At 45.5% G+C, this 106,249-nt stretch overlaps 1 long non-coding RNA gene and 2 pseudogenes across 1 annotated transcript; 2 read left to right on the plus strand and 1 right to left on the minus strand.

The window, feature by feature from the left end:
- Positions 1-3,221: 3,221 nt before the first annotated feature.
- Positions 3,222-5,575, minus strand: LOC138847826 (nuclear transcription factor Y subunit beta pseudogene; annotated as a pseudogene).
- Positions 5,576-5,654: 79 nt separating this feature from the next.
- LOC103346780 (uncharacterized) lies at positions 5,655-103,465 on the plus strand. The gene is made up of 10 exons (XR_016223707.1): positions 5,655-12,277; positions 15,376-15,446; positions 43,175-43,281; positions 57,489-57,563; positions 59,926-59,965; positions 60,713-60,912; positions 61,863-61,936; positions 77,265-77,472; positions 99,095-99,179; positions 101,733-103,465. It is a non-coding gene; the product is annotated as an uncharacterized LOC103346780 (long non-coding RNA).
- Positions 36,390-38,108, plus strand: LOC149121311 (nucleus accumbens-associated protein 1 pseudogene; annotated as a pseudogene).
- Positions 103,466-106,249: the final 2,784 nt, after the last annotated feature.

The raw sequence follows: 106,249 nt of genomic DNA on the forward strand, positions 1-106,249 counted from the left end.
TTAATTTAAATTAGGTAGTTCTATTTACAATTATCTTTATAATTAGTCCTTTTTCCATTTAGTTACAGAATCATGAATGAATTTTTCTCATAAATTTTATTGTACTATTCTTGTGTATGTGTAATGTTATGTACTGTATTATATGTTGTGTTGACTACTAGATGGAATGTAGTTTTAGTTCTTTATTTGTATTTTGTCAATTCCAAGAAACATATAATACATATACATATATATGTGTGTGTGTATTAAGCTCACTAATTTGATGAGTTAATGTCTTAAATTTCAATTTTATTAAATTTGCTGTATCATTTTCCATTCTCTTCCTTTGTGTCATTTTTGATGTTTAGTATGGCCACTGACAGGAGTGATGTTACAAGGACACACAAGTTTGGCACATCATCCTTGTGTAATGCACAAAATAAAGTTTTGGTCATTAAAGTATCAGAAATAATGCCTTTTATGGACTAAGAATAAAGAGTTGGAAATGTTTAATGATTTTAGGTGTTTAAGGAGTAAATATATTCTGTTCATGCAGGACTAAGAGTCTTTAACTTTTATTCTTTCATTGGAACCAATATTATAAATATATTGAGTAAAATGCTCATAAAAATGATAGCTTTATTGAGGACTTACATTGTACTACATACTACACTAAGCACTTTATATACATTTATGTTCTTTATTATTCCTAATTCCATTTTGTCATATAAACTACTAATTGTCTTAATTTTGGGGAAATTGAAGAAAACGTATTTTTAAAATTTTATTAGAGAGGCAGTCAGAGAAAGAGACAGAGAAAGCCCCTTTCCACTGGTTCACTCTCAAAATGCCCACAGAAGCCAGAGACCAGGAACTCCATCCAGGTCTCCCACATGGATGGCAAGTATATAACCACTTCAGCCATCACCTGTTGTGTCCCAGGGTGTGCACCAACACAAAATTGTAAGTGAGAATGGACCTAGGACCCAAACCCCACCACTTTGTTATGAGATGCAGATATCCCAACCTCTGTCTCAACTGCTAGGCCAAATGTTCTCCTCAAGCATGTGTTTAGATCCGTCTTGCCTGTGCCTTAGCTTTTAATCATGATGGTCCTGCTTCCTGGTTTTTTTTAAACTGAATGTGACAGTTTAATTTTACCATTTCAGTAATGTTTTTGCTTGGGGGTGCGGAAAAATCTTTAAAGTTGAACCAGGGATCATTCAAAGCATTTTTATGCTCCTTAAAATCTTAAACCACTGTATGTGTATGTGTATGTATCTGTTTTTGTGTACATCTGTGCATCTATCCATCCATTGTCCATCTGTTTATCTGTGCTGGACATATTTGTATTATATTTCAGAATTTTCCACTTTTCATTTGTCATTGATTTCTTATTTTCTTAGGGTCAGAAATGATAGTTTGTAAGATTTCAGTCTTTGAAATATATTGATATTGGGGGCCGGTGCTGTGGCCTGGAGTGCCTGCATCCCATATGGGCACCGATTCGAGTCCTGGCTCCTCTGCTTCTGATTCAGCTCTCTGCTGTGGCCTGGGAAGGCAGTGGAGGATGCCCCAGGTCCTTGGGCCCCTGCACACATGTGGGAGACCTGGAGGAGTCCCCTGGCTCCTGCCTTTGGATCGGCACAGCTCTGGCCATTGCAGCCAATTGAGGAATGAACCATCGGGTGGAAGACTCTCTCTCTCTCTGCCTCTCCTCTCTCTGTGTAACTCTGACTTTTAAATAAATAAATAAATCTTAAAAAAAAAAGAAATACCTTGGTACTGACTGTGCCCATACCACCCTGAATGCCGCTTCCAATCTTGTCTGAAATATATAGACACTTACTTTGTGGTCTAACATATTATCTGTACTGAGAATATCCCATATTCAATTGATTTATTTACACATTCTTATTTTGTTTGCTGATGTTTTCTTTCTTTCTTTCTTTTCTTTTTTTTTTTTTTTTTTGACAGGCAGAGTGGACAGTGAGAGAGAGAGACAGAGAGAAAGGTCTTCCTTTGCCGTTGGTTCACCCTCCAATGGCCGCCGCGGCCGGTGCGCTGCGGCCGGCACACCGCGCTGATCCGATGGCAGGAGCCAGGAGCCAGGTGCTTTTCCTGGTCTCCCATGGGGTGCAGGGCCCAAGCACCTGGGCCATCCTCCGCTGCACTCCCTGGCCACAGCAGAGGGCTGGCCTGGAAGAGGGGCAACCGGGACAGAATCCGGTGCCCCGACCGGGACTAGAACCCGGTGTGCCGGCGCCGCTAGGCGGAGGATTAGCCTAGTGAGCTGCGGCGCCGGCCCTTTTTTTTTTTTTTTTTTTTTTGACAGGCAGAGTTAGACAGTGAGAGAGAGAGAGAGAGACAGAGAGAAAGTTCTTCCTTCTGTTGGTTCACCTCCCAAATGGCCGCCATGGCCAGCACTCTGTGGCTGGTGCGCCACACAGATCTGAAGCCAGGAGGCAGGTGCTTCCTCCTGGTTTCCCATGCAGGTGCAGGGCCCATTGCTGGTGTTTTCTATATACAGGGGGACTTGAAAAGTTTCTGGAAAAAGTGAATTAAGAGGTAATTCCATTGTAGTGCAAAAACGTTTAAATCCATCCATAGTTCTTCACATAATATGAAGTTCTTGAAGACCCTGTATTCACACAGATCTGATCATTTATAGTGTTGGGCAGAGTTGTTGAAGAGTATAGTAGTCCATTTGTTAGTGACTTCCCAAACTATTTTTGAAAATACTTACTCATTGTGATATGTAGTGACTGAGGTCATTGTTTCTTGTGTTTAACAGAGATATTCTTGAATGTCAGGAGCTATTAAGAGCAACAGCAATCACAACAACAACAAAACCCTAGTACTGGAAAACCAAGTGGCACCATGTCTTTGTAGGCTGTGCTGCCAGAGTCCTTAAACATTTGCTCAGGCTTGCACTCCTTCCTGCTGGGGAAGCTGTCTTCTCTGTTTCTTTCTGATCATGCATATTCCTCTGAAAGGCACATGGCCTTCTGCATTCTCCCACGTATATGAGTCCTTTTGAATGTCCTAATTTCCCAGAGAAACTCTCACTAGCTTTTGCTCCCAGGCATTGGGTTGGTCTATTTTGTGTTTCACTTGCAATCTTTTGCCCCAGGCATCCTTGGGCTCTTAGTTTGCCTTGCAGTATGTTCCAGTAATGCCTGATGCTTTCTTCTAAGTTGCCTAAACAAAGAGAAATGCCTTTTTGGTTACTCCTTCAGGTTGCCCCTGACCAGGTTCAAGCAGATGTGCACAACAACTTACAAAATGATCTGCTGTGCTCTGTCCGGAACCAGGTACCAGACTCCCAAGCTGGGTGTGTGAGCTTCCCTCTTGAAGACTGCTACAGCCAAGGGACTGAGTGAGCTAAGGGCAAGTAAAAAATGCCACAGAATTTCCAAGTTCTCTTTTTCTTGATTCTATGTTCATTAGACTTTTTTAAATCTTTGACTGTTTCTCAGAGTTTTGACACAGTTTGCTTGATTAATTGCTTGTCTTTCAGTGTTTCTATGGGAGGGCAAGTACTTGGAGTTTCATACTCTGAAACTTTTTGCTGATGTCAGCCTGCTGTCTTTTTTAAAAAACTAATTCTGTTTATTATTTAAAAGGAATTACACGATGCTTTCTAAAATTAAAATGGCCTACCCAAAAGCGTTTTTTATTTAAAATATTTCACTAGATTTCTGTTTTATATCTGACCTTTCTTCATCTAAAAGAGAAAGATTTAAAATGTTAGACAACTAATTATGAACACTAAAACATAAGAATGCAGATAAACTAATACACTCAATGGGAAATTACAAAATTCACAAATTTCACATCTTGACCTTAGCACTCTCTTAAAATCTAATGGGTACTGCTGAAATTTTAGCATAAATAGTTAGCCTATGAAGGTTTACGGTTACTCTGATTCCTAAAATGAGGTGATGTCCCTCTTTTCACTACTGATGTGTTTATGTCAGCATAAGAATATACTTTTCTCATAGATTTCTTAAAGTCATTCACTTAATTAGGGATTTTATCATTTTTTCTCATACAAAACAAAAATATTTTAATACCTTTAAATTCCAAATTTTTCTTTAAAATCATTCATGAAAAAGTCAGAATTAACACCTCAATTAGTCAAGCATCAGGAAACTACATTACACCTATTTAATGTGCAAAGAGACATTTTTTCACGTCATTTTCTTCTGATGTCCGTTCCAGAATCACAGACTCTTGCTTCTCTATACTTCCATCCATCATTTCTGCAGATCATGAAAACTGAATTTGTTGAACACCAGCAAGCTGTTGATATGATGTTGTATAAACCATAACATTGTGTTGCTGACCATCCGCAGCTATTAAGCCAGCTGGTAACTGGTTAGTGAATGCCTCCTCTGTAAGTAAGCTCTTCTCTTAGTCCTTCTGTAGCTGTGACTGCTCCACCAAATCCTTTCTCTCTCAATTTCTGAAGGTACAATTTCAGAGGTTCCACATAACTGGCAAAGCCCAAGGTGGACATGGCAAAGAGAATGTCTTCTCCATTGATTGTCTTCTGTTTCTCTTTCACTTGCTTCAGATGCTATAAAGCTAAGAACTCACTTACACATTCTTGAACACATTCTTTGGCATCCGTTGCAATCTTTCCTGTTTGAGGTGTGGCATTCTTCATTATCCTAGCCACATTTGCAATTGGAAGATATATTTCTTCTTGAGAAGCATCTGTGGTAGAACTGTCACCGTCCATTGCCATGAAATACTGTCAGAACCGTGGTGTCAGTGGTGCTCAGAGCACCTTTTTAAAAAGGTGTCTAATCTTTGCTCAATTCCAACCCATGTTTAAAGCATCTTGTTCTAGTACTTCGGGCGAGATAACAATTTGCGAGTGCTCTGTAATTCTTTGTTCTCCCAGACTACTGCTCCGTAAGCCCCTGCCTATCCTCCTGCCTCCCACCAGCGATGATCAAAACCTTAGTGCAATCCGAACGGCTTCCTTCCCACCTTCGGGGCAAGTCCAGGGACCACAAGCCACCAGATGACTGCATTCTTTACGTGCAAACCAGACTGCAGGACACCAACGCCATTCCTGCCTCCCGGGGACCTCGCCGCCTCCCCACGCAGGTGCGCGGGTTGCCCGAGGCCCCTCGGCCGAGCCCGCCGACCTGTCAGCCCCGTTCGTGCTGCGCAGACACCCGATGGCCCAGCCAGCCCGGACCTGGCACCCAACGCTCGTCTCCCGCCCGCCGCGCGGCACCGGGGTGCGCAGGCGGACAAGGAGGCCGGACTCGGCCAGGACCCCGCGGACCCAGGAGCCGGCGGGCGGGGGTGCTCCGCGGGGCCCGCGCGGCTGCAGAAGCCGAGGGGGCAGGGTCGGGGCGGCGGCGGGGACCCGGGCCGCCTCCCCCGCTAGCCGGCCTGCTCCCCGCACAAAATGGAGCCAGCCCAGGGCGCCACCGAGAGGGACCCCGACCGTGCCCCGCCGGCAGCCCTCTTCTGCCTCGGACTCGGAGTTCAAGGGTGGTGAGCGGGAGGCGGCCTGGCCTCTGTACCGCCCTCCTCGTTCGGCGCACAAAGAGCCGCGCTGCGGCCTCGCAGGCGCCGGCCCAGCCCAGGTCCAGGTGCGGGCGGGCGGGTGGGAGGGTAGTGCCCAGGCCAAGGCGGCATTGGCTGCGGGGATGGTGCTGGGACGGTTTTAACTAAAACACTGTAGTTAATTTAATTAAAGGACGGAAATCCTTAAGGATCTTTACACCACCCACCTGTGACTGTTTTCCTCTTCGTTTGAACCAAGTCATTTTTCTCTTCGAATTGTTACTTATCATACATAATTGGTGATGGTCCTCTAACAGTTCAGAGACTATGTCTTATTTTTCTATTAGATTTCAGAATTCATAGCTAGTGTGAAGTGATGTGTAACACCCAGTGTTTTCAGATGTAAACTGAAGGCACGTTTGAGTAGGTGCTCTTATTGTATAGTGTTGTTCTGGCTGTTTTTAGCTTAACCTAGAAGCAGACAGATGTTTGTGCATAAAACAGACTGCAGAAACCTATTGTATACCTTTCTTTACCATGATTTCAAACTGCACTGATAAAACCTGTAGATGCCCTGAGCTAAACTTCAGAAGAGGAGTCTGAATGCCATTCACTCTGTTAAAAGCATGTTAGAAATGACTTGTAAAATATTGTGTTTTCTATTCTTATTTAAGCCAAGGCAATTTACTAACATGTATTTTTCAAATTAGCTAATATACTTCAATTATGAATGTTATAAATTCACTTTGTAATGTTGTTTAACAGTTAACATTATGTAAATTTCAAACTTTTCTTGCCCTAAGTAATTGGTGAACTGTTTCTTTAGATAGAAAATGTATTGTGTTTTTACATATATGGTGACATCTAATACGTATAGTATATATTATTTATGCATGTATTTAAAATGCATAAAGAACCATATCCAGATTATTTTAGTGGCTAGTTTACATTACTTATTGATATACCTCTAAAATTACAGTTGTATCCTAGAAACTTACTGTCAGTTAAATTATTACTCAAACAAATGAAATGTGTTAGCTTAAAACATTTTTAGATATTGGTACTGTTTGATCATTTAAAGCTCCTTAGGTAAAGTATGATTGGAAAACATCCTGAGCATTCTTGTTACAGTTATGGCTGCCTGGCAACTTAGTTCAAAATCAGAATAGCAATGAAAAGCATCATAGTAAACTCCCTCGCACCCTTTATTGTTATTTTTGGGCAACACTACACATATGTTCTGGTGAATGTATTATCATTACGTTTATTTAAATCCTTGATAAAATCATTACTTATTTTATTTTGCTTACCTAGAAATTAGATTCAGAGGTAAAGCAGCCTTTGTTTGTAATTATTAGTTGGTATTCTCTTGTGTCACCAAATGTGTTATGGGGAATGGGGAGAGTACCACTCAGAGACTGAATTTGGGTAGAACTTTATTGATGAGTCGCAGACTGACCAGCCAGGGACACAGTACAGACTTGGGAGCCACACTGTATTGCTGGTTCCCTGTCTAGCAAGACTTATATGGGGCAAAATCACAATGTAGGTGGCAGGGTTCGGTTACAATTTTCTGGTGTAATAAGTAGGGGTTTTCAACTATGTTTGCATGAGCTAATGACATTTCTTGGAATTGGCAAGGTTACAGAGGAACTGGCTGTCTTTCAGCTAGGATGTGGTTAGGCAATAGGACATTTCACAGGGTACATGCAACATAGAATTTTTTTCTTAACTGCATGGGTGGGGGTAGGTCACTTCTTGGTCATAAGTATTCAACATGGCATTTGTCCTGCTCTCTCTGACATATGTTTTTATCATGTAACAGCTTAGATGAAATATGGAGCTTTCTGTCTGTTTTTGACTTCTCCTGGTTACCATTATTAATCCCCTCCAAATGTTTCACACAAATGAAAACTCTACAGGATTTAGCCCATTGTATGTACAATTTTCCAGAATTACAAGTTCTGTCTGTTCTTTTGTAAACCTTTCAATACTCCAACAGTTTCTTTCCAAAATAAAAGTCTGGAATCATCCATACTAAAATTAAGAATTTATAATTGGGAGGAACGGATGTTTTCATAAACATTTGCTATAATTAATTTCAACCAGAGAATTGAGGAAACAAAGCAGTTTTTCCTACTCCAAAACTTTATTGCCTTTTTCCCATATAGCAGACTCTGAAATCTTTTTAAATATGGTTAGTGAAATTATACTCATTATTTAGTGTGTTTTTGAAAAAAAAACTGCTCTTTTTTCCTTATTGCCATCTCGTGTACCTTGAAAGTTAAATTTAATCTGATATTTTCATTTTGTAGCAGTTATAAACCAGAAAAGACCTTTGTAATTTTGTAATTTCTTAGCAAGATAAAAATTCTTCTTTTAAAGATCATTTCAATTATTTGAAGCATTTTATATTTGATTTGATAAACAGAAGCTTTAAGAAGAAATGGTGAGATGTAAATAATCATAATCCTTAATTTTAAGGATAGAGAAGGCTCATATTTAAAATATATACCATAGCGCTTATTCTGTGCTGGTTATGGAATATTTCACAGGAAATGGCTGCAGTGTGTGAATATGTTGTTGGAAATTTCCGTTTAGAGAGACAAAGGCAAACTTTAGTTCTTTCGGGTTTATTATAATACTGCTAATTTTAAAAAAATAAAGTGAAGTGTACCTTGCCTAAGTTTTCAAGAAATCAACAACAAATACACAGCTGGATTAAATCATAAATATTTAGCTTTTTAGTCACCATTTACTCATGCTGTAATCCATCCTAGGAATCTTTTTGACCCTTTTTTTGGAGGAGAAAACAAAAGAGGAAGAAGAAAGAAAACCTGAAAGTGTACCTTGCAAAATGAGTTAAAGGCTTATTAAGTGGACACAGTCCATTTTCCATCCTCCTGAGTACTTTGGCACAGCTGTAAAGATCTTGAAGAGAACAAACGTTCTTGGCTAATCTGTCAACTGTAAAATGTGTACAGAAAAATAGGTAGCTATCACTAAAATTACACTTCAGCTTTCAGTAACCATTTAATGAGTAGCATAACTATATAAGTATGGAGATGTAAGTACTCTACTCAATAATTAAAAATAATCTCATCTTTACACTGAAAGCTCTGTAATTACTATTTGACTTCACCAGGACCACTGTGGGAATCTCCAGTGGCACGCTGAGTTGTTCAGAGTGGATTAAAATCATAAGATAAAATTGGATAAATCATTAAATTATTAAGCTTTAAATATTACAAGAATGAATGTATCCTGATATTTGGAAGTTATATTGTAGGAATTTGCAGTCTAAAACCAGATTCTGATGTTTATTTTTTTTTTCTCTTTGCCATGAAAGTGGTTTTATTTCCTATGATTTTAAAAACAGATTTATTTGAAAGGCAGAGTTACAGAGAGAGAGAGAAATCTCGCATCTGCTGGGTTACTCCCCAGATGGCCACAACAGCTGGGGCTGAACCAAGCTGAAGCCAGGAGCCGGGAGCTTCTTCCAGGTCTCCCACGGGGGTGTAGGGGCCCAGGCCATAGAGGGAGCTGGATCAGAAGTGGAGTAACCAGGCCTCAAACCTGTATCCCATATGGCAGGTGGTGGCCTTACCTGCTATGCCACAGTGCTGGCCCCTGGTATCAGCCCTTCTTACCTGGCCTGAGTTATGCCTGGTGTAGCACCACTGTGGCCAGGAGCTTGAAGCTGAGCTGAACGCCTCACCCAGCACACACAGGCTGCACCCACCGCACAACTACAATCCCAGAGCACCCACAGGGGACTGCTGGGAGCCCTGGATTTACAACAATCAGTGATCAATGCACCCCACGCAGGACATTAGGCAGTGCGGGCTATGGACTCCCAGTATGGCTTCCTGCCCTGGGGCCTCCTGCCCTGGAGTTTGCAACCCAGTGCAAATAGCTTAATATTTGCTTTCAGAGGCATCGCCTGAGGTGCTTGGTTCCCCATGGTTCCTTCATCACCTTCTCATCCCAAGTATAGCCCTCTAGTGGTTCTGTGTGGGAGGTACAGAGGCTGGACCATTCTGGCCTATCTCAGCATCTGGATCCGATGTACTCTAGGCTTGGCAGTAGGCTCAAGGCTCAGCACTTAAATCATTCATAGCAGTTTGGAAAGAGCACAGGGAGATTCCCCCCAAGAAAAGGGAAAAGCTTGCAGGAAAGATTCTGAAAAATAAGGAGGGCCTCTGCCTGCTCAGATGGCATGCCTTGGGCTGCTTCCCTCTTGCAAAATCAGCATCCCATTGGGCAAGTGTAACTGCACATTTAAGACTGCACCCACCCCCGCTGTCATTCAGACTTCTGAACAAAATATTTCTATAGAAAAACATCAGGGGCTGGGGCTGTGGCACAGCGGGTAAAGCCGCCGCCTGCAGTGCTGGCATCCCACATGGGTGCCAGTTCATGTCCCGGCTGCTCCACTTCTGATCCAGCTCTCCGCTGTGGCCTGGGAAAGCAGCAGAAGGTGGCCCAAGTCCCTGGGCCCCTGCACCCGCATGGGAGACCTGGAGGAAGCTCCTGGCTGCTGGCTTCAGATTGGCACTGCCATTGCAGCCCTCTGGGGAATGACCCAGCGGAGGGAAAACCTCTCTCTCAGCCTCCTGTCCTTATAAACACGTGAGAACTCCATGGAAGGGGATCCCTGCAGCCGCAGCTAATGCAGGAACACCTGGGGCACCTTCACGCAGATCACTCATCACACCCGATAGCTCTCATGCCTCGGGGACTGTTAGGAGGGTCCCAGGTACGGCCTTGGCATTGTCAGTGAGCTGTGCTTAAAGCAGGCCTCCATCCCAGTTTCTGGTGCTTTCTCAGAACGTTTAAGAGACAAGCAGTTAATTATTACTTCACAAGGGCGGCTGTAACAAGTTGTCAAGACAGCAGCTGAAAAAATCCTGGGGTGCGTGTCCTGGCCCCGTAGGCTAGGCTGTAGTGTCTGATGGCAGTGGCCTGTAGCAGGGTTCTGGTTCAAGCCCCAGTTCCTCTGTTTCCGCTCCAGCTCCCTGCTAATGTACCCAGGAAGCTGGCGGTGATGAGCCACCCGTGCCTCCCATGTGCAAGTCCTGGGTAGAGCTCTCGGCTCCATCTGGCCCAACCCTGGCTGCTGTGGGCATTTGGGGAGTGACCTGACAGATGCAAGATTCTCTCTCTCTCTCTCCCCCACCCCACCCCCGTGTAAATAAATAAATCTTAAAGCAATTTAAAAACTTTTCTTTTTTAAGGTGGACACTGTGCAGTGAGTGAAGCTACCTCTTGTGTGGTGAGGATCTTGTTCCCGTGTGGTGCCCGTGAGGACAAGGAGGAAGGCAAAGCCAAGTCCGTGTCTATTTCGTCCATTGTCAGCGTCTTCATCAATTCATGACGATTCTCCCCTCCCCTCCTCGACCCTGCAAACCCGGCGAAGCACAGGGGCAAAGCCTCACCGAAGCTCACAGCGACAGTGACAACTACAATGACATTTCGGTTCTGACTGTCGGGTGTTTCACGATCTCGCCGAGCCCTGAAGCCAGGGAGCATTCCAGATGTCACTGAGGGCCACGTACAATTGTCCGTCCTTACACACACGGCGCCCGCTGTTCCTGGTGCACCCCAGTGGCTCCAGTGTCCGCCTCCACCTGCGTGGCCTTCTGGAAAACGCTGAGGTCTCGGGGTGGAGGGGACTTGGGGGACAGCGCAGCGCCGGCCCAGGCCAGTCGGGATCACCGTCGGCACCCACGTCCCCGTGTGCGTTTCTGGAAACGTGGAGATTCCCGCCCCCAAGACTGCAGGGTTCTGCGGGCTCACCTGGACACCGGTGGTCAGGGGCCCGGCCCTCAGCTCCCGGGCAGCCCTAGAGAGCGGGTGCGGGCGGCACGGCGGGTCACGCGCTCTCAGACCCGCGTCCAGCAGGCGGGAGAAGCCCTGGGTCTCTGGTCGGGGCGCAGTCTGACCCGGGATGCCCTGGTCTCCATCCCCACACCAAACACGGGCCCAGAGGTCCCCACAGGACGCGCGACACCCAGCGCTCAGGGCGGAGCTCAGCGGGGAGCCCGAGAGAGGAGCGCTGTGTGCGGGACCCCAGGGCAGGCCAGGAGGACGCCCGCTCCCCCCATCAGATCCTGGGTTCCATCCCCAGCTCTGCTCCGGACTCCGGCTGCAGGGGTGGCTTGGGCGCTCTGGCCCAGCACGGAGAGACCCGGATGGCGCTGCCGCCCCAGCACTGCAGGCCTGGGGAGTGACCAGGAAGGGAGCTGGGTCTGACTTCCACCCCCAGCACTGTGTCTTCCATGGCACAGCTGTGGACCCCAGTCCCCACCCCCTGCTGTCAGCAACGTGGCTCTGCTGAGGGGTGGGGGACATGGAGCAGCCCACTGTGACCCCCTGGGCCTCTGGCTGTTCGCTTCAGTTAAAGGGGAAGAGACCCAGGAAGTGTTAGGAGTCAAGTGTATGGGAGGTGCAATCACAGATGGCTTTCTGGAGGAGGTGGCACTTGAGCCAGGTCCTGTAAAGGCACAGGCAGCCAGGTCGGGAGAATGAAGGCAGCTGTGAGAGGCCGACGCGTCCAGCCCCAGGGGTGCTTCTTCCAGGTGACACCCCGGTAGCCACCGCCAAGAACATGCCTGGGGACAGCGCAGATCTGTTTGGGGACAGCGCGGCAGAGGACAGCGGTGCGGCCAACGGGGCCTGTGGCCCACGGTCATCATCAGGGAGCAGGAGCACAGCATCGACCTGCGCATGATCCGGCCGCACATGAAGGTGGTCACCCACAGAGGTGAGGCCCCCCCGTTACCACGTGGTCACCCACGGAGGGGAGATTCCCCCCCCCCCTTACCAGTGCTCACCTACGGAGGTGAGACCCTACCCTAGTACCCGTGGTTGCCCACAGAGTTCAGACCCCCCCCGGGTACCCGTGGTCACCCACGGAGGTGAGGCCCCCCTGGTTACCTGTGGTCACCCATGGAGGGGAGGCCCCCCAGTTACCACGTGGTCACCCACGGAGGGGAGAGCCCCCCCATACCAGTGCTTACCCACAGAGATCAGACCCCCCCGGGTATCCGTGGTCACCCACGGAGGTTTGGCACCCCCCTGTTACCTGTGGTCACCCATGGAGGGGAGGCCCCCCAGTTACCACGTGGTCACCCACGGAGGGGAGATCCCCCCGTACCCACAGAGGTCAGACACCCCCCCCCCCGTATCCGTGGTCACCCATGGAGGTGAGACCCCTCCGGTTACCTGTGGTCACCCACGGAGGTGAGACCCCCCTCCCTGGGTACCCGTGATCACCCACGGAGGTGAGACCCCCTCGGGCACCCGTGGTCATCCTGGAGGTCGGACCCCCTGCTGGGTCCGGAAGATCCTCCGTGTCCCTGCGTGGTTCAGAGCCCAGCGATGGCTGCCCTCACAGGCTACCACAGCGAGGGCCTCAACGCCATCATCGTCTATGCCGCCAGCTTCCTCCAGGACAGCAGCTGCCCAGACTACCACTATGTCCTGGAGAACCTCTTCCTGTGAGCGGGCGGGGAGGGGCCAGGACCGGCAGGGCGGGCAGGAGGCGGGGCGGGGAGGGTGGGCGGGAGGCGGGGCAGGCGGGAAGCCGGGCAGGAGGCGGGGCGGGCGGGGACCATCGCTCGCCCAGGCTCCCCCTGCTGGCCCACTCTGGGCCTTCCCTGGGCGCCGGGGCTCCGCAGCCGCCACACCACACACGTCCATCACCAACACCATACCGTGAACACCATCACCGTCACCATAGCCATCGCCAGACCGGTCCTGCGGGGGCACGAGGGGCTGCAACACGGCCCCCGCCCCTCCCCAGAGCTCTGCGGCCCCTCCCCACAGCCCGCGGCCCCTCCCCAGCGCCCCCGGCCCCCTCTCAGAGCCCCGCGCCCCCTCCAGAGCCCCCGCCCCTCCCCAGCGCCCCCGGCCCCCTCTCAGAGCCCTGCGGCCCCCTCCCCAGCGCCCCGCGCCCCCTCCCCAGAGCCCCCCAGCCCCTCCCCAGCGCCCCGCGCCCCCTCCTCAGAGCCCCGCGCCCCCTCCCCAGAGCCCTGCGGCCCCCTCCCCAGCGCCCCGCGCCCCCTCCTCAGAGTCCCCGGCCCCCTCCCCAGAGCCCCCTCCAGAGTCCACGACCCCGCCTTGAGCCCCGCGCCCCCTCCCCAGAGCCCCCCGCCCTTCCTCAGCCCGCGGCCCCTCCCCAGCGCCCCGCGCCCCCTCCTCAGAGCCCCGCGCCCCCTCCCCAGAGCCCCCGGCCCCCTCTCAGAGCCCCGCGCCCCCTCCAGAGCCCCCCGCCCCTCCCCAGAGCCCTGCGGCCCCCTCCCCAGCGCCCCGCGCCCCCTCCCCAGAGCCCCTCGCCCTCCCCACAGCCCGCGGCCCCTCCTCAGAGTCCCCGGCCCCCTCCCCAGAGCCCCCCAGCCCCTCCCCAGCGCCCCGCGCCCCCTCCTGAGTCCCCGGCCCCCTCCCCAGAGCCCCCCAGCCCCTCCCCAGCGCCCGCGGCCCCTCCCCAGCGCCCCGCGCCCCCTCCTCAGAGTCCCCGGCCCCCTCCCCAGAGCTCGCGGCCCCCTCCTCAGAGCCCCACAACCCCCTCCCCAGAGCCCCCGCCCCTTCCCAGCGCCCGCGCCCCCTCCCCAGAGCCCGTGGCCCCCTCCTCAGAGACCCCCCAACCCCTCCCCAGCGCCCGCGGCCCCTCCCCAGAGCTCCCCGCCCCTCCCCAGCGCCCGCGCCCCCTCCCCAGAGCCCCCGCCCCTCCCCAGCGCCCCCTCCTCCGAGCCCCGCGCCTCGCCCGAGCGGGGACCCCCGGATCCCCGAGGCCCGCGGGGGAGGCCCGGGCCGGGCCGGGCGCGGCCGCCCTGACCCCGACCCGCTGCCCCGCGCAGCTGCGTCGTCGGCAGCCTGGAGTCCTGGTGGCCGAGGACTGCGGGATCCTGTACCTGAAGGGCGCCAGCCCAGCGCTGGATGCCGGCCTCGGCGGCTCAGGAAGCTGCCAGAGGACAGACAGGAGGCGCGGGCGCGGGCGCGGGCGCGGGCGGCTCTGCGCTCGGCCCGCCCGGCCCCTCAGCTGCCCTTGGCTTGTGGACGCGGCCCCCACGCCGCCCCTGCCGCCCTAAAATCTGTTTCTGGCCACCGCCTACCAAATCTGCTTTCTGTTCATCTCTGCCTCCTCAATTTCTAGCAGGTGGAGAAATGGGAGCTGGAAAACCTTCCGGGTCTGTTCTCTCCTGAGTTTTTTCTTTGGCTGTCCCAGCTGTTAGCATGGAGCCTTGCTCACCAACAGAAAACTCCCTTTTATGAAAATGCTAGCATGTAACTAAGTGGTTTATGCATTTTAGGATTTTCTGCCAGTTTTATAATTTTTTTGAAGAACGAATGATCTGTTTAATCATGGGAAACTATTGTTTCATAACTAAACTTTGAAATATGTATTTTGAGAACTTATATTTATACTTAATATATATTATATATTATATTGGCATTGATTAGCATTTTAAGTTTCTTTAGTAAAAGTATTTTTATTCTACCAAATCTGCTTTCTGTTCACCTCTGCCTCCTCAATTTCTATAAATGTATAAATTTATATATATAATTTATAAAAAGTATAAATTTTTATAAATGTATAAATTTTTAAGGAAAAAACCTGTATTATACTTCATTTATTCTTCTTAGTAATTACATTGATGGCATTATTATGCAAATTAGGAGTGCTTGTGGCTGCAAGATGAGTATTTTTCCTAAAAGAAGAACAAAAGATAATTTAGGGAAGGGGCAAGGGGACATTTTATTTTTGGCTAATATACTGCATAGAACTGTTACACAGCTGTTTAACTGAAACGTTGCTTTGCAATCTCCATTATTTTAGTGTGTTTTTAAAATTTTTTCCAGGAGATTCTAATAAAAATGGAAGAAGAACCAAGTTCTGCTTTGGACTCTGAAGAGACTTTTAATTCTTGAAGGTAGGTAGTAAATACAGAGATATACAATATTACAGGATAATGTATAAGATCCAATATCTTAGAGGATTCTAATCTTAGAATAAATAGCAAGGAACTAGGACTTGTGCTTTTAAAATGTGATAATATTACTGTGATATGTAATTATCTGCAGAAATAATGAGTATCAGAAAATGTAATAACCCAAATTCTTGTAAATGAGCTTACATCAGATATCTGTTGCTCTCCTATCCTACAGCACACTAATTAGAACAAATGTACATGTAGTATTAACCTTTATTATAATTTGTTTTTTGTTTTTCCCATATGTCTTTTACAGTACTAAAGACTTCTTTCGGAGTACCTACGAAAGGTTAAAATGCAAATGTGATTGAATTAAGAGCTGTTTGTTAATGCCCTTTTAGGGCTCTTCAGCCAATAGGGCTGTTACAGCTCAAACAGGAAAGGATTCAGTTGGCAGGCCAACACTGCTGTCAAATAGTATTATAGTATTTAAAGTGTGAAATTAATATTTTTCTACCCAGTAGGCAGTAGCTCTCATAATGTAATAAGCTTAATTGTGAATTTGGCACTTGGGTTAAATGTAGCATTCATAGAAGCACAGTGCTGGTGTATATTTTCTTATTAATATTAATAGACAAAACCTAGAAAAATGTAGCAGTGTCACATTAAAATAGCCACAGAATTATTAGTAAAATTTGCTTCAGAAGATTAAAATTATTTTTCTGTTGCCATTATAGCTCTTTTAAACTAGCTAGTAACAGGTTATTAAGAATATATAAATTTTCCAGTGTTCAGAAGTCCTTTTGTGTAACAACTATTTAAACTGCCTCAGAAATCCTAACCTTTCTTCATGATCGGATAGCTCAGGCCTTAAGCCTACCACTGACATACTAGAGCTTATGTCTAGGGTAACGAGCTAGTTTCTCATCTGTAAAAAGGGCATTATATTGTCTGATCTGCTTCCTTCCCACAACTTTTAAATACGGGGTAAAACATGTAAAACAAAGCCTCTTGAAAATCTAAATGCAGGGCCTGTTCCGTGGCTCACTAGGCTAATCCTCCGCCTGTGGCGCTGGCACCCCGGGTTCTAGTCCCTGTTGGGGCGCCGATTCTGTCCCAGTTATTCCTCTTCCAGCTCTCTGCTGTGGCCCAGGAAGGCAGTGGAGGATGGCCCAAGTGGTTGGGCTCTGCACCCACATAGGAGACCAGGAGGGAGCACCTGGCTCCTGGCTTTGGACTGGCGCAGTGTGCTGGCCTTAGCAGCCATTTCGGGGGTGAACCAATGGAAGGAAGACCCTAACTCTGCCTGTCAAAAAAAAAAAAAAAAAAAAAAAAAGAAGTGATATCTGGAACTATAACAAATAAATTATGGAACTTAAATCTATGGACACTAACTACAGCTTCATATGTCTAATACTCACAGATTTATTTTTATGGCCTATGAGGTTTTACAATGATTTATATTTCTTAGTGGTTTTCTTCATTGATTCAGAGAGGTAGAAAACAAATGGATTTAACTCCTGAGACACTTGTATGGGGTTATATGATGCCTGAATGGTTTTAGGCCACATCTTGTTTTGGAAGTGTTGGTTTAAATTTAAGTATTTGGCTTCCAACTAATTTGCAGTGATGTGTTATGAGAATATATTACTAGTTTTATGCAGTACATCTTACAGGTTTTATAGACCAATGTTATATGTTTTTTGTCAAGTTACATGTGAGAGAAAACTGCCAGATGTGAAAGAAGAGAGAGTTTCCTGTGTGTGCTGCAGTGGATGTTTAACTTAGGGAATGGAGCACACATGGCCACATGGTGGAAGGAATGTTGTTTCTCCATCCTCCACCTCCTTCCCAAGGGCAACTGACCTCCTTGCCAAAAGAGGCGAGCCCTTGCCAGCCCATATGACTACAGACTATTACATTAATCTGTCTAGCTGCAGTACCAGCTGCTTGCATGTTTTTAGTTATCTTATTAGATGGTATAACAGTGACCTATGAAATTAATTGAAGGTGAACATTGTTAACTTCTCTTTTATTACCCTATGTTTCCCCAAATCTTTTTGATTAGATTATAACTTTCTACAAAAGTTCCTAGGAAGTCTGTTTGGTTTTTGATTCATGTAATTTTTTTAAGGTCTTTAAAGTATAATGTCATACTGCACAGTATAGAAAATAATTTAATTTTTGTCTCATTTATTGATAGATTTTAGTCTGTTTATATAGTTGAAAAGCCATAGTAAACTTACCTTATTAGACAATTAAGTTAGATTGAACTCAGACCAATTATTTGGCATTCTCTGAGAAACTCAAAATACTCCTTTATCTTGGCATTGCAGAAATGGCATAGTATAGAATGCAAATTATTGTATCTTGCTTTAAAATAAACTTTAAATCATATTTACCTCTTCTCTAGATTCATATATATGGTAGTTTTTCACCAAGTTTACTCTATTTTTTAATTTAATTTAACTTGGCATCATTGATGAGTATATTTTCCCAAGCTGTGCTGTTAGGAAAAAATGTATTATCCTCTGATTTTTAACAAAGGGATAATTTTGAAGTAATAATCTTTAAATGTGATGTTGACTTTAAGAGACACACAAAATAATAAAAACTAATGATAATCAATTATAAGTCTTAGCCAGTGTTCTATTATAATAATTTAGCTAGGGACCCTGATGCTGAATCTAAGAAAATAAAAAAGTTTCTGAATGCAAGAAAATCACAAAATACTTCTTTGTGTCTTTAGATAATAAATCCTACCATTGATATGGTAGGGTGACTGGAGACTTAATTCTTAAGACATGATGTTTGTGACTCCTGTTTTTTTTTAATGTATTCATACTTTCTGACAGGTGTTTTACTCTGAAGAAATACTAATTTCATATTCCAAAAGAATTTTAATTGAAGAATAAAAGGAATGTTTCTATATATATTTTTTATATATATAATATATATTTTTTAAGGAAAGACAGTAAAAGTTACTTGGCTTCAAATAGTGGTGGTCTAATTTCTTATATTGAAGAGAGCTTCCAAAATCGCTTCCCTTTCTCAACATGTTATGTTCTCTATATCACTGAGTCAGAGACTACCTTGGTAAAATGTTTTTTATTATTATTCTATTAAAATATTTTTGATTAGCATGCAATACTGTCGCTCCCCCATTCGCGGAGGAATGACACTGGACTCTGCGCTGTTCTTTTGTCTGCTCGGCCCTTCCCGGGTTTGCTGCCAGTCCCCCACTCGCGGAGGAACGACGCCATCCCGGGTTAGCTGCCGGCCCCTCCACCTCCGTGGAGGGGCGGCACCCCCCCGCCGCTTTCCCCGCTTCCACGGAGGAGCCGCACACCGCCGGCCGGCTCTCTCGGGGGCTGCTCAGATGTTCCTCAGGTGTTCCCTCAGATGTTCCTGGTGCATGTTGTCTCTCTCCTCCTTTATAGTCCTCTTCCACCAATCCCAACTCTGCTACCCACACGCCGAGCACGCTGCTCTCCTCCTCCAATCAGGAGCAGGATCAGCTCCTGCAGCTTATCAGTCAAACCGATGAGGCAGCTGCGTAGTTGTTTGCTCCTCCCCAGTGCCATATTGTGGGAGAGCAGATGCATAGAATTAGTCCTAGTTCCAGTAATTTAGTCTAGTCTCAGTTGCTCCCCACACAATACTTTTATGGTACAGTATTTCACTACATATACAAAGCATACCTGAAACCAGGAAATAGCTTTTCTATGTCCTCAGCTTATCTGTGTTCTGGTAGCTACTAGTTGCTCTCTTCCGGTTCTTTGTGCAGTGTATAACACATTATTGTGAGCTATAGTGGAACAGGAGCACTGTGCTGTGAACACTGGAACCAGTGCCTTCTGTCTGTGTGTGGTGCCTGTTACCCAGTCTCCTTCCATTCTCTCTCGCCATACCCTTCCCAACCTCATTGTGGTTTTGATTTACATGTCCCTGAAGGCTAGTGATATTGAACATTTCTTCATGCTTTTGTTTTCTTTTGTGTTTCCTCTCCAGAGAAATATCTATTCAGATTCTTTGTCTGTTTGTTAACTGGATTGTTCCGTTTTTGTGGTGTTTGGGGTTCTGTACATGTTCTGAGTCATAGTCCTTTGTTAGATGCACAGCTTGTAACTGTTTTCTGTCAGCTGTGATTTGTTCCTTTTGCTGTACAGAAGCTTCTTAGTTTGGGATGATCACATTTGTCTGTTTCTCCTTTCCTCTCTGTGCTCTTGGGGTCTTTTTTTTTTTAAAAATTAAGGTTTGCCAATGTTTTCCCCCAGGGGTTTCATAATTTCAGGTCTTACATTTATGTCTCTTCCATTATGAGTTGATTTTAGATTATGGTGAGAGGCATGGGATGACATTTTGGATTCTGGGTATGGATATTTTATTTTAAAGATTTATTTATTTTTACTTGAAATGCAGAGTTATAGAGAGGCAGAGGCAGAGGGAGAGAGAGGTCTTTCATCTGCTGGTTCACTTCCCAGATGGCCACAATGGCCAGAGCTGCACCGATCCAAAGCCAGGAGCCAGGAGCTTCTTCCAGGTCTCCCACATGGGTGTAGGGGCCCAAGAACTTGGGCCATCTTCTACTGCTTTTTCAGGCCACAGGAGAGAGCTGGATCAGAAGTACAGCAGCCAGGACTGGAACCAGTGCCCATATGGGATGCCAGCATTGCAGGTGGTGGCACTGCTAAGCCACAGTGCGGCCCCGTGGGTATGGATATTTAGGTTTAGGTTTCCCAGCACCACTTATGTAAGAGACTGTCCTTTCTCTGGTATGAGTTTTATCAGATTTATCAAAGAGCAATTGGCTGTAGGTATGTAGATTAATTTTTGATATCTCTATTTTGTTCCAATAGTCTGTATGTCTGTTTTTATGCTGATACCATACTCTTTTTATTACAGTAACTCTATAATATGTCTTGAAATCTGATGTTGTGATGCCTCCAACTTTGTTGTTCAAGATATCTTTATCTATTTGAGTTCTTTTAAAGTCCTTCTATATGAATTTTAGGATTGTTTTTTCTAGTTCTGTGAATGATGTCTATCATTTTGGTTGTAATTACATTGAAGCTGTGAATTGCTTCAGGTATCATGGACTTCTACTAGTATTAATTTTTCTAATCTGCATACAGAGAACTTTGTGGGTTTTTTTTTTTGTCTTCTTCACATTCTTTCATCAGTGCTTTGCAATTTTTATTGTAAATGTCTTTCACGTCCTTGGTTAAATTTTATTCTGGGTGATGGGAGGGCAGATCTTGGCCTCACACTTAAACTGTTAAGACACTCGTGTCCCATTTGGAGTGCCTGGGTTCAATACCCGATTTCACTACTTACTCCAGCTTCCTGCTACTCCAGACCCTCAGAGGCAATGGTAATGACTCAAGTAATTTGCCTTCCATTTCTGGGACCTGGGTTGAGTTCTTGGATTTTAGGCCTGACCTAACCCTTTCTGTTGTGGCATTTAGAGATTGAACCAGCAAATGGGAGCTGCCTGTCTCTGTCTGTGTCTCTCTCTCAAATAAATTTTTAAAAATTAAAGCTTATTTCAAGATATTTCATTTTTCTATAACTATTGCTAATAGGATTGCTCTTAATTTCTCTGTTAGTGAGCCCATTATTGATGATAAAAATACTGCTTATTTTTAGTTCTTGATTTTGTTTCCTGCAGCTTTACTGAATTAATTAATCAGTTCTGATAGTTTCTTGGTGGAGTCTACATTACTCTGTATAAAGAGTTACATCATCTGCAAATAGGGATACTTCAACTTTTTTCAACTTCTTCCTTTCTTTCTTTCTTTTTTTTTGCACAGGCAGTTAGACAGTGAGAGAGAGAGACAGAAAGGTCTTCCTTCCGTTGGTTCACCCCCCAAAATGGCCACCATGGCTGGCGCGCCGTGCCGATCCAAAGCCAGGAGCCAGGTGCTTCCTCCTGGTCTCCCATGTGGGTGCAGGGCCCAAGTACTTGGGCCATCCTCCACTGCCTTCCCGGGCCACAGCAAAGAGCTGGACTGGAAGAGGAGCAACCAGGACAGAATCTGGTGCCCCGACTGGGTCTTGAACCCGGGGTGCCAGCGCCGCAGATGGAAGATCTTAGAAAAAAAAATCAGAGGCCGGCGCCGCGGCTCACTAGGCTAATCCTCCTCCTTGCGGCGCCGGCACACCGGGTTCTAGTCCCGGTCGGGGAACTGGATTCTGTCCCGGTTGCCCCTCTTCCAGGCCAGCTCTCTGCTGTGGCCAGGGAGTGCAGTGGAGGATGGCCCAGGTGCTTGGGCCCTGCACCCCATGGGAGACCAGGAGAAGCACCTGGCTCCTGCCGTCGGATCAGCACTGTGCACCCGCCGCAGTGCGCCAGCCGTGGCGGCCATTGGAGGGTGAACCAACGGCAAAGGAAGACCTTTCTGTCTGTCTCTCTCTCTCACTGTCCACTCTGCCTGTCAAAAAATTAAAAAAATAAAAAATGAAAAAAAATGCAGACATCTTTTGAAAAAAAAAGAAAAGAAAAAAAGATCAGAGCCAAAGCAAATAGAAAAAATTTTTTCTTTTTTTTTCTTTTTTTTTTATTTGAGAGGCTGGTGTTGTGGCATAGCTGGTAAAATGACTACCTGCAATGCCAGCATCCTGTATAGGCACCAGTTCAAGTTCTGGCTGTCCCGCTTCCAATCTAGCTCCCTAATGCACCTGGGAGAGCAGCGGAAGGAGTCCAAAGTGCTTGGACCCCAGAATCCATGTGGAAGACCCAGAAGATCCTGGATCCTGACTTCGGTCTGGCCCAACCCTAGTCCTTTATGTTCGGTTCGGGAGTGAACCAGCAGATGAAAGATATCTCTTTCTGTCTCTTCCTCCTCTGTGTACAACTCTGCTGTCCAAATAAATAACACAAATAAAAAAAATTAAAAAGTGATTGATTTATTTGAAAGGCAGAGTGACAGGAGGGAAAGGGGGGAGGGAGGGAGAGAGAGCTTTCACCTGGTGGTTTCACAAATGGCCACATCCAGGTCTGGGTCAGGCCAAAGCCAGGAGCCAAGAACTCCATCCTGGTTTTACACATGGGTGGCAGAGGCTCAAGTACTTGAGTCATCATCTGCTTCTTCCAAGGTGCATTAGCGTGGAGCTAGATTAAATGTGGAATAACTGGGGCTAGTGCTGTAGCATAGTAGTCTAAGCCTCTGCCTGTGGCACTGGCATCTCATATGGTTGCTGGTTTGTATCCAGGCTGTTCCTCTTCCAATCCAGCTTTCTGCTATGGCCAGAAAAAGCAGTGGAAGATGGCCTAAGTGCTTGGGCTCATGTATGTGTGTGGGAGACCCAGAAGAAACTCCTGGCTCCTGGCTTCAGAACAGCCTACCATTGGCCATTGTGGCCATTTGGGGAGTGAACCAGCAGATGAAAGAACTTTCTCTCCATCTCCCCTGCTCTGTAACTCTACCTCTCAAATAAATAAATAAATCTTTAAAAAAATGGAATAGCTGATACTGGAACTTGCAGTCCAATATGTGGTGCAGGCTTCCCAAGCTGTAGCTTAGCCAACTGGATCACAATACCATCCCCAGATCTTTATCAATTCTTCCATTGCACTAACATTTGGTTTGGTTTATTCTTGTTTTTCTAGGTCCTTGATATACATTGTTAGGTTGTATGTTTTATAACTTCTTTTTTTTTCTTGCTCTTCCTTTTTTTATTGAAAGGCAGAATGACAGAAAAAGAGGGACAGAGAGAAAAAGAGATGTTCCATCTGCTGGTTCATTCCCCAAATGAATGCAACTGCCTGGGCTTGGCCAGGCTGAAGCCAGGAGTCTGGGACTCCATGTGAGTCTCCCACATGAGTTGCAGGGACCTAAATACTTGGGCTGTCTCCTGCTGCTTTCATAGGCACATTAGCAGGGAGCCGGATCATAAGCAGAACAGGCAGAACTCAAACAGGTGCTCAGATATGGAACATCCATGTCATGAGTGGCAGCTTAACCCCGTGTGACACAACACCAGGCACTGATCATTTTTTTAATGTAGGGACTTACTATTTTATATTCATTCTTAGGAATCCCCAGAATTTGTATATTTCTCTTAATATTGGCCTGCACAGTTCAAAGGCTATCTCCATTTTATATCCTTTTTTTTTGGAGGGGAGGGGGGTCTGGTTTATTCCAACAGATGTCTTGAATTTCAGATAATATTTTTTTCTTAGCTTGGTCTAGTCTGTTATTGAGGCTTTCAGCTGTACTTTTTATTCAACACTGAATTTCTCCATTTTCAAGATTTCTGTTTGACTCTTTTTCAAGATCTCTGTATCTTTGCTGAATTTCTCATTAAAGCCATGAATTGTTTTCTGGCTGTTGTTCATCTCAGAGTGTGTTTTCTCTTGTATCTCTTTGAGCATCCTAGTAATCATTACTTTGAATATCAGGTATTTTTAAGTCTCTTTTCCTTGGAATTTGTTACTCAAGCATTATTTTTTCCTTTGGAGGTGTTATACTGCCTTGCCTTTTCATACTTCAGTGTTCCTACATGGATATTTGTCATCTGGCAGAATAGCTGTTTCTTTCACAAGATTGATTTGTTTATTTGAGGCAAAGTTACAGAGAAAGGGGAAGAGACAGAAAGAAAGATCTTCCATCCAGTGGTCACTCCCCTAAATGGCCACAATGACTAGAGATGGGCTGATCCAGAGCCAGGAACCAGGAGCTTCTTCCAGGTCTCCCCATGCAGGAGCAGGGGCCCAAGTACTTGGGCCATCTTCTGCTGCTTTTCCAGGCCATACCAGAGAGCTGGATCGGAAGAGGAGCAGCTAGGACACAAACCAGCACCCATCTGGGATGCCGGCACTGCAGGTGGAGGCTTAGCCTACTAAGCCACAGCACTGGACCCTTCTTTCACTTTTAATCAGTTGATTTTGTGTAAAAGACTTTTTCCTAAAAATGTGTATTTGGGTATCTGGTAAGAATTTTGGCTTTATTTTAATTTGGATGCTGTGAAGTCTCCCAGTGTCTTCTTTCATAGCAAAGGATGACAGTGGCATTTGGGACATGGGGTTCTCTTCTCAGTCCTCGAGGAATGCATGGTTCTTGGTAGCAGCTCGTATGGCAGAGTCCAGGGCCACAAGGGTACCACCCTCAGTCCACTGTGCCTGAGGTGCAGGAATGCTGCCCTGAGGTCTGACGTGGTTGCTCAGGTGCTCACGTAGGCAGGGATGTGTTTGCTGTCACAGAGGCACTAAGTCCAGCAAGGATTCAGGAGTTCCTGGAGTGCCAGCCCCATGCTTCCATACAATGCCTGAATACCCATCTGCCTTTTTTTTTTTTTTACCCCAGTTACTCTCTCTGTGTTGTACTGCCTGGAGTTGAGGGTTGAGGGAGGATTGGAATGAGCAGTCTTGTGGCCACCTATGATACAATGCTAGATCAAACCTAAGTCCTTCAGCCTGCAAAAAAAAAAAAAAAAAAAAAGAAAAAAAAAAAAGGCCTGCAGACTCGGGTATGGTCAAGCGCAAATTTGTCATGACCTGCCAACTGCTGACATGGACTTGCTACCTGAGACCACTGCAATCAACCACATGTGATGTCGGCCTGGATATAAGTCTAATTCACTGGGGCTGTGGTCTCCACCTGTGACAAGGGCTGGTCCTCTGTCTACAAGCACTGACCGTGGGACTGTTAATACCTGCCAAGCGATGGTTTTACCAGATCTGTGATGCAGTTCTGTGCTCACTTTATTGCCCTACTCCCTCATGGCTGGACCTTGTTCCTCGCTTGCCTGTGGTCGGGGAACAGGGATGGGGGAGATCTCTTGGCTGTCCATTTTGAGAGTAAGTTGGCATTATCTTGTAGTTGTGTGCCAAGCCCTTAGGAGGTTGAAGGTGATGCAGGGAGAAAGAGTTGTCTGTTCCTACACGGGTGTAGTTCTTCATCTGGTGTTAGGGCAGGTTTGTCTCTGTCTGCACATGCAGGTCCGGTTATAGGAGCCTTGCTGTCTGTCTGGTGCCACTGTAGTGGGACTGCTACTGATCTCAATTTCCTGCCCTACTCCTTTGTGGTTGGTCTTCTTTGCTGTCTGCTTGAAGGTAAGCAGCTTTAAGGCTAGGTCCTAACTCACTTTACTGCCCTGCTGCCCAGGGACTGGAGTTTGCCCTGCTGTGTGCTGGAGTTTGAGGCAGGAGTACATGGCTGAGGAGGATCCAAAGTCTTAGTCTGTGAGTCCTGTCCAGGAGGCAGAGACCATGGCGTCCTCTCTGAGTCTGGATTTCACAGTCGCAAGCCTGGTCTTGAGTTTCAAGTCTAAGGTCTGGACTTCCCTCTTCCCCAGGCAGTAATTGTTTCTCTCTAGACTGGGCTGCTCGGAGCTTGGGGAAGGGTGATGTAGTAAAAATTTCCTTCTTACCCTTAAAAAACAAGAAAAATGATTGATTGATTTGAAAGGATTAGCATCAGAGACAGAGAGAGAGATCTTTGATCCACTGGTTCACACCTTTGATGGCCTCAATGGCTAGATCTGGGCTAGATCAAAGCCAGGAGTCAGAAACTCCCTCAGTATCTCACAGAGGTGTCAGGGGCCCAAGCATTTGGACCGTCATCTGGTGATGTTCCAATTGCATTAGCAGGGACTGGATTGGGAAGCAGAGTCACTTGAGACAGGAACCTAAGCTCCCAAATCAGCTGTGATTTAATTCACTGTGCCACAGTGCCCCTTGTTGCCTTCTTCACTACCTTGTTATTTTTTTTATTTTTTATACATTTTTTTTATTTGACAGGTAGAGTTACAGACAGTGAGAGAGAGAGACAGAGAGAAAGGTCTTCCTTCCATTGGTTCACTCCCCAAGGCTGCTATGGCCGGCGCTGTGCCGATCTGAAGCCAGGAGCCAGGTGCTTCTTCCTGGTCTCCCATGGGGTGCAGGGCCCAAGCACCTGGGCCATCCTCCACTGCCCTCCTGGGCCACAGCAGAGAGCTGGACTGGAAGAGGAGCAACCGGGACTAGAACCAGCATCCATATGGGATGCCAGAACCACAGGCACTGTGGTCACCTTGCTTTGGCTTTTGTGAAGGTGAATTAGTTTGTGAACAGCTATTCAAATTAATATCTGTGTTGAGAGAAGTTCACCTGAATATCTTACTCAGCAGCGATTTGGTCCTTCCCAGGGAGAAGTTTTGAAAGTTAGTTAGTTTAGCTTTTTGAATCTAGAAGTTAAATTATATCTTGAACAAGAAAAAAGCCACACATCAATTTATACTCTCTTGAACTGCTGAGTGTATTTTAAAAATGATTTGAAGTCTTGATAGTAAAGATTTTTATATATCTTTATAAGTAATCAGCAACTTGAAAGGATGCAGGAAATACCTTCCCATCATTCACATTTTTTGGTTTAGTACCTTTTGCATTCATAGGTAAGATTGTCATACAACTCATTTAAATAATAGACAGCAGTTCAAAGTATTAAAGGAGAGAGTGATAGTGGGACACAATCCTTCTTTGGACAACAAGATTTAAAATTCAGAAATTTGAGTTCTAGTCACACTCATACAATAAAATTTTATTTTATTTAATGATATGAGCTGATTGGAATCAATTAATCTGGCAGTTATACTACAGATAAGGGGGATCAACCTGAATCCTTTCCCCTCCATGCCACCATCTTAAATTTCTAAGGCCTAGATATTTTAATTATTTTTCCACAGTTTCATACCTTAGTAGGTAGCAGAGGAGGAAGGAAGGACTAGAATTAAGCTTCCTTTTCTGATAGCATTGTTTTCCTGACTTCATTTCGTTGCCTGATTTTTGTTGTGAATTTATAATTATATGATACAAACTTTGTATGTTCTTAAGAATAAATACATGATTTAGGGAAGCAAAATGGAAAAAGCACAAAGAAATAAGACAAAGTTGACATCTTAGCTCTACCACTTACTAAACGTATAACTTGAGGCAAGGTAACTAACCTCTCTGATTGCTAATTACCTCATCTGTAAAATTATATTTTCAATAGCACCTATGTCATACAGTTGTAGTTACCTATAAATTGTGTGGAACCCCTGGCCCCATTACATAACATATAGTTACTAGGTAACAAGTTTTCTTTCTTCACATGTTCTTTCCCTCTCTTTTCTAAAGTTTCCTTTAACTTTCAATCAACTGTTTCACCTGACAAATTTGGCCCTTATCTCAGAAAGTTTTTTTAAAAAATCACTTATAGTTCTAAATTGGTAATAAATGAGTATTTTAAGAATCTGATTTATCTACAATTACTTGTAGCTTATATAGTGTGAATCTTTATGTGACCTGTTCTTATATTTAGTCTAACAATCTCATTATATTTAGTCTAACAATCTCATTATATTTAGTCTAACAATCTCATTATCAGATGTTCTTATTTCTAGTTTCCGTACTTGTTCCAGAAGCACCACAACCTTTATAGTTATGATTTCAGGGAGCACAATATGTGCAACCTTGTTTTTTTTTTTTTTTTCAGAAACCAAAGACAAAACATGACCTTTTGTTGTAATCTCCACAGTGGAGACACTTTTGAGAGGAGAAAGAAATATTTTTGATTGATGAACATGTCTTCTTGACACATGATAGTAGAACTGGTCAGTATCTCTTTTTATATATTGTATGAGTATAATTTCTCTGAACTAATTGATTACTTAAGGCTCTGAAATTACTACCTTCCATTAAAAAGGTTAGCTGATTTTTGTGTCTGTAGCCTTACATTAACTTATTTTTGCATTTATAGTCTTGAATTAAGTAACCAAGCTGGTTTGACCCTACTGTTACAGTGTGAGCTCCTTTCCTTTGGAAACCACTTCAAGCCATTTTGATTATCTTCCACCAGGCTGTATGTGTTGTGTGTGTGTGTGTGGGAGGGTTGTTTAAGTTTGCTTATTTACATAGTCAGCCATAAGCCCCATCATCCAAGGCATGTCAGTGTTTATCTTCGAGTAGACAGGCATTCGTTTGAAACATAGGGTAAGCTGCTCTGAATCAGTCCCTTCCCCTACACAGACTTCTTTTTGTTGTTGTTGTTGGCACTGTATTCCAGGTTGAAATGCCTCCGCGTCAGTGCCATGGGTCACTGTTGGTAATATATATTAGTGTGTTGTGCTTTGTAGGTATGGTGGTAAAAATACGTAACATAACCTACATATTTGGTCAATAATACTGAAGTTATTTGAGGAAATATTGCATAAACATTCAAAAGTAGAAACCTTTTTAAAAATTTACAACAACTTCTTATTTGTTTACTTACTAACTTGCTTAGTAGTAATATATTGAACTCTAATTTTCATTATCTGATATTTGACTTCACAGCAGGCTGTTATACTCAACAATATGGTTTAAGGGAGAAATTTTCAAAGAAATTTTATTAGAAATGGAGATTTAAGATTTGTCTATTTTGTCGACACATTGCCTTGATTGTTGGGACACAGTGGCAGCAGTTAATTTTTTTAAGATTTATTTTATTTATTTGAAAGACAGAGTTACAGAGAGAGGTAGAGCCAGAGTGGGGGGATCTTCCATCCTTGGTTCACTTCCCCAGATAACTGCGATGGCCAGAGCTGAACTGATCCGAAGCCAGGAGCCAGGAGCTTCTTCCAGGTCTCCCACATGGGTGCAGTGGCCCAAGGACTTGGGCCATCTTCCACTGCTTTCCCAGACCATAACAGAGAGCTGCATTGGAAATGGAGCAGCTGGGACAGAAACTGGCGCCCATATGGGATGCTGGCACTACAGGCTAGGGTTTTAACCTGCTGTGCCACAATGCCGACTGCTGTAGCAGTTAGTTTTCTCATTTTATTGTTAATTCAGGGCTTTCAAGTACTTTTCAGAGCTCTTTCTCTCCCTACTCAAGAGAATACATCTTCAGTCATTTTGCGTATCTTTCTTGTACTTCCTTTGTAGACAAGCCTATGTGTTAAAACTAATAGACTCAGGGGCCAGCGCTGTGGTCCAGTGGGTTAATGCCCTGGCCTGAAGTGCCCGCATCCCATATGGGTGCTGGTTTGAGACCCAGCTGCTCACATCCTGTCCAGCTCTCTGCTATGGCCTGGGAAAGCAGTAGAAGATGGCCCAAGTCCTTGAGCCCCTGCACCCACACACCCACATGGGAGACCAGGAAGAAGCTCCTGGCTCCTGGCTCCTGGCTACAGATTGGCACAGCTTCGGCCTTTGCGGCCATCTGAGGAGTGAACCATTGGATGGAAGATTCTCTCTCTCTCTCTCTCTCTCTCTGCCTCTTCTCTTTCTGTGTAACTCTGACTTTCAAATAAATAAATCTTTTAAAAAAGAAAAACTAATAGACCCAAAGGAATCCAAACACAAGCTCCTCCTCTTGGAGAACTTGTGCTTTAGTTAGAGAGAGAAACTTGGAAATAACTAACACAGCTGATAACTGGGGTTACAGTGGAAGCTTTTATCAAGGATCTGGAAAAGACCAAATGGGGTAATTAAAATTAAATGGTACTTAGGAGGAAGATCTGTTTGCTCAGCACTCTAGAGGGGCAGGAGTTTGCAGGGAGATGAGTGATAGGAACACAATCTTCATTTTCTGCTCCTTAGGAATGTATCCTTTTGGTTTCTTCTGCAGTTTGAGAGTGGGTTAGATTTGGTTTTACTTTAGTCAATGACAGAATTGTGCCTTACTGATAAAGATAGCTAATGTGACCCACAATATGGGTAGTCACATAGCTGAGTATCTATTTCATGTGGTGACAGTGTTACTTTGCATGAACTGCTATTTTGATTAAAGTTTTAAATTTAGTTATATTTGAATCTTATCAAAATATTTAACTGAGAGTTGAAAATGAGATCACACACTATTTGAAATATTTGATAATGGGTACTATGTGCCTAGAAATATAAGGAACATAAGTAAGATAGCTATGATATTAAAAATAGCTTGTTACTGAGAAAAATGTTGAAAGTTAAAATATGCCCCAGTATCATCTGTGTATAGGGATACAATTTACATTCTAGGGTTATATGTACAGTATTCAGAGATAGAGAAGTGGTTTAGTCTGGTTGACATATTCTCAAACAGCTCCAAAAACTTTATTCTAGTCAACCTGTTCATATTAGGAAACTAATTCAGGTGCATGCCCTTTAGAAGCAAAACAGGATAGTTGCACACTCTGAACTCTCACTTCTTTTTAAAATGTCCTTTTAGGTCTTAAAGTTATCTTGAACAGCACAATTCTGCTATCATAGAACTAGACTTAGACTTACTGTTCTCTGGATTTTCTTTAGAGCACAGTAATAAGTTCACACTCTCCAAGGTAGCTACTGTTTTGCTCCATCCTTTCTCTGTGTTGCCACACCTAGAACCTACTTATCTCCTTTGTACTTTGTAAGTCAGACTTTTTCCCCCATATGAGAGATTTGAGTGAGGGTGGAAGGGCATAAGAGAAATGAATAAAGCCAAAGTGATTTGTTTAGTGATTTTACTACTGCCCCCTTTCTCCTATGCCATCAGAGCTGCTGATAGATTCTAAAGAAGGAACAACCATTTTCCTGCTTCTATATCACTAGATGCCATTTCTAATCATAGTATTTTATGTATTCAACTCAGATGCAGAGATAGAAAGAAACAGAGGCAAACACAGAAAGAGAATTCCCATCTACTGGTTCACTCTCTAAATGACTTTCATGGCTGGAACCAAAGCCAGGAGCTATTAACTGAATTTAGGTCTCTTGCATGTGTGTACGGACCAAGTCACTTTGTCATCACCACCTAATGGGACTACTATAAAGGCTGTATAGAAAAATGAGATTTTTGGGGGTGTTAAACCTCAGTTTTACAGTAATATTTCTGGAAACATCTATTTGGTTCATAAAAAGATATCTGTAGGGCCGGCACCACAGCTCACTTGGCTAATCCTCCACCTGTGGCGCCATTACCCCGGGTTTTAGTCCCTGCTGGGACACCAGATTCTGTCCCAGTTGCCCTTCTTCCAGGCCAGCTCTCTGCTTTGGCCTGGGAGTGCAGTGGAGGATGGCCCAAGTGTTTGGGCCCTGCACCCACATGGGAGACCAGGAGAAGCACCTGGCTCCTGGCTTTGAATCAGCATGGTGCACCGGCTGCAGTGTGCTGGCCGCAGCGGCCATTGGAGGGTGAACCAATGGCAAAAGGAAGACCTTTCTCTCTGTCTCTCTCTCTCTCTCACTGTCCACTCTGCCTGTCAAAAAATAAAATAAAAAAAGTAAAGATATCTGTGGTCATATAATTAAATTTTTATGGCATTTATTGGGGGAATATTCAAATTATTAGGAATATAGATAACACAATAGCAAATTTAATATACCAAAGGGAAAATCAGGACCAGATTTAGGTTCTGTTAAAGTATTTGAACTTTAAAATAGTTTAAAATTTTTGTAATTTTGTAATAGGGTCACTTATAGCTAACAGAGTTTTGATGAAAATTTAATTTGGAAAAGGAAATAAAAAGAAAATGGTTAATCTTTCATTGTGATTTGGAGAAACTGTTTTTGAAAAATTAGTAAGAAAAATACTACTCCTGGAGCCAGCACTGTGGTGCAGCTGGTTAAACTGCTGCCTATAGCGCCGGCATCCCATATTGGCACCAGTTCAAATCCCGGCTGCTCCAACTCTGATCCAGCTTCCAGCTAATGTTTCTGGGAAAGATGGTGCAGTAGAAGATGGCTCAAGTGCTCAGGCCCTTGCACCCATGTTGGAGACCCAGATGAAGTTCCTGGATCCTGGCTTTAGCAGTGACCAGCCCCAGCCGATGTAGTCACTTGGAGAGTGAACCAGCATACTCTAACCAACCAGAATATAATCAGAAACTTAGAGGAGAATAATTGAATGGCTGAAAGGTCTGCTGATTAAAGTATATTTCATCACAGGAAGGCTTTACCAATCAATCCTATTTTCTTCCATTTAGTCTTATTTCTCATTTCTCCCTTTATTTAAAATTTAAGAAGATGATGATGTCAAAATAGACTGAAATATGCAATAAGTGTAAAGTCTGAGCAAATGACAAAGGTGTATAGATTTGAGATTTCTAAAAGCTAATGTCCAGTAGTCTCCTCTTATTCCCTAGTACATTCTAAGACCTCAGGAGTGTTGTGTACATCCGTAGATGCATGAAACCACAGAAAATTCACGCCTTGGCCCTCCAAACTAAGTCCTTACTATCACACACTATGGCTGAAACTTCTGTAATTTTAGGTACAAGGCTAAAGTAGCCTGACATTCTTTTTCTCCCCTCACAAGATCATTGATAAAAGTTTCATCCCTAATGTAGGTCAACGTCAGGGTATATATTTTTTCTTTAATAAGTCAAACTGTTTTACCTTTTTAGTTTGCTTTTCTGTGAGATACCTGAATTACCACATCACTATTCTTGTGCTTTGGAGTCATTATTAAACAGAATAAAGCTTCCTTGAGCATAAGCATTGTGACTCCCTAACAGTCACTCTGATGACTTGAAATGGCTCCCAAGTGGCTAATGGGTAGTAGTGTGCACAACATGGATACACTGGGCAAGACAGAGCACAATGGCATGAGATTTCATCACGCCACTCATTACCACGTATAGTTTACAACTCTGAAATTGTTTACTTCTGGAATTTTCCATTTAATATATTTGGACCCTCATTGACCAGGCATAACAAGCCGTAAAAAGCGAAACTGCACATAAGTGAGGACTACTGTATGAGCATTAAATGGACTGGTAACAGATAGCCCTGATGGGCATATGAGAAATGCCTCTAAAATAGAAAGGAGAGGTCTACAGACAAAACCATTATTTAATGTAGGGACACATAGCCATGTATTTTTGAACTGTACACCACATATGGGCGAAAACAACTTTAAAGTTTTGGAATGTATTGGTACTCTGCCTGGCGCTGCAGGTGGATAAAGGATGTTCAGCCAGTAAAGTCTATGCAGATCTTCCAAAATCTTAAAAATCTGAAACACTTCTGAATCCTAACCATTTTGGATAAGGATATTCACCTTGTAATGATTTTTAGTGAGTTTTTTAGTAGGCTTAGGTGGTGATGTACATCTCCATAAGCCTCTGTGTATTGTTTATTCAAGTACATTAATCCCAACAAATTTGAAGTACATATTTGACCTTCAACTAAAGTTGATCACATGACCCATTTACTTTCTTTTTAACCTGTCCTTTCTTAGTTCTTTTAGACAATCTGTTGCTGAGTCTGGTTATATCCATATCTAGATCAGGGTCTTTCCAGCAATGCCACCATTGGTACCTAATAGAGCTAACACTGCTGCCACTGAAGATGGACTTTCCTCACTTTCACATGTGTATGTGACAAGAGTTTGGTGAGAGGAGACAGTGGCTGAGGGTGGTGGTGGTGACAGAAATACCATGGGAAAAGGCAATGAGAGGGATGGGAAGGAAAAAGAAACTCTTACATGCTTATCTGATAGTTCTGACTAGTGCCACTATGCATTTAGAATTATGACATACTGTATAAAAGCCTCTTTTAAGGAATTATTTTGATTTATTTGACCACATGTATTAGTTAACAAAGTTTTTTTTTAAATTGAATTGTATTTAGTTACACAGAAATGCACAAATACACACACTCTCAGTGAGAAGAAAGAGAAGAGAGAGAGAGAGAGGAGAGAGAGAGAGAGAAAGCTTAGATCCCCTAGTTGGCTCTCCAAATGCCACAGTGGCAGTTAGGCCATGCAAACACTGGAGCTGAGAACCAATTCAGGTCCCATCCTAGGTGGCAGAGACCCAAGTACTTGAGCTATCACCTGCTGCCTCCCAGAATGTACATTAGCAGGAAGCTAGAAATGGGGGTAGAACTGAGATTCAGATCAGACACTGATATGGGATGTGGGCATGTTAACTGGCTTTTTAACCACCAGGTCAAATGTCTGAACCTTTTTACTTTTAATGTTTGTTTTCTTTCTCCAGTTATACTACATATGATTATGTATCATGTGTAGATTTATCTTTATATTCCTTGAAACTTTACAGTTTTGCTTTAAAACCAGTGTGTGTGTGTGTGTGTGTGTGTGTGTGTGTGTATTATCATTTTTAAAATATTTTGAGCTTCACTGTCCAATATGGGAACCATTAGCCATATAAATTTTGACTTAAATTAGTTAAAATAAAATATGTAATTCTTCAACTGCATTAGCCATATTTCAACTTCTCAGTTACTATGTGTGATGAGTGGTTACCATTTTGGACAGTTAGTTATGGAACATTTCTGTATTTTCAGAAAATTTTGTTGGATAGTGTTGGTGTAGAACTTGTAGAGTGAATGATAGATTCACTTAAAATGTAACTTATTTTCATCTTTAAAAAGAAAATATTTAACAGAAACATCTATTTCTATTTTTATAATATCCCATGAGTCCATCTAGTGTTGGAAAACATGCTTTAAGAGATAAGATGGAGACCAGCATCATTGTGCAATGGGTTAAGCCATCACCTTTGACAGCAGCACCCTGTACAAGGGCAGGTTTCAGTCCCAGATGCTCTGCTTCCGATCCAGCTCCCTGCTAATGCCTGAAAAAAAAGCAGTGGAGGATGGCCCAAGTACTTGGGCCCCTGCCACTCCTGTGGGAGAATGGATGGATTTCCAAGCTCCTGGCTTTGGCCTTGCTCAGCCCTGGGTATTGGGGCCATTTAGGAGGTGAGCTGGTGGAAAGAGGATCTCTCTCTATCTCCTTCTCTGTGACTCTACCTTTCAAATAAATAAATCCATTTTTTGAAAAAAGAGATAAAATGACCTTTTAATTAGAACTTGGGATTTTACTAAATAAATGCCTATTTTTAAATTGTTGGAAAAAAAAATTGTTCTTGACTGTATAAGTATTTCCTTTTCAGTACTGCTTACATTACAAACTGTGTGGCCAATTCTTTACCTTGTTATAGAAAGCTAGACATCAAGCTTATGTCAGTTATCCTACATACCAACATAAATGAGGTAGGATGGCAGTAAGAAGAGAGTGGGGGAGATATGCAGAGAAACGTCTCAAAGAAGGGAATTTTTCCTTATGTATTGATGATATCAGAAATGCCTTTAGGGGCAAGTATTTGGCCTATCGGTTAAGATGCCTACATCTCACATTGGAGTACCTAAATTTGATCCCTAGCTCCAGTTCCCGATTTCAGCTTCTAGCCAAGGTGGACCCTGGAAGACAGTGGTGATGCCCAAAGTACTTGAGTCCCTACCACCCATATTGGAGCTGTGGATTGAATTCCTGGCTACCAGCTTTGGGCTGGTCCAGGCCTGGCTGTGCAGCCATTTGGGGAATGGACCAGTGGATGGGACATCTCTTTTTCTATCTCTGTTTCACTCTATATCTCTGTCTCTCAAGCAAATCAAGAAAAAAATCAAAAGAAATCACAGTAGACCACAGAATAGAAAATTTATTCACTTCAGATAATATCACAGAGATTTCCTGGTACAGTGTCCTTTCCTCACCTCATTCCTAAATGTTGATCCTGTTTTTAAAAAATAACAGAGTTACCTATTATATATTACAGTTTTATGAAATTAAAAAATGAGGTAAAAACATTCCATAAAGTTAAACTTATGCACATTTTCTTGATTGCTTTTATGAAAGAATAATTGAATTTCCCTACTTTAATGTGACTTTAGAGACTGCTAAATTTTAGTTTTGAAGGAAAAATATATGTTTTTGTAGAAAATCAGGCATTATATCTGACAGTCCATAAGGTTTTTTTAAATTCAGTTCTTTATGTCCTTGTGGATATTGAGGTGGACTCTCAAGATTTCTCAGTCCAAACCTTAACCTAAAAATCATCGTAACTCTAGCAGTCAGTCCTCATGCAGGGAAGTGTTCTTTGCTTTTGTTTCAGTGGGGCCTCCTCATATGGGAACATGTTTCATCTAGACATATGAAGATATTCGTATTAGGCTGATGATAATTGTGCATTCTGTTTTTATATGTATTTAAAATGTGTCAGTGATGTGCCCTGATGTTTCATTATGGAGGGAAAAAAGCACTCCCAGGTCACAGCAGAGAGCCGGACTGGAAGAGGAGCAACCGGGACAGAATCTGGCACCCAGAGCCGCGGCGCCGGCTGTACATCATTTTTTAAAACAATTAAATTTAGCAGTGAGTGGCCACCGCCTCTGCCGCTGTTGTTGAGGTGGAGGCCATGGAGGCCATGGAGGTGGAGGCCAAGGCCCCAGTGCAGGGGGCGCACCCAGGGCTCAGGCCAGGCCTCAGTCGCCATGGCGCAGCCCCACCATGGCACAGAGCCTGCAGATGGAGATCCCCAACTTCGGCCATGGCATCTTGGAGTGCCTCAGAGAACAGCAGCTGCAGGGCTGCCCTGTGACGTGTCGGTGGTGGTCAGGGGTCAGGCCGTGCTGGCCGCCAGCAGCTCTTACTCCTGTTCAACAGCAGCCGCAGCACCGTGGTGGAGCTGCCGGCGGCTGTGCAGCCGCAGTCCTTCCAGCAGACCCTGAGCTTCCGCTACACGGGCCGGTGAGCACGAACGTGGGACCAGTTCCTGCTCACGGACATGGCGGGCTTCCTGCAGATCCAGGAGATCCTGGAGAAAGGCGCAGAGTTCTTCCTGAAGGTGAGCTCCTGGAGCGGCGACTCGCAGGGCCTGCACACCTAGGGGCGCCCTCGTCCTAGCCGCAGAGCCCCGTGGCGCAGACTTCAGGCTGGCCCACCTGCAGCTCGCCACTGCCCCTCGTGTCACGGGTCAGGAAGGAGCAGCAGGAGTCGGACTCTGCAGTGCACGCCCGGGGCCAAGCGGCTGTGGGACGGTGGCCCCAAGGAGGCCAGGGGCGGTGGCGGCAGTGGCGGTAGCCGCAAGATGGCCAAGTTCTCCATGCTGGACCTGGCGGCCAACCGGCAGCCCCTGCAGCAGGTCCCTGCCGGGGTGGCCTTGGCTGCGGGGGTGGGGGCAGGGCAGCCGGCCAGCGGGGCGGTGGTGGCCGCTGCGGGCGTGGGAAGCGGGCCCAGCACGTCGGACCGCAGGGGCCCAGGCACCTGGAGCGCCTACACCAGGACAGCCCGACTCCTACCAGGAGGAGGACGACGCGGGGAGGAAGGCTCGGACGAGCAGTGCCGGCAGATCTGCAACAGGTACACCGTGCACAGCGCGATGAACGTGGGCCCGACAGCCGAGAAGGTTGAGGCCCTCCTGGAACCCGCAGTCCGATCCGGGTGCGGCAAGATTGGTGTCGCTCCTGGCTGAGCTACTCGACCAGATCGGCACCCGTTGTCACCCCAAGCTCCAGGAGGAAGGCGGCCCCTCAGAGAAGCCGGAGCTGGTGGCAGGCGCCAAGGTGTGCATCACGAGGGCGCAGCTCAGGAACCCGGCACTAGGTCTTGCCGCGGCCGCTCCTCACCTCCTCCTTTGACCGGAACGCACTGGCCCCCAGCTGTGGCACCGGCAAACCACTAGACAGCCGCGCCCTCCACACCCTCAAGAACCACTGCCGGAACTTCAAGGAGAACGAGAGGAACATCACCGCGGCCGGCGTGTGCCCCAACGCTCGCCGGGTCGTGCGCCAGAGCTGGATGCCCAAGCTGAAGCTGCTCACCCGAGGGCGACCCTACACCGCCTGCATCAGGGATTCAGGCAAGATGGAGCCGGAGGTGGCGGGCGGGGAGTACAGCTTCCAGCCGGCCAGCTATGGGGCGAGGAGGCCCCTTGGCCGAGACCCTGCAGTAACTGCGCCCCCACACCGCACCCAGGAGGGCCGTCACACTCCCCCACTCCACCCGGGAGGGCCGTCACACTTCCCCACCCCACCCGGGGGGCCGTCACACTCCCCCACTCCACCCAGGGGGGCCGTCACACTCCCCCACTCCACCCAGGGGGGTCCATCACACTCCCCCCACCCCACCCGGGGGGGCCATCACACTCCCCCCACCCCACCCGGGGGGGCCATCACACTCCCCCACCCCACCCGGGGGGGCCGTCACACTCTCCCACCCCACTCGGGAGGGCCATCACACTCCCCTCACCCCACCCGGGGGGTCCGTCACACTCCCCTACCCCCATGTCCTCACACACACCTTGGTCAGGAGCTACTGTCTGTCCCTCCCCAGGCCCCGAGGGGGTCGCTGCATGTTCCTGGGTCCCCTCCCCCATCCCAGTCCCTTCCCCCAGTGTGAGCTGCTGGCCAGGGTGGGCAGGGCCGGCAAGGGCGGTCAAGCAGGGGCGGGGGGCATGCCCGGGTTTCCTTCTTCCACACATGGCTCCCCCTTCCCTCACCCCAAGCTTTGTGCCCCCCCCCAACACACACACCAGTCCGGGCACGGGGCAGGGGCCTGCCTGGTGGAAGTCCTTCCTCAGCCTCCGCTGAGACTGGAGGGGTCGCTCAGGACCCCTCCGCACCCCCACCCATCCCCCAGTGCTTCCAGGCCTCCAAAGCACCTTCCTGCCTCCTCTTCAGTCCCTGCGCCTGGGGGCCGGGGCAGGCGAGGCCGTGGGCACTGCCCGTGGTACAGCCGAGCCAACAGGCTCAGAGCAATGCCACAAGCAGCCTAAGGTGGCTGGGGGTGGCGGCCCAGCACCTGCTCTCACCCCTCCAGCCCGTGTCCCCTGGAGCCCCAGGGAGGGAGATCCTCAGCCAAGGAGCCTCTTGTGTGTGAGTGTGTGTATGTGTGTGCACGCGCACGTGCAACTTGAATGAAGGTAAAAGGCAGAGTGGACCGGGGTTGGAATGGGGGGCGGGGAGCAGGCTGGGAGGGGTGGGGCTGCTGTCCTCTCCTCTGCTTACCGCCCCCCACCCCTGTCCTGCTGCCCCCACCCACCCGGGACAGGGCCCAGCCCCTACCCGTGTACAGAACATTTTTTTAGCTACTGAAATATTGAAGTATAAGATTTCCTTTTATTTTTCAAACCAACTGGACTGACCCCACCAGCCCACCTGCAGGTCCCCAGTGGGGGTGGGGGCACACTGTGGAAGGCAGGATATGGGGGGGACGTGTGCTGGGCAGGCAAGCGGAGTACGCGTGCGCGTGTGTGGAGTGTGGCTGCGTGTTCCTGACACGGGCCCCATGGGTCTGACCTGCTTCCCTCCCTCCCTCAACTTCTCTGCCCCCCCCACTGCTGTATTTCAAGGGAGGTCCCTGGCCTTGGCTGGTTGGGTGGGCCTGGTTCCCCCAGGGGCAGAGCAGGGTCTGCTTGGGCCACTGGCAGTTTTTTCTCACCATTCCTCTCGTTCTCGCCTAGGGCAAGTGTGTGTGTATGCGAGTGTGTGTACGCGAGTGTGTACGCGCATGTGCACACGGAGGCTTCTTCCCCACCCCCACACCTCTCGCCTTCTCCCCACCATTACCCGCCTTTCTGCCCCCTGGCTCTGACTTCTGTGTACACCTTGTGCCCGACGATCTCGCTTTCCAGGTGGAGCATTTTAGGGAGGGTTCCAGTGTGGGGTGGGGAGGACCAAAGGGGGTCGCCCCACACTATACCCTTCCAACAGCGTCACCACCAGCCTGCTTTGGGGGGGAGTCTCAGCCTGATCCCTGCCTTAGCCCCCAGCCACCCCGAGTGTGTATGGGGGGGTTGGCACCCCCTGCTAAAGCACAAGCTCCTTAGTCCCCACCCCATCCCCACCCCAGCGCTGACCCCAAAGCACAATATCCTGGTCTCTTGGCAAGCAGCTGGGGCCGAGGGTGGGCGGGGGACTCCAGCCAGACCCTCAGAGAACAGTGGGCGTGCCCAGGTGTGTCCAGGCCTCCAAGGCCTGAGTAGGCACACCGGCTCCCTGGAACTGGGGTTCTCCTCCCTCCCCACCTTTTCCCGCGGTGGGGGCGCTCTGCAGTGCCAGGGCCAGGTGGCAGAGCCCAGTGGTCTTCAGGGACCCCAGGAGGTGGTCCCTGGCTTCCGGGCCTGGGGGGGTAGGCCGGGGGGGGTGCAGGGGAGGGAACTTCCCACCAGGAGAGCCAGACAGGGCAGTGCCTTAGCCCAGGAGCCCCCCGCCCCCAGGCGGCCAGCTGCTGTCCCTTCCCTGAACTTCTGTAAAGGAGGAGCGGCGTCTGGAAATGTGAACCCCGGAGTATCCGTGATAGAATAAGCTAAACGCCTTTGTGACAGAAAAAAATATTCTAGTCTCATCCAAATTTATGTTCATATCTTTGGAAAATATTACTTTAATAGAAATAGATATTCGTCTGTAATCATCAGCTACATGTACTTACTATTTATAAGGATTCATTGCATAGTCTAGTGCATTTCCATGTCAGAGAAAACTATTTCCGGACGAGGCACTATCTAAGCAGGAATTCTTAAGGGGGAGGGCATCAGTTGCTGCTGTGAAAGTTTGATTCCCTGAGAAATGATGATGACACTGATGGCCGTTGTTTTTAGTCAGGCACAGTGTTCCTTTCTGAGGGATAGGTTCAGAGTCCTCAACACAGTGGCTCCATGACAGCCTCTGGTCCATTAACATCAGTATAGAGATGAAACGTACATAGGGTGCCTCTCCCAACTTGGTGCTGATTGTTTTCAGGGACCCAGTGCCTGCAAGGTAGAATAGTTACCACTAGATGGCACTCCAGCCTTTAAAAGGAACCCTTCAATGCCCATGCCTCTAAACTATTCCATTCAAGGCTTTTGTACACCTAAATGACCCAGGTTATGAACCCTCACAACAGCTGTTGTTAACCTACCTTATGAGTGAAACTGGTGAAAACTCATCTCTATGTCCTTAATTGTGGTACTCAAAAATGAAACATTTGGGGAAGAAATCACGGATTTCAACCTTGCCTTGTTGCTAGAAGCAATTTTGCCCATAATATCTGGAGTATCATGTGTCCTTCTAGTGTCTCTTGTCTTCCATCTTATTCCAGGGAGGTGTGTTTTCTAATTCTCATTCCTTTTTCCTCTCCACCAATTATTTAGTTTTTTTCTGAACCTTAGTTTCCTCATTTGGAAAGGAAGATAAAAAACACTCTCTCCAGAGGGTTATTGCAGAGGTTAGAGGAGATTTATGTAAAATATTTGTTCATAAATAGAATTTTTGACATTTTGATGACATCATTGTTAGAGTTTTGCTATTTATTTGTGCTCTCTCTCTCTCTTCTTCCCTCCCTCTTACCCACACACTCCTTCTCTCCACATACCTCTATTGTGAGTATTCATGAAAAATGTGTCTCAAGATAGAACCATACATGAATTTTGAAATGTTTGCACTGAACTTTTTTTTCCATGAACCTTTTGATGTACTCTTATATATACGTTTTTATATAAGACAAAATTTAGCAATTTCTTTTTACTTCAGTTGCACTTCTGGAGGTCTTTGGGGAAGATGTGTCTTTCCTGTGGTCAGATTTTTGAGCTTCAGGTGTTCAGTCGGTCATATTCATGGCTGTTAGCCTAGTATGTGAGGTTGTCTTCTCCTCAGATGATAGGGTGTGGTGGGTAATGACTGCAAGCACATGTGAATAGGATGACTAGAGGTTCCAGTGGCTTTCTTTTCAGCAAGCCTCTCAAGATATTGTTACCAGGGTTTCAGCATTGATGATAAATGTGACATTATTAAATTTGAGAAAAATTCATAAAGCCAATCTTACTTGCCTCCACTGTTGACAAATGATTCTTTTTTTTTTTTTAAGATTTATTCATTTATTTGGAAGTCAGAGTTACAAACAGAGAGAGGAGAGTCAGAGGGAGAGAAAGGTCTTCCACCCAATGGTTCACTCCCCAATTGGCTCCAGTGGCTGGAGCTGTGCTGATCTGAAACCAGGAGCCAGGTTATTCTTCCTGGTCTCCCATGTAGATGCAGGGGCCCAAAGACTTGGGCCATCTTCTACTGCTTTCCCAGGCCATAGCAGAGGGCTGGATTAGAAGTGGAGCAGCTGGGTCTTGAACTGGCTCCCATATGGGATGCTGGCACTTCAGGCAAGGGCGTTAACCCGCTGAGCCACAGCGCTGGCCCCGAAAAATGATTGTTAGTGTTTGGTTTGGTACAAAATGCAGGGAATATGGGTCTAATTCCTTTATTCAAACTCAGTAAATGAGTTGGGACAATGAATTTCCAGTTGTTTCCCAAGAGCAGATTTATTTGTATATTAATGAGGCACAGGTGTTAGGCCCCTGGTGCCTGCATGCCTGGGAGGCGTACTTCAGTTGTTTATCTACTCAGCCATAGGTACTGCAAGGTATTCAGGCTTGCCTTTAGCAGTTTTTACAGTGAGGGTTTTTAATTTTTAATTTTTTTTCAAATTTACCCATACCTGTTAAAATTTTAGAACTGATCATGTAGAGAGAAATTGCAGATTTCAATAGTGAATAGCAATAACAGCTAAAGTAAGTAGTCTCACTATACTTAACTGCCCAGCCTAACATTAAAGAGAAACAGGTTTATCTACACGAATATCTCATGTGATACATTAGTGTAATCAACAATTCACCTTTCTGTGTGTATTTTTTGAAATATGTCTTTGGCAGTCAAGTATGTATTGGAGTCAAGTGTTTATATTAATATTCATTTTTTTGTTTATTCACTGAACTGCACTACCAGCATTTTAGTGGAGATAGAATAGCCTCCTTAAACTTTATGAATTTCAGTCACTGGCATAATTATAGCTATCTACATATCCATTAAATGTACAGAAGAACTGTCTCCCAAAAGACAGCCATGCATTCAGAAACAGTACACAATTAAATATACATGATTTAAAAGTTTTGTTTCTTAGGCTTGTTTAAAATTAATTTCCTGTAGTGTTCCTTTCTAAGCAGAAGAATTCTAACAAAGGGATTCCCATGCTTTGGTTTCTTTCCTGTAGGAAAGAATGGGAAGAACAACTTGTAAACAACAATTACTTGGCAATAAGGGCAGAAGGGGATTCATGGGCAGCTGGGAAGCAGCAGGTTCCGCAGCATTTGCTGGAAGGTAAGAAGAAAATATTTATTTACAGTTTGTGATTGCAATAGATCAACACATGACCTGATGCCCTGGAAGATTACCCATGAAGGGGATCACTGAATTTTCCGAGAGACTTCGCTCCTAGTCATTTGTCCATTCATGTTTATCTTTCACAGGACATTTACTAATGAGATGAACCACCTTAGTCCTGAGTAACTGGTGATGATAAAATAACCATCTTTTCTTCTTTGGATGGTGCAAACATCAGAGCAACACTTTGACGTTCTCCAAAAATGTTTGCAGAAACTCTTGAGCTGGGCAGGAAAGGGAGGGGGCAATTAGCTTTCAGGTTCTTACTGCATCAAGTGCCATCATCTAGTCATCCTCTCTTTTCCTTTCATAAATAGAGGATAGGAAGAATTTTTTACAATTCTTTTACTTAAAATCACAAAGTCAAGGCAACAAGGAGAAATAGAAGGAAATTGGGTTAGTGTCTTTGGAAGGGAAGAAGCTTTGGTTATCAAAACTGGTAATGATAATCAGCAGCCATGTTTTAAGTGCTTTGAAATAGTACCCCCTTTTGTTCTCCAAAATTGAATTAATTGGGATTTAGACTGGTTTCTAAAATGACTTCTACTGAAAGTTTTTAGGATTATCTGTATAAATTGAGCATACTGTGTCTGTGCAAGTAAAGACAGAATGAAATGCTGAGACAGTTTTAGATTTAGTAATTTAGATTCAATAATTCAAATGCATTTTTCTTCTATTAAATACAGGCAGTAAAGGCAGGAAACCTGCTGCTAGACTATTTGTATACAAATATTTGTATACCACCCAGTTCCCTGTTGTTTAACTTTTAATATTCATTTGCAAAAAATAAATGCAAATCCAGATTTATTTTAATGTTTTATTAAATAAATTAAAACAGATTTTTCTTTTCAAGCATTAAATCACAATGTACAGCACATTAAGGACAGAGATCCTACATGAGGAGTAAGTGCACAGTGACTCCTGTTGTTCACTTAACAAATTGACACTCTTGTTTATGGCATCAGGAATCACCCTAGGCTCTTGTCATGAGTTGCCAAGGCTATGGAAGCCTTTTGAGTTCACCGACTCTGATCATATTTAGGCAAGCTCGTAGTCAGAGTGGAAGTTCTCTCCTCCCTTCACAGAAAGGTACCTCCTTCTTTGATGACCTGTTCTTTCCTTCCACTGGGATCTCACTCGTGGAGATCTTTCATTTGGTCATTTTTTTTTTTGCCAGAGTGTCTTGGCTTTCCATGCCTGAAATACTCTCATGGGCTTTTCAGCCAGATCCACATGCCTTAAGGGCTGATTCTGAGTCCAGAGTGCTGTTTAGGACATCTGCCATTCTATGAGTCTGCTGTGTATCTTGCTTCCCAGGTTGGATCGTTCTCTCCCTTTTTTATTCTATCAGCTAGTATTAGCAGACATTAGTCTTGTTTATGTGATCCCTTTGGCTCTTAGTCCTATCATTATGATCAATTGTGAGCAGAAATTGATCACTTGGACTAGTGAGATAGCATTGGTGCATGCCACCTTGATGGGATTGAATTGGAATCCCCTGGTATGTTTCTAACTCTACCGTTTCAGGCAAGTCAGTTTGAGCATGTCCCAAATTGCACATCTCTTCCCTCTCTTATTCCCACTCTTATATTTAACAGCGATCACTTTTCAGTTAAGTTTCAACACTTAAGAATAACTGTGTATTGATTACAGTATTCAACCAAAAGTATTAAGTAGAACAAACAAAAAAATACTAAGAGGGATAATGTATTAAGTTGTTCATCGACAGTCAGGGCAAGGGCTGATCAAGTCACCATTTCTCACAGTGTTCATTTCACTTCAACAGGTTTCCTTTTTGGTGCTCAGTTAGTTGTCACCGATCAGGGAGAACATATGATATTTGTCCCTTTGGGACTGGCTTATTTCCCTCAGCATAATGTTTTCCAAATTCCTAACAGGGATCACTTTTCAGTTAAAATTAAACACCTAAGAATAATTGTGTGTTAATTACAGAGTTCAACCAATAGTACTAGAACAAAAAAATACAAAAATGGATAAAGTATTACATTGTACACTATGAGAAACAGTGACTTGATCAATATATTTTAATCATGTATTTTTCTACTTTTTATTATAATTATAAATTGTAATCATGTATATTTATAGGTTATAAAGTTATGTGGTTTGTGATTACCATATAGATAGATTAAATCAAACTAATTAACCTATTCATCATCTCAAATATTTGACATTTCTTGTGGTGAGAACATCTGAGAATTATTCTCTTAGTGAAGTTGAAATGAATAGTACTCAATGATTACCTCTATCACCATGCTGTATATTAAACCTCAAAAATTAAAATAGCCTTTCTGAGCTTTGTACCCACAGATTATCATCTCCCTGCTTTCCCCTATTCCCCAACCTCTGATAACTACCATTCTACCATCTACTTCTATGACTTCCATTATTTTAGCTTCCACATATTAGTGAGAACTTGATCATTGGTCTTTTTGTGTATGGTTTGTTTTGGTATAATGTTTTCCAGTTCATCCATGTTGCCCTCAATGATAGAATCTCTTCCTTTTTTAAAAGGCTAAATGTTAAAACAAAAAAGGCTAAATGTTATTTCTTTATACACACACACACACACACACACACTTCACACACTTTTTTTTATCTGTTAATGGACACTTAGGCTGATTTCATATCTTAGCTATTATGAAAAATGTTGAAATGAATATAGGCAGGCAGACATTTATTCCACATACTAAGTTAAAATCTTTCCAGTAAGACACTTTGAAGCAGTATTGATGAATCATATAGTGGTTTTAGTTTTAGTATTTTATCTCAACTTTATGGTGGCTGTACTAATTCATGTTTCCACCAAAGGTGTATGGTGGTTATCTTTTTCTCCACATCCTTGCTAACACTGGGCTATCCTTTGTCTTTCTGAGAAGAGGCACTCTAACAGGTGTGATGTTTTAATTTGCATATCCCTAAAGATTAGTGATGTTGAACCTTTTAAGGTTAGCCTTAGTTTGTCTTCTTTTGAAAAACATCTATTCAAATCCTTCTTTTGAGAACCGTTCATTCAGACCCAATTTTTGAGTTGTTTGAATACTTATATATTTTATATATTAAACCCTATCACATATGTGGATTGTCAGTATTTCCTCCCAATCTGTAGGTTATCTCTTTGCTCTGTTAATTGCTTTCTTTGCTATACAGAAGTTTTTAGTTTTGATGTAATCTCATTGTCTTCGTTTCTATTGTCTGCATTTTGTCAAATCTAAAAAAAAAAAATACTGCCTAGACCAACAATGCATAGCTTTTCCTCTGTATTTGCTTTAGTAGTTGCACCATTTCATTTAATTTAATCCACTTTGAGTCAATTTTTATATTTAGTGCAAGATAATGTCCCAGTTCATTGTTGTTTAATTGAATATACAGTTTTCCCAGCATCACATATTGAAGAGACTGTCCATTCACATTGTATATTCTTGTCATGTTTATCGAAGTTCAACTGGTATAGTTGCATGGGTTCTTTTCTTGACCTTCTGTTCTATTGCACTGACCAGTATGTCTAATTTTATGCCAGTACCATGTTATTTTAATTACTATTGCATGTAGTATAGTTAGACATAAGGTAATGCGATGTCCTAGCTTTGTTCTTTTTGCTTATGATTCATTTCACTGGACTATTTGTTTTTCTTGTTCCATATTAATTTTAGGATTTTTTTCTATATATGAAAAATGATGAGGGTGGGAGTGTGGGTCAGAGGGAGGGTGAAAAATATCACTGTGCTCCTAAATATGTATGTAGGCAACACATGAAATTTGTTCACCTTATATAAATAAAAATTATTTACAAAAAGGAAGTTGATGTTGGAAATTTGATGGTTATTGTTTAACAGATTAGTTCAAGTAATATTACTTCATCAATATTCTTGTAATCCACGAACATGGGATATCTTTTCATCTATCTGTGCTCTCTTCAGTTGCTTTTATTAATGTTTATAATTTTGGGGGTATAAGTCTTTCACTTCCTTGGTTAAATTTATCCCTAATTATTTACTTACCTATTATTTATTTATTTATTTTCTTATGGTAATTGCTAAGTGCAGTTGGTCTAAATTCTTTTGTTTGTTTAAGAAAGTTCATCATTTGGTGTAGAGAAATGTTATTGGTTTGGGCTAGTACTATGTATATTTGTTTAAATCAAGTTACTTCACATATTTGAGAGAGAAACTTAGTTATTTTAAGTATTGATCAGTTGCCTTTGGGGGCTACATGGTATAGTGGGTTGTGCCATGGCCTGCAATGCAAGAATCCCTAGGGTTGCTAGTTCTAATCCTGGCTGCACTGCTTCCAATCCAGCTGCCTGCCAATGCATCTGAGAAAGCAGTGGAAGATGGCCCAAGTACCTAGGATCCCTGGATCCAAGTACCATGAGAGACTTGGATGAAGCTCCTGGCTTCAGCCTAGCTCAGCCCTGGGTGTTGCAGCCATTTGGGGAGTGAACCAGCAGACTGAAGATTTTTTTCTCTGTGTCTCTCTCTCTGTAACTCTGCCTTTTAAATAAATAAACCTCTAAAAAAGTGTTAAAGCTGATTATCATTTTTTCTATCAAGTAATTCAAATCTTAGATTATTTAGTCTAAATTTCATTTTGAAATACTTATTTTTCTTTGCTATTCTGTATTTTCAGAGTTTCATCTTTTTTACAATACCATTATCATTTTCTTACCACATGCAGAAGCAGCTTCTCTTATAGTTTTATGGCTTTTTTAAAAAAAAGTTTTATTTACTTATTTGAAAGTCAGAATTACAGAGAGGGAAGAAAGGAGGCAGGGAGAGAGAGACAGAGACAGAGATGGAGAGACACAGAGAGAGAGAGAGGTCTTCCATTTGCTGCTTTACTCCCCATCTGGCCACAGTAGCCTGAGTTGAACCGAACCAAAGCCAGGAGACTTGAGCTTCTTCCTGCTCTCCCATGTGGGTGCAGGGTCCTGAGCACTTGGGCCATCTTCCACTGCTTTCCTAGGATAAAGCAGAGAGCTAGATCAGAAGTGGAGCAGTAGGGACTCCAACCAGCACCCATATAGGATGCCAGCACTTCAGGCAACAGCTTTATCCGCTACACCACAGTGCCAGGTCCATACTTTCATTTTCTGATAATAAAAATCCATCTCTAGACCCTGCTAATGTGGAGAAAAAGGTACCCTAAATACACTTCTGGTGGGAATGTAAGCTAGTATAACCATTGTGGAAGCCAGTCTAGAGATTCCTCAGAAAATAGATCTATCATATGATCCACCCATCCAATTTCTGGGAAAACGCCCAAAGGAAATGTAATAAGCATATGAAAGAATTATCTGTAGTCCCCTGTTTATAACAGCTCAATTCACAATAGCCAAGGTAGGGAATCAACCCAGATTTCCATCAACTGGTGACTAATTAAAGAAAATATGGTACATATATACATACTCATCTATAAAAAAGAATGAAATTCTCTCTTTTGCAACAAAATGGGTGCAACTGGAGACCATTATGCTAATGAAAGAAGCCAGACCCCTGAAGACATGTGCTTTCTCTGATTGGTTGTAGTTAATATATAGAGTACAAAAAAAAAAAAAACAACTGTGTATATCCAGCTAAACTGACATCTAATGATTTGATTGTTGTCTATATCTTGTCTGATGGACTGTGTCTCCTTGTCTCTAGGCCATTCAAACAAATAGGGCAACTATTTTACAACTTCAAAAAGTGTATGTAAAAGAGGCTCATGGCATAAGTTTGGCCAAGGAATTCAGAGGCTGGTTGAGATGCCCATGTCCCTTATTGGAGGTTCCTGCATTTGCTACCTGGATGTGTCTCACGACTGAAGAACCCTCCTAGAGTAGGCCTTGGGAGTCCACTGGGATGGCTCAAAAATAATGTTACTGCCACCCTCCTGAGAGATCTGAATTGTGTTCCTGGCTCCCAGCTTTGGCCTGTGTGCAAGCTGTTGTGGGCATTTTGTAGTGAATCAGTGGGAGTGCTGTCTGTCCATTCCTCCCTACCTCCTCTCTGTCACCCTCTCCATCTGTCCCCCTCCCCTTCTCCCCTCTCCATCTCTCTGTCACTCTGCCTCTATAATAATTTTAAGATGCTTACTTAGTACATACACACACATACAGTCTCTCTCTCCCTCCCTCCCTCTCTCTCTCTCTCTCTCTCTCTCTCACACACACACACACACACACACACACCACAGCCTAAAAGACCATGTTCAGATTGGGGAGCACATGTGATATGGCCAACCATAGAGTCAGGAGCCCTGAGAGGATGAAGGTCAATTCTCTTTAAGACAGGTTTCTGGTGAAAACTTCCTAGGTCCCATGAGAGCTACATTAATCGCCTTCAATGACAGCCCACAGTGACCTAATTACTTCACACCTCTTAAAATTTCCTGTTCCTCCCAAAATCGCTGAACTAGGGACCAAGCTTCCAACACAGAAACATTTTGCAACACACTCAGACTATATCACACATAGCACTGTTCCACCTAGCTTTCTAGAATTCATAAATGGGAAATACTGATGTGCAAAAACCTGCATCATCACAGAGGGCGCTGCTTTTTCTTCAGAGGTTACTCAGCAGAGCGGGTGGGTGGACAGGGGAGGGAAGGAAGAGGCAGTATGCTGTTGTTCAAAATGGAGACTTGTAGGGGTCTGCAGCTTGAGAGAAAAGTTTTGTGTGAGGGTGGGAGGGATAGGGCAAGTGTGGACAGAGAGATAAAGAGAGAGATAGAGAAAGAGGCAGTGACTGAGTAGAAGGAATAATTTCTTGTGTGCTCAGCATGGTGTAGTTTGCTGCAGTTCACAATAATCTTCATTTTGTGAGCAAATAGAAAAGCAGAGACCAAAGGTTTCCTCTTCAGAGAAGAAAATTTTACCTTGATTCAATGAGTATCTGTTGTCCACATGTATTGATCTATCATACCATAGTAAGCAAATATAGGCAGTTTTAAGGATTCATCTCAGATTGTTTCAAATGTTTAAAGACAATGTTGAAGGATCTGATTTGTTCATCACACGGTGCATACATGGACAGAGATGGGATAAATGCAGGCCAAGCCCTAGAATGAAGCCCACCACAGTGTCAGTGCTGCCTGGTTTTGGATGGTTCGATATTGAAGGTTATGCAGCAGTGTTACAGAAGTTTCTTCCAGAAGCCAGGCCTCGCAGGTTGTGACAGAGGGAAGGAAGGAAAGGCAGATTTCTCATACATGTTTTGTACCTTTTACCTCTACTACACCTATGTTGTTTCTCTTGTTGTTAACATGGAATTTTCTTTCAAACAAAATTTGATAAGATTAAATGCAATAAATATAATAAATTATATATAGTTTAATATAAATATAATACATAAAATTATACATGTGCTTATATAAGTGTAAGCATATATAATGTATAAATATATATAAATAAAATATATGTAATCATCATGTTATTTTTCTCATGGCCAAAAGGGAGAGAAATTCAAAGGTCACATGGTGATGATGGCCCACATCTGCTTGTTGATGTCTGAGGTCTGAGGGAAGAGTTAGTGGCTGGGACTGAATCCACAGTGGGGAGTTGGAGTTGTCTGGAGATGGCGTCACTCAAGACAAGCAGTGGAGCTTGGATTCAGGCTGAGGGCTACATGAAACTTCCCATGAGACCTAGGTTTCCTACATCAGGGGAGCCCTGGGGCATGCAAAGTGCTGATCTGCTGGTCAAGGGCTCCACAGATGAGTGACACCAGTGACCTGGCAGAGGCTCATGGCATTTCCAGACAGAACTCTGGAAGTCCCACAGAGTGCCTTCCACACCATGTGACAGTGATGAGCAAACCCAGGAGCAGCTCTGGTTCACAGGGAGGAGAGACACCAATAAACATGTTTAAATCAGCCATGAGCACAGATTCCTTTCTTTTTTCTTTTCTTTAACATGTGTATAATTTAACATTTGTATAATTTATTTGCAATACTGGATGTGAGAGGCATAAAACATCTGGCAATGGCATCTTGCCTCTGAACTTGATTTATAAAACTATTACCTCAGTTTTCTCTATTTTGTGGTTTACTTGGGGAATGATGACAAGAGTCTTTTTAAAGATTTATTGTATTTATTTGAAATTGTTGCAGAGAAAGGCAGAGCCAGAGAGAGAGAGGTCTTCCATTCCATTGGTTCACTCCCCAAATGACTGCAATGGCCAGAGCTGAGCTGATCCAAAGCCAGGAGCCAGGAGCCAGGAGCTTCTTTCAGGTCTGCCACACAGGTGCAGGGACTCAGGACCTTGGACCATCTTCTACTTCCGCTGTGTCACTGCCAATTAAAACTGAAAATGGGTAGGAGGCATAATGATGCTGAGCAAAGAGCAAATATAATTTCCTTGTCCTCCAAGACACATATCAACAGTCAGTTTTTGCCATTAGGATTACCTGAAAAATGCCTTCCTCTGTGGGTCTCCGTGAATACCACGCAGAGAATCCAGGAACTCAAAGGGGAAAATGTAATGCAGAAACTATCAGTCTGATCTACAAATGAAATACTGGCAAGATGATAAATGGTGCCTTCAGCTTCTAGCTTCCAGATTGTGCAGACTGGGCGTTCATATAGGAGGATCTTCCATAAACTTGAATTTCTTCCCATGACTGTGCTATGCCTGGTTCTCTTTTCAGTTGACAAAATAATTGGGGAAAATAATTAAGTCCTTTGCATTTCCATAACCAGAGCATTGCTCAGACTTCACAAACCATAAAAAGTCTGGACACAAATTGGTGTTGATTAAAGGATTCGTGTGTATGGATCTTGAGAGGCTACAAATGTCAGGCTGGTTTATTAAAGTTCATCTGGGCTGCTGATTAAAATCTAGTCCATGAGGCCGGCCCTGTGGCATAGTGGGTAAAGCTGTTGCCTGCAGTGTTGGCATCCCATATGGGCACCGGTTCAATTCCTGGCTGTTCCACTTCTAATCCCACTCTTTGCTATGCCCTGGGAAAGTAGAAAACAGCCCAAACCCTTGGGCCCCTGTACCCACGTGGGAGACCTGCAGGAAGCTCCTGGCTCCTGGCTTCAGATCAGCACAGCTTCAGATGTTGCAGCCATCTGGGGAGTGAACCAGCTGATAGAAGACCTATCTCTCTCTGCCTCTGCCTCTCTGTAACCCTTCCTTCCATATAAATAGAGAAATCTTTGAAAATAAATCTAGTCCACAAAGTTTGCTGTTCCTCCCCAGTACTGTGCCGAGCTATAGCCATGTGCTCACAGAAGTTTCCCAGCCAAGCCTGCAGGGCCCAACTGGCTGGCCCAGAAGCCCCAGTTGCCTGGGCAAGCAGCATGAACACGGCCAGCTTTGGAACAGCACTAGGCCACTTTCAATATAGAGATGCCCCTCAACTTACAATGGAGTGATGTTCCAATGAGCACATCAAAGCTGAAAATGAATATATTTAATATGTCTAACCCAGCAACAACTGGAGCTTCTTCTAGCTTGCCTTAAACATCTGCAGAACTCTCCCATTATCCTATCTGGGCAAAATCATCTTAACCTAAATGTGGTTAGTCCAGACATGCTGACCAGTTCATGTAATTTATTGAAAACTAGACTGAAATGAAAATCAGCTTGGTTGTGTGGTTACACTGTCACAAACCATCAAGTTGCAAATGCATAAGCCAAATCACAATGCATCAAGGACCATCCATCATTCTGCATGTTAGTCCTTTGTCAGGTAAGGAACTTAGATATTTTCTCCCATTCTGATGGGTGTACATTCACGCTAATGATTGTTTTCTTACTGTGCAGAAGCTCCGGAGTTTGATACAATACCATTTGTCTAGTTTTGCTTCTGTTGCCTGTGATTTTGAGGTCTTGTCTGAAAAATCATCGTCTATATCAATGTCCTGAAGTACTCCCTCTAGGGTTTCTTGTATCCATTTTATAGTTCGACATCTTCCACTTAGGTGCTTGATCTATCTTGAGTTTATTTTGTATATCGTGAGAGGTAGGGATCTAATTTTCATGTCCAGTTTTCCCAGCACCATTTATTGGAAGAAACAACCTTTCACTAATGTATGTTCTTGGCAATTTTGTCAAAAATCAGTTGACTGTATGTACATGGATGAATTTCTGGATTCTCTATTCTGTTCTGTTGATTTATGAGTCCATTTTGATGCCAGTACAATGCTGTCTTAGTTACTATGCCTTTGCAGTGTGCTTTGAAATCAAGTATTGAGATTCCAGCTTGATCTTGGGGGAATCTGGACTTCCTGACTTGTTTGCATTCTGTGGTTCCATAGTGTAGGATACGTTTTTCTAATTCTGTATAAAATGCCATTGATATGCTCATATGGTTCACACTGAACCTATAGATTCATTCAGGTGTGTGTACATTTTAATGCCATTAATGCTTCAATCTCTGAGCAAAGAATATCTTAATTTTTTTGATTCTTTCACCATTTTTTTCATCATATACTTTTATACTTTTCATTGTAAAGAGCTCTCATTGAATTTCATCCTAAATAAATTTTTGTACATTTTATGAAAGGGATTCTTTCCTTGATTTTTCTTTCAGCAAGATCATTATTGGTGTATAAAAATTCTCTCTTTTATGTTGACTTTGTAGCCTGTGACTTTACGATATTGCTTCTCCAGTTGTAACTGATTTTTGGAATTTTCTACGTACAATACCATGTCATCCACAAACATGGATATTTTGATTCCTCTTTTCTGGTTTTTATGGCCTTTATTTTTTTATATTGAGTAAGAGTGGTGAAAATGAATGGCCTTGTCTTGTTCCGTATTTTAGAGAAATGCGTTCAGGTTTTCCACATTTAATATGAAATTTGCTGTTAGACTGTAATCTGTTGCCTTTATCATTTTCAGGGATGTCTCTTGTATACCTAGTTTGTTAAGAATACTTATTATGAAGGGGCGTTGAATCTTATTAAATACTTTCTCTGCATCTCTTTCAGTGGATTGTGCATGGTTTTTGTTCTTCATTCTGTTGGTCTGACTTAGGATGCTTATTGATTTCCAAATGTTGAACCACTCTTTGATCTCTTGGATAATCTCTCTTGAATATGATGTATGATCTTTTTTTAAAAAAGATTTATTTATTTGAAAATCAGAATTACAGAGAGAGAGAGGGGCAGAGAAAGAGAGAGGTCTTCCATGTGCTGGTCCACTCCCCAACTGGCCACAATGGCCGGAGCTGCACTGATCCGAAGCCAGGAGCCAGGAGCTTACCCTGGGTCTCCCAAGCAGGTTCAGGTGCCCAAGGACTGAGCCATCTTCTACTGCTTTTCCAGGCCATAGCACAGAGCTGGATTGAAATTAGAGAAGCTGGGACTCAAACTGGCACCCATATGGGATTCTGGCACTGTAGTCAGCAGCTTTACTTGCTATGCCACAGTGCCAGCCCCATGGATCATCTTTTATATGTAGTGCTGGATTTAGTTTGCTAATATGGTGTTGGAATTTATTGCATCTATGTTCATCAAGACTATTGATCTGTAGTTTGCTTTTTATGTTGTGTCTTTGTTTAGATCTGGTATCAGAATAATATTGGCCTCATATAAGGGGTTTGACAGAGTGCCTTTCTTTTCAGTATTTTTGGAATAATATTGTATTGGTCCCTCTTTAAATATTTTGTATATTGCATTGTATTGTTTTGTAAATATATATTGTATTGGTCCCTCTTTAAATATTTTGGAGAATTCAATATTAAAACGTTCAGATCTTGAAAGTTTCACTCATGTAAGTTCTTACATTCCTCCTTCAGCTCATTGCTTGCCATATGTCTGTTCAGATTTTTTATATCTCCTTACTACAATCTTGGTAGGTCATATATATCCAGGGATTTATCCATTTCTTCAAGGTTGTTAGCATTTAGCTGTTCATAGTGGTTGCTTATGATCCTCTGTATTTGTGTAGTGTCAGTTGTAACATCTTTTATCTCTTATTATTTTAGTTTTTCTTTTTGTTAGTTTGTCTAAAGGTTTGCCTATTTTGTTTCTTAAAAAAAAACCTTTTCATTTTGTTGCTCTTTTATTTTTGTTACAGTTTCGTTAATTTCTGCTCTGATGTCATTTCTTGCCTCCTGGTAATTTTGGGTTTGGTTTGTCATTGTTTTCTAAGCCCTTGATTTCCATCATTACATTGTTAATTTGACATTCTTTTGTTTTTCTGGTATAAGCTCTATTGCTATAAACTATGTTCTTAACACTGCTTTTTCTATATTCCACAGATTTTGATATGTTATATTTGCATTCTCATTTCTTTCAAGACACTTCCTGATTTCCTGTTTTATTTTTTCAATTGGCTAGTGTTCAGTAGCTTGCAATTTAATTTTTATGTTTATAAAATTTCTGTTGTTTTTGTAATTTTATTCCTTTGTTTTCTGAAGAGATAAATGTATATTTTCATTTTTTTAAAGATTTTGTTTATTTGACAGGCAGTGTTAGAGAGAGAAGAGACAGAGAGAAAGATCTTATCCATTGGTTCACTCACCAAATACCCAAAACGGCCAGAGGTAAGCCTACCCACAGCCTGGAGCCAAGAGCTTCTTCTGGTCTCCAGTGCAGCTGCAGGAACCTAAGCACTTCAGTTGTTTTCCACTGCTTTCCCAGCCCTTAAACAGGGAACTGGATTGGAAGAGGATCAGTGGGGCTATGAACTGGCGCCATAGGCACAGGCTTAGTCTACAACGCCACTGCTCCAGCCCCTGTAATTTGTACTTTTATTCAACATTGCATGAACAATATTTACCCCACTAAAAATAAGCTGCAAAGTCATAGTAATAAGCTGTACAGATGCATTAGAATTTATTTAATCTGGCTGTTCCTACAGAATGCCTGTTTTTCCTTTGCCTCAGTTTTTGGTTATTATAATATATAATGCTGAAATCAATATACTTTCCTATAAATGTATGGCATGGTGGGTCAAACCGCCAGCTGCAATGCGGGGCATCCCATATTGGTGCTGGTTAACATCCTTGCTGCTCCACTCTCAATCCAGATTTCTGCTAATGGCCTAAGAAAAGCAGAGCAAGATGGCCCAAATGCTTGGGCCCCTGCCACTCACTTGGGACACTGGATTAAACTCCTGGCTTTGCACTGGCCCAGGCTTGACTTGTAGCAGCCGTTTTGGGAGTGAACTGGCAGATAGAAACTCTATCTCACTGTACTGCTTTGTAATTCTGGCTTTCAAGTGAATAAATTTTTAAAAGAAAAAATAAAAACCACATGCAAATTGTACATGTTTATAAGGCAGTATGTAATGGTTAAACAAAATCCTTAATGCCAAGTCATTGGAAGGAATGTTTCTCACATCAATTTTGCTGTCTTTTTATCTTGCCTGTGGATTTTGTTTAAACTTTGTGTAGTCAAGGTTATCAGTCATTTCCTCTCTTCTGAGCTAAAGCCCAAAATACCTTCTGACAGGATCACATCAGTTGTGCGAGTCCCTCTAGGGCTCAGTTCCACAGCCCAGGCCGCCCGCCCACAGGACTTTCTGGTCCATGAGGCTACGCGGCTCTAGGCGCCCCTGACAGGCTGCTCTGGTGAGATCCAGCTCAGACCCGGGGACTGGCCCGCGTGGCCGAGGTCACGAGGGAGGTGCCCCCTCAGGGAGCCGGCCCTCGTGCAGTTGGGGGCAGTTGCGCTGGAGAGAGCTCCAAGGCAGATGACCAGGGCCTCGCGGGATGTCCCCTACTTGTTGAGCGAGGTGGACGTGGTCCAGGTCCGTGCACCTTTGAGCTCCTGTCAGTTGGTCAGCTCTGTCCCATGTGCGTTAGCGCCAATTGTCAAGCGCCCCCCATCGTCCACTTTTATATCGTCTAATGAGGTTAGCCAAGCGGCGGGTCTGGAGGGGGAGGTGGGGGTGGAGAGTGGGGGACCAACGGACGCTCAGAAGGTTACAGTTGGGGCTGATTAACCGGGTACATGGTCGCAGTTAGCGGTTGGATGGATGATAGTGTGCGGCTTGCTTTTGTAAAATAATGCTTACTGTAATTCATTTTCTTTACTTAGAAGTTATAGTGATTAATATACCGATACTAATGTATGTAATCACATATACGAAGATATATTGAATATAAGTAACAAATATACAATGTATAAATGTTAGTATTTATATCAGAATATTAGAATATTATTTTTCTAATATTATAAATATTAGAAACCTACAGAGGCAGAACCTGCAGCTATGGAGAGTTGACTGTATTGTTCAAAACCTGTAGCCCTCATCAAACAGGTAAGCTTAAGTCATTCCTTCTACCACAAACACCATTTAGCTCTAAGTGTTTGATAGAAACCAGTGAGTGTGTATTGCACTGGATGAGAAACAAGCCCACCTGAGCCCTCCCAAAGGATGGACTCAGAAGCATGAAGGAAGCAGAAGACAAGTTGTTTATTGATACATGGTAATTTTTTTTAAAAAAAGATATACTTATTTATGGCCAGTGCCGTGGCTCAATAGGCTAATCCTCCACCTGCAGCACCGGCATACTGGGTTCTAGTCCCAGTCAGGGCACTGGATTCTGTCCTGGTTGCCCCTCTTTCAGGCCAGCTCTCTGCTATGGCCCGGGGGTGCAGTGGAGGATGGCCCAAGTGCGTGGGCCCTGCACCCGCATGGGAGACCAGGAGAAGCACCTGGCTCCTGGCTTCAGATCAGCATGATGCGCTGGCTGCAGCGCACGGGCTGCAGCTGCTGTTGGAGGGTGAACCAGCAGCAAAGAAGACCTTTCTCTCTGTCTCTCTCACTGTCCACTCTGCCTGTCAAAAAAAATGATTTACTTATTTATTTATTTGAGGGTCAAAGTTACAGAGAGAGGGAGACACAGAGAGAAAGGTCCTCCATCTGCTGGTTGTTTCCCCAAATGGCTGCAATGGCCAGAGCTGGGCCAATCTGTAGCTAGGTGCCAGGAGCTTTTTCTGGATCTCCCATGTGGGTGCAGGGACCCGAAGACTTGGACCATTATCCACTGCTTTCCCAGGTGCCTTAGAAAGGAGCTGGATCAGAAGTGGAACAACTGGGACTTGAACCAGAGCCCATATGGAAAGCCAGGGTGCAGATTAACTGACTGTGCTTCAGTGCTGGCCCTGTGTGAACCAGCACACAGAAGATCTCTTTCTCTATATGTCTCCCTCTCCAGCTCTGTAACTGTGCCTTTGAAATTAGTAAGTCTTTAAAAAGGGTGCAAGGAGAGAAGGAGAATGGAATGAGCGTGATGCCCATGCTCTTGGGGTGCAGAGTGAAGAGTTTCAACACATGTTTAGGAATAGCAAGTAGTTTTTTGCTGTTTTTGTTCTGTCCCCAATCTGTTAGCTGAACTGCTTTTTTCTTTCTCCAAGATTATAAATACATTAAGGGCATCTTAGAAATGTATCAGTTTCCAGGCGTAAGACAAAAGAAGAATTTTATACTAGCATTCTCCTACTTATTCCTACTGACATAAAAGGCAGAGACAAGGAAAAACAATGAGCCCACCTAGAAGATTTAGGATATAACATTCCAGGTCTGGGGCTTTTCCATGTCCCTGGGAAGTCTCCAGATTCCCACCTTGCTGTCCAGCCCCACAGGGCTGCCACCTTACCTGGTGCACATGTGTACTGCCTCCAGGGTAACTTCAGAACCCAGAATGAAGTCAGCCAGCTCCAGCCACCCGCATTGGCACCCAAGTCTCTGAGCCCCAAGGGTAATTCAAATTATTTTCCCTCTGGTGAATATCTTTGGAATGAATGGCCAGTGGCCAGCTCCTCATTAAGAGTGAGGTTCCTGTAGTCAGGGCAGGTTCAGTGACAAGGTCTTAGTGATTGGTGTTAGCTAAGAGCTGCTTGGGTGTCTATGCCCCAAGCTTGCTAGTAGGGGAGTAGAGGATCCAGTAGCCCAAGGACAAATATATTAAATATGTGTGTGTTAGATTACATGTTTTTTTTGACAGGCAGAGTTAGACAGTGAGAGACAGAGAGAAAGGTCTTCCTTTTTCCGTTGGTTCACCCCCAAAGTGGCTGCTACGGCTGGTGCATTACAGCCAGCGCGCTTCCCCAATCCGAAGCCAGGAGCCAGGTGCTTCTCCTGGTCTCCCATGGGGTGCAGGGCCCAAGCACCTGGGCCATCCTCCACTATACTCCTGGGCCACAGCAGAGAGCTGGACTGGAAGAGGAGTAACTGGGACAGAATCCGGTGCCCCGATAAGGACTAGAAGCCGTTGTTCCAGTGCCACAGGCAGAGGATTATCCTAGTGAGCCACGGAATTGGCAGTTTACATGTTTTTAAAGTATTTTTAAATTTTTAAAATTTATATAAATGGAACAAATTTTGTGTATTTCATACACACAGTTTAAGAACATAATGCCACTTCCCAAAGGAAGCCTTGATGCTTATGATGCCATGCTTGTCCCAGTAGACAGTGATTAAGTGTCTCTGTGTTGTGTATATTATTAATTCATTTGTATTTGTACACTTATAAACTTGTGTATTTGGCAGTCATAGGTTTATTCCTGTTTGTATTATTTTTGATATGTCTTTGTATATATAAGTAAATATATTGATACATGTTGTGTGTAAGTAGACATTTCTGCAAATAATGACAGTAACATTTCTTCCCTCTTAGAATGTCGAAGTCTCCCAGATGTGAAATTACAGCTATATAGGTAAAGGAAATTTATTTATATTTTATAGACATATCTAAGTATTTATGCAGTTAAATATATGTCTTTAAGGATTCACTCAATATTTTCTTACATTTCCCTGTGTGGATATAGGTAAGTATTTGTCTAAGATTGTCATTTTTGCTATGGACATAATACAAGCTTTAACCTCCCATTGGTGAACTACGGCCCTACTGAGATTGTAGGGACTTTTGGCTGACTGCAGCCATAGATGTAAAACTGGCTCTTGGCCTTGTGCATGGGTAGTTTGTGTCCATAGTTTCCTCCAGTGGTTGGGACATACCTCAATCCAACAGTGGAAGAGCTCACATTAGTCACACCTCATGCATCCATTTGGGAAGGCCCAACCCTTGACCTCTAACCCAGTGACATTGGTCTGTCTTGGCCCCAGAAGGTCTGGAATTCTAGGTGTATATAAATGTGTCAGTATCAGACAGTTCTGGAGAAATCTGGGGATGCCCTACAGATCAGGTTGAGGAGAAAAGCAGAGATATTTTCAAACTCAGTTTATAGATCATAAAAGCTACCTTGTATTTTGTAGCTTTTTGGAGATAACTTTTGTACATATTTTGCTAGACCTGTGACTATTTTTGTGTGGTCCAGTAAATGGCATTTGGTAACATTTGAATTCCAGTTGTTCTCTGCAGGTGTAAAGCACATCAGGAGGCACTGACACACTAACAGTGTCTTTGCTTCTTTTGGTCTCCATCTGCAATGACGCATGCACAGGTTACTCACTGCTCCCCAACTCCTTGGGTAATTGGGAAGCCAGGACCTGAAATCTGTGACTACTGATGAGCAGCGATTCATCTGGCGTCCAGCAGGGGGGCAGCAGGCAAAAAGTCAACAATTGTGAGCGTCCTGCACCGTGGGCAAGCGGCCTGGAGGTGGTGCCCAAAAGCCCCTTGGCTGTGCTGTTCCTGCCGAAGGTGCGTCCCTCCTGAAGAGCACACCCTTGGTTCCTTTCCTTGCAACCTGAGGCTCCTGACTGGGCGCTGATGCCTGAGGAGGGAAATAGCAGCAGAGAAGCTCTCGTTTTCCAGGATGTTCTCAGGCGGGTGATTCTTCACTGTCTCACTTCATATTTTAGCCAGATTTACTTGACAAAAGTATCTATCAATGAAGGGTATAATGGGTGGACATCAGGTCAGGCTATGAAGTTGTTATGGAATCAGGACTGTTTCAGGGAAAAATCCTGACAGACTCCAAGGGCCTTTCACCCTGTGTAGCCTTCAGTGAATGGGGCCTTTCCTTGGCTCTGTAAAGTCCCCAAACACCCACTCTCCACTGGCAGCCAGGCTGAGTTCTCCTTTAGACATCTGAGCTCATGCCTACATGCACTGCTGCCATGGTCACCTCAGAACACAGAATGAGGGAATGTTCTCCAGGGAGGGACCCAGCTGCAGCCACCCCTGTGGCACCTGAGAACCTGAACACCTGATAGGTTACTGAGAGGATTCATTCCTTCCAGTGGACAGTTTTGGGAAGAGTAGCCAGTTCCACACTGAGAGTGACAAACCTGGTGTCAGTTGTCTCAGTGATATGGACCTGGTGATTGGTGTCTGCCAGGGTCCCTTGTGTCTGGGAGCAGAGGGACTCTCTGGGTGTTTATGCCCCCATGATCTCTATCAGGTGTGTGGTGGGCCCAGTGTTGCCTGACATAAAGATTACTGTGTGTGTGTATGTGTGATGAGTGTGAGATTGTGTGTGTTCCTTGCATTTCATGTGTATTTAGTATATGTGTATAGTTTCTTGTTATAAACTCATATATTTAGGAATTGTAGGTTTATTCCTAGCTATATTATTATATAATGTGTGTACATATTTTGTGTGTATACATTTCTAGAAACTATGGTATTAATAGATTCCTTCCTCTTAGGATGTTGAAGCATCCTGGACCCAAGGATATATCCATGCAAGTAAAGGGACAACTTTCTCTATATCTAGACTCATGTGAGTATTTATGCAGTTATGTGTGTACCTTAGAGGTTCCTTCAATTTTTCTGCCCATTTACACAAATGCACATAACTAAGTATTACCACAAGAGGGTTGTTTTCACTAGGGGCAACATACGGGTTTTTTCTAAACATTTACTTATTTTATTTGCAAGGCAGTGAGAGTGAGAGAGAAAAAAAGACAGAGAAAAATGGAAAGGCAGTGAGAGAAAGAGAGAGAGAGACCATCTGCTGGTACACTCCCCACATTGCTCCAGCAGCCAGGCCAAGGCCAGGAGCCAGGAGCTTCATCTGGGTCTCCCACATGGATGCAGGGACCATCTTCTTGGGCCATCTTCTGCTTTCCCAGGCACGTTAGCAGGGAACTGGATTGGAAGTGGAACAGCTGGGACTCAAATCAGCACGCATATGATATGCGGGCATTGCAGGTGGCAGCTTAGCCCACTGTATCACAGCACTGGCCCCACCATACAGGTTGTGACCTGTTATTGATGATCCAGGAGACATCTGGAAACCTCAGAAAGGAGCTGCACTGAAGAAGGCTCTGGTTCCTAACCTTTCCTGGCCTTGTACATGGGCAGTGCAGTCCCCAACCACCTCCTTTAGCTGCACTGACACTCTTAACCCTCAAGTGCTGGGACCTAAATTAGCCTCCCTGCTTGTGCATCTACCTGGGTCAGCAGGCCCAACATGCAGCCTCTGTCCAAGTAATTTTAATGCTTTGGGATTTAAGAATATTTTTGTTCATGCAAACATTAGGACAGCTATAAAGTGTATTTTATAGATATGACATCAGTAGAGGGACTAATGTAAAAGTGCTCAGTGATTTAGATGTGTTTGGCAGAGAGAAATGGAGCTTGTTATGATTTTCCTCATAGGGATCCTCTAAGAAGTAAATAGGCTCTATAGTCTGTTTAAGAAATTTAAGATTATAGTGATTCATGTTATACCATGGCCTCCTAGTTTTAACAGTATGACTGCAAGGAATATTGACCTGGCAATAGAGGCCATGGGCTTCTTGTAATCATAGTTGAAGATCGTATAGGGACATTTTTGCTTCTTACTATCAATGTTATTATGCATGGATTTCCATTTAAATGTTATTTAGTTTCCTCATTGGGTAATAATTACTTGGGTTGAAATTACTGTTGACTAAAAAGTATATAGAATATAATTACTTCTGTGCCTGTGAATGTCATAATTAAGAATATCTATAGAAAGATTAGTATTTTATCACTTTCATGGAAGTTGTCCTTTAGAAAGGGGATACTCACTCTGATTTTTAAGGGAAACTGTGAGGTGGTATCAGGAAGGATCAGAGAGGAAGGTGGGTGAGAAACAGCTTATTTTATAATTGGTTTATTTATAATAAATAGGATTATGAAGTAGTCTATAAGTTGTGTGTGTTTATGTTGATTCAGAGTATTGTGGTATTGAGTACATTGTTATGGGAATAAGTGTAATTGTAAGTTACATAATTTTTATCTTAGGAGAAGGGTTAAGTTTATACATTATCTAGACCATAAGTGTTGGATGCCATTATTAATTTTGTTTAGCCCACAGTGGTTTCATAGGCTACAAATACTAGTAGGCAATGAATATTATACATGATACGATAAAATGAGCATTTAGGATTACAAGGGTTCCTAAAATGAATGCATATAATATTGTACCTTATAAAGGCAAAAGTGATGATATATCAGTATACTGATGATAGTATTTGTAAGGATGCAACATATGCTAAAATAATATTCCTATAGGTTTGAAGGCATATTGGTGATAATAGAATACCTTAACCTAATGTGTTGAAAAAATTAATTTTAATGATTACACTCATTCTAGTCTTTTTTGAATTCATTCATAGGCTAGACCTAGGGCCAAAATGGAAACTATAATTAGTTCTATGGTAAGAGCAAGTGTTAGGTTTTTCTGCAGTACCCATGGCAGGGGAAGTAAGATGGTAGTATCTAGGCTGAATAGAAAGACTGTAATGCCTAAAAGAGAATTTTATGGATAATGGCAGCTGGGCAGAGGCTATAGGATCAAATCTAAATATTGTATGGACTTTATTTTTTATGTAAATATTTAATTGCTACGACCAGATTATGGTGGTTCCAAGAAATAGCACTACAGATATATGGATTGTCAGGGAGAGAGTAAGTTTCATTATTCTTTTTCAGGTTAAAACTGAAGCTAATACATTGGAAGCCAGTAGCAGTAGTTAATATTAAAAGAATAACATATATAACATACTTATGATCCTCATAAGTAAAGAGAGATGTGTAAGAATAATCAGACTGTGTCCACAAAGTGCATCAGGCATCAGTTTCAATGGCAAAATGATGGTTTCATATCAAATGAAATTTTAATTGTTATGAGAAAGTAAGATCTAAATTACAAATAGGCCATGGAATCCTGTGGTTGTAAAGAATGTTGAACCATACACAACCTCAGAGATGGTAAAAGATATATTGAAATATTCTGGGGCTGGTGTTGTGGTGTAGCGGGTAAAGCTGCCACCTGCAATGACGACATCTCATATGGTCACCAGTTTGAATCCTGGCTGCTCCACTTCTGATCTAGCTCTCTGCTATGGCCTGGGAAATCAGTAGAAGATGGCCCAAGTTCTTGGGCCCCTGTACCCACGTGGGAGTCCCAGAAGAAGCTCCTCTCTCCTGGCTTCTGATTGGCACATCTCTGGCCATTGCGGCCAACTGCGGAGTGAACCACCTTTGGAAGGCCTTTCTCTCTCTGCCTCTCCTTCTCTTTCTCTGTAACTCTGACTTTCAAATAAATAAATACATCTTTTAAAAAAGAAATATTCTGAAGTTTGTAGATGTAAAATCAGCTCCAAGTTTGATTATAGTTAGTGGAGTTTGTATGTTATATTTGTTTTCTTCTATAAAATTTTAGTGAGCTCGGGTAATTGGTACTCCTGAGGTTAATGTGTTTAGTAAAGATAATTCAAGTAGATTAGGGCACAGATGCTTGTTGGTAGGTTGTAGCTTTAGGACTAGGCATAATGGATAGAAGGCTCAGAATAATCTTGTAAGGGCAAAAAACTGCTGATAGAATGAAAAATTTCATATCTTAATCCTTTTTTGAAAATGGGATTATGATGGCCCTTAATTGTATTGCTCTCAGACTATATCATCATCCTTGGTATATTGTTATTATTTTAGTTCCTAGGCTAGGAATGGTAGAATAGAAGAATTAAAATGGAAACCTATCATGAAGCTGTATGATAGAAACAGAGCTAACAAGGGGCTGGTTTTGTCATGCAGCAGGCTAAGCCTCTACCTGCAGTGCTGGCTGGCATCCCATATGGGTGCCAGTTCATGTCCTGGCTGCTCTGCCTCCAATCCTGCTCTCTGATTCTGAAATGGGGAAGCAATGGAAGGAGGGCCAAATCCTTTGTTCTCTACACCCATGTGGGAGATCCAGAAGAAGCTCCTGGCTCCTGACTTTGGTTCAGCCCAGCTCTGGCCATTGCCATTTGGGGAGTGAACCAGAAGATGGAAGAACTTTCTCTCTGTCTCTCTCTCTCTCAATTGGTAATTCTACCTCTCAAATTAATAAATAAATAAAATCTTTAAAGAAAAGCAACAGACCTGGCAATGCCCTCTTTTGTGGTTGGAGCTGGTGTTAATTATATGATAGGCATGAGTTTGATGGGTCATTAACCATGAGAGTGGAAATACAGATGCTTGGATTGGGGTTTCTGTGAGTTCAAGAACATCTAGAATTAGAATAAATGCGATTATAGCAGTTGCAGAACTGATGCATGTCAAGATTAGAGGCCCCACCAATACAATGTAAGTGAAGAGCTATAATGCTAGCTGTTAATTGGATGGCTAGAGGTGTGGATTAATAGATAGGCTAGTAGTTTCAATAACTACTGTCAAAGGAATAAATGAGACAGGTGCATCTTAAGGGAGGAAGTGGATGAAATGCTTTGGTTTTATGGCAGAGGCCAGTAATTACTGCTTCTGCTCAAAGAATGATAGCTAGTTGTGACAACTGATATTTGGGTTGTGTGTAAGCATGTACAAGGTAACTGTCCTAGTTGAATTGTAGAATCACAGAATATGAGTGAGGTTAGTGTTAGAGGTTCATACTTCAGTGCTGTCATTCACTATTTAGGAATGAGTTGCACCCATCACTGTTAAAGGTAGATGCATTGATTGTTGGCTGGGCAGCTGGGAGATGAGAATAAAATGTTAGGGGATAAGATGATAATTACGATGTGGAATCCTGTTACTGTAAGGGCAACAACAAAGGTGACTGCACTTTCATTCAGTTTCTCATGGAATTTCATCATTGGTGATCCAGTATATTTTGATGTGTGTTTGAGGGTTAAATACATTTAGAGAATTTTAGTTGAAGAAATAAATGTTGCTAATTTTATTGAGATCCTATTAATTAATTACATTTGTGTGTCTAATTGTGGCATTTCATTACTGAAATATTTTTGCTTTCAATATTGAAGTATTAGATTCATAATGATGTAACACAGATATCTGTCAGTTTTCAAAGTGTTTTAGTAGTACTGGTTTGAAGACATGGAGATATGGTTGGACCCATACATGTCAGAGCATTTTCATAGTATAGACCAAGTAGGGTATACGTGAAGGTTGCCTCATGAAAGCATCCTGGGATGGGAATTTTTTTGAAGATTTATTATTTTTATTTGAAAGTCAGAGTTCCACAGAGAGAGAAGGAGAGGCAGAGAGAAAGAGACGTCCTCCATCCACTGGTTCACTCCCCAATTGACTGCAATGGCCAGAGATGTGCCAATCCAAAGCCAGGATCCAGGAGCTTCTTCTGGGTCTTTCCACACTGAAGCAGGAGCCCAAGTACTTGGGACATCTTCTATTGCTTTCCCAGGTAATAGCAGAGAACTGGATTGGAAGTGGAGCAGCTGGGACTCGCAGTGCTGCCTACATGGGGGGCTGGCACTGTGGGTAGCAGCTTTCCCTGCTGTGCCACAGCCCTGGCCCCTGGATTTGTTTTTAGATGAAATGGTGGATCTGGTTGTGAGTGTAAGACATCTTCAGATAAAAGTAATATATGGATTGGTATTTCTATAGGTATGAGGACTCCATTATCTACTGTGTGCAGTAATAATCCTTCTGGTTTTAAATCTTCTAAGGGAGTATATAAGTGCCAAAGTTTAAGTCCCAATTTCTGTGCATTCAGAGCTTCAATATTTTTGGTGTCCTGTATCTTTTATGGTTAAGAAGGGTAGATAATTTCATCTTTCCTATGTATATAATTTGTAAATATGAATGTACAAATAAGATTTGAGTAATAATAAATAAATTATAAAAGACAATAAATAGTGTTTCTTGGGGATCTGCAGTTCTTTTTATGGGTTAATTTGGTTGTTAGCATAGGTGAAATAATGTAAAGAATTCAATAGCTAGTTAAAAATAAGATTAGGGTGTAGTCATGAAAGTATAGTAGTTTTTCTATAATGGATGATGTAGCACCTTGGAATACTAGTTGACACAGATATGTCATAAGGATATGAAAAATGTTAAACTAAATTAACCTTGACAAAGTTATGTAATATTTTACTTATATTTTTATCAAGGAAGAGTTTTAAGGGATTTGATTCATTCCTTTTTTAAAAATATTTTTTACAAGCTTTTATTTATTTGAGAGGCAGAGTTATGGACAGAGAGAGGGAGAGACAGAGAAAAACATCTTCCGTCCTCTGATTCACTCCCCAAATGGCCACAACAGTTGGAACTGCACCAGACCGAAGCCACTTGTCATGAGCCTCTTCTGGGTCTCCAGTGCAGGTGAAAAGATACAAGACTTCAGCCAACTTCCACTGCCATCCCAGGCCATAGCAGTGACTTGAATCAGATTTGGAGCAGCTGGGACTCAAATCGGCACCCATATGGGATGCTGGCACTGCAGGTGGCAGCTTTACTGGCTCACCGCAATGCTTGCTCCTATGTATTTTTTTTTTTTTTTGATTTTACAGATAGAGTTAGACAGTGAGAGAAGGAGACAGAGAGAAAGGTCTTCCTTCCATTGGTTCACCCCCCAAATGGCCACTATGGCCGGAGCTATACCAATATGAAGCCAGGAGCCAGGTGCTTCCTCCTGGTCTCCCATGTGGTTGCAGGGGCCCAAGCACTTGATCCATTTTCCTCTGCCTTCCTATCCACAGCAGAGAACTGGACTAGAAGAAGAGCACCTGGGACTAGAGCCCGGTGCCCATATGGGATGCCAGCGCTGCATGTGGAAGATTAACCAAGTGAGCCACAGTGCCGGCCCCCTCTATTTTTTTAAATATTTATTTTATTTATCTGAAAGGCAGAGTTACAGAGAGAAGTAATGACTAAGAGGGTGATAGGTTTTCTATCCTCTGGTTCAATTGACAATTGGCTGAAGTGGCCAAAGCTGAGATACCAAATCCAGGACTCATGAGTTTCTTCTGGGTCTCCCATGTGAGTACAGGGGCCCAAGGATTTGGGCCATCCTCTTCTGCCTTCTCAGGTGCATTAGCAGGGAGCTGGATCAGAAATGGAGCATATGGGACTCAAACTGGCTCCCATATGGGATTCCGGTGCTGCAAGCCAGGGCTTTAAGCTGCTGTGCCACAATGCCAGTCCCAGGAGAATTATAACTATAAATAATAATTATCATACAAATGGTGGTGCTGGGTATTTGAATATAGTAAGTGATTTAATATCAACTATTATGATGATGAAATTAGTGGCTCTAAAATTTGTTGAGACACCTGCCAGGTGAAGTGCAAAGATAGTAAATTTACCAAAGCTCCTATATGTGCTAGATTATTGGCTGCAGGTGGCTAAACTGTCTATCCTGTTCCCATATCAGCTTCTACTATAGAGAAAACAAGTAGTGATGAAAATATGGGAGTAATAATACAGAGCAGATTGTTTACTTGAGAAAATGTTATATATCTGGGGCTCTGGGCATTGTAAATTTGGACAGTGTGGGCGTATTTGATTGAGTCAAATGTGAAGCCATGACTTAGATGGCATATAGTGTTTATATTCTCATGTGCTTTCTAGTGGAATAAGGTGTATTTTGCCACATGTCCATGTCCTTTGAAAGTGATTTTGGATTATAGTGGGCTTGTACATCATATGTGACTTTGGGGATATGCCATTCTCAGTACAGGTTTGTGGTTATGTGAGCAGATTATAGGTGGAAATGTGTAGTCGTATTTGGTTGGGTGTCTGTTCTTCATTGACCAATGTGTCTATCTGACAATACTACATGGGCTTAATTGGTTAACAGAAAAGTGTTGACATGGAAGGCACTTAATTCCCATTTTTTGAAATTGTTTCAGTTAGTGTCTTTGCTTGTCCACATTTGATTTTATTTTAAAAAATGTGCATACCATTTTTAAACCGGGGAAGTTATGTAGCTTGCTTTTTCCATTAAATATTTCATCACCTGTGATTTCCCCATTAAAACACAAATGAACTACAGATCCAGAGTACTGTGGGCATGGACATATTGGAATTTATGTAGGGTACCTTCTCTCACTGAATGCCTGAAATCTCCACTGCTCAGAATTCCTTATTATAATGGATAATGCTAAACTAGAATCCTTTAAACATTTCTTTAAAGAAACACAGAATTTGTATGTGTTTCTAGGGCACTGTGTAATGGGCTGGCAGCATCCTTTGCACACACTCACTCACAGAGATAATCTCATAGCATTGGCTGTTTTCATGTTGCTTGTTTGTTATGTTTAAATTTCATGTGGTCATGTTCATCCATCATTATCTTTTTTGTCCTCTGGGCTTTGTTTTATGCCTGAAAGCCCCTCTTCAGTCTGTAATGCCAGGATTTGTTGTTGCTGGGAGTGCTAGGGTTTCAATGTGGGTGGCCTAAGACACATGGTTTCTAGTTGTTTCTCAGTCAGTGAGCCAGTCCTCCATGTAGCTACATTGGCCTCTCTAGGCAAGGGAGTTTTAGGCAGAGCAAACTTTGTAATAGGACATAGTGTTCAGGGTCTGGGGCTTTCCCTGGCTTTTGTAAGTCTGGAACATCCTCCTTGAAGTCTCATCCTGGAGGGTTGTCCATCTAGTCTGGTGCCATGCTATACCATACCTATGTGTACTGTCTCCATGGTGAAGTGAGAACACAATGTGAGAGAATGTTCTTAGAGTAGAGATCCAGTTCCTGCCAGACCTATCGGCACTAGAGATTCTAAGCTCTTTGACTTAACCAAAAGGTGGTTTTCCTTCTACTGAACATCTTTGGAAAGAATGGTGAGCTCCCTAATGAGCTACCTGCTGCCATAGGTAGTTCAGTGACATGTCCCTGGTGATTGGTGTGGCCATGAATCCATGGCCATTTCAGTGAAGGGATTCCTTGGATGTGTACCCTCAATATTGCCAATACTGGAGGGAAGGGCCAAATGGACAGTAGACAAAGGAAGTAAATGTGTGTGTGTGTGTGTGTGTGTGTCAGACTGTGTGTTTTAATGTGCTGTGTGTCTTATTTGTATATGTATAATTTCTTATACATGTGGGATAAGATGTCTTTCTTTTTACTTGTTCCTGTGGTGTACATGTTGTATGTATTTGTGTTTGTATACATTTGCAGAAATGATGGCATTAATGTATTATTTTCTGCTAAGGAGTTGAAGCATCCTGGATGCAGGAATACAATTCAACAGGCAAAGGAACCATTTTTGCTATGTTTATAGAGTGGTACAAGTAGTCAGATAGTGAAGCATGTATCTTTAGGAGTTTGTTCAATGTTTATGTACATTTTAAGGTGTATTTTTGCCAGGATTTCTCCAAGAGCACTATTTTAGCTATGAATAGCATACAGAGCAGAGCCTGCCAATCATGGGCCAGGAGAAGTGTGGAATGCTGTCTGGACTGAAGTCATATGAGCCTTTGGCTAACCATTGTCCTTCCTGTCCTGGAAAGCATGGGGGCCATAAACAACCAAAGAGAGCCTTGGAAGTTCCAAGTTATCATCAGGGCACTCTCACGTGGCAGACCTGTACCACCAGCCTTATGTCATCAGAACTGAGGCCTACATAGACTACCTCCAAGTCAGCCTCAGAACATAGCTCTCTTCATGGGAAAATTCTCCACAAAGAGGCACAACTTCAGTTCGTTTGGCATCTGAGTCGCTCAGGCTCATAGCTGATTCAAAGGATGTATTTTACTTTGGTGGACAGAGTGGCCATCTTCCCACCAAGATTCAGATTCCTGTTGTCAGGGCTGTTTTAGTGAAAAGGCCCTGGTTATTGGTGTGCACTAAGGGCCCCTGGAATGGACAGTGAAGGGCCTCCAGGTGTGTTATGCTCTAAGGTTGCCAGTGAGGTGTGGAGGGCCCCATGCCTCCTGGACAAATAGTCTAGATACACTACATGTGTGTCTGTATGTGTGTTCCCTGGTATTTTGTGTGTAGTTGTTTGTATATGTACATTGTCTTGTTTCAGAAACATGGATTTAAGACTAATGGAATTATTTCTCTGCTACTCACTTTGAAGAGATGTATGTTTGCATGTATTTTTGAGTGTGTAAGCTCTAGAAAAAATGGCAGAAGTAAATTCCGTCCTTCTGCAATGTCAGATTATCGCATACAGCTCCACAGTTAAAGGAACCATTACCTGTGTTTTGTAGACCAATACGAGTATATATACAATATATACAGTTCCTCAGAGGTTTGTTGAATACATATATACATTTACAGATGTGTGTAATGTGTATTTGTCTAAGAGTTTTAACTTTTGTTGTGGCCATCATATGAGTCTCCATCTGTCAATGTTGAAGCAGGGGACTCCTGGAAAGACTGATGGACAGGGGTCTGGTGCTGACCCATGGCCTTGGTCCTGACTCCTGGCTCTGTGCATGGGCAATTTACACATGCACACACCTCCAACAGTTTTGCCAAGTGACTTGGCCTAGAACTGATGGTCCCTAAGTTAGCACTCTTCTTATGCATCCTCCTGGGCTTTCAGACCAGACATCCAGCCTCTACCTGGTGAAGAATAGCTTTCACATGGGATGTTGTCAGAAAGGGGTGGTAACCAGCCATGGGTCCTGTCTGCCTCTCCAAAGTGGGGGGAGGGTGAACAGCATGTGGACCCCAGTTGTTTCCAAGAGAGTCAGTGAGCTGGCCCTGCAGTTCCCCTGGGCGGTCTTTCTAGGACATGCTGTTTTGGCCAGAGCTGGCTTCCCCAGAGTGTGTAACCTTCAGGCCTGTTCCAATTTCTTGGCCTGAGGAGTCTGCACACATCCCCATTTTGGTTGTGGCAGGACCATCCCTCCAGCCTCATGCCATATGACCTGGTACCCAGGTTTAGTGCCTACAAAATAACCTCCCCCAAAACACTGAGTTTCTGAATAGATTGGGGGGAGAGGCCAGGCTTCACCTACCCTTGTCAACCCCTAAGTCTTTGAGTACCATGAGTATTTCAAAATGTGGGTTTTCTTTCTGGAAAAGAGTGGCCATGGTTTTCTTTCTTAGGAAAGAATGGCCAACAACCCACTGATGTTGAGGTCCCTGGTGTCAAGGCTGATGCACTTACATGTCCATGGTGATTGGTGTCATCCCATGGTCAATGGAAATATCAGCAAAAGGTCTCTCTAGGTGTTTCTGACCCCCATGCTTTCCAGCACAGAAGAGGAGGACTCATTCGCCCCTATGTAAAGAGCTTGAGTGTGTATGTCCAATTTTATGTGAGCTCTTTGGGGGCTGTGTATATTACTTTTGTAAGCCCAATGTGTTGTGAATGTCATGTCCATGGGTGTTATGGATTGGTTTCTATCTGTATTTATTTCTAGGATACATATGTTTTCATGGTTTTGTGGTGTGCACATTTGTCAATTAAAGGTAGTCCTGACTTCCTACTTCCTTTGAGAGGGAAACATCCTGGAAGGAAGGATACAGCTTCACAAGTAAGAAATGATATTTTCTTTTTTTATTTTTTTTACAAAAGATTTCATAATTTTTTGAAAGGCAGTGCTACAGAGAGGGAGAGGCAGAGAGAGAGAAGAGAGAGGGAGAGAGGGAGGAGGGGAGAGAGAGAGAGATCTTCATCCACTGTTTCAATCCCCAGGTGACCATAACAGCCAGGGCCATGTAGAAGCCAGGAGCAAGGGGTCTCATCCAAATCTCCCATGAGGGTGCAGGAGCCCAAGCACTAGGGCCATCTGCTGCTTTCCCAAGCACATTAGCCAGGAGATGCATCAGAAGTGGAGCAGTCACCAATGCTGTGGCAAAGCAGTTACAGCTACCACCAGCAGTTCCTCCATCCCATATGCGCTTCCATTCAAGACCTGGCTGCTTCACTTCTGATCCAGATCCCTGCTATGGCCTGGGAAAGTAGTGGGAGATGGCCCAAGTCCTTGGGACCCTGCACCCGCATGGCAGACCCAGAAGAAGCTCCTGGCTCCTGGCTTTGGATTGGCACAGCTCCATTGTAGCCATTTGGGAGTGAACCGGCAGATGGAAAAATCTCTCTCTCTCTCTCTGTGCCTCTCCTTTTCCTTCTCCTTCTCCTTCTCCTTCTGCCTCTCTGTAACCCTGCCTTTCAAATGAATAAATAAGTCTTAAAAAAAAAAACTGGAGCAGCGGATACTTGATCCAGCATCCATATAGGATGCCGGCCCTACAGGCGACAACTTTACCCACCACACCACAGTACAGTCCCTCAACATTATTTTTCAAAGTATAGAGGTATTTAAGGTATTTGCAAAGTTATATATGTGTGTCTTTAAACATTCATTCAGCATTTTCACACATTTTCTTAAATACATCAAGGGGAGAATGTGTCCCAAGAGGATAACTTTTGATACCTATCCCTTGCAGCACTCAAATTCCCATTGATGAACTGGTAGTTGTCCAGGAATCTAGTTAGCATGAGGTCCAGGGGCTCATGGCTAATCTAGATGCTCAGTGTCTCTCTCTTCTGATCTTAGATTATGCATAGACAGTTCACATTCCTGTGCCCTCCAACAAGGGAGATAACCCACTCACCAACAGAAGGTCCTTTATTGGACTCATTCTTGTGCTTCTATGTGGTTTTTCATGCTTTATTCTCAACCTCTGATGTGGGGATTTGTTGTCTCCTACATGTCCCATTTGAATAGCCAGTAAACAAGCCACAGGTCTATAATGCCCCTCCAAGAATATGTGAGGCTTAACATGAGTGGTTTCCAGGTATTTCCAAGGAAGTTACTTCTCTGGCCCTCCTGCTCACTGTGTCTAAGGCTGTAGCTCATGTTCCATCTACTTTTTAAAATATTTATTTACTTAAAGTCAGAGTTACAAAGATACAGAAGGAGAGGCATAGAGAGAGGTCTTCCATCTGCTAGCTCACTCTCCAGATGGCTGCAATAGCAGAAGCTGTGCTGATCCAAAGCCAGGAGCCAAGAGCTTCTTCTGGGCCTCCCACATGGGTGCAAGGGGCCAAGGACTTGGGCCATATTCTACTGCTCCCCCAGGCCATAGCAGAGAGCTGGATCAGAAGAGGAGCAGCTGGGACTAGACCCAGCACCCAAATGGGATGCTGGGGTTTCATGCCTGGGCTTTAACCCACTGCACAACAGCACTGGCCCTCCATCCACTGTTATCATCACTTCTGGACCTACTGCCTCTGAACTATCCACATCATACGCAACTGCATCAGGAGGCCAGACCAATGCATCCACTGCATGCCATGCATGTGTTTCTGAAGTCACAGGTACGCACCATGCCATCCATGAATCCTGCCAATGAATGCCTGGACTGTTTGGAGACAGATCACCTATGTATGCTTGCAGGGTATCAGAGGCTTGAAGAGCTTGTATGATATGAATCTTGTCTTTTGTTCACAATTGATGCCATGAGTGTGTATGTGTAGGGGGTGGAGTTGTGATACAGCTCTGAAGGCCAGCATGGTGGTCCCAGTTTATGACCAGGCTGCTCCACCTCTCATCCAGTACCTTGCCAATGCACCTGGGAAAGCAGTGGGAGATGGCCCAAGTGCCTGGGCCCCTGCACCCATTCGGGAGATCTGGATGAAGCTACTGCCTTCAGCCTTTGGCCTGGCTCAGCCCTAGATGTTGTGACATTTGGAGAGTAAACCACCAGTAGATGGGAATTCTCTCTCTCTCTCTCTCTCTCTCTCTCTCTCTCTCTGTGGGTGTGGGTGTATGTATGTATGCATGTATGTGTCTCCTTCTCTCTCTAACTCTGCCTTTCAAATAACTAACTAAATCTTGAAAAAGAAAGAAGCAGCTTGAGGGGGGGGTTCAGCCATTCCACCAATGGGAATCCATGGATAGTGAGCAGTAGAACATCCCAGGATACCAGAAGCCAGAAAGATGTTCATTCATGAACTCCTGGTATGTGAGTATAAGATCATCATTTTATTTTCCAGGCTGTAGTGTGTATATGTGTGTAATTCTTTAATTGCTCAGGAATGGGATTCATGACATTTTATGGATGAGAGTTTTTTCTTCTTTCATATTAAGTTTTTTATGTCAGCAAAGAAATGTCAAAGAATATTTTTGCTTTAACCATGTATTTCCAAGATAGTGCATGTAAGGACAACAAGGGTGAATCAGTAAGGATGATTCTTTGCCACTCTGTGTCAACAAAAGAGACCATGGTAAGCCTGATGTATATGCTTGAACTTGGCAAAACTCATTTCCGCTGGAGTTATGGGCCTAGGTGGACCTGACCTTTTCTGTACCTCTTTGATAATCTAAGGGGTTAAAAATGCATAGCAATCACTAATTAACTTAAAATTTTTGGTATCCAAAATCAAATTTTTCTGAAATAAGATTGATGTTAAAGTAAATGAAAATTTTTAGTTCTAAACTTAAATGACACAAATGTAAATAAGAAAAAAAAGCTCCAGATTTTGTGACTCAAAGAAACCAAAATATTTGAAAACTTAATAATCCTATGAATAAAATGGTGACCAATAAAAACAGGCTAATCAGTCACTCAGAGAAAATAATTTTGTAGACATAATAGAAATTAACTCCATAATCTCAAGATTCTGATACCCCCAATATAAAGGAAAATAAATGCAGATTTGCAAAATTGGGGCCTATTGTTTTCTTATATAAGTGGCCTTCCTAAATAGTATCGATAATAAGGTTAAGTGGAAAGAGGGGTTTTCAGAGGGGAAACTCACATGAAATAAGGATAAAATACAGAGCCAAGAAATTAGGTGTCATTTTTTTCAGCATTGCAAATACAATTGAGACAAATATTTCTGAATCCTATATTCATTGACAATTCCCAAAGCCAAATTTTCTATTAAAAGGAACAAAACCAAAATCTTGGTGACATTATGCACAACTACATACAAAAGTACTAAAGGGAGAAATCAGTAATGAAAAGACAGAAAGGACTCTCTGATACATGCAAATACTTCCATCTTTGTGTAATTTGTGTTCTCAGCAGGGTAGTTTACAGGATGAGGGAAAATAGCTCAGACAATGATACCAAGCATGAAAGGACATCAATACTGAGAATCAGGGAAACTCAGAAATGAATGTACAGAACTCAGGAAAAAAGGAAAACGGGAAAAAATAACATCACTCATGAAATGCAAACCAGAAGAAACACAGAGACAGATGGTGCCTTTCAAGAAACAGAAGGTGAAAGGGGAAATATAAAGAATAGGTGCTTGACCAAAGATTTCAGAAAATGAGAGAGAAATACTAGAAGTTGAATACAAGCATATGTATGAATGAGATTCCTGGAAGAGGAATACCAATGCAATGATCTAAAGCTAATAATTTTAATTCAAACTATTTCAGAAAATGACAATATGCTCTTAAAGTCCATCTTCACAGAAAACTTGGTCGTACTTAGAGTGATTGAAGTCATTTCTATTCTAGTAAAATCTGGGAATTAAATAAAAAGTACTCAGGCATCTAGAATACACGGATGAGTAACATAGAAGGGAATGAAAAGGATCCAGCTTATCTGGGTTAGGAGGGAAAAGAATATATTTAAGATGCTCAAGAAGAAAAGGTTAAGCCAGGAACTGCATGCTGTGCAAGATGACATTAGTTAAAAAATGCAATGGCATCCAAGTCTTTGAGAAAGATCTTGGGTGAGATGGACCCCATGATCCCTTCCAGAGGAAGGAACAGACGTGAGACAAAATCCCTAGAAAGTCATTCCTGTAAGGACAGATTGAAGGAACCAACTTGGCAGTGACTTTCTTCAAGTGAAGACCAAACGAGATTCCTCTTGAGGGAGAGAATGGTGGTGGTACTCACTAGGGTGACTGCTCTCTGATCATTTTAAGTCCTACATTTGCTAAAGGTGTTTTCTTTCCATGTATTTTCTTTGACAGAAAAGCATGTGAAAATCAACTAGTACTGGGTGACAAGAATGTAATGTCAAAGCTACCAGAAGACTGATGAGGCGCATGTGGCTGAAGTTGTGTCTCCTCCTGTATGGTTCAAGTTTCTGATGGCTTGGGAAACTCCAGCTCCTCTGCGTCCCAGGACTCCACACTGCAGTCTCCTAAGTTGCTAAAAGTTTCTGCAAAGATGAAACAGGTAGAGGGATCAGTGGGGCAGGACAAGGATGTTGTAGGGGTAGGGACCATGGGATGGGTGTGCAGCACTCAGAAGGCTCCTGTGCTCTGGAGGGTAACCCTAAGTCCTGACCTCCACAGAAATCAGGGCCATGGGTCACTGAGGCCCATTTGTGTGGGGCATGGATGTCCTACAATTGTGAATTCCATTAGGCATTCACTTGAGCAGCCTTCAGGGGACATTTCACATGGCATTGAACCTGATGTACAGGAAAGGGGAGATCTCTTGGCCCCTGGGATTAAAAATCCAAGGCCAGGCCGGCGCCGCAGCTCAATAGACTAATCCTCTGCCTATTCCACTGGGTTCTAATCCTGGTGGGGATGCCGGATTCTGTCCCGGTTGCCCCTCTTCCAGGCCAGCTCTCTGCTATGGCCTGGGAGTGCAGTGGAGGATGGCCCAAGTGCTTGGGCCCTGCACCCCATGGGAGACCAGGATAAGCACCTGGCTCCTGGCTTCAGTTCAGCACAGTGCGCTGGCCGCAGTGCGCCAGCCGCAGTGCGCCAGCCACGGTGGCCATTGGAGGGAGAACCAACAGCAAAGGAAGACCTTTCTCTCTGTCTCTCTCTCTCTCACTGTCCACTCTGCCTGTAAAAAAAAAAAATCCAAGGCCCACTCCCCTGGGTCTTATGAGAAGGAGGTTTGATGACACATAATGGGAGTCCTGATGCTGCCTACTCAGTCCTTACCCCACAGGCCTGGGGCCTGTGACCTGCATGTTAATTATGGACAACTGCACAGAGCTCTTTGGTTTCCTTCCCTAATCATGTAGAAGTTCTTTCTATCCTCCATGTAGAAGTCATTTCAGGGATTTTATTGGCAAGAATTATTCTGTGACATTAACCCAACCATTATTGCTTTACTATATTTGAGCATGGAAAATGTGATGGAAGACATTTCTTTTGAGAGGGCCATGCAGCCAGTGTGTATTTGTAATTGAAGTATAAAATTAGCGCAAAAATGAGAAGAACACTATGTTCTTGACACCCTGCTCCTGTCACTCTTCAAAGTGAGTTTTGCCTTAATTGCTGACAATTAAGTTTAACAGGCACATAGAAAAGTTTATATGCACAAAAATAAACAATCAACATGTGAAAACGCATCTATCAGCCTCTGATAATGGAGGCTGAGGGCCCCAAAAGGCCTGGGTAAATCCCCACAGCTCTTGTGTTCTGTGCTGGCTCTTATGTGATGTCAGGTTGGGATGGGTAGCTACAAGGATATAAAGATGTGTACAGTGGGCTGTCTTCCTGGTGTGAAAAGGCACCCAAAGGTGCCTCTCTCTGTCTCACCCTCTTCCTAATCTTCCTGAGTTGGAGGTGGTCAGGGACAACCCCCAGTGTCTCCCCACACCTGTAAGGCTCCCTGTTGACTTCAGGTTGGGTTGGCAGGGACTCACCTTGTAGAGGGAGATATTCAACAGCTGTGGTGGCTCTCCCCAGACACAACACAACTAACAGCCCTCTCCAGAGTCATTTGCCTGCCAATCCTGCTAGCACCTACAGCCTTCCCTTCAGATGAAAGCAAAATTCCTCCTAGCAGCTCTAGGAGCTTCCATGGAATGGGGATGTGCTCCATGGGACCACCTCAGGGCACATCCCCCGCGGCTCCCGTGGCTCAGCTTCCATGCGGTGGGCGACCTTGCTCTCCCTGTAGGTCCTCCAAGTCTTATTTATTTATTTTGAGAGTTACACAGAGAGGGGAGAGACAGAAAGAGGATGAGAGGACTTCCATCTGCTGGTTCACTCCCCCAGATGGCCACAGTGGTCAGGGCTAGGCCAGGCCAAAGCCAGGAGCTTCTTCCAGGTCTCCCATGTCGGGGCAGGGGCCCAAACACTTGGGGCCATCTTCTGCTGCTTTCCCCAGGCCATTAGAATAGAGCTGGCTCAGAAGTTGGGCACCTGGGACACGAACCAGCACCCACATGGGATGCCTGCGTCACAGGCAGTGGCTCTACCTGCTACGCCTCAACGACAGCCGGAAAAGGGTCCCTCTTAATTTCACCTGAAGTCTGTCCCCTCTCGTTCCCACCAGCTGGTCCTGGATGCTCGTTCAGCTGCACCAGGCTGGGTGGGAGGGAGTGATATGGAAAAGGGGGGTCCCTGCTGCGGGTTGTTGTGTGACCCCAAAAGAGCCTCTGAAGCTGACCTGCCATGTGGTAGAATCCAGCCACGCATGAGGCACCGCCTTTTTGCGGACCTTCTGTTGAGTGGCAGGACAGAGCAGGACTCTGGAATGAGCCGTGTCAGGGGCAGGTGGGCCCGCAGCCGTGAAGGAGACGACGCGGGAGCTGCCTGTAAGCTGGAGCGCTCCGCTTTGGAGCTCAGCAGTAGGGCGGTCCCCTTGCCGTCCGCCCACCATGTCGCAGCTCTCTCAAACGCCCTTTGTTAGGTTCCCGCCTGCATGGTGCTCACCCCTGCATTATTTAGTGCCATTTATCCCCACGCCTTCTCATGCCCGCGGCTCACAGTGTGAGCGCCTCGCATGCGGGCTGCTGTCAGCGCCGGGCCCTTTGTCAGCCTTGGGAGCTGAAAGCCCAGGCACACATGCACGCATGCACAAATGACCCTGGCAGGTGACACAGAGCCTGTGTGCCCTGGGGCCCTCCATCACAGGGAGAGGCCCACCCTGGTGCTGACACAGAGAAGGCAGGAAAGAAGATTTGTTTTCATCTGGGCAGTGGGGTACCAGCCCCATTTCCTACAGATCTTTGGCCCTCGCCTCCCATACCTGTGTAATGGGAACCCGACGGCCCCGGCGTCAGACGTTGAACGTGCCTGGTGGTTTATTCATCGGGGTGTGTGGTGGCACACAGGCTGCCATTTCCTTATTGGTTGCCTCCCAGCAAAGATGAAAGTAAAGATGTTCAGTGTTCCCCGAGAGGGATTATAGTGGAATGCCGTCACAGGGGCAGGGGCAGGGGCTGGCTAGGCTTCTATGAAGCCCCCATCCCCCGGGAAAAAGGTCACATCCAGCGTCCAGCAGCTACTCTGGGTGACCACCTCCTTCTGGGAGCAGGAGCTGCTGGCCTAGGGCCGTCTGCCAGGTTCTGCTGTCCTTTATCCTTGGGGTCTGCAGAAACAGATGGCCCCAGCCCTCCTTTCTGCCCCTCTGGCATTTGTCACCGCATGATGTAGGTTAGGAGACCCCGAGGGGAAGGTCACAGGAGATCGGTGCCACAGGGACATCAGAGAGAGAGAGAGACCGAATCAACTCTGACCCCTCGCGGTATGAGGCAGCTCTGGAGCAAGGGGAAGAATTCAACTTAGGCTCTTAAGAATCCCTTCCTGCCTCCCTCCCTTTCCCCCTCCCTCGCCCACAACCTGAAAACTTGAAGGCATGAAGTGATGTAGAGAAGGAGACAAAAATATTCATTTCCCTACCTCCTGTAGGTCACTAGCCATCTGTGATGTGTGCGTGTCTTTCCATATTATGAGTGTGTTTTTCTTTACAGAGATGATGCTGTAGATAACTTTGTGCCTTGTTCTCCCCCGCCCTGTGTGTAATAAGCATTTTAATTAAAAACAGGTTATAAATATTATCTTTTTTGGATATACTTATTTGAAAGGCAAAGTAACAGAGAGAGAGAGAGGTCTTCCATCTGCTGGTTCACTCCCCAGATGGCCGCAACAGCCAGGGTTGGGCCGGGCCAAAGCCAGGAGCCAGGAACTCCATCTGGCTCTCCTGTGTGGGTGCAGGGGCCCAAGCATCTGGGCCATGTTCTGCTGCTTTCCCAGGTGCAGTTGCAGGGAGCTGGATTGGAAGTGGAGCAGCTGAGAGTCAAACCAGCACCCATATGGGATGCCAGCACTGCAGGCAGTGGATTTTTACCCACTGTGCCACAATGCCAGCCCCTATAAATATTTTTTTAAAGATTTATTTATTTATTTGAAAGTCAGAGTTACACAGAGATGGGAGAGGCAGAGAGAAAGAGAGAGGTCTTCCATCTGCTGGTTCACTCCCCAATTGGCCACAATGGCCGGAGCTGCGCTGATCCAAAGCCAGGAGCCAGGAGCTTCTTCCAGGTCTCCCATGTGGGTGCAGGGGCCCAAGGACTTGGGACAACTTCCACTGTCTTCCCAGGCCATAGCAGAGAGCTGGGTTGGAAGTGGAGCAGCTGGGTCTGGAACTGGCGCCCATATGGGATGCTGGCACTGCAGGCCAGGGCATTAACCTGCTGTGCCACAGAGCCAGCCCCAGCCCCAGCCCCCATAAGTAGTGATATTGACAACACTGGGCAAGTGTTGTGGTGTAGCAGGTTAAGCCACCACTTGGGACGCCTGCGTCCTCTGTTGGAGTGCTGGCTCAAGTCCCTACTGCTCTGCTTCTGATCCAGCATCCTGAATGCGTCCTGGGAGGCAGATGATGCCCAAGTACTTGGGTCCCTGCCACCCACTTGGGAGACCCGGATGGAGTTCCAAGCGCCTGACTTTGGCCTGGCTCAGTCTGCCCGTTGTGGGCATTTTTTAAAGGTTTTATTTATTTATTTGAAAGCCAGAGTTGCACAGAGAAAGGAGGAGAGGCAGAGAGAGAGAGAGAGAGAAGTCTTCCATTCTCTGGTTCATTCCCCAGTTGGCCACAACAGCCAGAGCTGCGCCAATCCGAAGCCAGGAGCCAGGAGCTTCCTCTGGGTCCCCATGAGGGAGAAGGGGCCCAAGGACTTGGGCCATCTTCCACTGCTTTCCCAGGCCATAGCAGGGAGCTGGATTTGAAGTGGAGCCACCGGGACTCAAACTGGCACCCATATGGGATGCCAGCACAGCAGGCAGTGGCTTTACCCGCTACGCCACAGTCCCAGCCTCCAAATGTGGGCATTTGACGAGTGAACCAGCATGTGCAAGATAGCTCTATCTCTCTGCTCTGTCAGAGATGAAAATAAAATAAATAAACATTTAAATTGAAAATGTTGTTTTTTAAACAAATAAAAAAATCTAAAACAACTACATAATGTGCTACAGTTTACCCACCATTGTCTTAATGCTGGGACATTTAGATGTCTTTTATTTTTTTCTTCCTTGCTGTTACAATTATATAGTGATAAACATCTTATGGCTTAACTCTCTGAATGCGTTTTACGTTATTTACCTATAATAAATCCCCATGAACAGACTTACCATGTCAAAGGGTATGCTCATTTTCAAGGTTCTTCCTCTCTAAACAAATTATACTGGTTTATGTTTGCTTTGCTTAACCTAAGCTGGCTGGGGGCTAGGACTGGGACTGGGGCAGGGGCAGGGGCACTGGTATATGGAAGAAGGGTTTTTAGACCTTGTGTTGAAGGTGTTAAACAGGAACAAGGCCAGAAGTAGATGCAACGGTGGAGAGAAGGTTGTCCCAGGTGTCCAGGCCGGGGCAGGGGTGGGGGTGGCGGCAGAAGGCAGGAACCCCAGGGCTGCTGGAGGTTGGGGTGGCAAGGGCCCAGAGGAATGTAGACTCTGACCTGCCAGCAGTGGGAGACCACGAAGGACTTTTAGTGACCAGTGTCAGGATGAGAAGGGCCACTCAGGTGCTGCGAAGGGGATGGGTTGGGCAGGCGGAGGGGACGAACCCCTGTTTGGGGAGCCCAGTTAGGGTCATTGCACAAGATGAGGCCTCACCTGTTCTGAATCATTGCTAGGAGTTTGCTACATGGGTAGATGAAGGGGTATTTTGCTTCGACGTTCATTTCTTTCATTCCTGCTGGGTTGAGTGCTTTTATGTGGAGTTGCTGACTCCATTCCATTCCTGTGACGTGATTCCTTGTGACCCGAAGGCTTTTGAGGCCTGATGTCACCATCATCACAGACCTCAGGGGCAGGGGGATCAGGTGCATGATTCAGCTTCACGTTGGAGCCCCAGAGAAACCAGAGAAGGGACTTTGCTTGGGTCCCTGGGCCCAGGATGGGGGCTCCTGGCACCCCAGCCTCTGCCCTCTGCAGTGCTCTGAGCTACCTCGTCCTAAAGCTGGCAGCATGACCAGGTGCAGCTCAGCCAGCTGCGGTCTGCTGACCAGAAAGAGCAGTGAGAGTGGATGGGAGAAAGCCACTTTTCTGCCCTGCAGGTCTGGGGGAAGGGGCTTGGAGAATGGCAAACACAGTTTACATCCACTGTCCTTGGCCAGAGCAGGCATCTTTGTTTTAGGAGCAGCCCAGCCAAAGCCATGTGTTGCCTGCAGGGCGTAAGCATTTGCCAGAGCAGGAAGAGAATGGAGTGTCAGGTGCACCGGAAGCTGCCCGCCCTGGAGCTAACAGCATCCGACTTGTGGCTCTTGCCTGTTAAAAACTCTGCCTGTTTGATAGTCACGGAAACTGCCAGAGGAAATTCGCAGGCAGCAGCCTGCTGAGGATGCACCCTGCCTGGGAAAACTTGTCCCATCCTGCTGCAGGGGTCTTGTACGTTTTGGGTTTTATATGCAGTGCACATGGTGCCCTCCCCACCACCCGAGTTCCACCCTAATTTCTCCATGCGGGGAGGCTGAGAGCAGCCCAGTGGTGCGTAATGAGCGTGCGTGGCTGTCTTTCTGCATTAGGAAGTCCGGGGCCCTCAAGAGCCTGTGTTTCCTTCTGGAACACTCTCACCTGTTCACCATGAACATTTCCTGGTCCTGGAAATGCTGCCGCCACAGCCACGGTCAAGCCACATCCTGGCTCCTTCTCCCCCCAGTCCTCCTTCTCAGTTGCTTAATTTTACAGAGACCAGATAAATCAAGATAGAGTTGAATGAGCCCGCCCACCGAGGGCTTTCCAAAAACTATGCTACTCTTCCTGATAACATATTTTTAAAAAGCCTTCAGTCCAGTTACAAAAGAACTATGTATTTTTTTTTTAAGTAGAGACTTTTGGAATGTGCCCCTGTCCCTCAAACAAAAAAATACAGAATAAGACAGAATTACTCTCTCTGCTCAGGTGTAACCTTATGGAACTGCCATTACTGTATTAGGGGTCAGGCTTTGAGGCTTTTTTTTTCCTTGTCATAGTTGTGCACTTTTTAAAAAAAAAGATTTATTTTTATTTATTTGAAAGGCAGAGTTACAGAAAGAGGCAGAGAGAGAGAGAGAGAGAGAGAGGTCTTCCATCCACTGGTTCACTCCCCAAATGGCCACAATGGAGCCAGGAGCTTCTTCCGGGTCTCCCACATGGGTGCAGGGGCCCAAGCACTTGGGCCATCTTCCGCTGCTTTCCCAGGCCATAGCAGAGAACTGGACCGGAAGTGGAGCAGCCAGGAATTGAACCAGCGCCCATATAGGATGCCAGCACTGCAAGCAGCAGATTTACCCACTATACCACAGCACCAGCACCAGCCTTGTTTGTTCTTGATTGGGTCTCTGCAAAAGTACATGCAGACACAAGGCTGCCTACTCTCCCCCGTCCTGCTCAACACAGTATTGGAAATTCTAGCGAGAGCAATTGGGGAAGCAAAAGAAATAAAAGACATCCAAATGGCAAGGCAAGAAATGAAATCTCTGCAGATGGCAGGACTTTATGCAGGGAGCACTCTGAAGAGACCATACCAACTGTTAGAGCTGAGAAATAAACTCAGCAAAGTTATACTATACAATATCAACACACAGAAATCTGTTGTGGCCGGTGGGTGGCTCACTAGGCTAATCCTCTGCCTGTGGCGCCGGCACCCTGGGTTCTAGTCCCGGTTGGGGCACCGGATTCTTTCCTGGTTGCTCCTCTTCCAGGCCAGCTCTCTGCTGCGGCCCGGGAAGGCAGTGGAGGATGGCCCAAGTGCTTGGGCTCCTGCACCCACATGGGAGACCAGGAGGAAACACCCGGCTCCTAGCTTCGGATCGGCGCAGTGGCGGCCATTAGGGGAGTGAACCAATGGAAGGAAGACCTTTCTCTGTCTCTCACTGTCTATAACTCTACCTGTCAAATAAAAAAAAGAAATCGGTTGCATTCCCAACAAAGAAAGGAAGGGAAGAAGGGAGGAAAGACAAGGGCTGGGCATTGTGGCATAATAGGTGCCTGGTTCAAGTCCCGGCTACTCCATGCTTCTGATCCAACTTTCTCTAATGCACCCCAGGAGGCAGTAAAAGCTGGCCCAATACTTGGGTCCCTGTCACCCTGATGGAGTTCCTGGCCCCTGGTTTTGACCTGGTTCAGCCTTGGCTATGTAGCCATTTGGGGAGTGAACCAGCAGATGGCAGATCTCTCTCTCTGCCTTATTAAAAAAAATCTGTGTTTATATATAGTAACAATGAACAACCGAAAAAAGAAATTGAGGAAACAGTTTCAGAGTAGGCATTTGGAAGAGTGGTTAAGATGGCATTTGGGGCACCTGCGTTCTGTGTCAGAGTGCCTGGGTTCGAGTCCCAGTTCCACTTCCAATTCCAGCTTCCTGCTGATGTGCACCCTGGGAGGCAGCAGGTAATGTCCTAGGTACTTGGGTTCTTCCACCCACATAGGAGACCTGAATTGAGTTGTGGGCATTTGGGGAGTAAACATACAGATGGAAGATTTCTCTCTCTCCCTCTCTCTCTCTCTCTCTCTCTCTCTCTGTGTGTTGCTTTCATCTAAAAAGAAAAAAGTTAAGTGTAAATTTTTTTAGCAATTTCATTTAGAATACCATCTAAAAGAATAAAATACCTAGGAATTAACCAAGGTGGCTAAACAACTTGTGCACTGAAAATATTAAAGACTTTGCTGAAATTAAAGAAGGTACAAATAAATGGAAAGAAATGTTATCTTCATGGATAGGAAGACAATTTTTTTAAGATTTATTTATTTATTTGAAAGAGTTACAGAGACAGAGACAGAGAGAGAGTCTTCCATCCACCGGTTCACTCCCCCAATGGCCATGATGGCTGAGCTGTGCCGATCTGAAGCCAGGAACCAGGAGCTTCTTCCAGGTCTCCCATGTGGGTGCAGAGGCCCAAGGACTTGGGCCATCTTCTACTGCTTTCCCAGGCCACAACAGAGAGCTGGATCGGAAGTGGAGCAACTGGGACTCGAACCGGCGCCCATATGGGATGCCAGCACTGCAGGTGGTGGATTTACTCACTACGCCACAGCGCTGGCCCCAAGACAATAATTGTAAGCATTTATTTATTTGAGAGGCAGGGAGGCTGTTGTCTGCTGGTTCACTCTGCAGTTGCTCACATGGCCAAGTCTGAAGCTGGCGACCAGGAACTCAACCCCAGGTCTCCCACATGGTGGCAGCAATTCAGTTCCTTGAGCCATCCCTGCCTCCCAGGGTCTACACTGACCAGGAAGCTGAAGGAGGAGCCGGGACCGGGCATCGCATGCAGGTTGTCCAATATAGAATGCGTTTTAACCCTGGGTTCAACATCTACCCTGCAAGACTTACTATTTTGGAGACAATGATACTGCCTTAAGTTATAGATACAGTTCAATCCCATTCCAGATCCCAATGACATATTTTGCAGAAACAGACAAATCCATCCTGAGATTCACATAAGATCTTAGGGGAACCTACACAGTCAAAGCAAGCTTAGAAAAAAGCAGAGCTGGAGGGTTCACACTTTCCTGGTTTCAGAACTTACTATAAAACTGAGGCTACTAACGCAGTATAGGGGCTGGCGCTGTGGCACAGCAGGTAAAGCTACCGCCTGCAGCGCCAGCGGCCCATATGGGCACTGGTTTGAGTCCCGGCTGTTCCACATCCAATCCAGCTCTTCTGTGGCCTGGGAAGACAGTGGAAGTTGGCCAAGTCCTTGGGCCCCTGCACCCGTGTGGGAGACCTGGAAGAAGCTCCTGACTCCTGGCTTTGGATCAGCTCAGCTCCAGCTGTTGTGACCATTTAGGGAATGAACCAATGGATGGAGGACTTTCTCTCTCTCTCTCTCTCTCTCTCTCTCTCTCTCTCTCTGCCTCTCCTTCCCTCCCTCCTTCTCTCCCTCTCTGAAACTCTGTCTTTTAATTAAATAAATAAGTCATTTAAAAAAAAGTGTGATACTAACATAGCCATAGACAGACCAGTGGAATAAAATAAACCCCCCATTTATTAATTGATTTTCAATAAAGGTGCCAAGACTATTTAGTGGGGACAGATGGAGCTGGGAAAATGCTATCAACATGCAAAAGTATGACGTTCCACCCTTATCTTACACCACATACAAAAATCAGCTCCAGGACTGGGCAAATGGCCTCGCTGTTAAGACCTTGGTTGGGATGCCCAGGTCCCTTATCAGAGTGCATGAGCTGGACTCCTGGCTCTGGCTCCTCACCCCAGTTTCCTGTGCTGTGGACTCCAGGAGGCAGCAGTGATAACTCAAGTGTTTGGGTCCCTGCTGCCCACATGGGAGACCTGGATTGAGTTTCTGGCTCCCAGCCCAGCCTTTGTGGGCATTTGAAGAGTTAAACTGGACAGGAATGATTTTTGGATGGGAGGTCTCTCTGTCTCTTTCTCTGCCTTTCAAATACTTTTTTTTTAAAATTAATTCCAGATGGATCAAAGACTTAAACAAATGATCAAAAAAATATAAAACGTCTTTGAATTAGGGGCTGGTGCTGTGGCGTAGCAGGTAGAGCCACCGCCTGCAGTGCCAACATCCGATTTGGGTGCCATTTCAAGTCCTGGCTACTCCACTTCTGATCCAGCTCTCTGCTGTGGCCTGGGAAAGCAGTGGAAGATGGGCCAAGTCCTTTGTCCCTTGCACCCGTGTGGGAGACCTGGAAGAAGCTCCTGGCTCCTGGCTTCAGATTGGCACAGCTCCAGCTATTGCAGACATCTGGGGAGTGAACCAATGGAGGAAGACTCCCCCCACACCCCCTTCTCTGTAACTCTACCTTTCAAATAAAGAAAATAAATCTTAAAAAAAAAAGTTGTAGAGGAAAACAGGGAAAAGCCTTCACGGCATCAGATTTATCAATGATGTCTCAAATATGACACCAAAAGCATAGACAGCAAAAGAAAATGAACGATACATAGGACTTAATTGGAATTGAAAACGTGTGTTGGGGGCTGGTGCCATGGCTCACTTGGTTAATCCTCCGCCTGCGGCGCCGACATCCCATTTGGGTACCGGGTTCTAGACCTATTCCAATCCAGCTCTCTGCTGTGGTCCGGGAAGGCAGTGGACGATGGCCCAAGTCCTTGGGCTCCTGCATCTGCATGGGAGACCAGGAGGAAGCACCTGGCTCCTGGCTTCGGATCGGCATAGCTCTGGCCATAATGGCCATTTGGGGGTGAACCAATGGAAGGAAAACTTTTCTCGCGCTCTCTCTCTCACTTTCTAACTCTGCCTGTCAAATAAAAAATAAAAAAAAAAAAAGAATTCCCATAAAAAAAAAAAGTATGTGCCTGAAAGGACATCATCAAGAGAGTGGAAAGACTGCCCACTGCATTGAACTGTGAAGTTGAGGGCAGGTGTTAAGTCACTGCGTGGCACACCCATACCCCATGGTGGAGCCCCTGAGGTTGGGTCCTGGCTCTGCTTCCAATCCAGCTTCCCGCTAACGCATGCCCTGGGAGGCAGCAGTGAGGACTCAAGTACTTTGGTGTCTGCTGCTCACATGGGAGACCTGGATAGGGTTCCAGGCTCCCGGCTTCTGGCTGTTGCAGGCATCGGGGAGTAAACCAGCGGATGGAAGATCTGTCGACCTATCTCTGGCTCTCCCTGTCTGTCTGCCTTTCAAGTAAATATAAAACAAATTGTTAAATTATATATGTGACAAGGGATTACTATCCAGAATATATATAAACAACTTCGACAATTCAACAACAAAAAACTACCCAATTAAAAAATGAGCATGGGGAGGGGGCAGTGCTTTGGCTTAGCAGGTAGGGTCGCCACCTGCAGTGCCAGCATCTTGTATGGGTGCTGGTTCGAATCCCCACTGCTCCACTTCCAATCCAGCTCTCTACTGTGTCCTGGGAAAGCAGTAGAAGATGGTCCAAGTGCTTGGACCCTGCACCCACGTGGGAGACCCAGAAGAAGCTCCTGGCTCCTGGCTTCCTATTGACCCAGCTCTGGTTATTGGGGCCATCTGTGGAGTGAACCAGCAGATAGAAAACTCTCTCTCTTTCTGTCTCTCCCCCACCTGCCTCTCTCTAACTCCATCTTTCAAATAAATAAATCTAAAAAAAAAATTTGATCTCAGGCCTATCACTCTCTGAAACGTGGATGTTTGCATACTTTTGCTCCATCTGCCGGCAGAGCCTGAGTGTGGATCTGAATCTCATGTCTTAGGTGAATTCCAGGACTGCCTCATCCTGTCGGTACAGGAGAGGGGCACAGTCACCATCACTTCCGCCAAGACTTAATACAACCCACTCTTCCACAGATCCTCAAATACTAATCTAGATGGCCTCTGCATAAGCTGGAAATGTCTGGGTTTCACTGGCTGCACTTGCTTTTTGCATAATGTACTAGAACTCACGCACCCAAACAAGCTATTCTTACAAGGAGTGACAACATCCTCCAAGAATATAGATATTACCCCCACGTTTGTGCAACTGCCTCTAGTTTGCATTAAAAAAAAGACTTATTTATTTGAAAGTAAGAGCTAGAAGAGAGGGAGAGACAGTGGTGAGGACTGGGAGGAGAGAGAGAGAGAGAGAGAGAGAGAGAGAGAGAGAGAGAGATCCTGCATCCCTGGTTCACTCCCAAGATGGCTGCAATAGCCAGGGCCAGGAGCTTCTACCTGGTCTCCCATGTGGGTGGCAGGGGCCCAAGTAGTTGGGTCGTCCTCCGCTGCTTTCCCAGACCATCAGCAAGGAGCTGGGTCAGAAGTGGAGCCCCCTGCACACCTGTATGGGGTGCCGGCATTGAGGGTGGGCGGCTTTACCCACTATGCCATAACACTCAGCACTGAGCAGGGCTCTTGGAAGGATCCTGACACTCGGGCAGATCTTTTTTTTTATTATTTATTTGAGAGGCCGAATTACAGAGAGTGAGAGAGAGAAAAAGAAAGAGATCTTCCATCCACTGATTCACTCCCCAAATGGCCACAACAGCTGGAGCCAGGAGCTTCTTAGAGGTCTCCCATGTGGGTGCAGGGGCCCAAGCACTTGGGTCATCTTCCACTGCTTTCCCAGGCCACAGCAGAGAGCTGGATCAGAAGAGAAGAAGCCAAGATGCGAAGCGACACCCATAGGGATGCAGGGGCACAGTCAGAGGCTTAGCCAACTACACCACAGTGCCAGCCCCCCCCCCCCCCCCCGGGCTGGAGCCAAACCCAGGAGCTCAATCCAGGTCTCCCATGTAGGAGGCATTTGAGACATGGCTGCTGCCTCTGTGTCGTCTACGTCAGCAGCAGAAAGCTGGATCCAGAGCCAGACACCCTGATGTCGAATGTGGGTATCTTCATGTCTTAACCACTGGACTAAACCTAGCCTGCTCCAAGGTTTGGGGAGATCGTAACCAAAAAGTCCTCTGATGGCACCAGCCTGGCAAGCAAGGAGGCCGTGGAGAGGGCAAGGGAGAGATGCAAAAGCACTTCCGGGTCAGCAAGGGTTAAGAGCCAGATAGACCAGGACTTGTGCCACTCCCTTCCCCTCTAAGGTGTCAGTGCTGGGAAGAGGTGACTCACTCCCAGGTCAAGTTCAGGCACAGTGTGGGTTTTGTCTGGGGCCAGCAGCCTCCTGGCGGGAGGCCCATCCTTTAGGAAGCAGCTCTGGCTGTGTGGCCCCATCCCAGCCATCCAGGGGACAGGCCAGGTGTCCCTGCGTGGGAGGTGGCCTGGGGGTGGGGGTGGGGCCCCGCCATGTACCTTGTCATCCCCTTCACACAAGTCTGGCTGCGGCAGACTGAGATTGCACTTGGGCAGGGCCATGAGGGACACAGTCTTGGGAGGCTTAATAGAGGAAATATTAAATCAATGAAACCTCATTTCCAAGGTCGGTTCAGCGGCAGAATCCATTAACTTTATATTCACCCTCTGCTTCCCTCTAATAAAAACCCGGGAGGAGTTCAGAGGCATGATAACTTGTCCGCAATGTCAGCGTGTGCTATTCAATTACTGCGATTCTGAGTTTCTGAGCTAAAAGATAAAGACTCATTTGGATTATGAAAAGCCAATGCCGAAAGAACACTTCTTTCTCTGCCCCCGCCCCCCTGCCATGCAGGGAACGCTGCACAAACACGGCCGCGAGGGTCTGGCTCCGCCAGGGAGGCTGACAAAGGAGGGTAAATCAGCTCTCTCTCCTCCTCATATAAAAGACTCTCCAGCAAAAGGGAACACTAAGGCCACTCAGTACGGGCGCCAGTCTCACTCCTTCCCGTCCCCAGGCCAGAGGAAAGCCTGAGTTCAGTGCCCCCTCCCCCTCCCCATGTCTTTGGTCGCATAAATGCAAAAATAAAACCTGGCACGGCCCAGAGCTGGGGATGGGTTAGGGTCAAGGATCCACTGCCCCTGGCTGCAGAGTGCCAGCCTCTGTGGTGATGCTGTTGGCCAAAGGCTGGATAGGACAGGGCTGTGGAGGGCTGGGGGTGATCAGATTCAGCTCCCGTTAAACCCCAGCTCAAGAGTGGCTTGTCCTCTGGATGCTGTTGCCATGGCATTGTGGTCTTTCAGAAAGGCTGCCTCCCACTTGGTATGGACAAGGGCCAGGATGCCCTGGCACCTTGACCCTGACAGCAGCGACAATTCTCTCCTGGACATGGCTGCGCCTCCCACCCGCCCCTCCCCAGCAATCAGAAACCTAGGGCAGCCCTGCTGGGAGGGGCCTCACAGTCCAGTGGCTTGGCTTCCTGGCTGCTGCTTCCTGCCCTTTGAAGTTAAAAGGTACGACTTTAGGAACAGCCCAGCACCAGAAGGCAAAAGAAGCCTGGTTTTAGCCTTGCACATTCAGCCTCTTCTGTTTGATGAGGATGAGGAGAAAACAGCCGAATTATCCACCTCTCCAGTGGTGAAGGTGGCGGGGAGGAAGGAGCAGTATTCAAGGGGTGACCAGTGAGGGCCATAGGCTTCTATGAGCCAGGCAGAGGGCGAAACTGATGCCAGCCACCTACAGGGAGCCATTATTGCCAACTGCTTCAGTACCCTGCCCTGTCTCTGGAGAGCCCAGAGAATCAACTCACGCCCACTCTCAGGGCTGTGTTTCTCCTTCTGCAACTTTGTTTTCTTTTTCCCTTGCCTGTATTTATTTTCATCTTGCTTGAAAGGTGCACACAGAGAGGTCTTCCATCGGCTGGTTTGCTCCCCAAATAGTTACCTGCAACAGGTGGAGCTGGACCAGGCCCTAGCCAGGAGCCTGGAACTCAGTGTGGGTCTCCCATGTGTGGGTGGCAGGGACCCAAATACGTGAGCCTCCATCTGCTGTCTCCACAGGTGCCCTTTAGGCAGGAAGCTGGAAGCAGAAGCAAGGCCAGGACTCGGACCCAAGTGCTCCGACGTGGGATGCAGGGGTCCCAAGTGGCGTTTTAATGGCTGCTCCAAATGCCTGCCCTTGTCTGTGACTTTAAGTACAACCACGTGGTCCCAGAGCCGTTTCCATGAGATTGACAGAAGCCTGGAGTGTACCATGCACAATCCTTAGAGCTAAGGAGAGAGAGCTGTTAAGTCCCTGCCTTCAGAGGGGACTATGGGAAGAGGCAGACAGGCAGTCGGTCCTGGGATAGTCCAGCTTGGCCTGGGACAGAGGACAGCCACAGCACTCTGAGCACTTGCACACCTGTGCCCTGGTGCCAAGAGGCTGCAGAGGGAACCAACAGACAGCGTGCCAGACAGCGGGCTCTTCAAGGAGGGCACCCAGGGCCAGTGCTGTGGTGTAGTAGGTTAAGCCTCCACCTGCAGTGCCGGCATTCCATATGGGCACCGCTTCCTGTCCTGGCTACTCCTTTTCTGATCCAGCTCTCTGCTATGGCCTGGGAAAGCTGTGGAAGATGGCCCAAGTGCCTTATCCCCCTGCACCCATGTGGCAGACCCAGAAGAAGCTCCTGGTTCCTGGCTTTGGATTGGCCCAGCTCCAGCCATTACAGCCATTTGGGGAGTGAACCAGCAGATGGAAGACCTCTCTCTCCCTGTCTCTTCCTCTCTCTGTAACTCTGCCTCTCAAATAAATAAGTAAATCTTTTTAAAAAGGAGGTGGGGGCATACAGAGACAGGCCAGAGTCTGCGACCACCCAGAGGAAGCACCCATGTCCCTATATCTCTCTCCCAGCTAGAGAGAGCACAGGGGCGGGGCATGAGACAGAGCAGGATCCCCAAACTCGCTGCATAGAGGAATCACCCAGGAAACATTTAAAAGAATCTTAATGCTTGGTCCCATGCTGTGCCATTCAAATCAGAACCTGTGGGACTGAGGCTCAGGTGGTGTTGTGTGCCCAAGCTCCCCAGGTGGTGCTCATGGGCAGCCAGGCTAGGAATGCTGACAAGATCACCTCTCCGACATAAGCGGAAGCCAAGGGAGATGTGGCCCGGAGCTCATAGCCCAAAGGGCAGGGACTCAGGTGACACTGGTCCCAGTCCAGGGCCTGCTGTTCCCTCTGCTTCTCCGGACTGTCGGCATGCCCTGGCAAGCGGGCTGCGTCTCCCTGTTCCCTCCAGCCCAGCAGGCCATCGGCTCATGCATACTTTTTTCTTTTCCTTTCGATGACTTTTTTAAATTTTTGTAGTAGAATATAGATAACATAAAATTTACCGTCGTAGCCATTTTAAGTGTGCAGCTCAGTGGTTAAGTACATTTGCTCTGTGAGGGAACCATCATCACCATCCAGCTCCACGGGACTTCCATCTGCCCGGGCTGCGGCTCTGCCCATTAAACACTGGCTCCCCACGTCTGACAGCGCTCTGCTACTTCCTCTCTCCAAATGCGATTCTCCTGAGTGTCTCATATGAGTGGAATCATACTTTGTCCTTTTGGTTTTTCTCTTCTTCTTTTTTTTTTTTTTTAAACATGGCCTCCAAGCCAGGTGAGGGTGGAACTTGTTAAATTTATTTATTTATTTAATTGAAAGATTTACAGAAAGAGAGGGCGAGATGAGAGAGAAAGATCTTCCATCTGCTTGATCACTCCCCAAGATGGCCGCAACAGCTGGCTCTGGGCCAGGCCAAAGCCAAGAGCCAGGAGTTTCATCTGGGTTTCCCACATGGGTAGAAAGGGCCCAAACACCTGGGCCATTTTCTGCTGTTTTTCCCAGGCCATAATCAAGGAGCTGGAACCAAAGTGGAGCAGCCAGAACTTGAACTGGTGCCCTTGTGGGATGCTGGCATTGCAGGTGGTGGCTTTACCCGCTGTGCCACAATTCTGACCCCTGAATTTTTTTAAAGATTATTTATTCACTTGAAAGACAGAGTTACACACACACACACACACACACAGGGAGGGGGGAGAGGGAGAGAGAGAAAATCTTCCATCAGCTGGTTCACTTCCCAAATGCAGGCACCCAAGCACTTAGGTCATCTTCTACTGATTTCCCAGGCACATTAGCAGGGAGCTGGATTGGAAATGGAGCAGCCAGGACTCGGACTCATGCCCACATGGGATACTAGTAAAGCAGGTGGTAGCTTTACCCACTATACTACAATGTCAGCCCTTGTGTTTGTTTTTTTTTTTTTAAATATTTGCTGTTTATTTATTTGAAAGGCAGAGTTACAGAGTGAGAGGGAGGAGAATCTTCATCCACTGATTCACTCCCTAAATGGCCAAAATGGCAGGGGCTGTGTCAGGATGAAGCCAGGATCCAGGAACTTCATCTGGAACTCCCACGTGGGTGCAGGGGCCCAGACACTTGTGGCCATCTTCCACTGCTTTTCCAGGCTCATTAGCAGGGATCTAGATTGGGAGTGGAGCAGCCGGGTCTCAAACCCATCCATGTAGGATGCTGGTGTCACAGGCGGCAGTTTAACCTGCTGTGCCACAGCGCCGGCCCCACACTTTGTCCTTTTGTGATTGCTTATGTCACTCAGCACAGTGTCCTCGGGTTCAGCCACGTTGGAGCAGGTGTCAGATCCCCTCCTGTTTTGAGACCAGTGAGCTACCGTTGCAGGCCTGTAGCATACTTTGTTTCTCCATTCCGCTGTGGGTGGACACTTGGGTTGTTCCCACTTTACGGCTATTGTGAGTGACGCTGCTACTGTGAACATGAGTGTTCAAGTACCTTTGTGAGACCCTGCTTACAATTCATTTTTTTTAAATACTTATTTTTATTTATTTGAAAAGCGGAGTTACAGAGAGGCGGAGGGAGGGAGGAAGAGAGAGAGAGAGAGACAGACAGACAGAGAGGTCTTTCATCTGCTGGTTCACTCCCCAGATGGCCGCAGCAGCTGGAGCTGAGTTGATCCGAAGCCAGGAGCCAGGAACTTCTTCCAGGTCTCCCATGTGGGTGCAGGGGTCCAAGGACTTGGGCCATCTTCCACTGCTTTCTCAGGCTATATCAGAGAGCTGGATCGGAAGTGGAGCAGCCAGGACTAGAACTGATGCCCATATGGGATGCTGGCACTGCAGGCGGCAGCTTAACTAGTGACTAAATGTAATACTTGCACATTTTTATGGGGTACCGTGCAGCATTTCAACACAGCATAGCATACATATATCCCATACATATATCCAATCCAGAATTAGCATTTGCATCCCCTTCTCTGTGTTTGGGCTTACCCAGCCCTCCCTTCCAGTTCCTCCTGCAGTATCCGATACATTGTTGTGAACCAGGTGCCCCACTGTGCTGAGGAACAGGAGAATCTATTACTTCCCACCTTTTCCAACCTCCTCTCCCCCACCCCCACCCCCATTCCCACCCTGTGGTAATCACTATCAAAGCTCAGATTGACTTTTTTTTTTAAAAATTTATACTTAGAGCATAAGTGTGTTATTTGTCTCCCTATGTCCAGCCTATACCACTTAACATAACGACCTCCAAGTCCACTCAGCTGCGGCAGATGTCAAGATATCACTCTTTTTCATGGCTGAGTAATATTACCTCGAGTGTTTATGCCACCATTTCATTCTCTCTTCCTCCCACTGTGGGCACTTAGGTTGATCCCATATCTTGGCGAGTGGAAACAGTTCCATAGGTATCTGGTTTTGAGGGCTCGTCAGGGTGGCTGCACTGTGTACTTTCCCACCTGCCGTGCACAGGGGTTTCAATTCTTCCACATTCTCAGTAACACCTGCTATCTATCCATCCATCCATCCATCCATCCATCCATCTATCCATCCATCCATCTATCTACCTACATATTTATGGTGATAACCATCCTAATTGATAGCATATGCCACCTCACTGTGGTTTTGATCTGCATTTCCCTAATGCTTAGTGGTGTTAAACACCTTTCCGTGTATTTCTTGGCTACTAACATATCTTCTTTGGAAAACTGGCTGTTCAAGACTTTTCTCAATTTTATGTATTTATTATTTATTTTTTTTAATTTTTTTATTTTTTGACAGGCAGAGTGGACAGTGAGAGAGAGAGACAGAGAGGAAGGTCTTCCTTTGCCGTTGGTTCACCCTCCAATGGCTGCCACGGCTGGTGCGCAGTGGCCGGCGCACCGCGCTGATCCGATGGCAGGAGCCAGGTACTTATCCTGGTCTCCCATTGGGTGCAGGGCCCAAGCACTGGGGCCATCCTCCACTGCACTCCCAGGCCACAGCAGAGAGCTGGCCTGGAAGAGGGGCAACCAGGACAGAATCTGGCGCCCCGACCGGGACTAGAACCCGGTGTGCCGGTGCCACAAGGCGGAGGATTAGCCTAGTGAGCCGCGGCGCCGGCCCGTATTTATTTTTAAGTTACTTATTTGAGAGAGAGTGCACACAGGCACAAGTGAGCAAATTCCCATCTGCTGGTTCACTCCCTGAGTGCTCACAGGACCCCTGCCTGGGGTTGACTGGGAGCCGGGTATTCAGTCCACCAAGTGGGTGGCAGGGACTCAATTACTTGAGCCTTCACGGCTGCCCCTCAGGGTCTGCGTTGGCAGGAAGATGGGGTCAGGAGCCAGGGATGGGATTGGAATCGGGTACTCTGGTGTGGGTTGGGGCTGTCTGAACCGCTAGGCCAAATACCTGCCCATCCCCATTTCTAACCTGGGTAGTTCTGTTGTCAGGGATCATAGATGTTCTTTCTGTGTTCTGGAGATCTGCCTTGTGTCGCATGCATGAGGTGCAAATATTGTCTCCCATTCCGTGGGTTGCTTTTCACTCTGTCCATTGTATCCTTTGATGCACAGGAGGTTTTCATGTTGAAAGTTTAAGTTCCCTAGTTTTTTCCTTTTGTTGCCTATGCCTTTGGTGTTCGAACCAGGAAATCACTGTCAAATCCAACACTGTGAACCTTTCCCGCTGTGTTTTCTAAGAATTCTGCAGCTGTCGCTCTTAGGTTTACATCTTGGGATTCATTTGTGCATATGGCGCAAGAGAAAGGTTCACTCTTTTTTTTGTTTTGTTTTTGCATGTGGAAAGGCAGTTTTCCCAGCACCGTTTGTTGAAAAGGTTGTCCAGATGGGGGGCTGGCGCTGTGGCGCAGTGGGTTAATGCCCTGGCCTGCAGTGCCGGCATCCCTTCTGAGCACCGGTTCTAGTCCCGGCTGTTCCTCTTCTGATCCAGCTCTCTGTTATGGCCTGGGATAGCTGTGGAGGATGGCCTAATTCCTTGGGCTCCTGCACCCACGTGGGAGAGCCGGAAGAAACTCCTGGCTTCGGATCAGCACAGCTCTGGCTGCTGCAGCCATCTGGGGAGTGAACCAGCAGATAGAAGACCTCTCTCTGTCTCTACCTCTCTCTGTAACTCTTTCAAATAAAATAAATCTTAAAAAAAAGATTGTCCAGGGGCCGGCATTGTGGTGTAGTGGGTAAAGCCACCGCATGTGATACTGGCATCCTGTGTTGGTGCTGGTTCGAGTCCCAGCTCCTCCACTTCCAATCCAGCTACCTGCTAATGCACATGGGAAAGCAGTAGAAGATGGCCCAAGTGCTTGGGCCCCTGCACCCATGTAGGAGACCCAGAGGAAGCTCCTGGCTCCTGGCTTCAGTCTGGCCCAGCCCTGATTTGTTGCAGCCGTTTGGGGAATGAACCAGAGGATGGAAGATCTCCCTCCCACCCCACCCTATCCTGCCTGTGTAACTCTGCCTTTCAAATAAATAAAACTAAATCTTTGGGGAAAAAAGAAAAAAGAAAAAAAGTTGTCCTTTCCTCTACTGAGTGGGCAGCAGGTTGTTTTGTGCGTGGTGTGATACAGTGCGCCCATGGCACCTGATACCACACCCACCATGGTTTACTAAATGATGGTCCTTTCTCCCCTCCCCTTTTTCTTTTTTTTAAGATTTTATTTATTTATTTGAGAGGTAGAGTTACAGACAGTGAGAGGGAGAGACAGAGAAAAAGGTCTTCCATCCACTGGTTCACTCCCCAGGTGTCCGCAACAGCCAGAGCTGAGTCAATCCAAAGCCAGGAGCTTCTTCCAGGTCTCCCACATGGGTGCAGAAGCCCAAGGACTTGGACCATCTTCTACTGCTTTCCCAGACCACAGCAGAGAGCTGGATCGGAAGTGGAACAGCTGGGACCCGAACCAGCGCCCATAGGGGATGCCAGTCCTTGGGCCAGATCTGTCCCCAGTGTGTGTTCCCTCATGAAAGCAGCCCTGTTGGCTCCACTCATCTTGCTTGGGAAGAGAATGGGGGGGTCTGGTCTCTCCCCTTTTCCTGCCAGCACCACCCCTTTCTTCGAGGAGAATGTAAACCCATCTCTCTTTCTGATTCCACAGATAAGGCGACACATGGCTCCTTGCAGAGCGAGGACTGGACACTGAACATGGAGATCTGTGACATCATCAGTGAGACCGAGGAAGGGTACGTGTGCCTTGGGCCAGGGGCCTCTCTCAAGCCCTTGGCGTCTTTTTTTTTTTTTTAGTCTGTTACTTTTGGCATTAAAAAATTTTTTTTTTAGTTTACTTAGCAATAGAGAGATGGGTATAGGGGAGGTGGGGGGGTCTTCCATTTGGTTTGCTCCCCAAATGCCTGCAACAGCCAGGGCTAAGCCAGGCCAAAGCCAGGAGCCTGGAATTCCATCTGGGTCTCCCACATGAGTGGCGGCGGGGAGGGGGGTGGGCCAAGCACTTGAACCATCACCCACTGCCTCCCACAGTGCATGTTCGTCTCCCAGGGTGCGTATTAGCAGGAAGCTGGATGGGAAACGGAGGTGGGACTCAACCCCAAGTGCTCCGATGGGAGATACAGCTTGCCCTGCTGCTCCACGGTGCCTGCCCCACTGTTACTCCTAATTGCGTGTCGTTTTCCCATCCATCCTTCTCCCAGCTTCCCCGATGACAGTGCTCAAGGTGGAGCAGTGGTGACCACTTTTAATCCCAAGTGGGGAAGGAACTACCTGGTTCCCTGTCCCTGGTGGCGTCTCTTTCTGCCCCTCCTGCCTGTCCCCTGCCGCACCTTGGCAGCCGTGGGGCTGTCTCTGCCCTGGTTTGCTGGGTGACAGGGCCTCTTGAGGGAGGGCCAGGGCATGGTCAGATAAGGCAGGGAATGAGGGGGCACACATGGCACAGGCCACTGAGCGTTTCCAGCTGTGTAGACTCAGCCCGTAGGGTTGCGTCTCACGTTCCCACACTGCTGGATCTCCCAGGTTGCAGGCTGTAGCCTCCCCTTCACTCTGTTTGTCCTGTGGTTAGCCCCTCTGCCCACCCCATGGACACTTTGCTGTCATCACGCTCTGTGAACCACCTCCAGGGTGGTGAGGAGAACAGATGGGAGAGGAGAGTCCCCAGGGGGCACCCAGAAGCACAGGCCGTGTCAGCACCAAAGTGACTCTGGCTCTGACTTCCGGTGAAGTCTGGCCATGGCCCGGCCCTTGTCTCAAAGAGACCATGCTGTCCGATGCTGCATTCAGAATGGCCTGGCTGGAGGCAGGCCCCATTCAGAAGCGAGAAAGACCAGGCGGGATCTTAACGTCCTCATCCTGGTGGGGGGCAGGGGTGGTGGCCTTGACCGAGGGGATTCCGATTCCATTCTGGGTGCCTCTGGGAGGGAGAAGTCAGTTGGGGGCTTGCTGGTGTGGGAAGTGAGCAGAAAGTGCTGCACAGCCACAGCTGGAGCCACCACTTCCTAGGTGGAGCAGACCGGGGACGGAACCGCCAGCTAAGCTCACAGGGCAGACAGCAGCATCAGGAGTGCACAGGGACCTGTGCTGTCTGTGAGCTGGTGGGGAGGGTTCCAGTTAAAGGTGACACACTTTGCCTGCCAGTGGGGGTGGTCTGCTCAGGGCCCAGGCACGTGGCCACTCACAGGTGGCTGCTGGTGCAGTCACTCGGCTCGGACTGCCCACCATCCTCCTGACCTCCCACTTGGGATGTTTTCTTCCTCATGGCCCCTGGGGATCAGCGGATGGGGGGGTATAAGGGCTCTAGGACACCAAGGTTAATGGGCTAGCCCACCCTCAAGCACCCCCTACTGGCTCAGAGGAAGAACAGGCTTTGGGCTGGGCCCCCAGGCTGACAGCAAGAAGAGTCCAGCCACTGAGGGTGACTCGAAAAAAGCCAGTGTGTCTCTGGGCTGAATTCCTGTGTGAGCAGGCAGTCCAGGTGTGTGGCTCTCTGACTTCCATGCCTCCCCCTATGGGCCCACATCTCTTTCTGCCCCCTTTCTGATCTTCTGGGGAAATGCGCAAATACCCAGAAGGCTCTGGGCCAAGGAAACCCAGGGCCCCGGGACCTGCCTCATGCCAGAGGAGCTGCCTGCACCCTTAGCTTCTTTTTTTTTCAAATGCAAAAATCCTGCCGAAACACCAATTTGAACCCAGGAGCTTCTTCTGGGTCTCCCATGCGGGTGCAGGAGCCCAAGGACTGGGGCCATCTTCTACTGCTTTCCTAGGCCACAGCAGAGAGCTGGATGGGAAGAGGAGTAGCCAGGACTCGAACTGGCACCCATGTGAGATGCCAGCACTGCAGGCTGAAACATCTACATGGATGTTGGAGTCTGTCTTGTCCCACCACGCCCCAGTAGACTGTGAGCTACACCAGGGCAGGACTCCATGCCTCAGCCACCTTTTTAGCCCTAGCACCTCTCACGGTCCATCCATAATTGGCTGTGGATAAAAACTGGTTCAGTAAGAGGATCAGGTGGGGAAGGTGCTGAGGCACTCAATCTGATGAGGAATGCAGACCTGTAAATGACAGTCACAGCTCAGCCTGGGCCGTGCTGAGAGAGCCAGCTGCAGGCACCGTGGAGAGGCCCCCCTTAGCTACAGAGAGCAGCCCACCCAGCAGCAGCTGACTGGCAGCAGCCAGAGGCTTCTTGGAGGAGGTGATAGCGGAGTGGAGTCTTGTTGGATACCAGCCAAAGAATATCACCCAGGAGGAACCCCTCTTGAGGACTGGTTTTTCTTTACTCTTACAGGGATGAAAAGACCATATTAGGGCCGGCGCTGTGGCTCACTAGACTTATCCTCTGCCTGCGGCACCAGCACCCTGGGTTCTAGTCCCAGTCGGGGCGCTGGATTCTGTCCCGGTCGCTCCTCTTCCTGTCGCTCCTCTTCCTGTCTAGCTCTCTGCTATGGCCCGGGAGTGCAGTAGAGGATGGCCCAGGTGCTTGGACCCTGCACCCACATGGGAGACCAGGAGAAGCACCTGGCTCCTGGCTTCGGATCAGCGTGGTGAGCCAGCCGCAGTGCACCAGCCACAGCGGCCATTGGAGGGTGAACCAACGGCAAAGGAAGACCTTTCTCTCTGTCTCTCTCTCCCACTGTCCACTCTGCCTGTCAAAAGAAAAAAAACCATATTGGACTCTGCCTCATTGTGACTGGAGCATCATGGTACATCAGGAGTGCTACTTTTATGCTAATCACTCTGGCATCATCCAGGACAAGATCAAGACCCTCCAAGAAGACCTTGAAGCTCTAGTTACCTGTGGTCGGGCCTTGGGGGATGGCTTCCTTATCTCCTCCCCCTTGTGGGCCCCTTGCTCTCCATTGTCCTTGTAAATTTGTCTAAGATCGCATAGCTGCGCTCCAGTTAATGGTGGTCCAACAACTATATGCCACTCTTCAACAACTGGGTTATGCCGCTCTTTAAGCGCCAGATTGGGAACCCTATACATCCGCCCATGGCCACTGCCAAGATGTAAAGGTATAATACATCATACCCTAAGTTGCTGAGGTAGTAGCCAGTGATGGGTAAGATCCCCTGGGACAGGGGGGCGGAGCCAAGATGGCGGAATAGTGAGGGCGCGCACCGATAGGCCGGGAAAATTTAGTTTAATAAAAGTAGAGTTACAGTAGCCTCAGAAAAAGGATCAGGAAAAAATTGCAGAGGAAACTCTTCTGCATCAAGTGGCTGTGACTCGGAGGACCTACTGGGAGAACAAGGTCACCCACCGGAGAACAAGGTCGCCCACCGCACGGAAGCCGAGCCGCGGGAGCGGCAGGGTCTGCGCGCCAGTGCAGGAAGGGGAGTGGATGTCACACAGACACAAGCGGGGAGAGTTGGGACGCCCAGGGCTCCGAGTCCACACATCGGCGCTGGAAGGGGAGGTGAGCTCAGTAACCCGAGACATTGGCGGGGAAACCGCGGTCAGAATCTAGAGGGGAGCGGGAAAGTGCACCAGACTCACTACTGGAGAGAAGGAAAAAAAGGTGGGGGGTTTCTCTCTCGACAAGGCTGCAAGGCCTGCAAGAGTTTGCAAGAGTTTGCAAGAGTTTGCAAGAGTTTGTAAGAGTTTGCAAGAGACAAAGAGCAGGCAACCTCTCTGGATTTACATAACAACAGGGGAGAGCTAAAGAACTGAGTCACTACAATTCAGTAGCCTAGGCAACCCAGGGGGAGTCCAGAGGAGAAACAGAGCCTCCACAGACTCTGGGTAGAAGCCAGAGATCGGAAGCTAATTATCATTAATTCTGCACAGCTGTGCGGTGCAGTATTATTCACCCCCTGAATAAATTAAATAAATAAATAAAAAGAGAGAGATTTACCACACATAACCTGACGGTGTCACCTTTGCACACCCGTAACCCGGAAGAACCAAGCAGAGCTCTCAGGCCACACCCATCTCAAGCCTCCAAGGCTCCTCCAACAGCAGGCAGTCCACTTAATACAGACATAGTATAAAATAAAAAAAAAAATTAAAAAAAAGAAACGCACAGTGACGAAAAAAGAATTAAATATGCCAATCAACAAACACAAAAATCGAGGGAACAAGATCAACGATGACACTATGATGCCTCCAAATAAACAAAACACCCCAAGCCAAGATTATGAAGATGATGAGATAGAAGAAATGCAAGATACGGATTTCAAAAAATGTATGATAAGCACATTTAGAAGTTTTCAAAAGCAAATCCTTGAACTACAGAAATCCTTATTGGACAGGATTGAAAATCTCTCTCGTGAAAATGAAATTTTAAGGAAGAATCAAAATGAAACGCAGAAACTAGTAGAGCAGGAAAGTGTGATAGTGAAGAGAAATCAAAATGAAATGAAGAGCTCAATAGATCAAATGACAAACACATTAGAAAGCCTTAAAAACAGAATGGGTAAAGCAGAAGAGAGAATATCAGACTTAGAAGACAGAGCACAGGAAAACATACAGTCAAACCAAAGAAAAGAAGAGAAAATTAGAAATCTAAAAAATATTGTTGGGAATCTACAGGATACTATTAAAAAAAACAACATTCAAGTTCTAGGAGTTCCTGAAGGCATGGAGAGAGAGAAAGGATTAGAAGGCCTTTTTAGTGAGATACAAGCAGAGAACTTTCCAGGTTTGGAGAAGGACAGAGACATCCTAGTACAGGAAGCTCATAGAACCCCCAATAAACATGACCAAAAGAGATCCTCACCACGACACGTGGTAATTAAACTCAGCACAGTGAAACATAAAGAAAAGATCCTAAAATGTGCAAGAGAGAAACGTCAGATTACTCTCAGAGGATGTCCAATTAGACTCACAGCAGACTTCTCATCAGAAACACTACAGGCTAGGAGGGAATGGCGAGACATAGCACAGGTGCTAAGAGAGAAAAATTGCCAGCCCAGAATATTATATCCTGCTAAGCTCTCATTTGTGAGTGAAGGGGAAATAAAGACCTTCCATAGCAAACAGAAACTGAAAGACTTTGTGGCCACTCGTCCGGCCCTGTAAAAGATACTTAAAGATGTGCTACACTCAGAAACACAGAAACACGGCCATCAATATGAAAGAAGGTAAAGGAAGAAAAACCACCAGTAAAAGAGCATGGGAAGCTCAAAGCATATACTAGAAAATATCTCCGGGAAAATGGCAGGGCAAAGTCACTACGTATCAATAGTCATATTAAACATTAATGGTCTTAACTCTTCAATTAAAAGACACCGATTGGCTGATTGGCTCAAGGAACAAAACCCAACTATTTAGGCCAGCGCCGCGGCTCACTAGGCTAATCCTCCGCCTAGCGGCGCCAGCACACCGGGTTCTAGTCCCGGTCAGGGCGCCGGATTCTGTCCCGGTTGCCCCTCTTCCAGGCCAGCTCTCTGCTGTGGCCAGGGAGTGCAGTGGAGGATGGCCCATGTGCTTGGGCCCTGCACGCCATGGGAAACCAGGAAAGGCACCTGGCTCCTGGCTCCTGCCATCGGATCAGCGCGGTGTGCCGGCCACAGCGCGCCGGCCGCGGCGGCCATTGGAGGGTGAACCAACGGCTAAGGAAGACCTTTCTCTCTGTCTCTCTCTCTCACTGTCCACTCTGCCTGTCAAAAAAAAAAAAAACCAACTATTTGTTGCCTACAAGAAACACATCTCTCTAACAAAGATGCATGCAGACTGAAAGTGAAAGGTTGGAAAAAGAATTCCATGCCAACAGAAACAAAAAAAAGCAGGTGTAGCAATATTAATATCAGACAAAATAAACTTTAATGCAAAAACTGTTAAGAGAGACAAAGAGGGGCACTATATAACGATTAAGGGATCAATTCAACAGGAAGATGTAACTATTATAAATGTATATGCACCTAATTATAGGGCACCGGTCTATTTAAAAGATATGTTAAGGGACTTAAAGGGAGATTTAGATTCCAATACAATAGTACTTGGGGACTTCAATACTCCACTCTCAGAAATAGACAGATCATCCGGACAGAAGATCAACAAGGAAACAGCAGATTTAATCGACACTATAGCCCAAATGGATCTAACAGATATCTACAGAACTTTCAATCCTACATCTAAAGACTTTTTTGAAAATATAAACAAAATTGACACCGCATTGGCCCAACTAACTAAAAAAAGACAAGACCCAAATCAATAAAATCAGAGATGAAAAAGGAAACGTAACAACAGACACCACAGAAATAAAAAGAATCATCAGAAATTACTACAAGGACTTGTATGCCAGCAAACAGGGAAATCTATCAGAAATGGGTAGATTCCTGGACACATGCAGTCTACCAAAATTGAACCATGAAGACATAGAAAATCTAAATAGACCCATAACTGAGACAGAAATTGATACAGTAATAAAGGCCCTCCCAACGAAGAAAAGCCCAGGACCAGATGGATTCACTGCTGAATTCGACCAGACATTTAAAGAAGAACTAATCCCATTTCTTCTCCAACTATTCAGAACGATCAAAAAAGTGGGAATCCTCCCAAATTCTTTCTATGAAGCCAGCATCACCTTAATCCCTAAGCCAGAGAAAGATGCAGCACTGAAAGAAAATTATAGACCAATATCCCTGATGAACATAGACGCAAAAATCCTCAATAAAATTCTGGCCAATAGAGTACAACAACACATCAGAAAGATCATCCACCCAGACCAAGTGGGATTTATCCCTGGTATGCAGGGATGGTTCAGCATTTGCAAATCAATAAATGTGATTCACCACATTAACAGACTGCAGAAGAAAAACCATATGATTATCTCAATAGATGCCGAGAAAGCATTCGAT

The sequence above is a fragment of the Oryctolagus cuniculus genome, chromosome 17 (genome assembly GCF_051225735.1).
Source record: "Oryctolagus cuniculus isolate XC-2025 breed Fujian yellow rabbit chromosome 17, ASM5122573v1, whole genome shotgun sequence".
Lineage (NCBI taxonomy): Eukaryota > Metazoa > Chordata > Mammalia > Lagomorpha > Leporidae > Oryctolagus > Oryctolagus cuniculus.